At 43.9% G+C, this 116,428-nt stretch overlaps 4 protein-coding genes and 1 long non-coding RNA gene across 12 annotated transcripts; 4 read left to right on the top strand and 1 right to left on the bottom strand.

Annotated features, from left to right (window-relative positions):
* The first annotated feature begins 1,621 nt into the window (after positions 1–1,621).
* Positions 1,622–18,920, top strand: PDCD4 (programmed cell death 4). Of its 4 annotated transcripts, none has more exons than XM_015867377.2 (13): positions 1,622–1,762; positions 4,834–5,008; positions 6,307–6,401; positions 9,685–9,984; positions 10,544–10,638; positions 12,305–12,418; positions 12,651–12,872; positions 13,143–13,240; positions 14,592–14,706; positions 15,512–15,619; positions 16,463–16,573; positions 17,025–17,164; positions 18,162–18,336. In XM_015867377.2, the coding sequence occupies exons 3-13, from the start codon at positions 6,362–6,364 to the stop codon at positions 18,220–18,222; spliced, it is 1,404 nt and encodes a 467-aa protein (XP_015722863.1). In that variant the 5' UTR covers positions 1,622–1,762; positions 4,834–5,008; positions 6,307–6,361; the 3' UTR covers positions 18,223–18,336. The 4 variants fall into 4 exon arrangements, with proteins under 4 accessions (XP_015722863.1, XP_015722864.1, XP_015722862.1 ...); XM_015867378.2 differs by having other exon boundaries at positions 4,862–5,008; XM_015867376.2 differs by lacking the exon at positions 1,622–1,762 and adding an exon at positions 3,940–4,154 and having other exon boundaries at positions 4,862–5,008; positions 18,162–18,920.
* BBIP1 (BBSome interacting protein 1) lies at positions 16,964–19,660 on the bottom strand. Of its 2 annotated transcripts, XR_001556184.2 has the most exons (5): positions 19,561–19,660; positions 19,302–19,483; positions 18,066–18,899; positions 17,691–17,900; positions 16,966–17,444 (listed from the first exon to the last, which is right to left on the bottom strand). XR_001556184.2 is itself a non-coding variant. In XM_015867379.2 (3 exons), exons 1-2 carry the CDS (start codon positions 19,631–19,633, stop codon positions 19,314–19,316), a joined length of 243 nt encoding a protein of 80 aa, XP_015722865.1. In that variant the 5' UTR covers positions 19,634–19,660; the 3' UTR covers positions 16,964–17,444; positions 19,302–19,313. The 2 variants fall into 2 exon arrangements, 1 of the variants encoding a protein (XP_015722865.1); XM_015867379.2 differs by lacking the exons at positions 17,691–17,900; positions 18,066–18,899 and having other exon boundaries at positions 16,964–17,444.
* Positions 19,661–20,721: 1,061 nt separating this feature from the next.
* Positions 20,722–26,766, top strand: LOC116653636. Its single transcript, XR_004307838.1, has 4 exons — positions 20,722–20,804; positions 22,011–22,083; positions 24,004–24,265; positions 26,594–26,766. It is a non-coding gene; the product is annotated as an uncharacterized LOC116653636 (long non-coding RNA).
* Positions 26,767–29,287: 2,521 nt separating this feature from the next.
* On the top strand, positions 29,288–85,663 carry SHOC2 (SHOC2 leucine rich repeat scaffold protein). 4 transcript variants are annotated; one of them, XM_015867372.2, is made up of 9 exons: positions 29,288–29,411; positions 50,022–50,961; positions 62,618–62,755; positions 72,181–72,311; positions 75,408–75,596; positions 76,962–77,084; positions 79,006–79,143; positions 79,638–79,755; positions 81,122–85,663. In XM_015867372.2, the coding sequence occupies exons 2-9, from the start codon at positions 50,259–50,261 to the stop codon at positions 81,328–81,330; spliced, it is 1,749 nt and encodes a 582-aa protein (XP_015722858.1). In that variant the 5' UTR covers positions 29,288–29,411; positions 50,022–50,258; the 3' UTR covers positions 81,331–85,663. The 4 variants fall into 4 exon arrangements, with proteins under 4 accessions (XP_015722858.1, XP_015722860.1, XP_015722859.1 ...); XM_015867374.2 differs by having other exon boundaries at positions 29,296–29,317; XM_015867373.2 differs by lacking the exon at positions 29,288–29,411 and adding an exon at positions 29,691–29,708.
* An 8,679-nt stretch (positions 85,664–94,342) lies between these two features.
* ADRA2A (adrenoceptor alpha 2A) lies at positions 94,343–98,061 on the top strand. The gene has a single exon (XM_032445492.1). It carries the CDS (start codon positions 94,712–94,714, stop codon positions 96,044–96,046), a length of 1,335 nt encoding a protein of 444 aa, XP_032301383.1. The 5' UTR covers positions 94,343–94,711; the 3' UTR covers positions 96,047–98,061.
* Positions 98,062–116,428: the final 18,367 nt, after the last annotated feature.

Below are 116,428 nucleotides of genomic sequence, written 5' to 3' on the forward strand. Positions count from 1 at the left end.
TGGTGCTAAAGGCCAGTGTTAGTGAAAAGTGAGCAAAAAAGATGCATTAGACATTTTGATCACTGCTAATGATCCGGGAGGAACAGCCTCCCAGCTGCAGTCATACACACAATGTATTGAATTGCTTTGAGGACAGAACTTGTTTAGTTTATGAAAGGAATTATATCACATGTTGCTCGTGATAGGAGACGTGGTGGCTCAAAAGTTCCTGCCGGTCCTATGCACATAGGTAAATATTTTGTAAGCTTCTGTCAATATAAGTATGGAGCATGTGATTACACACACACAAAACACAGGCACGTGATTTATTTATCACAGTACCTCCATTTGTCAAATAATAATTAAAAGGCAATAACACAGCTTGTTTGTTATAAAGGGCTCCTGAAGATTTTCTCCTGCAGTAAACCAGTAAGAAAAGGGCAATTATTCTGAAGTATTACACTATTACACGTTTTGGGTTGTTAGCTTTGAAATGAACTCACTATCTGGAACTCTTTACAGCCAATCAAATGCTCCATTTCTTTGCACATTTCACAAGTTCAGCCCTTCCTTCCTAGTAAAATGTCTTTTCAGAGGCGTGATTGTCTTTGTTAAGGCAAGAATAAACAGATGACAACTGTAACACAGAGAAGACATGTCTGAAATGGCTATACAGAGCAAACCCGAATCCAAATTGCCTGACAGGAAGGTGCTCTCAGAAACATAAAGGAGGAAAGGTTTTTGTGCACTGTCAGGGACAAGTCCTGGAAAGCCATGGCAGAGAGAGGCTGTGTTTGTCCAAAACCATCTCAGCAAGTGACATTTGAGCTTCCACACCCAGACAGATGTGACCTGCATCCCCCCTGTGTGCCCATCCTGGGCAGGGGCTGCAGATGCAGGATGGAGCTGCAGCGCTGTTGCCAGCTCATGTATGGAGCTGTAGGAGGATGTTCAGAAGCAACTCTAATTAATGAGCATTAAAAAAGTGAAGGCGTGTTTCGGTATCCTTTCAACCTGGAGCTGATGCTGACTGGTGAGGAATAGGATTGCTGTGCTTGCAGTTCATTTGAAGAAGGCACCTTGAAACCAGTGCAGAAGATGCAAATGAAAGTGCAAGGAAGGAAAAGAAACCAGAAGGCCAAGAGACAGGCAAGTGAACAGAGCAGATGGATTTAGCAGACTCGGTATGCTTTTGTTGTCTGCATTATGTGTGGAAATCTATATTCTAACTGTCACTGCAGCAGAGCATATTGTAATGAAGCAGAACTGCTGAGGCGTCAGCATCACAGGTGCTGGCTTTTGAAGACAATCAAAACAGAAAGCAGAACTCTGAAAAAACTCACACCGAGGAGTGCAAAGAAAATGCTGGGCGATGTTTTGAAGTAAACACAGCTTCTCTGCTTATCACTGCTCTCTGGGTGCTGGAGGGCAAATAAACAGTGTGAATCTTGCTGAAGTGGGCTGAAAAGCAAAGGCTGGCAGCAGGCGGGTGCTGGGTGTGTGTGCCCCTAACCCAGGGCTGGGGGAAGGGTTCTCCACGTGTTTTGGGGAACTGCAGCCAGAGGATCCCTCCCCTGGGTGTTCTGGGAGGGTTTGGCCAACATGTGAGAAAGGGAGGGGAGAGTTTGAAAACAACCCAGCCAGCGTTAAGGGAGGAAGAGAGCTGGGAAGTGACCTGCTCGCCTCTCTCCCAGCAGTTTGCTCCAGGTGGGAGGGCAGGAAGGAATCCCAGCAGTTCCTGCGTGGCAAGGCACGGCGTGGCACAGCGAAGCTCCCAGTGCAGGTAACCTGGGCTGCATGCGGATACACTGCAGCTTGCATGGGAGCTGGGCACTGGTCAGGAGTTGGGTTTGGTTTTAGGTTTTTTTTTTCCTTTTTTCCTTTTTTTTTTTTTTTTTTTTTTTTTTTTTTTCTTTTTTTCTTTTTCCTTGAGTTTGAGCTGTAGATGGGAAGGGGGGAGTGAGATTCTGCCCTCTTGTTCTTATGGAGATTGAGTGCTGTTCATACGGCCAGGGAGGGAAGTGGGAAGGAGCAAGCTGCTCCCTACAGCCTGGAGATTAACGTGAGATGAACCATGTCTCTTTACCATGCAAGTTTTGAGGCAAAAAAGGCAAAATGATTATATATTTGAGTAGTCTGTTTGATACAACAGCAAGACACCAGTAATCTTGCATGCACATCAGTCCTTTTTCAGGTCTTAGTGTTTTAGAAATCAGAAGGTTTGTACTGTCAAATCCAGACAAGGTTTTCAGTGGTTGATAGTCAGGCTGCTAATAGAAACATGCAGCAGAAGAAAGGAAAAACATGCCATTTCCTTGTCTGGAGGTGTGCTGGTTGGTTCAGGAGCTTTCCTCTTCTTCTGATTGAATCAGACAGCTTTTGGGCCCTAAATTTCACCATAAAATCCTCCAGTAATTTTACAGAAGGCTTTAGAACAGGTAGTAGCAAAGGGGCAGGATGCACTGAGGTGTTATTTTGTGGCATCTTCTCTTGTGCAGGTTCCTGTTACTGTATCACCGCACCTTCAGTCATCTCTCCTGGCTGCAGAATCATTCAGCTCCTCTGCTGTCTTGCTGCGGGGAAGCTGAATTCCACAGTCTTTGTTAATGGATAGATTCTGTTTTCCGCATCTCAGTGATGACAATGTAGCGTCACATCCCAGGCAGCCAAGGTGCAAAGAGAAATTAGGAATTATTGTTTGATTGATGAGCGAAACAACATCCTTTGAGGCTGCCCCTTATATGAAGAAAGGCTTATGTGAGCACGCTAAGCTGTCCTGCCTGTAACATGGCTGGAACCCAGAGCTATCACAAACAAGAAAGATTTTCTTTCCATCGTGTCTGGTGGGGGGAAGTGTTTATCACTAAAAACACAGCAATCACGGCTCACAGTCCTTTAAGAGATCACTGTTGTTTTGGTTCTTAAACTTCCTTCTGATGATTCATGCCGAGCAGGGCCAATAAGTGAACTCAGAAGCTCTTACACAAGGGGAAGTTTGGCTGCGGTTCAGACCGATCTGGGGTAGAAATACATTGGAATAATATGTAAAAAAAACCCCAGAAACAACAAAAGTCAGGCTGTAACGTTGTAATTCCCTGGCTGGCAGCTGAGGAACCCTGCAGTGCTCAAGCACTGAGGCAGAACGGCTGCTCAGGGCACCAAACATTGCTGGGCTCTCAGCAGGAGCAAACTGTAAGGGAAGAACAACGGCTCACAGAGCTTTGAGGAGGGGCTGAGTGAAGGCAGAGCACTTGACAATAAAACAGGCTGTCACCTGTAATCAGGTGCCTGGCCTTAGGCGCTGCGTATAGAATAAACAGGGTTAGTGCACACTGATTTGAAGCAGAAAATCTGGGAGGCAGTGAATGGGTACACATGGGTTGGTTACGGACGCATGGGCTGGTTAGGGGCACATGGGCTGGTTATGGACACATGGGCTGGTTATGGACACATGGGTTGGTTAGGGGCACATGGGTTGGTTAGGGGCACATGGGTTGGTTAGGGGCACATGGGTTGGTTATGGACACATGGGTTGGTTATGGACACATGGGCTGGTTATCGACACATGGGTTGGTTATCAACGTGGAGGAACGTGTGTGAGCAGCTTTCCTCACAGACCCCACAAAAAGCCGCCTGCTTTGGGGCAGTCGTGGTGTGTTCACGAGCACCTGTGACACCCACACAGCTTAGGAGGGCCAGAGGGGTGCTGTGTGAAGCGAACAGGGCCCGACCCTTCCCTGTCCCCAGTTGGCAACGCAGAAACGCTGCACACCCCCATCCCCCTTCCCGCCGACACGGCCGCCATGTTTCCTTCCCCCCCGCCGTCCCTTTCCTTTCCCTCAGGCCGATGCCCCGCCCACCCTCCTCTCCCTCCGCCCTCCGATTGGCTGCTAAGGCGGGCGGGATTCAGCCAATCGTTGGCTCCGCTTTGCGCCGTGTCGCTGGGGGGAAGAAAACAAAAACAAGCAGAGACGCAGCGCGGGCTGGGGGCGGGGCCGGGCCGAGCCCAGTGCAATCGAACCGGCCGAGCTGCCGCTCGTAACGGTCCCACCTCGGCGGCAGGGGCTCGGCAGGCTGCCCGTAGGCTGCCTACAGGCTGCCCGTAGGGTATCTGCAGGGTACCCGGGGCCGAGCTGAGCCGCGGTGTGGAGCGGCTCCCCGGACCCATCGCTGAGGTAACCCCTGAGGGGGCGCTGCGCGTTGTGGTGGCGCTGGGCCTGAGGCGCGGGGCGGGCCCAGAGTGGTGCCAAAGGCGGCAGCGGGTGTGAGAGAGAGACGGGAGGGAGGTGCCGAGCGGCTCCGTGTGGTGTAATGCAGTGAGATAGAGCCGGGAGTGAGCCGAACCGTGATAAAATGGACGGGTTGGAATTAGAGCGGGGCTGGGAGGAGGCATCGCGTAGGGGGAGGTTCTTCACTAGGAGAGTGGTTAGGCCCTGGAACAGGCTGCACAGGGAGGTTGTGGATGCCCCGTCCTTGGAGGTGTTCAAGACCAGATTGAACAGGGCCTTGGGCAACCTGATCTAGTAAATGCGTATGTTTGGTGGCCCTGCCAGGCAGGGGGGTTGGAACTACATGATCCTTGAGGTCCCTTCCAACCCGGCTCATTCTGTGATCGTGGGGCTGAGCACGGCTCCCGGTCGGCATAGCAACGGGGATGGTGGAACTCGGTTATTCCACGTCCTAGTTACACACAAAGCGGGGTGCTGCGTCCCCGCAGCACGGCATATGGGGGCTGTGCTGGCTGTAAGGCTGCCAGATGTGGAGGATTTCAGTTAGGGCTCCATGAGGAAAAAGCGCCTCCGCCTCCTTGTTATTAATGGTGAATGCCTTCCTCTTGATTGTCGTTTAATGCAGGCTTTGTGTTTTGTCTGCTTTTTGCAAGAGGTGGACCAACAGATGGAACATTCCACTAGGAAGGACAAAGCTGTTCTTACAAGGTAATTTGCTCCGGTTAGACTGAAGTCTGCACGAGGAGGCCTGCAATCAGCAGTAACCGGCAAGGTTGGGAACTCCTGAATGATCAATTGAGGTAAGGCTGGAGCATATTTACTTAATAAAAGCTGTGGGCTGGGGAGGACTTCTTAGTCCATTAAGTTGTTGAGACAGATGTTGAGAAATAAGCAGATCGTGAAAGCTCAGTGCTGTGCCCTAAAACGGTTACTTTGTTTTCAACGGTCTGTGATGAATCATGGGCAGTTAATAGTTCTGTGGTAGGAAAGTGGGCACAAGAGGGAAAAACAAGGGAAGAAAAGCGGAAGGGAGGGATGTCGTATGGTGTCACAATCTGACAGCTCAACTGTGAGCAGTTTTCAGGGCAGGAAAAGGTGAGAAACTGAAAGAAGTGCCACTTCTTTCTGGTGAGATGGGCACATATGATGATATTTGCAGTGCTACAGGATGATTAGTGAAAACCTTGCTGCTAAAAAGGTGTGTGGGGAGTCATGAGGCTGCTCTGATTTAGTGTATGTAAAGGTGGTGGTGAGCTTGTTCATAGTTACCTGTGGTCATTTGGTAAAAGGCTGACAATAGCAGGACACGGGGAAATGGTTTTAAATTAAAAGAGGGAAGATTTAGGTTGGATGTTAGGGGGAAGTTCTTCACTAGTAGAGTGGTTCGGCCCTTGAACAGGCTGCCCAGGGAGGTTGTGGATGCCCCGTCCTTGGAGGTGTTCAAGACCAGGTTGGACGGGGCCCTGGGCAACCTGATGTAGTAAAGGTGTATGTTTGGTGGCCCTGCCAGGCAGGGGGTTGGAACTACAAGATCCTTGAGGTCCCTTCCAACCCAGGTCACACTGTGATTCTGTGTCATACTGTGAAATATAAAAGCTGTGTTCCCAAAGGGAGGAATTAAAAATGTCTTGTTTTCTAAAGGTTTGTCTGAACTCGATGAAGTGGGATCGTTTTATCGCTATAGTTCAACCTGCAGACTGTTTGTCTTATGGATGCAATTATAGCATTAATGTTGTGTGCTTATATAGATAACTGCTCTGCAGAAGTGAACAGTCTTGAGTTGATAGAGGTGAATTATCAACTTAAGAAAGTAACATATGGAGGGTTTTTATCCTGAACGTAATGGCTTTTATCCTGGTTCCACCTTTATAAGCAGCTGAACTGACAAGTGCTAAGACATCAAGGCTTAAATAGACGTGTTTAAAGGTGGTGCTTTCTCATGTTACATCCTTTACCTTCCCAGGAATTTTTCAGTGGATACTGGGAGTTAATTATAACTTTAAAAACTTTGGGGTGGGTGAAGCCTTTGTAGCTCTTTATTCCTTCAGGATTTAGTCTAGTGTTTTTCTTCACGCTGAGCTTCTCCATTTTTGTTTAGGCCTTGAAGGGAAAACGTTACAACTACATTTCATTGCCTGTTCTGTTCAGCAGCTATGGAGATAGAAAAGCAGCATGTTTACGTCAGCACAGTAGGTAAGTCATGCATTCAGTATTAGTTTTACCTACAATTGCTTATCTAACCTGAGCTGTTTTCTGTTGTAAATTGCATTTCATGTTAATATTTTAAATAATAATAATATACGTCTTCATCACATGTTTACAGAGTTGTTATTTCATCTGTGTATCACAGTATCCTGCTTGATTATATCCATAGTATAGTATAGGTTAAGATGGTGTGTGACACGGCTGAAGTTGCTTCATTCTTCCTATGAACTCCACTGTAGTAGGTTGCTTTTCAGCATTTTAGAATAACATTTGGGTAGTAGAGGAGACGCTATGAGATATTTAAACTGATCTGATTTGGTCAAATGGAACTTGTGTGGGTAGAGAAGTACTTGCTGAATGTTAAAATCATAGAATTACCCAGGTTGGAAAAGACCTTGAAGATCATCAAGTCCAACCGCAGCCTAACCAGTACCCCAACTCTAACAACCCTACACTAAATCATATCCCTGAGTACTTTCTGGTGCTTCTTGCTGCACAGCACCACAGGTTTTAACTGTCTGCTGGGCTTTCTAGCAGGTTAACAAGAACAATATGGATAACTTCTTAATACGTGGCAAGTAACGCCTTAAAGTGCACAGGACATGTTCTTGCTTGTATGTCTGTGCATAGGTGATATGATGCAAAAGTGAAAAGTTGAAAACATGCACATAGTTTTATGTATATATTTTATACACACACACACACATATATATATGTATATATGATTTCAAAATTAGTGTAACATTAATCCGTTTTCTCCAGATTAATAAGGTAACTAATAGTGGGGGGCAGTAGGTCACAGCACTGGGGAGAAAGAGGCTGCAGCTCCAAGTTGTAGATATTGAATAATAAATGTAATACAATGTGCAATTTTTAAGTCACGTAGGCTGTGAAGATTTTCATTTGGTCTCAAACCTGGAATGAGGATGGTGTGTGGAGACTGTGCTGCAGCCTTCCTTTTCTCCTTAGGAGTCAGAGCAAGGAGTGACTTGCATTGGTTAATTGGTGACCATTTCCTTTGAACACTGAGGGAGAATTCAGTGATCAGCGGAGCGTGCTGTCTAAACTGGAGAAATGAATGGGAGGCTGGGCTGGGTTTAGAGCTCTAGTTTGGTTATCTGAGATGGGCTGGTCATGAGCAAGGCTCTCTGGGGAATTAATGGAAGGAATCCTGTTCTCTTCAGCTTGGCTTTTTTGCCCTGTGCTGGCTTTATGCAAACCTTGCATTGTAGTATTAAAATATTAGACAAAAGGCTTGTTGTGGGAACATTTTTCTGTACAGGGTGAGTGGTTTTTCTCTTAGCTGGCTGCAAGCTTAAAGGGAATACTTTTGTAGGAATATTGAGTGGAAAGATGAGGCTTATACAGGAGTGAGTGCATTATTGCTCAGCCACGCATCCGTGTTCTCCAGTACCTAATGGTGGTTCTTTGATCATGAAGGAGGCAGTTGCGTCACGCTGCCATCATTTTGTAGTGTAGTATCCCCTTTGATATGGGTAAACACTTTGAGGATGGAAATGTTTTATTAGTGTACTTTGCTTTCAAAACCCATTTTCATAAAACAGTTTTGAAATGAAAAAATGCAATTCTGGAGCTATCGTCAAATGGTCATTTTTAATTAGAATGTATTGGAATGGTAAAGTAATATATTACAGCTACACTGAAATCGTAGTTTAAAATATTCTCCATATTCTGGGCTTATGGCTGTGAACCTTTCTGTGAAGCAGGTTTGGCACAGCTGGAAAAGCAACTCCTGTGTGCAACATCAGTGTGCATCCTTGAGTTGGGGCTGTGAGTTATATCTGTGAGTCTCCTATCACAGTAAAAGGAGGCTGCATAGCAGAGCTTAGGTTGTCGCCTTTGTGTGGGTCCTTAGCAGGACATGGGGAAATGGTTTTAAGTTAAAAGAGGGAAGATTTAGGTTGGATGTTAGGGGGAAGTTCTTCACTTGCAGAGTGGTTAGGCCCTGGAACAGGCTGCCCAGGGAGGTTGTGGATGCCCCGTCCTTGGAGGTGTTCAAGACCAGGTTGGACGGGGCCCTGGGCAACCTGATCTAGTAAAGGTGTATGTTTGGTGGCCCTGCCAGGCAGGGGGGTTGGAACTACATGATCCTTGAGGTCTCTTCCAACCCAGGTCATTCTGTGATTCTGTGTGTCTTCTAATTCGCAAGGACTCACAAGAGTGGAATGTAAAACAGGTCCTCAATTGCTTTTCTTTATTATTATTTTTCATCTTCATGAGTTGAGGAAGATGAAGAAATTACAAAGACTTTGGCACTTAAAACATTCTGCTGATCCACAGAGTTTGTGTGGGAAGATTCTTTGTGAAATAAGACCGCATATAAAATTTGGATCTGACTTCACAAAGGAGTGACATTATTGTGCTTCTCATTGTCCTGAAACATTTATGGGTGTTGTGAGGGAATTTTTCATTACACAGAGGGTGTTTTAATAGGAGGCAGAGCTACTTAGTTACCTGTTACCTATGGCTGCAGTGAGGAATAAACCGTGGTGACTTAGAAACAGGCTTGACTTAGCAGACAATAAGGAACAGTCCCTGGGGAAGTGAGATCATGTTGTTTCAGAATATGTTATTTATTCTGAGTCTTTGTTTTCAAACTCTCCAAGTTTTATATTAAACAGCTTTTTTTTTTTTTTCCTTGTTTTTTTTTTTTCTTTCTTAACTTCAAGAAGAGAAATTAAAGCAATCTCATACACGTGTTCTTGTGTGTCTAAGTCATTGATTTTCCAGATGGTGAGCTGTGCTTGAAATTCCTCGAATGAGAGGAACGTTGGTTGGTGATTTAGGAAGTTAATTAACAAGTCCCTTTGCTGACTATTCAGTGTCACTGAGTTGTTAGAAAATTCACTGCATTGACAGTTGTTTTCTTTCAAAACAAGAACTGAGTGGGTGGAGCGATAACCAGTCTCATGGATCTTATGCACTGTGGAATTCTGATAAATTGTTTAACAAGGGTGGAGTCTTCTGTGGTTTACCTGTTTATAAATGGTTTATTCGTTTGATTTCTAGCTACTAACATAAGCTCTGTTTAGATTGTGGGTAGTGTGTGCTAGGGGGATAAGGAACTCCTTATTACTGTGATGTGTAGACACATCTAAATAAAACATCACCATTTATCTGCTGGAAATAAGATATACAACTATATATACAACTATATAATGTTGTAATCCATTTTAAATGCAGCGTGTTGTGGTATTTCAACATAAAACAGTTCAAAACAATGACAGATTTTTCACTTTGTCTTTTTAAGAAGTCGAGAATCTGAGTGATGCTCTGTTTTCCGGTGATGAAGAAAATGGTGGGTCTGAGGAACGAAAGACTGAAATCAATGGCAATTGGATTCCTGCAACTTCAATTACTGAAGCCAAAATAAATGCTAAAGCAAAGAGGCGGTTGAGGAAGAACTCTTCTAGAGATTCTGGGAGAGGAGACTCTGTTAGTGAGAATGGAGAGACGCAGAAGGCTGGGCTGGTCGTACCAACAAGCCCAAAGGGGAAAGTCCTGGACAGGCGCTCCCGATCTGGGAAAGGAAGAGGTCTGCCAAAGAAAGGTTGGTGTAGTTTGGTGGTGAGAGCATTGTAATAAAGATTCTGTCCAGAATGTAATGGTGGTGTTTTTATTGAGAACTGTATTTGCAACCCACAGTGTTTGTACAGGCATTTGGTTCTTTGTTACGTAGTGACAATAGGAGCTAATAGGAATCTTACCAGGGGAAAATTGTGTGTATTGTTAAGTAACTTCAGACTTTTAAGTGTCTTTTATTAGTAAATTGAATACATGGGCCTGAACTGTTGTGGTCATGTGGTTCACAGAACTGTTACTAACATAAACCGAAGGCTTGACTATATTTAAAAGTGCAGTAACTGTATTAAAAAGTTCAGTAATTCTTGTGCACTTCTGTGCACGCCGCTTCTAATATCATAGTAGAAAGTGATGAAGAGACTAGCTGCTGAACGTGTCATACAGATTCTCTTGCCATTTTCTGCATATGTTGCTGGAGTCAGTGGCCACAGGCACAGCTGTGTGTGAATGAGTGTTGGGTTGACTTCAAGTCTTGTTTGTGAACTGTCTGTCCTTTCTTAGTTGCTCACTGTTCTCTATTTTGCCAGGTGGAGCAGGTGGTAAAGGAGTCTGGGGAACACCAGGTCAAGTGTATGATGTGGAAGAAGTAGATATTAAGGATCCTAATTATGATGATGACCAGGTAGGCCAACAGACTTCTTTGCTCAGTGCTTGTTTTGATTTTATATTAATTAAAATTACTGTGATGCTCATATTAATAAATGTTTCACCTCACAGGTTAAATGGGTGTTTGACCGGCTCTATTAAGTACTTGTTTTTTTTTGTTTAAGAATGGATTACTGTCTTAAAGATGACTGGTGTAGAAGTGCTGCAGTAGATAGCATTCATAGGTCTTACACCCAAGCCCTCCTTCTGTACTTGACTAGTGTCATGGTTTTGTATAGACTAGACACTAGACAGTGTGTTTTTCCCAGGCGTGTTCTTTCCTTGCTGGTTCTCATGGAGCTGAGTGTTGCAGTGCTGCTCTGAGTTGCAAGCAGGCACCATGTTAAAGTGCAGCACAGATTGCAGCTGGGAGTTTATCTGTTACCTTTTAAGGATTTCTCTCTTCTTTGTATCCCTAACACTGTGGATATAATATCATCTTGGTACAAACAGTTAAAGGTACCATGAAGCTGAGGACCTGGATTTTCTGTTTATTTACATGTATTTAGGATATGTTATGGAAGATTCTACCTTACAGCTATATTATCAACAACAACAAAAAGAAAGCAGCGTTTCCTAAATAAATTTGTCAGATTAAAACCCTGAGATTACAGACATGGATTACTGATGTCTCTGCAACAGATGCATTTGTGAGACCATAAATAAAGTTTGTGTAACAACAGCAGAGTGATGGTGGTGTCTTTTGAGCTGCAGCTTTTATTTGTAGCCATAGCTGCTGACATGATGCTCTGTGGGTATGTCAGAATCTTCTTTCAGAATCACTTCTTCCACCAGTTCATCACAGATTAGCAGAGGTAGCTATTGAAAATGAAGTTGGTGATTGCATAAAATAAGTTTGTATGAAAACTGAGAATTGCATTAAACTCCTGCCTGCTTAGCTTTTCTAAGATTGTAAATGAAGCGATATGATAGAAGAGTAGGCCTTTGAGCTTCTGCTGTAATTCTTGATCCTAGAATATTTCTTTTCTGTAAGTATTTGCTGGAAATTTCTTTGAGACTGCAGCAATCTCTAATATTACTCCAAACGTTCTGTAGTCTATGAGGAAATAAATCATAGTGGGGAGTCCTGGCCATGCTAGAACTCTTCAGGACCAGTTGTTGTGTAATGTTTTCCTGTTAGGGAATAATTTGGCTTAAGGGTGTTCTGGAAGTGCTTTGCTGTGTCTGGCAGATCTATGCATGCTGTCACTTGTCTGATCATGAAGGTCCTCCAGGGAAGAGGGAAAACAAGCAGGCGTGCTGGTAGGGACAGGAACATTGGTTGTAGGGAGGGTTGCTAAAAGTTATATCTTGTGGAACTGATGACTCTGCTGGGCTGGGATAGGAGTTTCTATCACCCTCCCTTGAGTACCAGGGTACTTGATTCTGTGTTCACATGGTGTCAGAAGAATGCTAGGAGTATTTACTGTCATTTAGCAGTAAGCTCAATTAACACTAAACTCAAAATACAAGAAGTATGACATATAGCTGGCCTTGTGCACACTTCAACCATAGAGACATAATCTGACATTTTCTGGTGGAATACTGACTATGAGGACTAAAGCATTAGAGATGTAGATTGTTTTGACTCTGTTTGCACTTGTTTACAAAAGTCTTTATGTTTTTGTTTCCTTTTGAAATAGGAGAATTGTGTCTATGAAACAGTAGTTTTACCTCTGGATGAAAGAGCATTTGAAAAAACTTTAACACCGATCATACAGGAATATTTTGAACATGGAGATACTAACGAGGTTTCGGTATGTCATGTGCCTTTACACTTAATTTAGGGGGCAAGCTTATAGTGTACAAGTGAGTCCCAGGTGCTTGTAAATGAGTGTGTGCCAGAAATGTGCATAGGAATACCAAAGCAGTTATATTCATTACATGGGTAGAAGCATGTATTGTGTAAATATTTGTTAATAACTTACATTTCTATAGTATTAAAATGGTGAGATCTTAATCTGTTTTGTTTTACAAATTTTATTTTAGGAGATGCTGAAAGATTTAAACCTCGGTGAAATGAAATACAGTGTGCCAGTGCTGGCTGTTTCCTTGGCGTTAGAGGGGAAGGCTAGTCACAGGGAGATGACATCTAAGCTTATCTCTGACCTTTGTGGGACAGTAGTAAGCAAAACTGATGTGGAAAAATCATTTGACAGACTGCTTAAAGATCTACCTGAATTGGTGTTGGATTCTCCCAGGGCACCACAGGTAGGTTGGCAGATTTTTATGTTGGTTGTCAAAAGTTTTTCCTTTTAAATTGTGCCTAAAATTAATCACGCAAAATGAAGTAAGACTGTATATGGAAAAACAGCTATGGAGAATCTTCCTGTTTGTAGTCCCTGTATCCAGTTTCCCAGGCTGTGCTTTTACTTTGAGATAAAAATATATAAAATCAGAAAACCAAGCATATTGTATTTGTCTGCTTAAAACTGTTTTCAGATTCAACTTCTACTTAAAAGTGCTTCTGTTTTGTTTTAGTTGGTGGGCCAGTTTATTGCTAGGGCTGTTGGAGATGGGATTTTGAGCAATACTTACATAGATGGCTACAAAGGCACTGTGGATTGCATCCAAGCTCGGTAAGTTTCTTGCTGTCCACAGCTATGGTTTTCTATTTCAAATGCCTAAGAAAATCAGGAATTTGGGACTTGGGGTACAAATCATTTGGTTCTCTGAGTTCAATTCTGAGTTAAGAGATCAGAAATGCACAGTCTGCAATAACAACAAAACCCAGATTTACTCAGGTCAGCTAAGAAACACTTGAAGCGCCTTAAAAACATATTGATACCTTTTAGGTCAGTTTGTTGGGTTTGTTGTCCCACTTAATTTTGAATGGGGAGCCTGAGCTGAAACAAGAAGTGCTTATAAAAGGTTTTGTCTTTAGAAAAGGCTTTAATGGGACTAATGAGTAACAGCGTCAGGGCAGCTGTTGTGAAATACACAAGGGATTAAGTGCTTAGCTTCATAAAGGTTTCAGGTTTGTGCAGTGTGTTATCCTAGACTGTGGCACTTTATTCATCAATACACGTTTTCAGTTTCGGGGTTAGATGTTTGAAGGAAGGTCTGAGAGAAGAGAAATTGTAATAACCAGTCAGGGGCTTTTATTGTTTGTTCTCCCATAAGTGTTTCAGACTTCAATAATGAGGTGCTGAACTCTTATTAAAAAAGCTCTGTTGTTACAATTAAAGCTGAATGCTTCTAGGAAGAAGGGCAGTGCTCAGCTGCCTCACTTGGGGGTTCACACTGAGAAAGCTGTTAGTCTGTTATTCCAGTTTCTCCTGTGGTATGGAGGATCTTAGCCTGCGTGTTGCACATCTGGGATGTTTTGCTGCCACTGCAGTTTCACTGCAAAACAAATGGCCAGTCTTTGCTGCTTGTTAAATCTCAGTGAATAGTTTTTTCACTAACATTAATATGAGGATTGGGAGATAACCGGTCCTTCTTGCTGGATAGTGCCTAACTGGATCTGACATTTCTTCTTTTTCTCACCTACTCTAGTTTTCTCATCTCTTTGCAGTTACGTATTTGCCTTCTGAAGTGCTGTTTTGCCTTGAACTCTAAAGGCTCACAGTTCTTTAGATAGCAAATTTATTTCAGTACAAAAGCCACTCTTGAGCATGGAAGCAACTCACACCTCTTGTTTTGAGATGTACCTCCAAGCTGAATTCTTGGAGCAGACTGGATGCAATTCATCTCTGGCAAAGAAACTGTTCTTTCCTTTGAATTGATGATTCCGACCTACTGCCATTGCAGGATCATTCCCTGTCCTTAGTGCAGTATAACCAAGAGCGTGAGGGTGGTGTGACCTCTTCCCAATCAGGATCACTTTGACTGAAGAAAAGTGATAGATATGGTGGGGTTGTTGTGGATGTTCCAGGTGTCTTCTAATGAAGTTTCCTAACTTCCTAAAACACTGTTTTTACTTTCTAGAGCTGCGCTGGACCGAGCTACCGTGTTGCTGAGCGTGACAAAGGGTGGGAAGCGCATAGACAATGTGTGGGGCTCGGGAGGTGGCCAGCAGTCTGTGAAACACCTTGTTAAAGAGGTAGCTGACTTCTACAAGTCTCTTCTCTGCAGAGTATGCTCCTCGTTTAAGCTTATCTTGGTTGGGACGGAGCAAAGAAACGCACATATCCACATATCCTGCAGCTAAATGATGTCTGGTGTTGCTTTTTTTTTTTTTAATATTCATATTTCAGTTTACTTTATACGAAGTAGGTTATGAAAATTGATGTGGATCATTTTGTGGATGGAGGTGGATATCCCTAGTGATCAGTGGAGGGAACATACTGGCTCATATGCTGCACTGCAAGTGTACACCTGTTCTTGCTTTAAGCTAAACTTCAAGCATTTAACTTGTAGAGAGTTTATAGTACAAAATGGTGAAGTAATATTAGAGATGAAATGAAATTAGTCTTAGTCACTGATGCCAGAAAATAAAGCACAGCAGTAACTTGAAAATAAAAGTCAGGAAGTTCTGAGAAAACTTAGGAGATCTGTGCTACGAAGTAGGCAGAAGGTTTAAAATAAATAGTCACATTATATTCTCTTGAGCTGTGAGTGTAGCAGATGATAAAGAGTTCAGGCAAGAAGATAAACTTGCAGTCATCACTTGAAGCAAAGTTTTAGTGGTAGCACATCTGTGTTACGTTACAGAAAGACGTATCTGGCTTACAGTATGTTTGAGGGTCCTGCCCATATCTCAATTTAATTCCATTTACTAGAACTCTAGCTGTAGGTTTGAGGAACTAGCTTGATACTAGATTGATCACCAATCAGCAGAACAGTTGGCAGCTTTTAAATCTTGTATCTAACTAGTGATGGGTTTTGTTTGTTTTAAAATGCAATAGATTGATATGCTGCTGAAAGAATATTTGCTTTCTGGAGACCTGCTGGAAGCTGAACGTTGCCTTCAGGATCTGGAAGTACCCCATTTTCACCATGAACTTGTATATGAAGTAAGGAGAAATGAGTCCCTTTAATGACTGCCGGGTGTTGTTTTGATGTGGGTATGCATTTAGCTGGAACTTGAAGCTCAGTTTCAAGTTTTGATGTTATTTAAGTAACTGAATTACTTCATGTAAAGTTAATGGTTTATGTGCTCACTGTGTGTATGTTGTGTAATAAATAAGCTGCTGGTCCTTCTGGGAAGATCCAGAATTTTATTTTGTTTGCTGGGTAATTAGCTGTGTTCAGACTATTACTGATACCTGAAAAATAAGAGCTTAGCTTATTTTCTGCTGAGGAATACCAGCAAAAGCCCTAGGTTGTATTGGAGTTTATTTCCTTTTAATTACGTGTTACAACAGTTTTCAGACATCTGGGCATTCTAATGGGTGTTGCCTGTTTTTGTTAAGATATAGTTTCCTTTGCAGGCTGGAATTGTTCCATGTAGTATCTCTGTAGAAGGCTGAGATAACTCAGAACCAGACTATACAAGAAAGATCTTTGCTGTATCTAGTAGGCAGTTTTGGTTTGCACTTGAAATGGTTGGATACAAAATTAATTGCCATCTGTGCTGCAGCAACCATGCAGATCCAGTTATGTATCCCTCCAACAAGGCAGTGTTCTTTACTCTGCCCAGTCCTTCCTCTTTTCTCATACCTTTCAGCTTTATGCCAATAACTTTTTATCAGGCTTTGCTTTCCTTTCAAATAACAATATTCTGGAATTGGAACTGCTTGTAGCAAATGGACTTGTCTCCCCAGAAATACATTCACTCTTTTTTTGCACTTTGATACACAACCTGCACTCAAACCACTGTTTTCCTTTAATTAAAAGCCTTGCATGGTTTGTTTTAGGCAATCGTGATGGTTTTGGAGTCTACTGGAGAAAAGACCTTTAAAATGATGCTGGATTTGCTGAAATCTCTCTCGAGGTCTTCTGTCATTACTATGGACCAAATGAAAAGAGTAAGTATGGCATTGAAAGAATGCTGGGTAAGATTTTCAAGTAGCTTCTATCTTCTTTTAAGTACTGGTTGTAATTTATTGCATCTCTCCTTGAGATCTGTGGCCTGCCCTCTATCTACAGGGCAGAGCAATTAATCCTTCTTCCTTGTGTTACTGGCAGCTGGGCTGTCGTATACATTCTGTACTGCCTGGATTTCTGACTTTAAGAAGCTAAAATGCTCAGCCAGTGTGTTCATATAGATGTGTTGTTGTGCAACACCAGCTCTTGGAACTGGCTGGTATTAGTGGCAAAGCAAGGTATAATTTGCAGGTGTTTTGCTTTCAGTTGATTGAAACAGCTTAAAGAATACATGAAACTGCATTCAAAAAGCCATCATCTGAGTGCAAAAAGATGGTTAAAAAATTGTAATTTTAGAACAACCAAATAATTATTTGCTTTCTTAAACTACAGGGCTACGAACGAGTTTACTGTGAAATACCAGATATTAACCTGGATGTGCCACACTCCTATTCTGTGCTCGAGCGGTTTGTGGAGGAATGTTTTCAGGCTGGAATCATCTCCAAACCACTGAGAGACCTTTGTCCTTCCAGGTACTTGTTTTATTACAGAGAGGTGCTGGAGCTCAGTTTGGAAGCAGGATCTTATAACCTGGGTGTGACGGGTTGGTACAGAGACCAGGGGAGATGGAGGAACAAAGAGAACAGGGTTGATACATATGTGAGGGAAGGAAGCTGCTGTTGGAATCCCTGGCAGCGTGTCTGACTGCTGCAGCACATGAAGGCCTGCATCTCCTCTCAGTTTTGCTCACTTGGCAGAGATCAGCGCAGTGCTGAGATGGAAGATCCAGGAGTTTTAATGATGCAGACAAACCTGGAGGGGAAAAAAGAACATGTTTTAAAGCAGTTTAAACATTGTAAACTGAATTAATAAGAGTTCTGGGATTAGACACCAATTCTCATGGTTTTTGTCAGAAAGCAACCAGGCATTTCTGTGGCAAAAGCTCTACATACACTAAAAAAGGCAACTGTGAGATACATCCAATATTGTAGAGTTTTCTGCTTTATTATTGCTTAACTGTAGCTTCTCGGTATTCTGTATTATTGGTCAGAATACAACCTTTAAGTTTGATGTGTAAATGTCGATGTTAAAACTATCCATGATATTCTGCACCAGAAATGCTGTCTGTTCAATATCTTCCAGTTTGAATCTCGACATCAGCTTGCACTGAGGGTTCGGTAGGGCCGAAAGTCATTGCTGCAACAAAAGCTTCATGATGCTTCAGCTCTCAGGAATATACAGACAGGAGTTTTGAGCTTGTGTTTCAGTCTGGGGTAGAAAAATGTCATTTGTAGGGTTTCAAGCGAGCAGCTTTTGGAAGCACAGATGGTAATGTTCAGTGTTAAAGGGACAGGAGAAATCTGAAGAGCTTCTTGAGAATAACATAGTGTAGGATTCTTTATCTGATTCATCATTTTGCTCAGTCTCACACACCTCACATTTAACTCGAGACCAAGAGAAGATTCTTCCCACTGACAGAAGTGATGCTACCACAGACTTGCTGATAATAGACTTTGTGTTGTTTTCCAGGGGCAGGAAGCGCTTTGTGAGTGAAGGAGATGGAGGCCGGCTGAAACTAGAAAGCTACTGAATGTCGGAACCAACTGCTGAAGCCTTAGAAGTTGAAAGGGAAAGAGACAAAAGAGAGGCATCTATATAGATATATACAGACACACAGGCCTTTTTTGGTCCGTGTGCCTGTATATACGTATATGCATGTATTGTATACCAAATTTCTACGAGTTGCTTAGCACAGTTGCTATATTTTTAAGAGCACGTGTTTTGGGTACAGATCAGTTGGTTTTTTTTTTTTTTGTTTTTGTTTTTTTTTTAAGAGTTTTATAGATTTCAGAAAGAAAAGTTCTTTCTTTGGGCATCCAAACAGACCAACTGGCCGCTCCGTTGTGGCGGTGCCTTCAGATAAGCTACCTTTTATAAGTGCCATAAGTGATCATTCCATGTTTGCATCCACGTCTGACTGCCGCTGTTTCTTTCAAGGACAGTGTTTTCAATGGGAAATAAATCCCTGATCTGTACAGAGCTTTCTAGCAGGGGCTCAGGTTGAGCTGCTCTCATCCCCTCAGTTGCTGCTGATGAAATACTGTGCGTTGGGAGGGAAAATAGCTGTTTCTTTGTCTTAAAGAGCCCAAGAAGAGCGCGCTGGCTCATTGGCCAAATTCACCTGTTCCACTGGTCAGTTTGAGATGTTCCAGCCAGCACGTACCAAACCGCTCCTTTTTTTCTATGTAACTGGAAAAGTGAAAAATTCTGGTAAAAAAAAAAAAAAAAGCATATTAAAAATATTTTTTTGTGAAGCTGTCCTGCCTGTCTTTTGCCTTCTACGCTCTTCCAGTGTCTGAAGCACGAGCACTGTGCAGCACTTGGTACCAACACAGAATCACAGAGTGACCCGGGTTGGAAGGGACCTCAAGGATCATGTAGTTCCAACCCCCTGCCTGGCAGGGCCACCAAACATACACCTTTATAGATCAGGTTGCCCTTCGGTGTTACAAGAGCAGTAATAGATGACAGACAAGGTGTGACCCACACGGTGTGAGTGCAGCTGCCGGCTCCACACTCGCTCACCCAACGTTCATGCCGTTCCTAATAGCACACAGGGCCGTGCCCGCTGCTCGCCTCTCCCTGCCGTCCCCCCGCTCCCTGCCGTACCTGTTACTCCGCTTATGGCCGCGGTTGGGAGCCCGCAGAGCCCTCGGGCGGCCGCGACGCTTCCATCGCCTCCATCGCTGCGCGCTGCAGCTGCTCCAGCTTCTCCAGCGACACCGACTTGAGGGGCAGCACTTTGGGCTTGCACAGCACCATGCCGGCCGTGTCCTCCGCCGCCAGCTGCCCTGCGGAGCACACACACACCGCACACATCAGCCGGCTGCAGGCATTGCCCGTGTCCCCGTCCCACCCCCGGCCGGACCTTGTTTGGGCAGCACCTCCCGGATCGTTCCCTTCCCCTCCGGCATGATGGCGCCGTCTGACCGCACACGCATGCGCGGGTCTAACCGGATACACAGCAATAAAGCTCTTAACAGCTTCTCATCATCGCCCTGTGCTGGCTGTGTGCTTCCCTCTGCTGTCTGCTATGGAATCTTAAAGCATTCTATGTTAAGACCTGGGATAAACCTTCAACTTCCAGTAAGCAGCATCTCCCTGACAGTTATTTAAAGCCTGTCTGCATTGTTCCAGAGTTATTTCCTTTTTCCTCTGAGGCAACCTACAGTAGGAAGCTGTCGGTCCCTCAGGTAGCCCGCTTCCACTTCACTTGAAGTCCTGCCTGCTCGGTGCGTTGGGGGCCAGCAGAACAACCTGCACAGGCTGAAAATGGGTCCCTGACTTCCTGCCTTTTGTGCAGTGGGCCAAAGATAACACTGTGGGTTTGGTTTCTGACAGCCCAGGAGTGGGGCTGTTTCTGCTGTGATTCATGTGTTCCACTTGCGGGTCAAAAGATTGGCATTAGTGAGCCTATAAAATGAACACGCTTGCTTTGGACATCCTTCGGTACCCTTTGAAGTGCACAGAAGTGTTCTCGCTGATTTCAGTGGGAAAAGCAGACTCTTTGGTGCCAATTAGTTTTTCCTCCTGATTGGAAAGGAAAGGACAAGGGGCTGGGGTCTGGTTTATGAAGACTGAATGTTTGTGGACAGAGACGTCCCATTGCATACAAATAGCAGATCAGTGATTTGGTATTTTGTTTTAATGACCCATCTTACATCTTAACTCTGGCTAAAAGCGAATGGAAATGACAGCCTGTTATGAACGAATATTGTGCGCTGTGAAACCAACAGTTACTCCTGTGGTAACAAATACGGCCTGTGGAGAAACCAAATGATGTGAAAGCAAGACGTGGAAGCCAAACTATGGGGTAGGTTTTTTGACCTTGTGGGTGACCAGGAGGATCGGCATTTGTAGCAACCAGAGCCCATCTCAGTCATGCAGGGAGTCGCTTTGTTAATGCAGTTTTCCTGCCGACGAGGTTTGTTTGCTTGGTGATAAGAAACAATGGTCAACTCGATGTGCTACTTAGGCATTTTAGTGCTTGAGAAGAGGAATCTAGATTTGTGCTAAACCTGTTTTCTTAGTCAAACGCCAGCTTGGCAGCCTATCTGGAAAGCTGGTAGCACCGAGACAGAGTGATTATGATGATTGTTCTCAGCCTCCCTGGTAAGTCTGCTTTTAAGAAACTTCTTTCTGTCAAGGAAAACACGGTTCTTGTCTACAGGATTGAAAAGGCTGCATGAGAGAGGCACGGCATTGCCAGGTGCTCAGGGTCATACTTTTCAAGGTGCCTGAAAAGCAGTGATGGTTCTGGCTTTGAGTAAGATTAATGTTCATTCACTAGAGTGATATTAGCTGCAGTTAAGGAGGGGAAAGCATGGCACAGAGGAACAACAACAGAAGTTGTGAGTTTTCCAGTTATATATGGAGACTCAGTTTTTGTTCTGCTAAGGAGAGCATAGTTAGATTGGTTTGGGTTTGTTTTTTTCCATTTCCTGCACCTGGGGGTTGTTGTTCTGTAATACACTCTCGTTTTGTTATGGTAGCAAGACACGCACTTGCAGTGGGACGGCACTATAGGTGTGTGGCTTTTTGTGGCACCCAAGTCTGAAGCTGTGCCCTCACTGTGTGCTGAGCCTTGGGGTTGTTGATTCCCACAGGGTGAAGCCAGTTAGTCACTTGGTCTGACATGGGTGAGCAGGCTCCGAGAGAGAGACAACGCACTCCAGGTTCCATCCTTATTTTACTGGTGTTGCAAACAAGTTATTCTTGTACTCTGCAGAAAGCCTCACGACCACAAAACCAGCAATAATTGGATAAATGATAAGCTTGTTTTCCTCCTCCTCTTCCCAGATATTCTGAGTGTGACAGACAGCAGAGATGTAATACACATCTCTGGAATCCAGAGTTTCATAACGTGGCAGCCGCTTGCTGCATATGCCACTGCATACATAAAACAGTATTTATTTTAAGTATTGAGAAACATTCTCTCTAAGTAGAAGAAAAAAGCGTTCAGGTGAAGCCAGTCCCATTTGTTTACAGGTCTTGGGTTTTGTCTTCATACATTTTAAATGCTTTTCATTTGTATTCTGATTTCTTGAGCCTTTCAACTTCATGTCTTCCATTTTTCTTTGTTCATACAACAAGAAAGTCTGGAATGAGTCCTTACTTTAAAAAGGAAAATCTGGTTGAGTGTCCCATATAACCAGCAACCCCAGACAAAGGGCATTTAAGAATACAGCCTCTTTGGAGAGAATTGCTCATCTTGAGAGTGGTTCTCAGCTCTGAGTTTAAGTAATTTAAGTAAATACTTCGTTGACAGTTTAAGAAGCTTTTAACAGCACCTATTTTAACAACACCTTTGCTTTTCAGGGAGGTCTCTCTTGTGCTTTTCTGAACATTTGGAGCTTGTTTCACCTCTGTATGTGCTGCTGAAGACGGAAAGGTAGTGTACCAGCATGACTAACGTGTGTTGAATTATGCATACAAATGCTTTCAGAAATGCACGCACAGATTTCATGCAGTCCCCTTAAGCTGCTGAGCAGGAGGGAGGGTGCAGAGCCATCCTCGGGGCAGCAGGAGGAGGGAGGTGGGTTGGCATCCTGGGAGGAGCAGAAAACCTCTGTGGTTCCCTAAGGAAATCATAGATGCCTTCAAGGCCGTAAGCTTGGTGGCCTGATGTTTAACCCTGTCCTTGTTTTTGGAACACTGTTAACAGATAAGTGATTTCTTCTAGTTCAGGCTGCTGAATATCCTCATTTTAAATCCGTTGCTGTTTGTTGCGGTGCCGTTCTCAAGCTGTGCACATCAAGAAAAGGAGGAGACATCCTTCCTCAGCTCAAAGATTCTGTCTCTCCCTGCTTTGGATACAAGTGCCTGGCCATAATTCCCCAGGGTGCACAGACGGCTTTGTGACCAGCTGCTCTCTCTGTTCTCTCTCTGCCAACAGCGTCCAGGGAAAGCAGAGGCTACCTGCTGTCTTATGGCTGTGTAAGAGTCCCATTCTGGGCTCTTAGGCCAGGTGCTCCAGAATGGCATTTCTAGGAGGTTACTCTTCCACTTGTGTGGTTTCAGTCGCTGATGTCTTTGGCCTTGTGCCTTGAAGTGCCAGCAGAGTCATGCTGTAATTGCCCGTAAACGCACCGTCTGTCATATCATTGTTTAATTATTCCAGCTTCTCACCGCCACGCACTGCTTAGTGTCTCTCCTGCTATCTTTATTTAATTGAGTGGAAAAAAATCTGAGACTTGTGCTTCACTTACGTCACTTTGTATTTATCCAGCATCACTGGATCCTGCTTTGAAGTCCCAGCTTTTGTATGCAGAAGTCAGTTTTCTATACAGAAAAAAACAGAAAAATGCCCATGTCAAAAGCGTATGTTAGAAATAGAATCAATATTGTAACACATGGTAAACTCTGGCCAGAAAGCTCTTAACACAGTCAAATGATTGTATTATTATCCTTTGAAACTTGGCTCTGCCTCTGAGAAACAAGAAAGGGAAAGAAAACTCTTGAATAACCAAGCCCTTGTCCTCACAGTGCAGGACTGTTCTCAGCCTGTTGCTTTGTCTGTGCCACTTCTTCCTCTTCTGTCTCTCAGCTCTTGTTTTCTTCCACATCGAATGCATTCAGCTCCAGGAGCCTCCTTTCCCCAGCCCATCCCTATGGATCTGTGTTGGAGCGTTATCAAATGTCAGTTCTGTCCCAAGATTACCCTGCAACATCCCATTGGCAGTTCCACCACTGTTTCAGACACCTCTATGCTTCTGTTCCAAGCTTGCAACTAACAAAATATTAACAAAAAATTAACAAAATATTAATGTGTTGGGAAACAAAATAATCTTTCTGAGGTCTCTCCAACGTTCCCCTTGTCCGTATGGCCTCTAAAAGACTTGGCAGCATGTTGGCTGCTTTTCTTTCCTCCCCTTCCCTGTGTCAGTGACAAATGCACATTGTTTTTCTGGTCTTCAGTTCAGCTTTCAGTCTCCGAGCCAGAACAATGCTTTGTGCAGCACCCAGCACACCAGATCAGTATCGAGGCTGCTGTGTGCTCCTACACCAACACAAAGTGTTAGGGTTGCTGGCACTCTCTCTGGCCTAGTTTGCCTCTGTCCTAACAGAAGGAGTTTCACAATGTCCTCCTGGAAGATCACTGTACACCTGAATGGATTTAGCTCTCAGGATTCTGTTTTTTTCATAAATCCTCAACTGAGATTTTCATTTTCAGGTGTGCTCCTTGTAATGCTCAGTTCCCTGACTGAGCCAGCATCATTTTTGGGGTTGTACTTTCTGGCTTCTCGTAACTGTGAGATTATTCATTTCATACTATTTTCTAATTTATTTTTCATCCGTCTCTTTTCTGCAGGAAAGAGCAATTTATACAGTGATTTCAATGTGGAATTGACTTCAGGCTTTACTGCTATTTGTCACCATTCAGGAAATCCATCCCTGGCTCTAGAAGAACACTCAGTCCCTGCTGACAGTCTGAAAGAGGGAGAGCAAATAGATAGCAGAGCTGCAGCTATTAAGACCAACAGGCACATACTTTATTCCAACTCAATTTTCCATTCCCAAATGCCTTTTGAAGAAAATCTTTCTGTTGGAGAGAACATGAAGGAAGGCTGTGGGTACTGGTGGGCTTTTTCGGGGGTGGGGGATGTTTTGGTGGTGATGGTTTGTTATTGATGTTGTTTCATAGAGACTCTCCTGTTCTTGCTGATCTCCATCTTCTTCCACATTTCAAGCTGCAAGGTCACAACAGTGACAGTATGTTATCCCAAGGAAAGCTGCTGCTGCCCCTGGCCTTGGTTAACCTGTTGGTAATGGTGCTTGCCTGGGCATGGGGCAACTGGCTTTTCACACAGCTCAGCATGGATGTGCTGCCACTCCCAGTCACTTTTAGGACACAGTTGAGTTGTTTTTCTTGAGATTACTGTACCCATTAATCTTAAGAAAAACATGTAATAAAACTGTTCAGCTTTCCTGGGGCCACCACTCCCAGAGACCTTTCCCCCTTTTGGCTTCTGCAATAACTGCTTTCCTTTGGCTCTGCACCTTTATCAGCTAGAAATGATAAACTACAGAACTGGTTGGCTTCAGGCTCTCTTTTTTTGTGGGACAGGCTATGCTTGTGCCTATTGAGGACTGGAAGATCGCAGAGGACGAGGGGGAAATGGAAGGCTGCTCCCTCTTGTACACAGTGCAGGGGCAGGATACAGCCTTTTATGTAGTTCAGCAAAGAAAAACTTGGGCTTTCCTGCACACCGTGCCATACCAGTCAGCCTGGTACTAATGTTCCTGGACCTTTGAAGGCAAGAAACAACACGCAGTATGAATGAAATGTAAGCCTTGCTGCACAAGAGCACTGGTGCCAGCCAAGTTTAAAAGTCTGATGTGAGAGTCAGGTGGAGCAGGTACCATGGCAGGAGGTGCCATGTATCACCTGCAGGCATGTAGATCTGCAGTGCTGCTACAGCATCCAAGTCCAACCGCAATGAGTGGCATGTAAGAAGCTGGGGAACCCACGGCCACGTTTGGCTTGAATGCACTTTCCTTGGGAGGAAGTGGCTTTTCCCTTGGAAAGCTCAAATCCCCAGGGTCCCTATGAGGTCAATGGAAAGAGTGATTTCATAAGCTCCAGAATGCCTTGACAAACTCTTATCATTTCGACTACGGAGCAAACTTAGCCTCTGTAGTTTTAAACCTGCTTTTGTGAGTACTAAACCCTTCCTGCTCCTTAGCTTTGAGAGTTATGCTGTCCCTGGTAGGCACATTGCCTGCTGTGGTTCAGGTGCTGCAGACCCAAGCTGAGAGAAGCTTGTCCACCAGCGCAGAGTGTCCTGTAGCATCCTGCTTTATCCTTTTGGCTTATCCTGGAATAGGTTAGCAGGTACCAGAGAAATAAAATGAAGTCAAGAAATGTTGGTTTCTTTCTGGATAGCCTGACTGGGCTAGAATCATCAGCATCAGTTTCAGTTTAATGAGTTTTCATTCCAGCTTTTTTTTGCGTTTTCAAAGTACAGACAACTGAGGCCTTTAATTTGCCCCGTCTTTTACTGTAGAGAAAAGTAGAAGTTTCTGACAGCTAATACCATCCCACCTAGAATATCTATACTAAAAAAAGTACAATTTATTGTCTATTATGAATGAAAAAGCTCTTGCTGTTTTCTCTCATTTGTGGTGTTGACTGTGAAGGATAAATTGTTTGAACTGGCTGACTCTTCATTTGTATACCTGAAGATTAACTTGCTTGATAGCCTGATGGATCTGCAGTTTTTCCTCGCACCAAGTAAGCAGCAGAACTGCTAGTCCTGAGGCAGTTAGGACACAGCACATACTTGAAGAAAGACTGTCACTTTTACTAGTAAATGGGAGAAAATGATCTCATGTGTGACATCCTGGATGCTTAAGGATTGATCCATTTGGAAGAGCCCCTGTAGGACCTAGAATGCGTATCTGACACACGTGCATAAGTGATAATGAGTTTAAAGTTGAAGCTGACAGGCCTGAAACTTTTTTTATGTGGTAGTTTTGCAACCCTAAGCCATGAAGCCTGGTTTGGAGGACACAGACCTATTAAACAAACTCCATCCTTCTTTCATGTGTGTTTGTAGAACCAACAGCAAGAAGAAGTAGGAAGAATTTCATGTCACTCAGTTGGGCAGGCCTGACTCTGAGCACAGAGAAGGAACAGAGTAAAAATAGTAACGTCTTGCTGTACTGTAGTCCCTCAGCAGAGAACCACATTTTGAGGTTCCCCTTCTTGGTGTCCTTCTTTGAATTGCAACAGAAGCTTTCGCTCGGGTGGGCGGTCTTTCTCTTCGGTGTGTTGGATCCTGTTGTTGGCCACTCTGTCCCAGCGCTGGTTTCTATGCATTGTCAGTGGTTCTGGATTTGTATGTGCATCCCCCAGGTACATTTTCTGTGCCTCATACTCTGCCTCTCTCCCCTTTTAGGTTGTACCAGCTCTTCCAGCCTCCCCACTTTCCGTGTACCTGTGACCATGGCAGTACAGCCAGGATTACATCTAAAGTGAAGACAGAAAAACCATGATGAAGGCTTATGCTATTTTCATGATGGATATGATGCTTATGATGCTCACAGAAATGAAAAGGTGTTTGTCATGCCATCAGCCTTCAAAGCTTTCTTCTTTCCCATGGAACAAATGAACATGCTGCAATCCTTGGCTCAGAGACTGAGGCCAACTTTCTCATAAACTGACAATTCAGGAAAAGGAATAGGATAAGATGGGAAGGTCTGGGCAGGGTGAGATGGAGATGAGAGGAAGGTAAAACCTTAAACTGGGAATTTGGAGGTTTGAGATGAGATGGAGGGAGGCTGAGATTCACAAAGAAAGAGTAATCAGGAATTAGAGGAGTTTTATGCTGAGGACATCTGTGCAAGGAACCAGTAGCAGCGGAGGGACAGAAGTCAGCAGAACTCGGTGCAGAGAAAGTCACAGGGGATGGGAAGTTAGAAGAAGAACTGGACAAAGGAGACTGGATGAAGAGCTGGCGTAGGGAACTGGAGCTGGAAGCACCGATGGATGCTAAGAAAGGAGAGGCAGGTGGTGGATATCTGAAGGTATTAGCTGGGCATAGGCAGAGGGGAAGGGAGTGCAGTACTGGGGGGAGCTGGGGCTGGGCAGCGGGGAAGGCTGCGGGATGAGGGGGATGTGCTGACTGGGCCATCTCTGCTCTCCAGGCTGGCAGCCAAGCAGGGCTTACCCGAGTCTGGCCTTCAGTGTGGCTCAGCCGACAAAGAATTTGCCTCTTGTTGGTCTGCCCCAGACACAGTGAGAATTTAGTGCCCTGGGATGAGGCGGCAGCAGCTGCCTGCCTGGGGGAGGAGAGGCCTTGCTTGTAGTTAGATGAAAACATAAAACTACAGTTGGGAGGAGACAGTGAAAAGGCCACATGAACAAGAGAGAAAAGGTCAATTCATCAGTCCAGCAGCCACTAAATTAAGAAAAGGCAAGTGGGGCTCTAATATCAGAGGTATCTGAGTTCAGTCAAAGATGATTCTGAAGTCGCTGGATTGATCTTGTGGTCAGCTTAAGCAAGCTTAACAAATTAATGACAGTGTTTTAGTTTGTTGTGTAAGAGCTAGCTAATAAATCACAGTGCTTTGTAGGAACATGCTTGAAACAACTGTGTAAATACTAAATAGCCTTAGGAACGGTCTTATGAATCCACGGAATAATCCAAATTCCAGCCCTCCTCCCCCTCCACTGCTGGTCTAGATGTAGGATAACAGTCACCGCTCTTATCTGCTCCTGGCAGGGGGCAGAGCTCTGTGTCAGACACGTGTAAGTACCAGAACTGCTGGGGACGCAGGGAAGTCTGAACCCAGAAGGCTGGGAGGAGTGGTCCTTGAGAGCAGCTCGGCAGAGAAGGACCTGGGGGTAAAGACTCAACATGAGCCAGCAGTGCGCTCTGGCAGCCCGGAAAGCAAATGGGATCCTGGGCTCCATCAGGAGAGGGGTGGTCAGCAGGGATAGGGAGGTGATTGTCCCTCTCTACTCTGCTCTTGTGAGGCCCCATCTGTTGTACTGTGTCCGGGTGTGGAGCCCTTAGTACAAAAAAGACAGAGATTTTGGAAAGGGTCCAGAGGAGGGACAGGAAGATGATCAGGGGGCTGGAGCACCTCCCCTATGAGGACAGGCTGAGGGAGTTGGGTTTGTTCAGCCTGGAGAAGAGAAGGTTGCGGGGTGACCTCATTGCAGCCTTTCAGTACCTGAAGGGAACTTACTCCCAGGAGGGGAGTAAACTCTTGGAAAGGGCTGACAATAGCAGAACACGGGGAAATGGTTTTAAGTTAAAAGAGGGAAGATTTAGGTTGGATGTTAGGGGGAAGTTCTTCACTAGGAGAGTGGTTAGGCCCTGGAACAGGCTGCCCAGGGAGGTTGTGGATGCCCCGTCCTTGGAGGTGTTCAAGGCCAGGTTGGACGGGGCCCTGGGCAACCTGATCTATAAAGGTGTATGTTTGTATGTATGTAGGTGTGGCCCTGCCAGGCAGGGGGTTGGAACTACATGATCCTTGAGGTCCCTTCCAACCCGGGTCGTTGTGTGATTCTGTGAAGTGCTTGTGATCTGCACCACAGCTCCTTTTAGAGCACAGTGAAAGCTACATGCATTAAAAGAACATTATTATGGTTGCAAAGCCAAGCGTTTAAAGGTGAGGCAACGTACAAATGAAACAGCACTGAAACCTGAATTCAGGCTGTGTCCACACACAGTTATGAAATGCCTGTTAATGATATTTGCGCTGCTGTTCATCGCAGTGAATGGCAGCAATTCAGGAGCCTCTCCCAGTCCTGTAGGGTTCCCTATAGAACTGGAGGCTGAGTTTGCCTTGCTGTGTGTGGGTCTGCCTTAAGGGGAGGTACTCAGCCTCATAAGCGCTACCGGATTCAAAACACGGGTCAGTGTGTATAACCTGATGCTAAAGGAGCCGTAACTAACGTTGCTGGGTTCGTCCAGGTCCCCCCCGTGATGTACCGGGCCCCGGAACGGCCCGACAGCGCCTCGGCGTCGCCAGGGGCGACCGGGCCACATCCGCCCGCGGCCAAGATGGCGGCGGCGCCGCGACACGGAAGTAGTCGGCCGCTCCGTGCCTCGGCGGACCCGCCCCCACGGTGCGGCGGGAGGGCCGTGGGCGGGGAGTCCCGTGACGGCTCGGTGCGCACAGACGGTGGCCGGCAGGGGCGGCCGGGTCGGGCGGGGAGGGGGGGGCCGGGCCGGGCGAGCCGCAGGACGATGGCGGAGCCGCACGGTAGGAGGGCGGCGGGGCCGGGGTTATCGCGGCGGGGCCGGGGATCTCGCTGCTGAGCCTCGGGGCCGCGCCGAGGCGGTGGCGGCTGACAGCGGGCGGGGCGGGCCTGGCGGCGGGAGGCCGCGGGCACAAAGGCGGGGAGGGCCCGGGCGGAGGGTTACCGGCACGGGAGGGGTGTTGGGCAGGGGGGGGGGGCTCCGCTCCGCCGTGCCGCCGAGGGGAGGCATCGCCCCGAAGGAGGCGTAGGAAGAAGAAAGGAGGAAGCCGAGCGGCACAGCCTCACCTCTGCTCCTGCCGGTATCGGGGGCTGCGGGGACGGAGAAGCTCGGGGCGCCGGGCCGGGTGTCGCTCCGGTGCGGCCGCGGGGTCCTCGTCGTGCTTCACGCTCCTGGCTATCGCTCGTGGCGGTGGCATCCCTCTCAAGTCTTCGCCCTCCCGTGTGGCCGGGCGTAGTACGAGTGGATGGCACCGAGGGCACGCTGACAGCTTGCCCAGCCGTTCCGAGCCGCTTTTTGCCCGGCGGTTCTTGTGCCGAGCCGTGGGGAAAGCGAAGGGGCCGCGTTGGTGCCCAGCGGTGCGGTGCAGAAACGTGAAGTTCCGCGAAGTGCTGCTGTTGGGCAGGATGAGAGAACGGGACGGGGGGAAATGGTACAAAAATCGCGGCGTGTGACAAAGCTGTCACGAAGGGCTGCGGCGTCAGGAGTGATTGCTGATGGATGTGTATGGGATGGGGGCTGTGGGAGCTCTGTGTGCACATGTACGTACACAAAGGCAGAACATTAGTGATAAGGAGTTGTGATGATGTGTGGTGTCATTGCTGCGGCACTCAGTCTTCATTTTTGGACTGTTGCCTTTAATAATTAGATTCAGGCTCTTGGTTTTCTCCCGTCTGCTTGTTTTCACGTTTGACTTTCTACTTGTTGTTTTCCTTTTGCCTTCTGAACTGCTTTTTCTTTTTAATCACCCAGCATTATTGAATGCTTCTATTTATAAAATTGAGGACTTACTTAAAGTAAGTGGTGGTCAGATCCCGCTTATTTACAGCCGTATCTCAGACATATGTTGTATGGTGATCTCGATGTAATCCTAGGCTGGTTTTGGGGCAGATTTGCTGTATCCTATGAATTTATTATTACACTGTTGTGCATACGTTTTAATTTTAGTAGCACCTTTTATCCTCTTAGTTCCTTTGGAATGATTTGAGCGTGGCTGTTTTGGTTTTCTGTGCAGTTGTTCTTTGTTCTGGGTAGGGAAAACGAAGGCTGTTTTCATATTATGAGGCTGGCTACCTTTTAATGTTAGGCTAATATTTGCCGGCCATCAGGACTTGTGTACGTGTGGCGAAGCAAAACGTGTACATCAGGCAGAACTAATTTGTTATCTAACCTTGTAGCACAGCACGATGCTTCCAGACAAAGCTCTCCTTGTACCCGGCGCCGTTGAGAAACACATTCCCAGTGAGGATGCTGCCTTCTGCCATGCCCCTCTTCTGCTCTTTCTGGAAACACAGAGTGATCCTGGGGCGACGCAGGCAGAGTCTGCTGGGAGCTTCCCTTCCCTTCCCTTCCTTGTCTGCCACCTCTGGGGTGGGAGATGCGGGAGGGGACGTTCTTTGTTGTGTGACACTGAGATCGCCCTGACGGCGTGTTCTGCTCAAGGGATTGTGCGTAGCACTGGGGATTCCTTCAGCCTATGGATGTTTTTTCTTCACGTGCTCTTAGCTCACAGGCAGAAATGAATTTCTCTGAAGATTATTGTATGTGTTCCTTTTAGGAAACCCTTGGATTCATTGTTTCTTGGCTGTGGCTTTCTAGAAATGTGTGTTTCTGTATGGTGATCCCTGCTTGTCACCGTGGCCAGCTGCTCCCGGTGCTGTGTAATGCCAGTGAAATAGGTGGATGCCTGTGCTTGGATGCATACATAATGCTTGTGCATGTTAATTGTGTCAAAGTATCTCCTGTTTGTTCTGCTGTGAGTGATCTGTGCTTGACAAGGCTGAGGAAGCTGTGCAAATAGCTGCACTCCCTTTTGGGAGGATTTTGCTGGGCGATAAGGAGATGAGACTGCACGAAGAGATTTTCAGATGTTTCCATCACATCGTCGTACAGAATTTGGGTAGGTGCTGAACACGAGATGCTTCTCTCTTCTGGCGGCTTCCCTTTGTATCTGAAGAGGAAAACTCCTATGTTGCTGTGTGTGTGGAGGACAGGAGCTGCCTCGCCCGCTCTGCCTGCAGCCCTGTGCCCTTCTAGCCCTCAGCTCAGGACTGTGCTGTGCTCCTGGGCCCAGGCTCTGCCTCCAGCACTCGGGGATCACTGTGAGCTCCCCAGTCGGCTTCAGGCGGGTGAGTGGTGAGGACTGGTGCTCGGGCAGCCCCCAGCCCTTGGCTATTCCCACTGTTCAGCTTTCTCCTCCACCCAGAGTGCTCCGAAGCTCGTTCCTTGCTTTTTATTATAATATATACACACATATATATTTTGTAGCAAAGCTTTTTGGATGCTCTTTTAATGGAAGCGCTGCTTGCTTTCCTCTGTTGCTGTAATAATATCTTGTGTTTCCTTGCACTGAATGCAGCTCTGCATATTGGCAGAGATATTTCTGCCTTTTTTTTTTTTCCTGGTGGGTTTGTTTGTGTGAGAGAGGGCTGGGGAGGACACGGCAGTGAAGATTAAGCAGCCAGTTGTAGCTAGATTGTGGAGATAAGAAGAGCCCTTGTTTACACTAAAATCCTACTGCTGACATATTGTAGTTGGTTTGATACAGTAGTCCTGGTATGTTACAAAACCCACCCAGATAAACCATATAGCAAGAAGGTAATGTTTGCAGTATTAGCCATTGACCTTAATTTGCCTGCCTTTTGTTTTTACTGCATTGCTTGGGCTTGACTGTATTGTGAAATGCAAATAATGCGCTATTAAATCTGAGCGTTGCCTGACACAAAGTTTTGTTCAGTAAAGGCAGTTTGGGTACAGTGAAACAATGATCCCTTGGTAAAAAGAGAACTTTAATTACTACAATTTTTTTTCCCCCTTAACCTCCAGGTAATGGATACGCTTTGTAATTGGGCAGTGTTGATTTCTTTTTAAATAGTTGGGTAGCACGTGGTTAATGTTGGCCTGTTTGAAGCTGTGTGAAGCCCTTGGACTGTGTTGCTGTGTGGGATAAATACGGAGTGTGACAGAGCTGATGGTGGATGGGCTGATAGTGGTGAGGGGCTGTGGGTTGGTGCAGGCACCCACTGCAATGAGTGGCCAGAGAACTTCTTAAACCAACCTGGCACGTGTATATACATTAGTGTTGCTTTGCTGTTGAGCTGGACGTGTAAAATAAACCAACAGGACCTGAGGGACTTGAACATAATGGTTTGCTTTTAGGCTCCCCTCTGTAAGGATGTCTGTGTCTCCGTGGATGTTAAGCCTGATTCTTATACCCGCCTCCCTTATTGTTACAAAAATGATTGTGCTGGGAAAGCACACAGCTATGGCGTGTGTGTGTGTGTGTGTGTGTGTGTGTGTGTGTGCAGGCCCGGCTCATCCCGGCTGCTCTCGCAGCGAGCTGGGCTCGTTCTTACCTTCCCATTCTCACCCTCCACGTGCCCTCCTGCCTTCCCACCTCGCATGTAGAAGTGAGACGCTGAATGGCTGCAGAAGGCACCATTTCCACGGAGCCCGACGATGCCGTACATACTGTATCCGGACCTGCCTCCCCCGTGGTCGGAGGCTTTGTGTTAGGCATGCATCCTAATTGTTCTTCTGTTGGCATTGTGCTGCGCTGAAGGGCTGGGCACCAATGCAAATGGCCTTTCTAATACCTTCCGTATTTGCATTATAATGGCTGCGTAAATACTGCAGCACGGCTCGGTTCGCTCTCTGCTTTGACTGCTGGGCTTTAAAATAGGCTCTTTCTGGAGCTCTGGATCCTGTTCGTGGCTGGGATTGCTTTGCAGAGAGGTTCTAAAGCGCATCTTTATTAAACGCTGAAACGCGTTTGCAGTGAGATGTGGTTTTCACTTGCCCGTGTTCTGGTCTCCCACTCCTGCAGCCCAATGGCTGGGACAGGCACTGGGAGGCAAAAACCCACCGCCAACAAAGTGTAACCCCAAGCAGTTGGGCCACTTCTCACCAGCTATTGCTAAACGGGCTGTATTTGGGGTCACAGAGCATGCTTGCTTGAGACTTGGTTTGCACGTGTTCTATCTGCTGAACTCTGGATGTCTGTGGGAATATTTGATTGTAAGGAATACAGAATATTGTGCCATCGTTGTTTTGGTGCTGAAACGCTCAGTGGCTTATGAGTAACGTCACCAAAAGCAGCCTGAATTTCCTTGGAAAGTGTCGACACAGTGATGTGACTGAAACCAGAGTCTGGTTTTGGGAACTGGTGGCAAATTGCCATCACCTCTCCGTCATGAGTTTGCCTTGGAGTTGTTAAACAGGCAGTGATTAGTGACACCCAACTCTTACTGATCACTAGGTGCCTAGAGACCATATTATCATTGTACAATAGCGTCTTTTAAAGGTTTGGATTCACTTCATGTCTCTGCCACCTGGTTGTTACTGTATTAGGTGTCAAACGGAGGGAAGGGCAGTGTTTTCTGCTACTGTTTGTATTTTTGACTAGTGAAAGTGAGCCAGTCACAGCTGTCTGATGTGGTGCTGTTTGTGAAAGCTGCAGCAAGATGTGTTTAAATCAGACGTGGTTGTGTCTTGTGCGTGCGTGGCTCTGATCTTAGTCTGTCTCTTGTTAGCAAGTATTGAAGCAGAGGTAACGATATGATGAGTGACCTTGTTGGAACTATAGTTAAGAAAATGCAGTTTCCTGAAACACTGATACTATTGCAAGAAACCACAGATCTGCTCGACTTCTCAGGTGTCACTGCGTGGTGCTGCAAACAATATTACTGCAACACAGCAGTTTTCACACGCTGCCAAGAGCTTTGTCTGCTTCAAGTTCAGAAGCGTTATGCAGATGTGAGTTCGGATCTACGCTGTCATTGTCTCCGTTTTAATAGGAACTAGCATTAAACCAAGAAATTGAAGGGGTGGTTCGTGACAGTTTAAATGGCCAGAAGAAGCCATCGGGATGTTGCGTGTTGATGAGGAAGAAAAAATAAGCGTATTTATTACTTTTACAAAGAATTACTTGACTGGCAGCCAAGAAGACTGAGGCCTGATATTTATTCATAGGGAAGGTGCAGCAGTGCTCATGGAGACTCGGACTTTTTCCTTTTCCTTCCTCTCATCTGTGTCCTGTCGTCTCAGTGTTGGCAGGCAGGGTTTGGCTCTCTGCAAGGCTTCCCTGCAGTGCCTGGCACTGATGGCAGCCTGTGTGCCACAGCACGTGAGCTGTCTGCTCTGCTGGGGAATGAGACGGTCACTGTTGTGGTTTTTTTTGTTGTTGTTGGAAGTTTGGTTATGATCTATTTTGTAACGTGCAGCATTAATCATGTTTATTGATCGTTGTCCTGACTGCAAATATTCATATTGCAGCAAAACATGCAAAGGAAAAAAACAGTTAAAAAAATATTACTGCTTTAACTTTGCATGTGTGTGTATGCATATATATATATATATATATATATATATATATATATATATATCTTTATAGTTGAACAAGAGAGGAAGATTCAATATGTTGCTATGGTTTAAAGTTTGTATAGCACTGCACTGGAAGTCTTAGTAAAGTTGTACTAATTGCCATACAGTGCAAATGGAGGTACCAAGCAGCGTGCAGTGCTGTGGGAATGTTCAGATTCTTAACTGAGCTTCCATCTTGCTTTATGTTCATGTTGTATCTAATGCATGACTATCATAGAACCATTAGAGTTGGTAGGGACATCTAAATGTCATCTGATCCAGCTCGCCTGCAAGGAGCAGGATCAGCTACAGCCCCAGCTCAGAGCCTGGTCCAGCCTGAATTACTGGAGTTCATTCCATCCTCATTTAAAAGAAAGCAATAATAAAAACTCTATAGCCTATAAACTCTCTCTTCCTCCTCCCCAACTCAGCAGTGAACAACCCCAATCAATGAGTAATTCTTGCTCCTCCGTTGATGAGCAGTTGTGTTTCTGAACTTGCGATGGTAGTTGTGTGCTTTCTGGATGGTGCTCTTTATTCCCTTCCCCCTGCCTTGAGTCAGCTGCTGCAGAAAAGCAGAACTGCGCCTTTCATTTAATTCTAAGGGATAACCACGCAGAGAGGATTCGTCTTCAGATTTCCGTAATGCTGACTTCTGTTCAGAAGTGTTGAGTTGCATGGAGTCACTGAGTGTAGCTGAGAGAAAATGACTTTGCAAGCACTCTATGGCTCCTGGAGGCATCAGGTGGCTAAGTGTGTAAGCACGATTACACAATGGTCTGAAATGGGTCCTCATAAAAAGAAACAGTGCAAAGAAGTGATCTCTTAATCGAGGAAGTCAACTGGAGAATCCATCTGTGTAGTCCTGCAAAGTGCTGATAGTGGCAAAATACAAAGGACTTGTAATGGAAACCCATCCTGCTGTTGGTTGCTTGACATCTCAGTTTCTGTCTTTATGTTTCCTTGTACCAGTGATGGTACTATCAGAGGCTTTAAAGCCAAGATAAAATCCTATGAAGTATGCATAGCTTGGAGTAATTTGCATGGTTGTCTTGTTGAAGGGATGAATGGGTTAAAGGAAGCCTTAGCTCATACGTGAACAGACTTCATCTGTGGCAGTTACCTTTCTAATACATTAAATTTTTAATACATTCTAATACAATAAAGATTCTGGTGGCTGTGCGTATTGTATGGTGTTAGCAAAACTTAAATAATTCTATTAAAGATACTTGTGTAACGCAGGCAGCCCCATGGATCACAGTGAATTTAAGAAGTTTGGGGGTCGGTTTTCCTAAAGGGAAATCTGTTGGTAAAAAAAAAGCCCACAAAACTAATGACAATGCATGGGAACTTGTGGTTGCGCAGCAGAGTTTTGTTCTGGTAAGTCCCCCCCGTCCCTTTGAACTCCTGTGCAGTGCAGTTTGGGGCAGATCTCAGGCTATCGGATTTGTTTTTCTGTGGTGAGCTCCGTGTTTGCTTTTTGGAATATTCAAACAATTGTTTGGCAGCTTTCTTGACAGCATATTGTGTGTGGCAGAGCCTTGTTAGGAAGGAAACAGCAGTTTAAATATTAGAACCATGAGCTGAAATTCACATAATAGATACAACAACCTATTTTTTTTTTCTTTTGTCATGACTTCATCCATGGATTTATTTTCTCTGCTTTAGGCTGTTATTAAGTACATCTTTACAACAGTAATTTCTCAGCCCATCTCTGAAAGGAGTCTTCACAGAAGTATCAGAGCCGTTCCCTGCACTCAGGCTGTCTGCAGCCTTCCCTCCCAGAAGTGCTGTTCTGTGTCCGGCTCTTGGGAGCAGCCCTGCTCCCATCCCAGCAGGCAGAGAGGTTTCAGCGTTAGGTTTTCTTCTTCTAAACCAAGATTCTCTTTATTGAACCAATTAGCTGCTGGGTGCAGGCCAGAACTTTCTCCTGAAATCAGAATTAATGAATAAACAAATCAGACTGGGGAGATTTCCCTTCTTAACAGGCAGTGACAGTGATAGGGTTTGCATCCCACAGCCGTGGTGTATGTGTGCTTGGTTCTCTTGAAGCCATCGGGGTTCGCTTCTGAGCGTAGATCACACGTTTGCATCACCCATCTGAAGTCATACCTCTGTTGGAATGTTTCTTAATCGACTTCAGCTCCTCTGCAGCAAGCAGATGGGGCGCACACCGTTGTTAGTGAGCAGTTTGCCCTACTGCTGGGGCTGCAGCTCCCTTTGCTCCGCTCTCTGCCTTGGCTCTTCCTTTACTCCTGCTGCTGCTGCTTGCTCTGCTCAGAGAAATCAGGAGCTGCATTCCATGCTCCTGCCCTCCTGTGGCGATGAAAATGTGAAGATTTTGCTCAAAATCACGTTGTGTAAAAATAAAAATAAACAGCAACAAAAAAAAAACCTGAGAATAAGGAACTGGTTTGTTTCTTCTATAGCAGCTTCTCTCTGAAGATACACGTTTGTTTTTTTTGAAGCCTTCTGTGTCAAAAGCACTAAAAATATCAGAATACTTTCTAAACTTGCTGTTACAGTTTCAAAGACATCTTGTAGACTTTCAGAGCTTTGAATTCACCTTCTGGCCATTTGGCGATGCTCACTGTCCCTCTGGCACTGAGAAGACACAGCAATTAGAGGGAAGATTCTGCCAGGCAGAAATGGAGATGGGATACTGTGGTTTTCCTGCTGGGAGCTGGTGGAGCTGAGTGCCGGAGTGCAGCTGTGTCCTGGTGAGCAGGGAGCTCCTGCTGCGGCCTCAGAGCAAAGCTGGTGGGTGCACAGCGGTTACTGCTGCCAGATCTTATCAGCAATTAAAGCCTCTCCCAGCGCGTGGTGTGGATAACAAGTGGTCGTGTTGGCTGCAAGGATCCTGAAGTGGTTGTAGTGCATGTGTAAGTGACCTCTTGTTTCTTGAGCTCTTTCTGTTTCTTGTACTTCACTCTCGTTGTAGCCCAGAATGTTTCCTGCCAAGATTGCCCTCAAATACAACCCACCTCATTTTCTTCGGAAGTAAATGAGTGGATGCATGACCCAACTTTCTGCAGGTAACTGGGCAGCTGGAGCCCTCAGCCATGAAGTTATTGTCTGCGAGCCTGTCGGGCTGGTAGTTTTCAAACAGAAGTAAGGAGAGGGTTGTATGTGAGTGCTGGCTTCAAAATCCTGCTGATTATTAACCCGCTGTTTAGAGAAGGCATTAAATAATGATGTGAACTTCTCTTTTGTGATTTTTTCACTGGCAAAGCTGTGGCTTTGTCACAGTTGGCAAGCAGGGATGCTGCAGGGATGTGCACAGGCTGTGCGTGGCTGTAGGAGTTTGAGGGCTGACTTTCAGGTTGCTGCCTATTTCAGTGCAGAGTGTGAAGTGAGCGTTCAGACCTTTGTCTCCCTGTCAGCAGCAGGTTTACCATCTGATCACATAGTTCTAGCAGTGCGGGATGAGGAGGGCGACAGCCTTGCCTATCTATTTTTGTTATTTTAATTTAAACTTACTGTTGTATAAACTGTTTTATGGACTAGATGAGAGACTATGGAACTTGTTAACAAGTTTATATTTTTACAGTTGCACATTGTTGGCTGTTCCATGTGTGCTGCAGGTGTGTGCATGTGTTCATTCACTACAAACATGTGCTGCTTTTCACTTCCCAGAAGCAAATGGCCAGAGTTTAACACTGGAAACGTTCCTTTTTGCTCAGATTTTGACTGCTTTTAAGGTGGCTGCTCTCATAAAAGATTTACCATAATAGAGATGGTAATTCAACCGCTCCAATTTGTCATATTCATTCAAACTCTGATTTTTCTTGCTGTCAAACTCTAACTACCTTCTCCTGAGCACCGTGTTCTGTCATCAGTCAGATTAAAGGGACAGCTGTACCATCCTTCGTCTAAACTGATTGGGGCACTGTATATCTGAGAGTACTGTCTGGCTTTGGGTGTTGGCAGTACACAGTTTGAAGTGCTGTGTAGTGCTCGAGCCTGGTGTAAATAAGGTGCCTAACCTTGAAAAGTAGTGGAATCTTTTTTCTTTCTATGAAAGTTTAACCACGTGATCACAGGGCACAGTCATTGGGAATCTCATTTGATTCTTTTAAATCAAGCTTTTTGTTTGTCAGTTTGTTCTTTAGTGTGAGGTGTTCTCATATGCTGACACTGTTGTAATTAAAAAAGGAAAAGGAGGAGGGGAGAAAAGAAGGTGATTTTGCAACGTACTGGGCTGTGCCGCTTGCCAGATTCACTTGTGGGTTGTTCCTTGAGTTTACTTTCTTATTTTAATGATGGAACTTAGTGATTTCTGAAGAATTAAGGTGCCTTTTGTGAAGGTCTTTTAGTATTTGAAGGAATATCTAGAAATGTTGACTAATGAAATGAAAGCATCCAAGGAAGGAAATTATAGTTGAAACAAATGGCATTTTTTAGCACCGCTGAGATTTGCTCCTTTATCTCTATTTATTAGAAATAAGAACTTGAAGACTTAAGCACGTTCACTGTAACTTGCTCTCTGGAACCATCTGAAACTTTCCCTGTGGTTGGGACTGGTTTGTTTTTCTTTTTTTTCCCTCTCACTTTTCTTTTTTCTCTGTGCCTGATCCATCCCCTAAGCTAAGCAGCTAAGCAGCGCTCGCTTGGCCTGATGCTGTTGACCTGGTACTTAAACAAAGCAAAAAGGAAGCTCCAGGAGATGTTGGGTAGGTGTTGGGTTATGGCCGCAGCTTCTACTTGCTTTAGTTTTCCTATGAAAACATCGTAGCTATGAGATTATTAATAGTTAAATGTCAGTTAAATCACTCAAATAATCACTGCTGGTTAAGTTGCTCTTTCTCTCTGCCTTTTCGTTCAGCACCTGAAACTAGGGTCCCTGCAATGGTAGTCAAACACAATTACTACTTGCAATTACTTCTGTTTCCAGAAGGGAAACCCAGATAAGTTTATTTCTTGCTGTAGGGAACTGCCCTCTCCATCTTCCTTGGAAGTGGCGCTCTGTGTCTTTTTCTCTTCTGTTCCAACTATTTGGGGAATGGATAAGTAAAAAGGGAACACGCAGGTATCAAGTATTTATTAAAATCAATCAGTATATTAATGTATTCATATTTTTTGAGGTTCAGGTTCCTTGTCGTTCTGTCGGGGAGCTCTTTTTTGCATCTCCAGGTGTTCTCTTTGCGTTCTCATAGTGATCACGGGATGTGGATAGCAGAGACAAGCATGTCTGGTGATGTTGCATTGTGCCTGAGGAGCTGTGAGGGTTGCGTTTGCCTCACTCCTTTGCTTTGCAACTTTAAAATGCTCACAAACAGATCAGCTGATTTCTCGGTGAGTTATTTAGACCTCTGTCAATGACATCTGTTTGCTATTATGAAGGGCAATAAGGTGCAAGGATGTCATCTGGTATAAATAGGCTTGCAGAACAAGGTTTGTGCTTTCCATTCTGCTGTAGCAGCTCTCAGTCTGGCTGCCTTTTCATCAATTTTTTCTAATTTCCATTATCTTATTTAATTCATTAGAAAGTGATGAAGCTTATTATTGCATAATATCTGTAGTATTAATTCAGTTTGTCTGACTTTTTTCCCTTGACTTTTTTTAGATGAACGTTGCTGCTACTTTCTGCTTTTGCAATAGACAGAGCTTTCAAGCATGCTAAAGACAGTGTCATGCAGTTGATTTTTGGCAAGCAGAAATCCTGTTTTTCACTATTTCTAATAAAAATGTCACTGAAGACATGCCTCATCTGAACAGATTTTGAAGAATCTGTTTGGAAGGGATCGCAGTGGTTTACTTCTCTCTCTCTCTCTCTCTCTTTTTTTGTTTCCTTTTGAAGGAAAACATCTTGTTCCTGTGAAGATACCCAATTTATCGTGTTTTCCAGAATTGATAGTGTGTGAAATAATCTTTTAGCCAGGCTGCTTGTTATGAGCAGAACAGAATTCAGCTCATTAGCTGATAGATGTCCTGATCATCAGACAAAAAATAGCAGCTAAAACCTAAATCCCACATATATATATTCAAATGTTATCTTTGTTTTTATGATGCTAGTGTTAATGTTGATTTTATTTATTTATCTATTTAAGTAAAAACTGAATCAAATTACTGTTTCTAAGAAGTTATGACAATTAGGTTGGCAGTGTGAATTAGTTAAAGTTAACCAGGTGTGAGCAAGATGGCCTCTGGCGCTGTAGGTGCCTGTGCTTGTCGGAGTGTGTGTTCAATGCTCTGCAGTTACTGCATGCACCTGCCTTCTGTAAGACTCCTTCAGGTGTTGTGCAGGAGCAGGAATGACGCTTGTGGGATGATTGATGTCTCGATAATTTTATATCTGTGATACCCTTTTAGGCCCCTTTCATGCCCTATCCCTGCTCCAGCTCCCGTGTGCTGCTTCCAGGCCTATGTTTTATAGCATGCTCCTGCTCCACATTCATAGAATCTTTAAGGTTGGAAAAGACCATTACGATCATCCAGTCCAACCATCAGCCTACCCCCATCATGCCCACAGACCATGTCCCTCAGTGCCACATCTCCACAGTTCTTGAACACCCCCAGGGACAGTGACTCCCCCCTTCCCTGAGCAGCCTATGCCAGATCCTCACTGCTCTTTCTGTGAAGAAATTGTTCCTAATATCCAACCTGAACCTCCCCCATCTCAGCTTGAGGCTGTTACCTTTCATCCTGCCTCTCCAGGAAGGCTGTTGGTGCTTTTTTTCCTTGACACAGCTGCTGTGACCCCACAAAAAGCCTGGAAGGCTGTAGAAGAGCACTTATCAGCCATATAGGAAGGGCCTGATCAGCCACTGTGCCTTTGACTTGCTCTGTGGGAATGCCCTATACCAAAAGAAATAGGTGTGTAGGAGTTGAGGAGGTGAAACAGGCTCAGGGTTTATGAAATATTCAGTCCTTTGTTGCCAGAGGAATTCCTTGCAGCTTTCTTATTACAGGTTTTGAAGTGGCCAGAAGTGAACGTGGTGAAATTCAGCATGGCACAAGGTGACTTCTTAGCAGATTGCAAGTCCCTGATGTAAAACAACTGTAGGGTTTTGTGAAATCATTTTAACATTATGTTCAGTAGGAACACCGTGCTTTTAGCAGCCCTTGGTCTTATAACCCCCTGACCCAAGTAATGTCCCTCTGTCATCTTTTCCCCCAAACAGTGAAAAAGCCAGAACTGTAAAACAATCAGTCCAAAGCCCCAAGGGGTGGCAGACAGCTACTGGTGAGCATCTGCTTTGAGGAGTGAAGTCTAAATCAAGTCTAAGTCAATGCACTTACAAGAGTTTTCACCACAGAGAGCACTGGCTATGTGTAGCTCCACATGGTACTACCTGAACCACCCATAATATACATCTATTTGCTTAAATAGTCTTTTGCTGCTTTATGCCATTATATTTAATTTTGCTTTGCTCATGGGGGGGGTAAACGTTTGAAAGCTTTGGAAAAGCCTTGGGAGCAATTTTATTCTGCATCACCTTATCGTGATGTGTAATGAGCCTACGTTTGTGTGGTGCTGCTAATTCACCGGGTTCCCCAGGGTATCTTGGAGTTGCTGTGTTTCTGCAGCTGTGGCTGAGTTCCATTCCCAGCAGTGTCACAGGATGCCGGTCTGTCCCTTGGAATGTGGAAGTGGTTTAGTCTTGGAGCTGTGCAACATGGGGTAGGGACAGGAGGGGTATAGTGCAGCATCCAGCAGAGGTTGTGGGGCATCTGGGTGAGCAGAATACACATGGTGGAAATACAGGGAGCGGCTGCAAGTGAGAACTTAGCTGGAGCAGGCACACGTACAACAGGGGAAAAATGTCATTGTCTTTGGCAATCAGTGGTTCTTACAGCCTAGTATGAATACTTGGAAAGTAGAAGTGGTCCATCGCATCATGACAGGGCAAGTGTTTGCTGGAAAAAGAGAGGAGAGTATTACAAATGACATTTGAGGCACAACATTCTCTTAGAATGTAGATAGAAGGAGAGTACAAAAGTTAGCCTGAATCGCTCTGCTTTGACCAGTACATTTGTCTGACATGGTCAGATAACAAAAGCAAACAGAAAAATCTCACTGCGAAGACATTGATTGAACAGGAGCGGGGGAAGATCTTTTTTGTTTAAACTTCTGAATTTTGGACTGTTTTTTTTCCCTGTAATTTTAAGTAATGTGAACTTTTGAGAAATGTCATTCTGAAGGAAACAGCTCCAGCTCATTATTAAGCAGTTTTCAAGTAATTTTTATTTCATTTCGTTGTAAATGAAGTGGAAATGTACATTTAAATGGGAGTCGATTTGTTTCCAGTAATGGTTGTTCCCTTCTCTATGGGAAGAATGCAGATTTTTTCAGAGAGTTCTATTTTCTGAGAGCAAGTTAGCTGCAAAATGTGCTAATGACTTCTAAAAGCGAGGAGATTTATAATTGGAATCTTGTAGGTAAATATGTACTTCTTGGGCTCTACCAGACACTTGCTTGTCTTCCTAACTCATGTATGTTGGTTGGAAAGTGAATCGTACTGTGTGTGTCCTTTTCTCTACACGAGTTATATGTATACAAGGTGTTCAAACAGATCCAGGCTTTTCGCTTAGTTGAACATCAAGAACTGCAAATTATCTTAGCCAGAAAAAAATTTAACGAGGGCCAGACAGCGTGCAGTAACGAACTGCCATATGTACTTATTGTGGCTTTGGCTTTTCATGTTCTGTATTCTTGCAGATTTCATTCCTTTTCATCTTCAGAATTACGTTAAAAGTGCCTTTTAAGTAGATTTTCAGATAGGCTCTTTTCCTAGCTTGGTAACCCTCTGCAAAGGGATCTTGTGACTTACACAGTCACTAATTATGGTCAGAAAACTGAGAGTCATCCAGCACTGAACTTTGCAAAATGGTCATAATTATTACATAAAAGCATGTTGAAAAAGATGAGCAAACTTACTGGATCAAATTCAGAGACAAAGAAATGAGGAGAAATGGTAACAAAACCAATAATTTAGCTTTTTTGTAAGGTAATTGTGTTGCTGGTAGAAACTTGGGTAGGATGCTACCCTAGGTAGTAATAGAGAAGTGCTGATTTAGCTGAGCTGAGATTTGTGGTTTGTTCCTATTTCTGCAAGATAACGTAATGTAAGTTCATACAGAATACATTACCCCTTTGTTGCATCGTGTGTTTACTTTCTCTCCTGCCCATCATTCTTGTTTTGTCTCCTGTTTGGTTTTATTTTGATGTGTCATCTTGATTGCAAAGAGGAGATGATGAATAGAAGAAAAGATCTTCAATGCTGGCTTAAAGCTTGCACCATCCCCTCTGGAGACACCAATGGCATTTTCTGTGCTGTTTGTAAGAAAGCAGCGAGTGACAGACTTGGTCCTGTTCGTAGGATTTGATGAGGGGTTGTGACGGACCACTCTGCCTTTTAAGTACCACCAGTTGCCACTGAGAAATGACTGTGTCTGTGAGCTGCAGGATGGTAACAACAGAGCTTTCTGTGGGGAGATGTCAGCTTCTGCCACAACAAAGTAACCTTTGATCAAACAAGAGTAGTGTGTACATTCTACCATTCGCTTTTATGGAAGGTAGTGTACGACTGCAGGTGCAGAATTTGTATGGTTGCAGAAATGAAATAACCTACAGGTAAAGGAGATGCTGGTTATTGCTTATCCTTAGATGTATCTCAGTCTTGATTTATGTTAACTGAAGTCATTCCTGTTTTGCTCTTGGATTTTCCTGGTCTGATGACCATTTTGGATAACTTTTTAGGCATGTCTAGTTTTCAGGACATGTGCTAAGACCAGAAAGGGTGCTTTATTGAACAAGTTCTGATGTTCACGTTCCTCATCCTCTGCAGGGTTGCACTGCCTGCTGGCACCACGAGTTCCCCTGGAAATAGGACATGTGGCCCCAAAGGTCTATGCGGGGGGACTGGCACCTCTTTGCTTTTTAAAATAAGCTGCCTCATGGCATTAGCAGAATGCTTTGTACTTGCTCTTGGAATCTATTTCTGCAAACATGAAATGGCGTTTTATAACTTGGCTAACAACTAGTGTTTTTTTTTTTTCCTGTAAAGGAGAAAAAGAGCAAATGCTTCATTAAAAGTAGTGTTGGAGCATTCAGCATGAATCACGGTATGTATATTTTTGTACTAGCTAGATGTATCCAAAGGCAGCGCACAAAAGATTATCCCTAGGAACATAAGGTGTGGATGGTTTTCGATCCTTTTTTTGTCGTGATAGATCTGGACTTTGGTATGTGACATGGCACTGAGTGCGAGCACACAGTGAGTGAACAGGTGAGCTCAGAAGCTTTGTAAGCGACACCACCATCCGTGTGCCTGGGTGCTTGCTGCAAGGCTGGGCTGGGTAGGACTCTGGGGCAGGATGTCCTGGGAGATGGACGTGAGTTTAATAGTTTCCTTTCTCTGTAGGATAAGGTAACTGCTGCAGTGTTGTGCTGCTGCTGTTGTCAGTCCCGTGCTCTGACATAAAAGAGATTTCTATCCAAAGAAGAAAAACAAAGCAGTGTCTGGCCAGCATCTCTCAGGAACTCTCCTTTTGTTGATACTGATTGGGCTGCTTTCTGATCTGTGGCTGCATGCTGACTTGTTCTGCTGTCTGTGTACCTTGAAATGAGGTTTTGTGTGCAAGGAGCAGTGCAACCGCTTGCTCACTGAGTCAGCACTTTGCTCCTGGCTGGTCTGTGCGGCTGCAGCAGCAGAGCTCAAATGCACTGACACAGATGAAAACTCTGTAGGTCAGATCTTTGAAGCTCATAAATCGTAGGAGGGGAATTTGCTTTGTTTGCAAGGGGCCAGTTGGCTTTGGCTTTTGGGGTTTAGAAGTGAAAGTAGTGGCCATCATTTCTTTTGCGTATGCGGTATGGGGAATGGAAAGTCTTTGTAGCCACTTTGGCTAAGTGTAAAGTTTCATCCAGGGCTTATTTGTGCTTGTGGTGTAGCACGCGATGCAATGCTTCCAATACGCTTTTGAAGTGAAAGGATCTGAATCTGTATCTGAAGGAAGAGATTTTCTTCAGTGCACTGACTGTATGTGAACAGGTATGGCTCCAATTACTCGATAGCATTGGGAGCTCTGTCTTGTTGGTAGAAGCCACTCATTCCGGCTGATCAGAATATCCTAGAGCAGAGTTGCCACCTCAAATTTACTTTTTATTTCTTTTTTTAATTGCTGTGTAATGCAGTCGGTGTTTGCCAGCTCTGTTTTTGCTGTTTCCTTATTTCTTTGGCATGTTCAATATTCAGAGATCTTTGAGTTGAGAAGCCAAAGCTGTGGCATGTGCCTCCTTGGGACTGGTTGAGTACAACTGGAACAAAGAGAAAAATCATTCCTGTTCTCTGAGATAAATTCAATATTACATGAATAATTCCTCATTTTATATATGTATTTCTCATTTCTATTTCTTCCTCTTGAGGTCTTGGCTTTTATAATGTATGAATGAAGCTTCCTGGAGATCTGCGAAACCTAAGGAATTGTTGAGGGGTCTGTCGTTAGCTGTTAGGACCGGAGCTTTGCCTTTAAATACCTTGTTAAAACTAGAAATTGCTTTTTGTTATTCACATAAACACAGATTTAAAAGAGGGAGGGAAATCTTTGCTGACCTGGGAGGTGATATTAGCAGTATGTGTATATATATTAGCAGTATGTATATATGGCTTGAATAGCAACTGGGTGAGATCCTTTTGCTCAGGCATGTTGAATGAGATAAGGTTCAGGAAACAGTATTTATTTACTAGGTTGCAGGTGTTTGCTGGTTTAGTCCTTCTCCTATGATTCCTTATGTTACTGTTCCTACTTTAGTGTGCTTCTTATAAAGCAATTACTGCTTGAATGTTTCAGGTTGTGTTTTTCAGAGATACAGAAACCTGTTTTCAGTTACTTGTATATTTCAGTACATACAGGGTGGGTGTGTTACTGTTTCATGCAGCTGAGGAGGGTGAGACAGTTCAGGCTACAGTCAGTTGTTTCTGTAACATCAGCAGTTACAGTTGTGAGCAGAATAGCAGTACTTGGGGTTCTGTGTGCCAGGCCAAGGGGGTATGAGTCAAAACTGTGGGTCTGGTTATTTGTATCTATTTACAAAGATTTATACATTAAAAAAGATATTCAGGAAGGGATTATATTCTCTAACTTCTCTAAAAGTTGCTTTTTCCTTTATGTGCTGCACCACACAGGGGCCTTACTCCATTTTCTAAGTTCTCCTGCACATCATAGTTGAATAGTTTTATGTCAATTAATATTGACAGGAAGTCAGTTTGAGCAGCATTGGAAAATGGAAGTGGTTGGCAGAACTGGCTAATTTCACTGTGTTTCCTTTTGCTAAAAATATCTTTAAAAAAAGCCCTCCTTTGGAAATACAATGAGTGCTTGTTTGGCTGTAGTTTGGAATTGATGGGGACTCTTGTCCTTTAATGAAATGGGCTTGAAAAATGTGAATAACCTTTTGAAATACACTCAGCTTCCTCTGTGCAGTTCATGGTAGTGCTTGTGTCCTCCCGGAGCTCACATGGGTGAGCTTACATAGCCCCTTCCATAGGCGCTTACCTTTGGTGCATGTATATATAACCCCGTGGGCTCCAAGGATCAGCAGCAGCAGTGAAGTTTTGTGGCAGTGCCTGTGTGAATACCCCAAGATGGAAGGGACCCGTGAACATCATCGAGTCCATCTCCTGGCTTCACACCTGACCAACCAGAAAGACTATTTGGGATGTGTTCTGTGGTAATCACAATCTTTGGAAAAGAGAGAGGAATGCTGCAGGTGCAGTCCATTTAGCTGTCAGCCCGCTGTCATGGCTTTGGCATGGTCCTTGTTTGGAGGCGTGCTGTACTCTGTGCACTGCCTTCTGGCATCCTGAACGTGGAGAGAAGGTTGAGCTGTCTGGCAGTGGCCATTTGTATTGCTGCCATTTGGTCTTTTTCTTCTGGATGATGATTTTTATCCTTCGTTCTCAATTTTTACACTTTTGAATAGGCAAAACTGTTTGCTTGTTAGTAGAAAATGATACATCAGGCCAGAGTGTTGTGGCAGGGAGTAGCACACCATGCTTCCCCCCCCCCCCACCCCCCCCAGATACAACTACATGTCGTTGCTGGTGAAGGCAGTGAAATACTGCAGCCTATTTGCTCCGCTGAGCTCCTTGCACCAGCACCAATCTCCAGCTCTCTCCTTTCTCAGTCTCCTTCCAACCTGCTCTGTGTTGCCCATGAGACATTCACCACCGTTGTCTCTTAGATTCAATTGAACAGAAAACAGCAGCCTTTTTAAATTCTATTTTTTTTCCCCTTAAATAGATATTTTCCATTTTTTTGTCACTTCAAGGGCTGATCTGTGTTGTAGCTGTTGGGCACTGCTACATGACCAGAGTTTACAAACATTTAGAAGCAGTGTGTTATTGCTGAAGACCAGCTGACAGCTTCTGGAGGCTCTTACCCTGCTGTCAGCTGGGTTTTTGCATGTAGCTATTGCATTTCTTACTGCTGGAAGTTTGCAAGCACGTAGATTATACAGCACAGAGAAGTTTTAAACTGGAATGTAGTGGGGCTGGTAATCTTGAGATTAGGACAGGTTGATGGATGGTTTAAAAGCTGGGTATAAAATCTTAAGTATGCAGTAAGGAACCAGCTTATGCTGCTTTGGGAATCTCTGTGCTAGAGAGAGGTTAAAAGCTGCTGCTCACAGACTGCTGTAGCCCTTTATAACAGAGTGCTCTGCAATATGGTTACTGGGAGCAGCAGGGTTTTGCTTTGGGCTTTGTAGCACAGTCTGTATGATGCTGCCACAGGAATGAATGCGGGCGGAGGGCTGGGAAAGGTTTTGTATTTCTAGTTCTTGCTAATGGTTCAAGCATGCCAAATATTATTTAATTGATTTTGGTTATCAGCTTTATGAACTTGTACAGAGGGTGGGATGTCAGGGAAGAGGCAGAGTTCCTGTGGTGGCCCTAAGGAGATTCTAGCAGCTCCTTTGCCTGGGAAAAGTAAGGGGCTCTTCTGGATTGCCAGCAGAACTCTTTTCTTTGAATGCTGCCCTGCAAAGAAAAGTTATTTCCAAGCTAAATGGTGGGCTGATGGGGGAACATGAAATTCTTGCTGCTGTCTGATTGATTGTCTTTTTACTTTCCTCCATGGAGATACATTCAGAAACCTCTTGGGAGTATTCAGAATTGTGAAGTCCTTGGGGGTGCCCAGTGTTCTGGATTCATACGTGAATCAATGCCACTGTTTGTAACACGTGATGATGATTTTGTAGGAAGGGAAAAGGAGCTGTGTAGGTTTCAGACATCTCTTCAGTTAGTCTGCACTGCAGCCATTGGTAAGGAAGGTCAAAGTACCATTAGAAGACATGCTATAACCTATCCTTATGAGAAACTCCTTCCTCATTTTGCTTGTCTGGAAGTGTAACATGCTCCATTCCTTCAGAGCTCCCAGTTGACTTCTCAGTAGGTTTATTTGAAAATGAACTTTGGGTATTTTTTAATGTTCCAGCTTTGCAGGTGACTGCTGGCTGCATGCTGTCCCGTGCTGAAAGCAGAGCACGGCTCGTGGCTCAGAGCAGGTTGGAAGGCAGATCTCAAAGCACAGTGTTGTATTTCAGTGCGGCGTTAGATTTCACTGTGTGTTGAATCGAGGCTCTCTTGTGCTGAAAGAATGGGGCTGTATAGGTTGGTTTGAAGAGACGGGCGCTTGAAATTAGAACAGATCTTTATTGACTTGATGGAAGAGAGAACATTAATGTTTATGACCAGGGTGTTGTGCTGAGAACTAGCGATGACATCAGAGAGTGGCTCACAACTGAAATGCACTACTGACGGCTATGTTATGTTTAAGAATTATGGTGTTTTTTTTTCCTCACATATACTAATTACTATAGCTCTTCTGCAGTGGGTCACTGCACAGAGCCATGGGTGTAGTATTTTTGTATTAACACTGGGTTTTTCATTTCTTTCGTTGATGTTTAAGTGATGGACAAATATTAACCTGAGCGAACGCTGGGGCCAAGTAGAAACATACAACTCTAACTGGAAGAAATATTATATATTTATGCTAACTTTGGTTTCTTTTCTCTCTTGTGTTACAGAAGTACTAATACGGAGCGCTTGACCTTCTAATCTCTAACAGCTGAATCTCCTGAGACTGGGATTAGGAAAAGAGTGCCTTCAGAACCAATATGTAGCAAATGGGTATTGCACCTCTGAAGCTCCTCCCTTGGTTCAACACTTGCATGTTTCAAGGATCCTTGTAGCCACAGCAGTGAATTGCTCTTGTTAACTTCAGAAGTGGATTTCATGTGGTGCTTGCTAAGTGTTGAGTCACCATGAGCAGTAATCTAGGAAAAGAAAAGGACTGTAAAGAGAAGGATCCAAAAGTCCCATCGTCAAAAGAAAGGGAGAAGGAGGCCAAAGCCTCTGGAGGATTTGGGAAAGAAAGCAAAGAGAAAGAGCCCAAGACCAAAGGGAAAGATGCCAAAGATGGAAAGAAAGACTCCAGTAGCACGCAGCCTGGGGTAGCTTTTTCAGTGGACAATACGATAAAAAGACCTAATCCAGCCACAGGTACCCGCAAAAAATCCAGCAATGCTGAAGTGATCAAAGAGCTAAATAAATGCCGGGAAGAGAATTCAATGCGCTTGGACTTGTCCAAGAGGTCTATACACATGCTTCCATCAGCTGTCAAAGAGTTAACGCAGTTAACAGAACTTTATTTATACAGTAACAAACTGCAGTCTCTACCAGCAGAGGTGGGCTGTCTTGTGAACCTGATGACACTGGCCCTGAGTGAGAATTCACTCACCAGTTTGCCTGACTCTCTTGATAACTTGAAGAAACTGCGCATGCTTGACCTGCGGCATAACAAACTGAGAGAGATTCCTTCCGTGGTGTATAGACTGACTTCCCTCGCCACTCTTTACCTACGCTTTAATCGTATAACTACTGTGGAAAAGGATATCAAAAACTTGTCAAAACTCACCATGCTTAGCATACGAGAGAACAAAATCAAGCAACTACCTGCTGAAATTGGTAAGCAGTTGCACTGATTAAAGGCTTAATTCTGTACTTGAGTTGATCTCGCAGTTCAGTTAGGTATATGCAAACAACCTCTTTTTCAGGTGCTCTGCTCCATTTAGAGCCTGCATAAAATTATCACCTTGGTCATACTGTTGCAATGTTGGCTTCTAGTGAGAGTAATCAATAGCCTGGACGTATTTTTTCATACAAAGCAACCCTCCTTTTTCTTCATCTATCATCTTAAAACCAGCTAAATCTTGTTTTCATCTTTGCCTTGTGCTTCCACATACTGTGTGTTTGGAGCCCAGATGGTTTGAAAGAAAAAGAAAAGATACAAGGGCACTTCTTACTTCTGGATTTCTTTATAAATCATTTATGAGCTGTTGCAAGATATAAACACATTATGGGCATGTTACGGAGGGATATGACCATGGTAAGAGAAGGTAGAAAAGGTGCTACATGTTATTACCATGAGCAAGCTGTTGGATGCCAAAACAGTTAATAATGCAAGTTAATGATTTGTGAAAGCCTCTCCTTTCTCCAAGTTCTGAATATATTAATGTGTGGAAGCTTAGCATAATACAGCCAAATGTTGCATGCGTGGTCGTTGATTCTTATGACTTTTTAATGGATGATATTTGTTTCTTCCAAGTGTTGTTACAGAACTATGAAAGATGGTTACGTGAAATGATAGAAAAGTGGTGTATTGATTTAAATAGCTTATGACAGAAAGTGTGCTGGGATGGCTGTATTTCAATAACTACTAAGTTGCTCCTAATAGCTTCAGATTCGTGGGATAAGTCTCTTCATCAGAGTGTTTTCAAGCAGTATTCCAGTATCTTAAGTGCTTCATAAAAGGGAGGGTGTATCAGAAGCTTTTTGGTTTTTTTTCCTGCGTGGCTCCAGTTTTTACAATACAAGCATCACTTAGTGCTGTTAGGGAGGGGGCACAGGACTTCATGCATGGAAGAAAGTTGAAACAGCTTCTTTAAGTGGGGAGAAAAAGCTCCTGCAAGATGCTTAGCCCTTGGAACAGTGTGACTAAATTCCTGTGCCTTTATTTCTTTATTTATTTCTAAAGTGGGTGTGGGACTTCTTCCTGTTAACACTTCTGCCCTGGCTTGGGTACATGTTACTGAAGTTGGCCACTATGTTCACTAACTTCTACAAAGGTTGGGAAATGTTTTTGTTTAGATCTTTTTCAAGCCAGCAGTATTTGTCTCCTCCCGCACTTTGATTTGGCAGATAGGTGATAGCACTTTTTCTGGGTAGCAGAAAGTCCTGGATCTTCTTAAACAGCACAAATGACCAGCAATGTGCAGTACAGGCAACGTGTACAGCATGTAGGAAGAAATGAGATGTTGCTGGTGTCAGTCTTTGGCTCCCTGCAGGTTACTGGTGGAGTGGATTTTATCACAGCCACAGAAGCAGCTTTTTAGTAGACAGAACTTAAATAGTTAATGTGGTATATTTTCTGATGAAACGATTTCTCAGTTGGTACTGGCATTTCAGCAGTCCTAGGAATTTCCCCTGAGAGAACTAAGGAATGGTAATTTTGATCTATTATTTGACACTTCGCTTTAAACCTCACGGCTTCCAAATCTTTCACTAATTGAAGAATCATACTGGAAACCACGGGGCTGGTGTTTGCAACCAAAACACGCTGTGTGTTCGTACATCCATTGGAGAAGTTGTGACTGACTTAGCTTCTTAAGTTACATTATGCATTTGTCAGTGTTTTACCCATGTCTGTTTTATGGCTCAGTTATTAAATGTAATCCAGCAAAGACTGAGCCCATGAAGTTCAGCCGGGGATAGTTCTGCTGGAGTTCAATTTAGCAGCGTATGAGGAAAAAGCTTTTCAATGTTGCATGCCAGTGCTTGGTGTTGCACTCTGAAAACCCTTTGTAGGTGTGTTTGATACTGTAGATACTGTTGCTGCTGGGAGTGCCTTGTCTCTCAGCTGTTTTGTTGAGTTATCTGTTAAGTTTCCATTTAGGTATGTCCTTTCTGTATGTGCTTGTTCACAGCAGTCTTGAAAGAGGCGATGTGTAACAGTTCTGTGGTGGAACTTAGATAAGTGAATCATGAATGCGTGTGTGTGTTACTTTTTATTGCTATGGGTCAGCAGCTCAGCATGGATGGTGTTTTAGAAGCACAAATACAAGGAAGCTGGCACCCTCCTAAGCTTCGGTGGGATATTCCCATGTTCAGCTGCAGACTTCATGCAGGGCAAACTCCTCTGATTAGGTTGCCTGTAATTCAACTGGTTGAAAAATTAAAGAATTGTTAAGCTTAAGCAACACAGTGACAGCTGCCAAAACATACAAAATAAGTGTTTGAAAACTTTTTTTTCCTCAAGTGGTGAAAACAGATAAGATGGTTTCACTTCTGTGATTTTCACTTTCATGTATCTTTGTTCTGGTACAAAGAAGAAATGTTTGCGTTGGACACAGCTGAGAAATGTATTTCTTACTTTCTCTGTTTCTTTAAATGCTCGTTAGTTCTCTATGTTTCGTGTGCATGCTTTAAAAACTGCTGGGCTTTTCAGTCCCAACAGTGTTAATCTGTATGTTTACAGCACAGCTCCTAAATATTACATGCCAAGCTGAACTTAACAGTAAACATTCTTGTATTATCAACTTATAAATAACGCAGAAACTCTTGTTGCTCCAAAGCAGGAAGTAAAATGAGGCCATTATCTTTTATAAAGCAATATCACGAGGAACATTTCAAATTCTTTACAAAAATACCCCATTGTTCTAAGGCCCGAGGCTCACATATCTGATGGTGAGCTCGTCTACTTCTTTGTATTTCTGAAAACTCATGGATTATGTGACCTGCTGACTTGTTGGGGGGTTGGAGATTCATGATCCTAGAGGTCTCTTCCAACCCAGATCATTCTGTGGTTCTGTGAAGAGTCTTGCAGCACCTTTGCTGTGATGTCCTGGTTTAGCCACCTTGCTGGCAAAGTGTGCGAAGAACCCATAGTTTGCTTTTGCTGGTAGACCTGCTGCAAAAGGTTTCTCTGAACGAATAAAAAAATGAACAGAAAAGCCCAAGCATAAGGCCTGTGGGGGGTTGTGGCTGTTTGGTAGTGACAAGTGCCCTCAGAGAGCCAGGGCTCTGTGCTCTGCATAGCACTCAGGTGCCCTTTGAAGTCTCCCTTTCTTTTTTCTCCGTTCTTAAACTTCGAATCAGTTTTCTCTGATCCTATGGTAGTGCTCCTTCTTTGATAAATGTCTCATTGACAATATGCTGCTGGTTATGCAACCTCAAAATAAGGTTCTAGAAATGCTCATCTGCTGGCAAGTGCTGGTATTTGTTAGAGGGAGATTCTTTTCAGGGAAACCTGAAACTAACTCTAAAGTGTTTCTTAAAAGCTTGAATGGAGGTAAAATATTTTACAAAACATTTGTAAACACATAATCCATCAGATTTGAAGTGGAATCTGCTGTGAAACAACAGGACTGCTTGTGTAGTAGTGTGTTGGTAAGGATCTATAAGGGATGAACCTTCAAGCTGTTGGGATACAATCTAGTATTTGGTTCTGTTTTGGACTTTAAGGTGTCCTTAGTCATTAGGCAGTACAAACTCTAATGAGGTGACTACAGTAGGGGGAAAAGTTGCATTTGAAATGTCTTTATATGAAAGCGAAGTGTTACCATTTGTAGTTAGTCAACAGATGTGTGCATTTCTGGTCTCTTTTCCCTTCAGAATGTAGTACCAGTTTGGTCCCTTGCATCCAGTTGCTTTGTAATAGAGAGGATGATGATTTAAATTTTCCAGTCTTTCCAGTATTCAGAAGATTTCTTAACTTCAAATAAGAGCTTACTCTACTCACTCACACAGTAAAACAATGAATAGTAAAAATATTCTCTGTACTTTGGAAGATTTTTACTAACTCAGCAAATTCAGGCTTGAGGTACATAGCAAGTCATCACTAGCAGTCATTTGTTAGATTTCTCTTACCAGCAGCGTGTATATCGCCTCTACATTTTTAATGCAAGTGATTTTGGTTGGCTGCATAGTAACTGAAGTCTTGTTATGCACTGTTTTATTTTTAAAATATAAATGGATTTGTTTGAATGAGAGCTAAAAACGCTTTGAAGTGAGTTTGACTGAAAGCGTTCAGAACATTCTCTTTAACTCATTCTCTTTTTGCAGGTTTAGCTAAAGGCTGTGTTGAAAAGTGACTGAATTAGTGCTCAATCCTGCCTCTTTGGTCAGCTGATGTATCTTACTAAACCAACAGAAATACTAGTAATTCCTCTACTTTTGTTTTCTGTTAGTTTAGTTGAGCACAAGGAAGTTTTCACTCAAAGCAGAACTGGTGTAGGAGCAGTGGGCCAGCATGGCCTGGGGCTGGAGAGCAGGACCACTGCTTCTGGTGGCATTCAGCTAATAGATCAGCTTTGGAAATCTCACAGGTAGGATTGCATGGGTTATATGACAGCAGGTGAGATGCACTGCACGTGGCTTGAGGATGGATGGGTTACTGCCTACTGAAACATTGAAAATGCACCAGTTTATCATTTCAGAATCTTATTCTTCCTTTTCATCCCATCCATCCAGAAAATCCTGTGTGACACTGGAAATCCTTGTAGCAATAGCTATGCTTTTTTTCTTTTATGGTTCATCCTGCTCCAGCTGTGGCCCTAATAAAATGTCTGCATAAGCCCAGAGCAAGTGTACATACAAGACTTAACCTGACCTCTTTCCCGGATCCAAACTATTTTCATATCAGGGATTTCCTGAGTCTGGTGCAGCTTTTCTATTTAGGAATTCTCAATAGACTCTTTGTCCAGGGGCTTGACCATTCTTTTCCTTTAAACTCATCCCTGGCAAAGTCCACGAGTTTGCTTTGGGTGCAGCTTTTGATTGCTTCATTTAATGAACTCCAACTCTTGCATTAGGAGATGCTCAGCTGTCATCCTTATCTCCATGCCATTTACAGTTTGTAAACAGTTCTTCCAAGTTCTGCTTCTGACCACGAATGGGTTGTTTGAAGCTGATCACTCCATGTGTGAAGCTAGATGTGTCCTTCTCCTGGTCCCCCATATGCATCACTTGATGTCACACTGATTGCACTTACAGAATCACAGAATTGTAGGGGTTGGAAGGGACCTCTGGAGATCATCACATCCAACTCCCCTGCTAAAGCATGTTCCCTACAGTAGGTCATTTGGTTGCTCAGTGATGTTGTCTGTTGAAGTTTTGAAGTGTTTGACCTTGCTCTTGTCCTTATAGTCATAAATAATTTGGTATTAACTCTGCTGCTCAGCCCTATGCTTGCTGAACACATATACATTCCAAGTGCAAAAGCAGAACTTACCTGTTCACTTTGCTGTTGAATATCTGGTCGCATCTATAGGAAAAAGTGTTAATGGGAAGGATTCCACATGGAAGCTTTGCCATAAACAATCTCCAAGAATAAATGTGGAAGTGAGGTCACAAGGTGGACTCTGCCTTCATCACCATATCTGGTAAATTGTCCTTTCCAGGGAGATCAAAAGTTGAAGTTTAGAATGGAAGAATGTGAATGCTGTCGTGAGTCAGACAGTGAGCATGAGAAGGATGAAAGCCAGAGGAACTGCTCTGGGTTGAAGCCAAGCAAACGCTTCAATCTGCAGGCTGTTACTTGAGCTTGCATTTTGCATTTCTTGTGTCTAGATTTTATTGCATTCCCCCACGCTGTATTGAAAGGCTTGTTTTGCATAGTCAAGTTGATATTTTCTTTGCAAAGGCTGTTGCATCTTGTACAAGTGTTCGATTTTTTTCCCCCCTTTTTTACATAGGAATCAAATAAAAATACTGTTGTCAACAGGGTTGAAATTGCATCTACAAAGCTTCTGCAAGTTACTTAACACTCTAAATATTGTGTTTTCTGTCTGTGAATGCAACTTTTATTCTATGGAGAATCTGGCCAGGGCTGTTCTGCAAGGGAAATATTTTTAGATTGTAATTCAGGGAATCTGCCTACACCAGACTTGGAATGTCTCTTAAGGCTCTTCTGTTCTTCCCTTCCCCCATCTACCCAATTTTTAGATCATTTGTGGTTTCCTCACTACTTTGAAACGCTTTCACAAGACTTGCACCTGTTCTCAGTAGCATGGGCAGCAAACCAGATGTGTGCAACTGCGTTACATCTTATCTATCGCACACCTTATTCAATGGCTGTTCAGTTGCAGAGCTGCTCAGTGATGCTCTTAATTTCATTTCCCCTTTTTGTTTTCACAGATCTGACAATATAGAGAAATACTTATTGTGGTTTTATCTAAAAGCCCCTTCTTTAGTTTCAGCAGTTTGAAAGATGCCTGGCTGTGTTCCTGGGTTTGCCTGCCGTGCTAAAACCTGCGAACGCAGTGGTTGAGAATATTTTCATATGTTTGTATTCTAATGTGGTTAAAGCCTGGAGCTGTGAACCAGAGTGTAATAAATAGAGGCACTGCTACGTGTACCCAAGGAGTCAGAAAATGACTGATGCGGTTCTGGTTGCTTTCTTGAGCTGCAGGAAAGCTGAACCACTTGCTATTGACTAGCTTCAGCTTTGGAGTCTGGGTTCCAATTCCTGTCAGACCCTTGTGGGGCCTTGGTGTTGCTGTCAGCCAGTCAGATTTGTTCTTGCATTTTCTTTGGACTGGCTTTATGATGAAGATTAAGTAGTCTTGCCTCTTTGATCTTTATTGGTTTGATGCTCTGGATGTTATTCCAGTGAATGTTGACAGCTTGTTAGAAATCCGGAAGTTTTTTAATATCAGAGCCGCAATTATTTGAACTTATTGAACACTTTTTAAGTGCTGAGCAGAGGGGAATATTCAACTTCTCTATGCCTGCCCTTGCTAATGCAGTGCTACGTGGTTAGCCCTTACTATTTGTCAGAGCACCGTGCTGCTCCTCACTCTGAATGCTCAGCACTCCAAGGCTCATGCTCCACTTTGCAGGGCTGGGGCTGTTCTGATCATCCTTTGCTGCTTCATATTGCTCATCCCAAAGCCCATCTGTAGCCCTCTTGCATGTCTCGTGCACTCACTCATGATGGTGTTTGAACTTGTTTTCATTTGTATTTCTTTATTTATAACTAAAAGTAAGTAGAAGTGGTTTTGCTGTTGTCTTGTCAGAGCTTGTTTTAGACCAGATTTATAGGGTTTCTTTTTGGTTCAGCTTAGCTTCTGTCTGTTTGGTTCCCATAGCAAGATTCTGTTACACATTCTGCGAAGTTTAAATATTTCACCATGCTTATTACTGATATATACGAATATTTTGACTTCGATATGTGATTTCTGACCTTGTTAAGATTTCATTCTATCTGCTCTCTAATTCTTCTTTGTAAGCTGTGTTGTCAGTAATAATGCAAAATAACCGTGACTTCCTAACAGCAGTTAGGTTCTGTGCAGCAAAACATCCATTCTGTCTGTCAGAGTGATGCACTCAACCCTTGTAGGGAGGTAGAAGGCTCTGAAATTGTAATCTTTCTGTTTCTAAAATCAGAATGCTTACTTCAAATAGACTTATAGACAGGCTTAGAAAGTCTATTTTTTTTTCCCCCTGGATCACAGTGAGAGATGAACAATTATCACAGCAATGGGAAATACTTGAAATTAGTTCACAGTGCAGCTGATTGCAGCTGATTGCCCTTACAGACCAGCTTGCAGGCAGAGCATTGACACACACCAGTGTGCACCTCCGTAACTGCCTGCGTCCTCCTCTTCCTTGCGCTTTCTGCAAGCCTTTATCCTCTTGCTGTCTGGCCCAGGATTTATCATGTTGTGAAGGATTTCACAATTTTCAATCTGCTTAAGCATGGGCAGGCATGGAGTTAATCTGCTGGAAAACAGGTTCTGTTACAAATTGCGTTTGCCATCCAGGAGGATTGCCTACTGGGTGAGTTGGTGGTTGGAGGCACCGAAGCCTGTTTGATACTGCCCTATACTGTCTGCATACGTTAATATTAATCTGTGAGTCCTTTGATATTTTTTAATGCAGCTGAACGCTGGTTTTAAATGGCCAAGAGGAGCACTGGGTTACGTAAGCTCGGTCCTCTTGTCACAACAGGCTTTTGAGGCTGGCTGTGTTACGGGGCTGCTGTTCTGCCTCACTGGGTGGAAAACACCGGGCTGTCTCTTCATCAGGCTGTGTTTTTCCAGAAGGTATATTTAGCTGTGTCATGCTGTAACATTTTGTCTCTGTGTACCTCTCAGTAGTAGTGAGGTGATTGCTCATCTCACCTTGCTGAGGGTTTTTTTTGAGCTGCACACTTAGCTGTATTTTTAGCCATGTTTTTAACCAGAAGTGGAGACTACAAAAACGTTCTCTTAAAAGTGCATGTGAGTTGTCTGCCGTTTGTATCTTAGAAGATTTTAAGAACTACAGAATATGGTGTAATTAACCATTCCGTGAAGACTATTTAAGGGCAATCTCTTTTATGTGCTTCACTTGTACAGTACCCCTAATTTAAAGCTTCTTATTACCAAACCAGCTAGTACGTGCAGTTTCTGCCTGCTGTCTCGGCAGACTTTATTTAGATAGCTTTTCTTTTTTTCATGTGTCAATTGCACCAAAATATAGTACTAAATTAAACAAACAGTCCAACCCCAGCACTGTGTAACTCCCTAGCTTGTTTTCCAGTTCTACGGTGCAGTTGCAAGTGGTCTCAGGAGAATCCTTTATTCACTACTTTTAGGTTAAAATCCATGTATTTTGGACGTTACTTGTAGTGGGACAGGGAATGGGTAAGGTGGTAAGGTGCTGCTTGCTGGGGCTTCTTTCCAGCTGTGGGAAGTGCACTTTTTTCTTAACCGAGATACAAACATATTTCAGCAAAGTTCATCGATGTTGTGAAGTAGAATGGAACAATTTGTTGTATTGTTTTGTTTTTTTTTTTTAAATATGAATGATATCTGGAGTGCTCCTCTCATTAGCAGTTTTTGTTCTGTTTTGGTTTTTGTGCTTATATAATCATTCTTTTAGGAAAACTTTAGTTTTGATTCCTGACATAGAGAGTGAAGCGAGGTCAGCTAAAAGACTGGCCAGGTTCTCCTCCTTGGGTGCAGGGCAAAAGCAGACTCTTTTTCCTTATCCTCCTTTTTTCCCACACTTATTTTTCCCAGTCTATGCCGACTCCTCCCTTTTCCTACCCCTAACGATCCCACGGTAAGTCTTGCAGTCCCCACGTGCTCTTCCTTGCATCCATGGTAAGTGACAGAGCACTACTGGGTTTCCCCATCCAGTGCTGGATCTCTGTGTGCCTTTATGTATGCAGGTGAGCCTCTACCACATTGCCTAAATATTTTTACCCTTTCTAAGAGAAGAATATTTGATGTAAGAATTCACGTCACAGGGTAAATTCACCTTGCATGTTTTCTATTAACTTGGACATTATCAGTTTTGTCTCAGCAATCTCAGATAAAGTATTGTAAGAATTCTGCTTCCCCTCCACTCTCCTGCCCGTGGGCTAGGAAGGACATTTTGGAGAGATGCTGTCAAACCACAAGAATCGCTGTGTCCAAGAGCAAGATTCCTTACAGAGCAATGTGAACTATAAGCTGAACAATAATACAGTATCACTTGAATGTGATCAGGCCTTAACTCTTCCCTGGTTAACATTTTAAAATCTAAAATTTGTTGGGCAATCCCCAAACTATTTTAACATTTAATACTTCTGTTAAATATGTTTGCCGTGCCTACATCTTCAATATGGAAATACTAAGTGTGCCTGTCCAAATCAAGACAAATTGTTAGCTGACCTACAAGTGTCTCTTTATTTCTTTCTCCTCCTTCCCAACATTAGCAATGAGCTGTTTGTAGCAACGTGTATCTCACTGTTGTCAAAGTTTTTAGCAAGTGTGAAAGGGAAGTGCAGCAAATGTTACTGCGAAAAATCCATGTCTTTATTCAATAGATGTGGAGTGGGAAGAGTTGAGTAAATGAGAAATCGGTGTGATGAAATGAAGTTTGTGCCACACCTTGAGTTTGACATCATTGCTTTAGGTCTGCAGTGAAAACAAATGAAACCAATATCGCCAGGACTGAAATTCAGCAGTTGCAGTGTGAAAGCTACTGCCTGAAAACACTTTGAAAATGTTTGGATTATGTTATTAAAGACATATCGAGTTCTTTTTGGTTTGTGTAAAGAGGAGTTGAAGCCTTCCTCTAGTTTTTCCTGCTCCTTCTATGTTTTACCCGCTCGTTTTCATGAATATCAAGCAGATGCTGCTACCACAGAACGTTAAATCTTTCTCAGCCTTTTTCTTATATTTGCATATGTCTGGGTGTAGCAGGATTGACTTTTGACTCTGTGGCTGACCTGAAATCCACTTAAATGGACCTGATCTCACCTGAGAGGTGAGCACGCACAGTGATGGAGGTGGTACTTAAGTGTCGCCTTTACATTTTCAAGTGCCCAATTTCTGGAAAAGACATTTGTATTTGGATCAATAAATACAGAAAATATGATAAGTTTTGCATAAACATTTTTATTTTTTTTTTGGCTGGTCTTTATTAACTGTCTTATACGTAGTAAGTATTGTGGGTAAATGCCACTTGCAGCTCAGACAGGGTCTGAGTTCATCAATCTGTTATGATTTAATAAATCACTGTTTTGTGATCCCACACTGAACTATTGGACGAACAGTCCATGCACCAGAACTTGCAGGCTTGTGGGAAAATCCGTAGAGGATTGTGCCGAAGATATCAAACTTAAAAATAGACATTCGCCCCTCAAAAGGAATTTACTGCTTTTCCAAGTTTGTTGCTGTCTGAGTGATGCTCTGATATGCAGAAACAATGACCTAATCTTTGCTCAATAGAGTTGAAGTCATTCAAACCATTTGCATTAATTTCACATCTGTCAGCTCCAACAAATACAAATGGCTGCACCCGTGTTCATGCATGTACACATTTTCTTAATGCCAACAAACTGTTGCTCAGAATGCAGTGTGTTTGTCATTAAAACAGGTGGAAATACTGTACTTAGAGAGCTGTGCCTAGTTGTACTTTTTGATTGTTACATAGAATTCAGAGGTGAAACAGTTCAGTGTAAAGCTGCTCTGATCTCTAAGCAAGTCCAGACCTTTTTAAGGCTTAGAAGATACCTTTTGTTTCAAACTTCCACTAGCTATACCTATGCTTACATATATGGTGTGTAATAATCTGTATGGTTAGTTTTACAGTTATCTTTTTTTGATGACCAGAAATTATGAAAAATGTCAGCCAAATAATTTTGCTGTCTCTTAAGTATTGATTTTCTGTCTGAAAGTAATATATGCTGTACGAGCAGATCTTGGTTTCTTCTAATTCCATATAGCCACTCACTCCAAGGTTCAGCATTTCTGGTCAGCATGAAAAAGGTGTGCAGTATAGATTTTTTTTGTTCCTAAATCCTACAGGTTGAACTGTCAAAAGACCAATAAATAAATAAATGAAAAACAATGAAGTTTCTTCAGAGACAGTAAAAAGCTTTATCCAAGTTTTTACAAATTGCTAATCAGGTTTTAGAGCTGACTGATAAAATTATGATTCCCTGAGGCCTTATTTTATAAATTTATGGTAGCAATGGGTGATTTTTGTTTTTTCATATAATGAAATCCTTCTGTTACTATCACTGTTGTATGGAACTAGACCTGTATGTTGGAGATCTTGATGTTTGGTTTTTCCTGTGTGCTTTCAGGTGAGCTGTGTAACCTCATAACGCTGGATGTAGCGCACAATCAGCTTGAACATCTTCCAGAAGAGATTGGAAGTTGCACGCAGATCACCAACCTTGACTTGCAGCACAATGAGCTCTTGGACCTGCCAGAAACCATAGGTATGTCAAGAGGTTGGGGAAGGGAAAATAGATGGCTTATTCAAAGTGTTTGGTAAGAGGAGCAAATTTCAGAATGAGTAGTTGATTGGTGGCTGTAGAATGATTGGTGCTCTGCTCAAGGAATCTTCACACTTGAAATTAGAAAGAAGGCTCCCATTTTTAAACAGTCTTACTTTAAACACTTGGAAACCTTCCTTGTCCATAAAGTAATCCTGCTGCAATACAGTAGAGAATTTGCGACATAGGTTGGGAGTAACAGACTGAAATAAATGTGTTCCTGGTCATTTTCAGAATCTCATGTAAGATGAAACAACAAAACATGACTTATTTAATTTTAATCTGTTTTAAACAGATGGCTGAAAAAGATGCGTGCTGTGGTTTTGAAAAGACAAAAACCAAGACAGTCATAATTTTAAGCCCTTATTTTTCACCGCAATGTACTCAAGAGTGTATGTTATCACTTAGACCATATTTAATACTGAACTTTGTTGAATGTTTTCTTTTATGGATAGAAATTTCTGTGTGGAGTTGCTCTGTTTTTTCTTTAGAAAGTTTGATTAGTTTAAATTGATGAACTATCCAATGTATCTGAATTTCCTTCCTGCTTTGTTGATATTTTTAGTCCCTGGAGGTCTTATTCTATCTGGAGTTTGCATCTAACTTACACACTTCATAAGCACAGCCTTTGTTTTTGTGTCAGTTTTGTTAATCTTACTGAAAACTGTTTTAAAAACACTTGTGTGTACTATCAGTTTCATATTGAGGGAGAAAGTTCTCTGGGTAAAGTGCTAATTATGGGAAAAAATTCTGTGAGTAAACTGATTTCCATCGTCAATGCTTACAGACCACTGTTGTTGCTCCTTGGTAGGAAGATGTACCCAGCTGCTGAGTGACTGGCAGTCACTGAGCTTCTAAGAGGACATGAAAGATCTTGCTTATAATATGCTGTGTGACTGTGCTTACAGGAAGGATTTCTGGGTAAGAGAGGCAGAGTTACTTAAGCAGTTGAGCCATTTGCGATACATAGGAGGTTGCTGACTCTCAAGTTTGGCCTCTTCTGTTTCTCTAGGAAGTTACAGTAAGCCTAGCACTGAGTTGAGTTTGTACCTAGTCAGACTGGATTTCTGCATGTTTTCATTGTTTTGTTTTCTCATCGCAATGTTCTCATAAGGTTTTGAAGTCAATTATGTTTAAATGTGTACACTGTCTCTTTGCATTGCTTATCGGAGCTGAACATCACTGCTGTGCAGCTCAGCAAACCACCGAAGGCAGACGAATAATTACAGCGCACTCTCCTGTCTCTGCACACCAGCTAAATGTGTGTGCCACTGGAGAACCCCTGTCTGTACTGAGGAATGCACCTAGGAGCTGAACACTGAAGTGAAAACTTAAAGTCAGAAACCAGTATTTGTGCCACAAATAGTCCCCAAGCAGCCAGACTTGGAAACTTAAAGGGAAAAATGTTGAACTCCAGAGTAAATGATAACGATCAACCTACATTTCTGCCTGTTACAGAAAAGGCAGTCGTAGCCAGTTCAGCAACATTGGCTTTATTTCTTAGTCATCACAGTTTTGGTTCAACATTAAAGCAAGTTGTGGCTTGATTTTTGTATTACAGCTTTCTTTGTGGTTACGATTGTTCAGTGAGAGAATGCGAGCACTGAGAAAAACACCCAGGGCACGGCTGCTGCCGCTGCGTGGGGCTGGGCTGGCACGTCTTCCAGCCTCACACTCCCTCTCAGGTTTTGGCCTTTCCTTTTCTCACTGAGGTCAGCCTGGCATTGCTCACAACACTTAGCACTGCCAGTTTTCAGTGTGCTGCATGTAGAAGCGCTGTCAGTGTTTCACCAGTTTACTCCAAGCTCTGTGGAGGTTGCACGCTTGGTACAAAAAGAGACCAGACTCTTTTGCACGTTGTAAATACTTACTACTCTGAGCCTGTGAGCCTCCTGCAATGGAGATGACTTTCCATTGCCACCAGAGCTGTCCCCTCCTCCTGCACCAATACCTTTGCTGGAGGCCAGCCTCAGCTTGTGAGGGGGGTTTTGTCACGTTCTTATGAAAACCCAGCAGCTCCTTCCTTCCCTGCTGTTGGAAGGGGAAAAAATAAAGCAAACTTACAGAATGCTTACATTCTGCTGCGCTGTCTAAATAAGTTTTGGTTTTCCCACTGAAAGATTTCTAAATGTGACAATATTCTTCTATTTATTTATTTTTTTAAAGCTTGTTTTCTAATTCCCAGCTCTGTACTGGAACGAGGCAGTGTTGGAAGGCAGGGACGTTGGAGGGTGACATGCAGGGGAGTGGCAGGGAAGGGATTATGCATCAGCAATGATTACAGAGGTAGCACAGCCAACATAGCCACTCTGTAAAAATACAAAGTTCTTGTTTCAACTAACACTTCATAAGCACGCCTTCTTGCAGTAACAAATGTCGATTTTAGATATTAGTTGTCAGGAAGTGACCTCATGTCTTGCTTTATAGATATTGGCTTAATACATTCATATCTGTATTTCTGTTGATGGAAAACCGTGAAGTACTTTGTATGCTAGGTCACTTCCTGTAAGAAAAATGAGCTTTGTGGAACAGCTTAGTACATTCCAAGAGTCTCAAGTCTAGAATCAAAATCGTAGTTGGAATCTTAGCTTCTCAGTGGTGTCACTCCAGATTGCTGTGTGTGTGGATTATGGTATGCTTGTATTTTTGTTGTCTTATCTCTGTGTGCTTACCTGGCACGCTAACAAGAAGAAAAATCCGAAAGATATAGAAAAGGAGATAAGTTATTAAAATTAGTTATTGGACTTCTAAAAGAGAGGAAATTTTGGGTGGAGTGAAGCATTTCTGTTAGCTGCTCATTGGATCACCAGCTAGCTTAGAAAATGTGCTGCAAATTGCACATTGAGAGCTCTCACATTTGAAAGCTTTATTTTAGCACCCTTTATAGATGTTTGCAATTCCTTATTTAAAAGCTGAGCAGCACCTGTTTGAGAGGGAAGTTCAACAACAACACAACTTTGACTTCTAAAAAATCAGATTCTTCAACTGTTTTGTAATTTTCCACTCCTGTGTGTTTACGTCTGCAGCTTGATTATAGTCAAATGTGGCATATTCATAGACATTTAAGGCAACAGACGTTTTAATAAGAAAAAGAATAGTCAGTTGTAAATGTTCCAAAATGATGCTTTAAAAGCACAAAATATTCTGTCACTGGACACGCTTTCCAGTGTCTGCCATGGCACCGTTCCTAAAAGATGGTTAGCAAGATGAGATGCACATTCAGAGCCTACAATTCATGCCCTTCGCTTCAACTGGAGAGCTCAGAAACTGAAATCACAACTTGCGTGTAAGCAAATGTTCTCTGGGGAAGCTTTGCCATTTGCGTTGGTTGACATTGCACCACAAACTGTGCTGCTGCTGCTTTAGCTTCATTTACCTTTCAGAGCACTGTTGCAGTTCTATGCCATATACTTGATAAAATGGAAACCTTTGTGAGCAGGGCTGGACATCAGCAACTGACACAGCTGAGATCATACAAATTGTTGCTGAGAGCTTAAAGTCCCCACAAGTCCTCATAAAGATTTTTCTGTAGAAAGTGGAACTACTTGTAAATGGGCTTTTAAGTATAGCAGGCTTAGCAAAAGCTTGAGAAGTTTTACTGTGAAGCTTCAGAAAAGTGTGCTGGTCTTAATGAAGACCCGATGGAGCTGGGTATAGACTCCAGCTTTGATGGCAATGTTTGTATTCTTAAAATGCAAGCAAGGATCAAGCCTGTTTCCAGCCTCAGAATGAGAGGTCTGGTCAGATTTTACTCTTCTTGGGCTGTGCTGTCAATGAGGCATTTTTAATTGGATTCTGTTACTATTTGGCAATCACAGTAATCTTTTTGCCCCTTCTTTACCTCCTTGAAAACAATGGCTCCCACTCTTTTGTTCTAGTTTTTGAGTTATTATGTCTTTTTTGGATTTCATAGCGTTCTCACAAAGGGAATGGGAGCTTCTGGATCTTGTTAGCTTCGCTTCTAGGTTTAATCAATAGAAAGCCCAGAAAATCCTGGGTGGCACCGAGGTGGTAGGTGGGACATGACAGCTCACTGCGTCCTTTAATGGCACAGCCGGAGGGTACAGAGCAGAGCTGGGAGTTGGCAGCTTCAAAACGTCATTGTTTGGGCATTAAGAGCAGGCTGCCCTTAATGCGGCGCGCAGGTAACGCCTGGGCGTCAGTATTTGCACAGCTTGGGGTGGATGCCAAAGCTCAAAGGACAGCTTGACAATTTTGCAGAAGAAAACTGTATCAGTCGCTTCTAAATGCAGGCAGTCATTGAGCCACGTGCTGCTGAATCCTCCCAGGTTCCTGCAGCGCTGTCAGGAGCTGCTTTCCCTTTCCTCAGCTGTTTCTGTTGGCATTGGCTGTTGGGTACTTCTAAGAGAGAAGATTTTTGTGATCTGGGTATGGATTGTTCTTGGTGATTTACGTTTTTCATGAAATTAGAGATAAGTTACTGAGACACATACCTACCCTTCTGTTATAAAAAAAAATAGAAGCTTACTTCTTTTGGCTTATTAATTGAGATTATTGATTTGATCTGTATTTATGAAGATGTTTCTTACATTGTATTTTAGTTAGGTGTATTTTCTGTTAGGATGGGAATGCTTATTTTAGTGAATGCACGTGCCATCACACAGCCGCTAGATGCAGAAACCAGTATGCAGAGATGGGTTGTAACTGCAGCTCAGCGTTTTCAGAGTGATTTGTATACTGTAGGAAAAAAAAAAGCCCATAATCTTATGTGTAAGAAGCAGGCGTGTGGGAATAGTGCTTCAAAGGAGCCGATCAGAATGGAGACAGGCAGGTCTGTTAGCTAAGTGCATTTTGAACACGTGCTGAGAAAGCTGAATTTCCAGAAGCATGTCACTAAATTTGTGTTCTTCTGCCTTATGCTGGTGCTGTGTGTGGAACGTGTCAGTGCTTCAGCCTTTGTCACTCGGTTTCTTCACACAAGCAGTTTGCAATGATTATGGTATTGAATCACAGTTTAGAAACATCTGGTGGTGTGATCATGCTTTTGTCTTACTTTTGAAATAATGAGGAGACTTGTCTTCGGGGGATACTGTCAGATTGAAAGTAGACAGGAATCTCTTTGCTCCCTCCAAATGGCATTTAACTCGATAAGGATGGTAGAGATGCATTTTAAAGTGATGTTAGGTAGTTTTTTTAATAGGTGATTGTCTTTTTATAGAATTTCTACGCTTCCTATAAATAGGATAATATGCTTTGGTTTGAGCAGAACAAGAAACAGTGGGCCTCATTGACTTTGTAAGTTGGAAGCCTGAATCTGCCTCCTGCACTGTCCTCATGCATCAGGTGACATTGGTGGCTAGAAAGAAAAATAACAATACATTCAAATCATGTTGCTATTAAGCCAGTAAAATCCAGAGTCTGTAAGTCAAACTGTGTGTTGCTCAGTGGTCTTAAGCTCACTCTACCATTTTTTGAAAAATGCAACTACATTTCTTGCTTTGTCTTTGATAATTGGCAACAGTAATTAGGAAGGATTCTCTTTTCTTCTACACTACTGCTACCCTAACCTCCCCACCCCTTAAATCACCTTTGTTCTGCTTCTGCAGTTTTCCTAAAGCATCAGTAATTAGGCAGAAGGTATCTTAAACATGAGGAACGTTCCAACCCTGCAGGTTATAGAAAGGATTTGACCTTCCTTGTGTAAAGTGCATTTACATTCATACAAATCTATGGGCTTTGGTTTAGGGAGGAGTTGCCCACAGGTTAGATGAGAACAGCTATGAGATTTTGTTCTGTGTTCCTCTGCAGTGTGCTTACTGAGCTCACATCCAGGACATCTCATCTGGCCAGCTTCTTGCTGGAGTAGTGCTGGACATCGAGTGGTGTGGCCTTTACTCATGGAGCTCAAGTGGAGATTGAAAGGTTTTATCTGAAGCCTTTCATTTTACTCTGTAGCTATCAATAGAAATGTTTTGCTTTCTGACAAGAGATTAGATTAAACGTGTCAACTGCTCCTTTCACCTAAAAATCTGTGAAACTGTTCAACAGTTGTCATGGAGTATGGCTGACATCTGGAAAAACTAATACATAATAAGTGCAAAGTGTGATACAGGCACCTTCTAGCCTGCCTTGCTGCTGCTTTAGGTTCCAAGCACTGCTGAAATATTTGAACACAGTGTTTAATCTCTGTCTGCAGTTGGCCATCTCTAGCATGCCCAATCTCTCCTGTGAAGTTTTCAGTTCTTCGGTGGCCCTTGTTCCCACCTGCTTTGGGTTTTATAATAACTTTTAACATGCTCACTGAACCTCTTGTGGCTTTTTCTTCTGTACTGTCGTCGTAGTTATTTTATACAAAATTAATTCCATGTGGTGTTTTAAGGTTAATCAACGACATCTGGTACCTTTTGTATGCAAAAGAATTAATCTTCCCAAGCAGAAAAAGTCCTTGGGGAATCAACTGAGCTCTATGAAATGACAGATAGTAATAGAAAGTAAGCTCTTTCTTAGGGTTTGCAGGGTTTAGTCAAATAAAAATCTAAGAATATTTATCAGATCAGAAAAGTACTTTTTGCTGCCATGTTTGTAGTATGTTCTTGTGAATATCTGCTCCATGATGTGCATTTTATCATAACCTTAAGGGTGTTTGAGGTGCAAGCTCTTGTCAGTCCAATTTGTGTGTCAACATTACCTGTAAAATGTTTTTTTTTTCCTTTTTTTCTACTGAACAGATTTAAAATTGATCTGTAAGTTTAGGAAAAAGCAACTAGCAAGTTAGCTTGATGAGCTAAGTTGCATAAATCAGAATGCTGACTCCATCTTTTATTACTGAAGCAGTAGTATTTTGCGCTAAGTAATGAACCTTCATCTGAGGACAGGGAATCTGAAGATTTATTTAATCTAAGGGAGGGAGAGGAAGAATGATGAATTTGAAAAACAAAGAGAGCATGTTTTACCTCCTTTGAAGGTGGTAGTAGGACAAATAGGAATTTGGATTTCTTTGTCTTGCTGCTGAAGAGCAACCACTCAGGTGTGGTTTCAGCAGCAGAAACACAACTGCAGAAGATCCTTGTCATCTAACTGATGGAATGGATCATGACCAGCTGTTACCTACCAACCCTGCAGAATATGCAACCTGACTGCGTGTCAGTGGAAAGAGAGCTTAATGTGGCTCCATGTAAAACATCAGTAACCTGACTGGAGAAGGCAGAGGAGCATGGGGGCAATGATGTGACTGCAGGGCAGGCTGAAGGGGATCTGGCAGCATTCTTCAGCTCCTCTGGGGCCCCTTCTAGAAACAGTGCAATTTTGGGCAGTGAAAGTGAATGCCTGGACATGAAAAGATTGCTCACTGTGCTACATTCCCAATGAGGAGTGAAGGGCCTGACTCTGTGATGGCTGCCTCTCATTGCATTTTTTCTGAAATGCCACATTGCTGTAGAACAGAGCAGAGCTGTAGCCATACAACCTGTGCTCCAATCTGGAGTCGGCACAGCGATGTTGTATTGCTAAGCAACAGTTGGCAGCGTGCTGGCTGCTAGAGCCCTGCTTGTACTCCTGGGGGGAGCCTGAGAAATCAATACCAGAGCATAGCTCGTTTATATGCTGAAAAAGAATAGGTTATTATGTTATTTGTGTAAAGCTTGTCACTTTTTTAGTAAGCAAAGTGTTTTTTAGACGCTAATTCAGAGGTGGGCTTTGGTCATTTCTAGATGAGTGAATCCTCATGTTCTCCATTCCTTACAATAGAATGTGCATCTCTCAAAGTGAGGACAAGTTCCAATGCAAACAGATCATACTGAATATGGCATAAGATATCCTACTTTATATACAAATATGCATATGAATATTGGTGAATTATAGGATCAAAGCGGCTCTTAATTACTCTTGTACGTATATGTACTCCAGGACTTAACATCAGAAGATAAATATTTGTGTACTGGAGAGCAATATCGATAGCTTTGGATTTTAAATGCCTTTTTTTTTGATTAAGGGAATACTTTGCTGCTTCTGCAAAAGCAAATTACATTCTTGCTTAGAAAGAAAGCACTCAAAAATGAAAATCCCAGTGGGAAATAGAACTGGGTAAGCAGCTGATGTGGTAGCTGTTTGAATTTTGGTTTCATTATTGACAATACCAAGTGAAATTTGTTGTGAAGCCAGTTGGGTCGCTATCAGAGATGTACTGACAACTAGTAGCTGTGAAACCAGCAAACATTCCCACAGTTCAGTTCTTATTATGCTCCTAATCTTGCTACTCAGTAATGCAGGGTCATTTTTTACAGTACATTTTTACCAGTCCAGGGAACTTCAGGAAAGATATTTTGTCTAGTGCTCCTCATTGTATCGTTTGTATTACTTTTCATTCTCTATTTCCCATATAGTTAGATTAATATGCTGCTTCCAAGTTTTGTGTGCTACATTTGTTTATTCCTTTGCTGTATTCCAGTAACCTCTGTAGAAGTGTGTATGTATAGATGTTAGTATATCCTTCAGTTAATGTGTAACTACTTAAATTATACATATAAATCTCCCTTCATATTTTTATAGAAGTATTTCTGATTATTCTTGCTGCTGTTAAATCTTCTAGTTCTTTCCTCATGTTATTTTTCTGGTACTTCAATATGTGGAAGAAATACACTGTCTCACGAGTGGCTGTAAGAATATAAAACAGGGAATGTTCTGCAAGGACTGATGATGTGGATTTGTTTAGAACCTCCTGCTGCTCAAACATGCACTTGTGCACAAATGCTTTCTAAATATATGTTTGAGCCAGAAAACTTTGCGTTGTTCTTCAGTCTATTTCAGTGAATTTCAGTGAAATTCAACACCTTCTTACCTGCAGGAGGGTATCAAATGCTCCAGCACTAGAAACGCTGAAGACATCCTTAAGTTGCAAACTTCTTTAGATTTATTTTTTTACCTCACATATTCAGAAATATATTTTAAAAAATATCCTGTTGTCCAGACTTTAAGGACATCCTCCGGACTTTTCCTGAAGTATGATCTGAAAAACTTGGAAGAATTTTTTTTCTATCACTTCTTAAAGATTGTTGCTTCTGAAGGATGGTAAAGTTATTTTGGGGTATCTGGAAAATTATTTAGAGTTCTTTGCTGCTGAAAAGATTGGGAGGGTAGACTTCTCCAAGATGATGTAGGCACTCCTTGCTTACCAGATCATGCACAAGTTATGAATACATGGTATGAACAATGCAATTCTACTGCATCTATCTTAGCATTGGAAAGCACTGTAAACTGTGAGCATCCTGTTTGGGAATGATAGCCCCATTTCATCCTTTGAAAAGCTTTGAAATGTAGAGTGTGAGACAACAGAAGAATCAGAAATCAAACCTTGTTCTGTTCCTTGGTGTTAATATAATGATGTATTAATTGCTGCTTCCTCTCTGCAGGAAATCTATCCAGTTTAAGTCGTCTTGGCCTGAGGTACAATAGGCTGTCAGCAATTCCGAAGTCTTTAGCAAAATGCAGTGAACTTGATGAACTGAACCTGGAGAACAACAATATTTCTACTTTACCAGAGGTGAGAGATGAAGTGGGTTTGGGAGAGAATGTGTTGGAAGGGGTCTGTGTTTTTAGAGGCATTGAAACATATAAAATAACTTCATCTTGCCTTGCAATTCTGAGAAATACCACTTGTTTTAATCATAGAATGGCCTGGGTTGAAAAGGACAATAATGACCATCTGGTTTTAACTTCCCTGCCATGGGCAGGGTCGCCAACCACCTGACCAGGCTGCCCAGAGCCACGTCCAGCCTGGCCTTGAATTCAACCAGGGATGGGGCATCCACAGCCTCTTTGGGCAACATGTTCCTGTACATCACCACCCTCTGAGAGTAAAACTTCCTCCTAAATCTACATGTGTAAAATGAAAAATAACAATTCTGTACATGTTAGATATATCTAACTTGTGTGGAAGAAAGTATGTAATACAACTTCTGTCAGAAGTGGGAGTAGCATATGTGATTGTATTTCCTATCCTGAGTAGCTTCAGGAAACCTTAAATAAGGGGCCCAGCTTCCCATTGTTTTAGCTGGATACAAGGTGTTTCATGGAGGTGGGGAAGATGTAGAAGTAGAGAAAAGTAAAAGGGGTATCTCTATTGGCATCTAGTTAAGGCAAGAATGACCTTTGAAAGAGTGGATAAAGCCTGCTACAGATATTTAGCATTCTCATTTTAACCTGGAGTATGCTGTTGACATGCATCTGATACCATCCAGCAACTTGTTGATGCTCATCTCATCAGTTATGAGAAATAAAAATGCTGCAATTTTTCAGCTTGCAGTGTCTCTGCAAGGATCTCAGGAGAAAGGGGAAGACAATCAGTTTATGTGCTTTTCTTTTCATGGTTGCTGCCCTTGGTTGTTTTACTTGTTCTCTTGTTTTAATGCATGAGCAAAGAAAAAGACCGTAGATTTAGAAGTTGTGGAGCCACATTTTCTCTATTTTCAAGCAACACATTTACTCTGTGGTGGAGAGTGCATCTTTGTTGTGCTTTATTCCTCAGGAATTCCCTGAAACACACCACTGAGAAACAGAATTTAATAAGTGTTTGGATAAAACTGTCATCTAGGAAAATGCAAATGAGTGAGTGCCACCAGGCTGCTTTTAATATGAGAGCTAAGCTATCCCTTCCCACCCATACATACTTTAAAAGCAACTACAGTATAATCACAGAAAGATAATGTGGGGGTGACTACTTGCTTTAAAGTGTGTTCAATCCTAATACAAAAATCTTAGAGACTATGCTGCCTTCTTCATGTGTTTGCCAACAATATGTTAACATTTAAGCAGCTATCTTGCAGAAGTCTATAATTCATACTGTAATCTGTTTAAAATAAAACATTCCTTGCTATAATATAAAGAACTGCGTTTGTAAAAGAAACTTTGGAATTTCCAAACATAACTGAGGTTGCTGACACAATGCCTAATAAATATTTTATCTTAAAAGGATGGATTGGGAGAAGGCAGCACTGCAGATTTCATAGACATAAGAGCACTGTCTTTTTGCACTGCCAAAGCTCTCTTACTTTCCTTCAAATGTGGTTAATTACTCTAGGCTGTTAGAGTGTATTAGCTAACATATTTCTAACATTTTTTTGCATGGATGCAGGCTTTTGAAAATGGTTTCTGGAAATGCCAAGATTCATCTGAAGGCATAAAATGTTTTTGTGACAGAGCTCAGGGACTGCTTAATCCTAGGACAGAGAATATCAGTTAATTAAAGAAAGTACAGCTAGAAGGAGTATTTCCTAATCATAGATTATACTAGTTAATGATTAGATTTTAATGACTAATACTGATTTAACAACCCTTTATTTTGTCTTTGGGGAAGAATTGCTTCATTGGTGCTTACTGAGTTGCCCCCAGAATTATATTTCAGAGCTAAAATGTTTTAGCCATGACATGTAGAAAAATCCTATTATATCTCACTTTACTTACAGTAATGTTAATAAACGTGGAACAGAAAAATTACCCAACCTTCCCTGATCAAAGCAACAAAACCATATCCTTAAAGTTCTTCCAGTGCACGTAGAGCAGTTCAGAAATACTGATAGTGGAAATAGAGTTGGAATCATTATCTTGTTACCGTTCTTTCCTGATTGCAGATGTTGCATTATTTATGGTATGTAATGCCACGCATAAATCTCCAATTTCTGTAATACATAAGCAAATGGAGCTGAATTCAAATTGGCATAGTAATAAGCCAAGGTGACACTTCAGCAGTAATTTAGCTCTCATTATTCATCCCTATGGTTCCAGCAACGTGCTTGGCACGTATCTAATATAAACTCTGTGATCTTTGCTGCTGAAATTTCAGAGTCTGCTTAGATTATGAAGAGGGCGCGATGAGCGTGTGGATTCAGTGGGCAGCCATTGCTATCCAGTTTGGCTCCAGGCTTTTACTTTTTCATTTTTGAAGACAAGGCAGGTGGAGTAACAGCTATTTAGGGCCATGTTGGAAACAGGAAAGGGAAAAAAAAAGGGAATTTCCAAAGGCTTTTGCATTCTTCTCTAGTCTGTCTGGCTATCTGAAACTGTTGTAGCCTAAAAGGAAACCTCTGCCAGATCCATTCGCAGTATGGGTTGTTATTAAATTATGAAGATTGGAATCTGAAGTACTAAATACACCTTGTTGAAGTGATTTTTGATGCATTTGGTGGTTCTTTGGGCCTTGCTGTTATTTGTGAGCAGATGTCAAGGTTAAGGAAAGTGCAGCACCGTGAGCTGTGCTCTTTCAGAGCCTGGATATGAGGATGGGCACACTGCTGCCTGCCTGCCACCCTGTCTGCTCCGGAGTTACCCAAGATGTAGCAATGTGTTATTAAAAAATTCCATTTAGAGGAGAAGAACGTTACAAAACCTCCTGAGCTTTCAGGTGTGTTTGCTTTTTTATATCTGGCAGTATATAAGCAGAACAGGGGAAACAAGGTGAAGGCTGACAGCTGCAAGGGGAGATTGCTGCTCTTGGAAGTTTTATCAGATTTAACAGTGGTTTGAGTGTTGCAATGCTCATTTAGACTTGGGGGATAGCATTCCTAATTAGACCCATGAGGAAAAAGAGATGTATTCAAATAAATCTGTCCTAAGTTCCTGGGTGGTTTTCTTCTCTCTACAGGGTCTTTTATCCAGCCTTGTCAAGCTGACTAGTTTAACGCTGGCCAGGAACTGCTTCCAGTCCTATCCTGTGGGTGGCCCGTCCCAGTTCTCCACAATCTACTCTCTCAACATGGAGCACAACCGCATCAATAAAATCCCCTTTGGAATTTTCTCTAGAGCTAAAGTATTAAGTAAGCTGAACATGAAGGTGAGGCACAGAAACATGCTACTGTTTGTAAAATCAATGAGAAGCACTGTTTCCTATTCCATGAATTCTGGCAAGCGTAATGATTTGAGGAATGAATTTATCGTGATGGAGTAGACACTGCTGCCCTTAGACATAGAAGCAGTTCTGGATTAGTTTAAGAAATGTTCTGTCACACTGTTATTGGTCTGTCTTCATTTTTGTTGCTTACACAGTTGTCATGTCTGCAGGAATGCAAGCAGCAACAAAGTGGGCTGCAATGTTCTCTAATGTTCAAATAGGGCATGAGCATGCAGAGGAACGCATTTCTTCCCTCTGCACTGTTGTGGTCTAGGCTAAAAACAAAATCATGTAAAATATCATTGGAATATTTTATTTCAAAGTCTAAGTTTGGAGGATTTTGGCAGTAGCTGTAGAGCACATAGGAGAGAGGACCTTTATGTGTGTGCTGTGTACGCACAGAGTGATGAGAACCTGGAGAAAGAGGTGACATCTTTCAATGAGTGGCCTTGTTTTAAGTTTGTAAACCAAGTTATTAAAAAAAGTATGTTTGAGAAGTAGTTATGCTCAGCAACTTTTTTTTTTTAAAATATATTTTTTTGGCACGTGTGGATTCTCAGTTTGCCTTATTACCATCCGTAATTTCACATTTACCAGGACTCTGTATGACATGCATACCTACATGTATATTACTTCATGGTGTCTGATCTAGATCAAATAGAGCAGCATTTTGAGCACAAGGATGTTTAGTTTAAGATGCTTTAGCCATTAAGGTATATTTCCCTTGTGTTTTTTCTCTCTCTTTACTCCCCTAAGCCCCACGTATCTAATTGTTTTCAGACTAAGCTATGAAGCATTGCTGGCTGTTCCTTGTGCCTCAGCTCAGCCGAATCAGAGCCTTGAGTAATATCTTTGCTTATATTGTTTATCTACTTTTTATCTTTTTAACAGATAGGAAGAGGTGGATTTCTTTGTATTTTTCTTTTTGCTAGCAAGCTCTTCGTATTCTTAGTATTTCAGTATTACCGATAGCAGCTTTGTACATTGTGGTGAATTTGCAGTTCTTTTTTCTCTCCATTGTATTCTGTAACAAAATGAAAAATGTTTTAACTACTGGAACATGAAATGTTTTGAATTATGTACTTCTTAGTTTTCCATTTCAGTCCTTGTTGGTAACACAAAATTAATTCCGCAGCTGTAAATTCGGAATGCTTATTACATTCTGAGGAATTAAAAGATATTTGACCAATTGTCACCATTTTATTCTAATGCAATTAGCTGCTATTTTGTTTTGAAGTTTAATCACTTAAATGCCTTGTTGTTCTCTTGCAAATGCAGACCCTAATTGTTTGCTATGTTACATCGCAGGACAATCAGCTGACCTCTCTCCCCTTGGACTTTGGCACTTGGACTAGTATGGTAGAACTGAACTTAGCGACTAACCAACTCACAAAGATCCCTGAGGATGTGTCTGGGCTTGTTTCTCTTGAGGTGAGAAGAATATGAACAAAAACAACTACTTCAATCCCTACCAATAGGCGTTTTCTACTCTAGGTTTAAGTGGGTTTTTTTTTAGTTAAATAAGGCCAAAAAAAACATGTACAGGTATGCTATTTGAATGGATGTCTTTAATCTGTCTGTGGTTGTTGTGAATGGCTTTTTGAATGTTCTTCAGGCTCTAAGTGAATGTCTGTGCACAAAGGGTGAAGTGCCAGCATGTTTTCAACTGTGAGGAAAGAAAAGTGCTGGAAGTGAAAGAGCACTGAGCTGGGTTTGGTTCTTGGGGACACCAGCATGGAAACAAAGGGGATCAGAAAAATGTAATGAAATGGTCTCAGTCAGAAACGGCTGCATTGTGAGCCCTGTAAGCAGTTGGGTGGGAAATCTCCTCAACCCTAGTGAGAGAAGAGCTCTATAGGTGGAAATCATGAACTAGACCTTTCTTGTCTCTTAGTCCTGTTTCCCAAGGTAACACCAGCAGGGACAGTCCAACATAATAATCTTGGAAGGATATAAGGACAGAGGTCCTTGTTCAGGTAGCTCTGATGCGTCAGTGGGGGACTTCACAGCCTCTGTGAGTCACTGGAAAAAGTCTGTTAAAGGACAGTAGCAAATATCATGTTTGAAATCGCAGGTTTCCAGTGCAGTGGCTGCTCTGAGTGATTAATAATTCCTAGAGTTGTGGCAAAAGGATATGACAGAACAGTAGCTATTAAGCTGTTCAGCTTTCTTCAAGTTAAGGCTCTGGTGGATTTGATGGGGAAGGTGTTAACCCCTGACAGCTGGATTTGCAAGTGCTCTGCCAGCCACTGAAGCTGAAGAGCTGTGCTGTCCACAAAGCCATTAGTGCTAACTTTCTCTGTAATTAAGGAGTCAAATACAAAAAGCTATTTGGGCAATATTTGCTGTAAAGTGAAGGTTCCCACAGCAGTGCTGAATCAGCTGTGCTGCATGTAGGTAATATTTTTTGTTCCCGCCTTTGTTTCTTCATTTGCAATTATAGCATTATTATTCTAACCGTTATTTGTCTTAGCACATAAAGGAAAGCCACCATAATACTGCTTCTGCTAATGCTAATTTTTTTATTTCTATTCACTTGGATTTTCAGTGTTTCCAGTATCCACGAAGCTAGTGAGAACTGGGATAGTTAGATCCTCAGCATCTGTAACCTTGGCTGCCTTAGTCAGGATGGGTGTCTGCACTGGTGCTTTTTCATGCACCGGTGTCTAGGTGTGCCTTGTTAGAGCACTAGATAATACTATTGTTTAGACAGTGATTTATTATGTTTTTGCTTGCTGTGTTGTTATGAGGCTTGATGAGAACTACTGGACTTCTTTGGTAAAAACAAACAAACAACCTGTATAATAGTATGACCTGTGGCTTGATAAGTAACTGTTAATTGACATTGCAAATAAGAATACATTTCCTGAACACATGATTTCCAATTTAGAAAGGAGAAACAAGAGAAAATAATACTCTAGTGTGTAGTAGGAGAACTTTATAGAAAGCCAGTGAATATTTTTGCAATGTACTGCTTAGTTGCACTGATCCATGCATTTACTTGTTGCTCTTCCAACCCAAAGAGACACAGGGAAAAGAGGAAGCACGGTGCTTTTCAAGGAGGACCTGGCAATCACAACAAACTGTGTAAAATATGGCTTTGAAAGAGCTGTGAGAAAGGGCAACAAGGTGATAGGGAAATACAGGAAAAAATAGTTTTAGTTTCCTTGAACAGATAAGATGTACTTTATTTTTGGCTTACATTCATTATTATTATGTAAAATAGTATCTGTAAGAATTATGTCATAGAATTATATATTTGTACAATTAAAGATTGTGTGTGTATATTATATATCTGCACATCCTCACTTCTTATTTACTGAAATTGCTGAAATTCTGTCTCTTTTTTAAGGTTCTTATATTGTCAAATAATCTCCTTAAAAAACTACCCCATGGAATTGGAAATCTCCGGAAACTCCGAGAACTTGATCTAGAGGAAAACAAACTGGAATCCTTGCCAAATGAAATAGCTTACCTCAAGGATCTGCAGGTGAAACAATAATTGGCAGAGATAAACATCTTGTGTCCTTTATTTACACCATACTAACTTAATTACAGCGAGTTTGATGAGGGAAACTATTTGGGACTGGATATAGAACCAAGAGTTAAGAATCTTGTATGACTTCCTCTGCAGTCTGTCCCCACTAATTCTTTCCACAGATTAATCCGTTAATTTTGAACAAACACATTTTCAAGAGCTTAACCAAGCTTTACTATGAGTGCACTTCTACCACAGGAATAGCTTCTGTGGTTTCGGTCATGTTCATGAAACTTACATATGTAAGATAAAAGGCGTATGTTTTACTGTGTGCTGTTTTATGTTTAGAAAAGGTTTGAAATATTACAGAGCAGAAGTTTTTGTTGTTATTGCTCAAATGCAGGAGAGTAGAACTCATCGCTTTGTAAGTGATATATCTTGTTATTTGCTGTTATTTGAAGACAGATGTTGATTTTTAAATATGCGTTGGTTTTTTTTTCCCTTAGAAATTGGTTCTGACTAATAATCAGTTGACCACCCTTCCCAGAGGTATTGGTCACCTTACCAATCTGACTCACCTTGGGCTTGGAGAGAATCTTCTCACACACCTTCCTGAGGAAATTGGTAAGATTTTTTTCCTTCTTTCTTTCTTTCTTTAATGTTTCTTTTCTTTTTGTGTATTGTAGCTGAACCAAAGCAGTTACTGGCATGGGAGATAGACATCTATTGTACTCACAAGTAGAGACCACAAAATTCATGTGAAACTTCCAGATATACACAGCCCGACGTGAAATATGTGCCTCTGATACAGCACTATAAGTGTGTGATCTTTATCTCTCTGCACTGAAATGAATGGTCTAGCTTTTTTCAGCTGCTCTGCAAAGAGCTGCCAAACACACACCTAAGTTGGGCTGGTGTGGTGCCATTTTTCTACATAGTATTGATCATATCATAAGCCTATTCTTATTCTCAAAAAGTGGTCAGCGTTAGGAGGAAAATGTACAAGTCCTATTCTAAATGCATGGTGTAAACAAAAAGCTTGTGCAAGTTGTAGACAACTGGAGCAAATGTTTCTGCTGATAGTCCCTCTGCACACAAGTCCGTTTGTAAAGCACCGTACTGCTTTTTTTTTGTCTTGAGGAGATAAGACCAGGAATGAAAAAGATGTAAGGAAAGAAGGGGAGGAGTGGGATTGCTTTATTCAGTCAGACATCAAGCCCTGGCTTCTGCTCTTCTCTTATGGGAGATGAAATAGGCTATCAAGGCATAGAAGACATTTATGGTGTGATAGATGGGAAGACGGGGGGAAGGTTGTGAGGAGCACTTCCATGTTTGCAGTGTATTTCAAAGTTGTATGTTTATTTTTATAATTGATTGCTGTGGAGGTATTGAAATCTTTAGAAAATTTACTCCATGTTCAAACATCTGGTTATCTGTATTACAGTATCTGTAGGACAGGCATAGTAAAATTTGAATTCAGAAGGAATTTCTTGCATGGGTTGGTTGCATTTAGTAAATCCACCGCTGATCTCTCCTGCTTTCTTCCTGTGGCATGTCACAGTTATATCTTCAGCTTCTAATAAATGTGAAAGCTATGATAATAGATGTTTTATTAGGGATAATAGATACCATGTAGTATGAGTATTTACTAGACCCTTCTAATTTGGTAGCTCTTCACCGTTGCCTGCATTTGCAATGTGCTGGGCAGAACAGTTAAGGTAAAATCCCTATCTGCTCTCTTACTCTGCTTATTTTCAAATGCCATCTACAGGCAATGTTTTAATGGCCCTTTTCACAGGAAAACAAGAGCAGACGTGGCTCTTTTTCAAACAGAAAACTTACTAGGCTTGAAAATAGGAGTTTAGATGAGTAACTGACTCTAGGTTTTATATTGTGAAGGGTCTCCAAGTGGACTTAAAGCTTCTGTCCAATAGCTAAAAACTGTGTGAACTAAAACATATTTCTCTGTATTTTGTTTTATTTTATCCAGGTACACTGGAGAATCTGGAAGAACTGTATTTGAATGACAACCCCAATCTGCACAGCCTTCCCTTTGAGCTGGCTCTTTGCAGCAAACTGTCAATAATGAGTATTGAGAACTGCCCACTCAGCCACCTTCCGCCTCAGATTGTTGCAGGAGGACCTTCTTTCATCATTCAGTTCCTAAAGATGCAGGGACCATACCGTGCCATGGTCTGATGCTAATTGGATTGTCCAATACACTGTACAAAATACAAACTGCATTAATGTTTTAATTGTCTGCATATGTATATATAATATAATATATGTGGTTTATATTATATTATATATATATAAATATATAAATAATATAAAACGGCAAATTTAAGACTGCATTATGTGTTTCTGCTAATAGGGGAATCATAGCCATTTAGATTTTTTTTTTTATCTGTAAAAATGCTTGTCTAAGTTTTCTTTGCTGAATTCGATGGAAGTTGAGTAATCTGGACATGCCAGTTCATTTAAAGCAATTGCCAATGAACTCAAAGTTAAATTTAAGGGACGAAGATAGTTTTGCTTAGATTTACTTTCAGTTAAGAGAAACATATAGCCTTTATGTAATGAACTTTTCTGTTTCAATCCCTCTTTTTTTTTTGTGTCAAAAACCTGAAAGGGTCAGGTGTCCTGAGGTTGGGATTTTCTTTTAACTTATTTTGAGATTTGAAGCAAATGGTGTCTTTATATTGTTTACAGTCAGAGTAAATCACTGGATTTTGTTTCGTTTTGATTTGCTCTGTTTTAATCAATCATATCTAGAATTTATATGCCTCTGCTGATGAGTTTTTATCAACTGGTTTGTATGCTAAAGACATGTAGTCATCAGAACAACTGGCAGGTGAAAAGGATGCAGTCAAAATGAAAGAAAAGGAGGAAAAAAAAAAGAAAAAAAAGCTTGAATTCTTTTAAGTCTTTGCTTCCCTGAATTATCAGTTGCAGGCATAACATATCTGAACTGAGCCTTTTGTGATTGGTCTTTTCTAGCACAAGTAAACCTTTTCTGATTGGTAAAAACATGGAGTGTACTCAGTGAGAAGCGGTTTTCATTCATTTTGTGAAGCAACGATTCCACGAGGTCTAACAGTACAGTTAAGTGGCAAGGAAATAATATATATGTACATTTTTCTTACAGTGTTGAGTCATGAACTACAACAGGCAATTTTAAGGATTCCTTATAGTCCTTGTACAATAAATGAATGTGTCTTACTTTTGAACACTGCAATATATGTAAGTTTTAAAGTTGGTAACAATGTACTATGGTTTTATATCTTGACTTGCCTTGTACCTCCTTCCATTATGGAACTTCTGTGTCCAAGCACAATATCTTCACACTGTGCTGTTTTGCTGCTGAACTAAATGCACTTTTCCCCACAGCTGGGGCACTTGCTTCAAAATATTCAGTTCAGTATCTTGATTATTCTTTTTTTTTTTTTTTTTTAAACTTCATCCTATCTGTTTCAGTATTAAACCGATCTGTTAAAAAAGAGGCACCTTTTTCATTTGTGCATCGCTGTCGATAGCTCGAGAGAAACACTGTAAGTAGTGGACGTTCAGTTTTACTGCAGCTTCCTTGGTTGCTCAAAAGGCAGAAGATGCTTCAGGGAAATGAACGCTGTTGCTGCACTTGCTGGGCCTGTTGTCCTTTTCCAGGAGGGCAGGAGCTCGAGGCAGTTGCATTCCACGTTTACTAAAGAGCTGTCCGGTTTGTACTCGCTGGAGTTGCTGCTGGGTTAGTGTGGTTTAGAGGGCTTTATCTTTCGAACAAAATTAAATCAGCTGATGCTATGAGAAATTTATTCCACGTGCAGAAGCTTGGGGAATGTTATTTCTGGCTTTCGGGCATGCTTACTTATGTGTACTGCCTTGATCTAGTGGGTTTTTTGTTTGTTTTTTTTTTCTGCAGTTGCATTCTGTTTTGTCCTATGTCTCTCATTAACAAGGAGTAAGTTTTAAATGGAAGGCAGGTGGAGATATAAAACCTTAGAGGGCTTAAATGTGCTGTAAAACTATTGTAGATGTCACTGGATTTTATTAAGTAATATTCTTTCCTTTCTCACACAATCACTCTCTGCCCCCACCCCTCGCCCCCTTTTGTCTTTTTTACATCTACTGTAGCTTTTCAGTTTAGAATTTAGCTTATGAAAGGCTGTTTTCTTACAGTTCTGCCTGAAGTTAACTTTTCTCAGCATTAAGGTGTTAAAATATGAAGATGCTGTGATGCATAATTTCAAGACTGTAATCTAACATGGGAATATACTGCTAAACCTGCATTTGTGCCCTCGGGTCACTGGGGGAAACTGGTTTAATATGGTTCTATGAAACAAAAGTGGCGACCCCTTGTGTTTTCTGGCATCTTGGCCTCATTCCATGTCTGCTCCTCAATTTCGTTTTTATTAGAGCTGACAGGATTAAACTTGCTTAGCTTGTAAATACATTGATTATTCACCTTGTTAAGGTACATGGTTCATGACTATGATTGCAGCTCACCCTCTCTCACGTAAATTCTTGTGGATGGGTTGGCTACTGAAATAGTGCTCGTTACACTCGCTTAAAAACAAAGTATTCTTTTCATTACACTTATAGGGATAAATAAAGCTATGTTTTAATTCACTACTCTATCAAAAACAGGATATTTTTTCAAACTCTTTGTATTAGTACGGTTGTTGCAATGCCAGATAATCCCAAGCCCTGTTTTAGAAGTTTAATTTTATACATTCTGAAGGGAAAAATTTGAAAGGTTCTTTAAAATTATCCCAAAGTTTAGATATTAACCATATGGAATGGACTGGGAGTAGGTACATGTAAATCTCCGTGTGCACATGTGGTTTTATATCCAGATCTATTCATAGAGCCATACAAATCCAGCTGTTTTGATCATAACAGACTTCTACTGGGTTGTTAACTGGTGTGGGTTTTAAATGATGTTTAATGCCTGATGACATTGGACACATGCCAGTTTATTTCTACATCTTTAAATATTTTGTTGGGCCTAATCAGTTAAAATATGAATGGAAATAACTTCATCCTGACAAGCGTATGTATGCATACATACATGTGTATATATGTATCTATGTTTGTGTGAAAGCATCGACAGAGTGGTGAGATGAACTCTTTAGGGCTTCTTCCAAAACAGTACAGAAACAGGTCGTTCCCAAATACTCACATGAAATATTTCATCTCCCTTGTCCTACTGTTATCTCTCAAATAATTTACAGGGGTAAAATGTGACAATCTTTACTTTGGGTGAAAATAATGACCTTTATATCTATTTTGAATGTGTCTCCACCAATGTACATAAAAAATATGTGCATATACACGTGCTCTATAAAGACACTGTCCTGAATCATGCCTTGACGTAGCAGAAGCTGAATTACTGTACTATAGAATACGTAGTGTTAATGGAATTTGGTAAGGCATAAAACAGATTAGGTCTTTGTTAAATAACAAAAAGAAGGTTTTATTGCCATTATGACTCATTTCGGTTGTATTGCATTTAAATTTGCTAAATAGAAAGCTATCACTCCCTGCAAAAATGTTTTCATTAAGTTTAGAGTGTATAAGACCATTAAAGTTCTATCTCTTCTTGTCCCCTGTTTGACTTCCTGAACAAATTTTCTAGTCTAAAGGCAGCAGAAGGGCTGCATGTAAAACTGGGCTGCAGAGCTAATGATCAGCACCTGGTAGTTTGTCAGATGCTATTGGAGACTTCTAAATTCATTCCCCCCTTTTTGGAAAGAGATTTACGCTGTAAGATATTTGCTTCAGTGCCTCTTTTGGGTTTAGGTTTTTCCTTGCAGTTTGTCCATCTTTTGCTAATGTTGTGTGAGAAAGTGCATGTTCAGACTTCTTGAAGGTCGTGTTTGTACATGATTTAGTAAAGTAGTATTCAAACTGTCTGCTGGCACCCATCGTATCACATGAAATTCAGTTATCATCTCTGATCCTGGGAGTTGGAAAAAATAGCTTTTATTTAAAAGTCACAGAGCTTTACCAGAGTGTTTTTTGTTTGTTTTGTTTTGAATTTAAATTTCTGAATCGGCGCAGACTTAGCTGAAGAGTCTTCATATCTGGGTTCGGCTAAGAACCTTCGTATGGTCAGATCACACCTCGGTTGTATCCAATTGGCATGCTGAGAATAGCTTCCAACTAGATGTGCAGTTGGCAGTAATTTGCACAACACAAACTTCAAGGCACGGTGAGGACAATTACAAACAACTGATAGTATCTACAAGTGGTTTTTGTTTTTATGTTGGCGAAGGTCAGAAAATGATGTTTAATATTCTGATGTTTAGGTCTTAACCAGGACTGCACAGGACTTTTACTGTGGAAATATACCAGACCACGCTAATTTTGTGGTTAAAAGCTAAAACAAGAGTGTAAACAGTCTACAAAAATGTACTTTTAATCTGAATTATTGTAATGTTGATTGTTATGTCTATATAAAAGATTGCCTTGCTTTTTTATAAGAGTCATTCTGTATCAATGCATTCATTATAAATAGTATATTTGTAAATGAGCTGCCACTGAGTCTTTTGGAAGTTTTCTAGTACTTCTGGTCCAACATGAGCTGGATGTGTGTTGTCTTTTTGCAGTGCCCCAAATGATCAAGAAATGCTTCCTCGTGATCAAGAAATGCTTCCTCGTTCAATACTTGTAACTCTTCACAAGGTGGTTTTTCAAATATAATAGAGGTTGTTTCTTGGTTTTCTTTCATGCTTAGCAATTAGAGGAAACTTAACGGATTGCTTCACAGTAACTACTTTATTGGTAAGAGATATGAATTATACACCCTTACAAAGCAGGCGTTGGTAAAATATTTACCCTCCTATGGTACAGGAAGGCATAAAGCAAAATAACTTCTCTGAAAAGGGAAATAAATCTTGGGTTTTAGTGCAAAATGCACTTGAGCAATGACAAAATTGAAGTAAGTATAAAATATCTGCAAGGCAGCCACCTGCATTTAAACTTCTGGCTTAATAGAAGGTGGTATGTCAAAGCTGACGTGACAGAGCTCTGAAATGCATTTTTGTGCTCTGTACAGCTCACTAAGATAGGTGCTGTTTCAAGCCTACGTCAAGTCCTGTGAACAAAAAAATAGGTTGATATCCTTTGAAATCAGAATATAAAGGCTTCAGTTTTTTTGGATGCAGCAGTGATGAGGATGACACCAAAGTACTTGCTCTGGTAGTATGGAATAAGATCCAACTGCCCAGCAGTCCATGTCCATGAAGAGTGAAACATCGAAGTGGAGGACGTCCCTGTTGCTGTAAGTGATTTAGGGATCTGAGTGCGGTGAATCCAAGGAGTTCCCTATTGCACCCCAGCAGTGGCTGCCCCATGCCACGGTGATGGCTGTGTCCCACTTCTTCCCATCTAACAGCACTGAGTGGTGGTTAGGGCTGTGATGGCACTCTCCTCACCTCTGGAATGCTGCTCAGAGCTTGCCAGCCAGAGCTGGTTGAGCTTGCCAATAGAAGAATCAGCTTCAGCAGCCCTTGATAAATTTGGCAAATTCACAGAAGTGCTTTTTTTTCTTTCTTTTTTTTTTTTCTTTTCCCTAAATCTATTTACTTTTTAGCCCCTACAACATCCTGCGTCTAATAATTCTACAATATAATTATGTGCTGGGTGAAAAAGTGCTTCCTTCTGTTTGTTTCAAACCACACCACCTGATTGCATTTGGAGAGTCCCCAGCTCTTGTATTCTGAGAAGTTTATGAAGGATCTTTCCTCTTCATTTGCTTCGTACTGTTCTTAATGGTTTTTCATGAAGGGGAGTGGCTTTCCATCAAGTCATGGCTCTCGTTTTGTATAATGATGCTCTAACAAAACCCCATCCATGGTTTTCCAGTCCAGGTCTGGCTCCTTTTCCCCATTAGTGGTCATTAGCAAGCTGCTTTGTTCTTTGCATCCCAGTCTGTGACGTGGAAATGCAGCTGTTAGAAAAAACTGGAACTGAGTGGGTGATAAAATTTAGTGCAAAATTTCAGTGGGGAATAATCTTACTACAGAATGATCCAGTTGGGGTTTAGATTGCAGATGCCAACCACCTACTGCTGTAATACGTGGTTTCCTCTGATCAGCTGTAGTGCTGATGTTCTTCATCTCTTGTAAGTAGGTTTGAGAGGCGAAAGTGATATTAAGTTTTATGCAGGTGAGTTGATTTCAGTATTGCCGGAATTTAAAACTCTGTTTGTAGTAGCAAGAGAACGTTGTTTGGGAAGGTGCGACTTTGAGTATCCCAGCTGGCTTTTTTAAACTGTCCAAGCTCAATGTTTTCTGAAAGCACTGAGAAATTTCTGGGATCATTGTTTATTTTGTACTTTCAGTTGTAGATCAGCACTGCACTGCTTGGGTTCCATTATCCCAGGGTGGGACTTTGCCAGCCACGATCAGTTTCTATTCAGGTGCATCCACAGATGGGCCTGGCCTCAGAAGAGCAACACATTTGAGCTCCAAATGGGTGAAAAAGGGAAGAAAATTTCTGCTCCCTGTGCGCTGTATCCTAAGGTCTGTATTAAGGCCTCAAGAAGTATGCAAGCAACCAGTTTAAGCGACTGGTGAGACAAATGGATTGCGTTTGGGGTAATGATTCCTGCCTATGTGCGTGAGGATACTGAGTCTCCCAACACGGCTGTCCAGTGGTATGTCCCAACTACCACTGGGAAGCTGTGGATGTCTGTGTCTCGGTGCTTGGCATGCAAACACAGATAGTGCTATTGGGTTGGTTGTGGTGGCAACAGCAGCCTGTGCCAGGGAAAACAACAACAAAAAGGTGTTAAAGGGCTGGAGATGGTGAGCTTTGATACGATTAGAAGAGACAAAGTGCCTCGAAAGCTCATTTATTTTGCTTTTGCAAGCCATTCCAGTCGAATAAAATATATCATCTCTTCATAGCAGCCTTGCCTCACTTAGGATTGTAAGAGTGGGAGATAATTTGATTACCAAGATCAAATGATGATGTTTTAGAGGAGGAGCCATCTGGAGTATTTGAGTGAGCAGCTGGCAGCCTGGGCTGCACAGTTAATTATCTGACTTGTATGCCTTGCAACTATTTTTCCACTGCAAAACCTTTTAAGAGTCTTTAGAGATCAATCTACCCCGCTCCCTCTGAGTAAGATGCTATCTGCAGAACTGCACACAAGTGTTCCGTTTTAAAAGCCCTTTCCACAACACCATCCTTCTCTTTCTGTTGGTAAAGTATTTCTTTGTTAAAGCTCATAACGAATCCTTCATTTGCTGCCCTTCGGTAGTTTCTTCAGTTGGCCAAGTGGCTGCTTTGCTTTTTGCCCTGCGTTGTTACAGCTGTGCTATGTGATTTCCAAGCTTGGTGTGTGCCATTTTAATGGCAACGCCTTATTTTAAAAGAAAATCTCAAAACACTGTTTGAAAGCAGGCATGGTACAAACAGCGCTGCAAAAGCTTCGTTCTTTATGACCTAAGCTTTGTTGGATGCCCTTCAATTTGTTTTCATTTTTTGTCCTTGCCAAGTATGTTAACTGGGTGGGAAGTTACAACTAAGAAGTTTGAGTCATCTGTTCTTGCCAGCAAGCAAAGGGCGAGAAGTTCAGCTGGTCAGGAAGCTGCTGGTAAGAGGCAGCTCTGTTGTCAGGCTTTTTAGTCTTCAAGTAAAGCGCATTTTGGGTCTACTGAGCTGCACCAGCCTGCCAGGATGTGGAGTCCCACGTGGTGCTGGTGTGGGGACCTGAGCACTTCCCAGTGGCCTCAGGCAGCTGGAAGTTTGCCTAGAAGGGGTGAGAGGAGCTGGAGGAAATCCCCTAGAAGAAAGTTGGGCCAAGTGGTGCATTGGATCCATGCAGGCAGCCCTCCCCAGTGCTGTGTGCTGGAGGGTTTTGGTGTCTGAACACCTACAGGATGGATGGTTTGTCCTGGGGTATCTCTTGAGGCTCAGATAGGAATGTGTTTGGATTCAGAAATTCTGTGGCTGATCTTTGTCCAAACCTTTTGGGAAGAATATCTTAGATCTTGAGATGGCACGGCACTAAGCAGCACTCGAGTTCTGGAATATGTGCCATATTTAATGCTCATCGCTTTTGCTTTAGGAAAACCCACATGCTCCCACAATTAAACGGTTAGTGAAATATTAATGAGAAAATGTCATCCTCATTTCATGGAGACATTTAATTCCCCATAAATATTTATTTTTCAAAAATTAGGTTTTCTCAAGATATGTATGAAAGCGTTGCTTCTTACCACCCATGTCTCTAGCTCAGCTGAAGGACAATTCACACCAGATGGTACCGGTGGATTAGAGGTGGTTTTCAGCTGCTGAGGCCTACGCTGTACTGCAAGGTGCTTGGAGACCTGAGAGCCCTCCGGGATGGCCCAGCTCAGTTCTTGGCTGTGTGGCCAAGCGAGGTATGCAGGGCTGTTGGTTCAAGCCAGCTGGAATGCACAGTGAGCTGTCTTTCTGGGGGCTGCCTCTAACCTGGCTGAACTGGAAGGGTGAGTTGAAGTCCTGGTTCTGGTTGCAGTTTTCCTGTCGGTGCAGTTGGGATACGCCTCCGGTAATGCTTAGGCACCATGTGGCAATTTCCACTTCTCTGTGGGTGTGACCCAGCAAACTGCTTGGGCTTAACCAGTGGAAACTGGAGTTCAGGATGGGTTTGGTACTGCCCGTCTCTTGGGAGATTGTGAGCATCTCTTCAAATTTGCTTTCCCTTTCCACCCGGTGGCATGAAGCTGTGTTGAGGAGGGTCAGGTTGGATGTCAGGAAAAGGTTCTTCACCAGCTGTTGGTGGACACAGGGCAGGCACCCAAGGAAACCGAGCTGCTGGAGTTCAGGAAGCATTTGGGCAACGCTCTCAGACATATGTTCTGATTTATGGGTGGTCCTATGTGGAGATGGGAGCTGGATCTCTGATGTTCCTTGCTGGGTCCCTTCGAATGTGGGATATTCTATGTTTCTATAATCCTGCCCTTCATTAATTCGTGCTGAAGGCTGAACGGCTGGTTTCTCTTTTCCCTTTGCTCTGTCTTCTCAGCAAAGCAGGGAAGAGTGTTTGCATGTGCTGAGTTTGCTGCGATGTTTCTGAACAACTCGTGGATTATTTTGCTCTTTAATTCTGTGTGGCGATAATTTACCTTGCTGCCTTTGGTGTTCATGGGAAAAAGAAAACTGGAATCAAAAAGGTACAAGTGCAGATGCATTATACCTCTTCTCTCTGTATCTCGTGTACCAGCCTGCCTTCTCTGAGAGCTTTATCCTGGTTACACATTACAGCCCTCAGCATGCAGTTCCCAGATAGGATAAATGTTTCCTGGGGAGAGAGAGAGAGACGTTGTGTAGCTGAAAAGCAGGTCGTAGTGCTGAATAAGCAAATAAATCACCCACTGGTGTTTAAACTTCATTTGAGCCTAACAGGAGAAAAATGTCATACGTTGCAATCTGTATGGGGTTAATTGTATTGTTGCCAAGGAGGGAATGGGCTCAGTAAGGATGATGGATTGCCCTCTGCAGTGTGCTGCACGCAGGATACGCAAACCAAGCACAGGGATGGAAGCCCCCACCTCTGGAGAGAAGGGTCACGGTTGGTAAAGCCCACTGAGATCATCTAGTCCAATCATTGACCCATTGCCACTGTGCCCACTGAACTGTGTCCTGGGGTGGCTGCCAGCCTGGGCACAGGGGGTTTTGTGCAGGGCTGTGCTTTAGGACTGGGGGAACAGCACAGCTCTGGATGCTGTCCTGCATCCTTGTCCCCATTCTCTGATACAAGGGGGTGGGAGATGGAAAGGGACAGAAACTGACACAGAGAGAAGCTTCCCTGCAAGTCCAGCTGCAGCTCCTGCACGATACCTCAGCGCTATTTGCTTTTGCCACTAGATGGTGAAGTAAGTAATAAACGAAAGCACCTCAAATCTCGCAGTGTTCCCTGGCGGCCTCCCTCCTCGTGGAGCTGTGCCAATGTGCTCTGCTTTCTGGGAACCTGGCAATTCCAGGCAATTATCTCACTGTGGCTCAGCCTTCGAGAAGTGCTGCTGCTGCCACCCGGAGCGCTTTGATCCCCGCCTGCAGCGCTGCTATACTGGGTTCATTTTGGCCGTGCTGGGTTAAACCGAGCAAGCCTGCCTGCTATGGGTGTGCATGGAGTGCTGGTGCTTGAACACCTGCAGCTCACCTGGGGTGTGAAGGGGTGGGGGATGCAGTTCCCTCTCCACAGTAACCTCTGAGATATGGGGACCTGCCAGGTGGGCAGTGCAGCCTCAGGGTGCTGCTGTTTGCAGCTGGGAGCATCACTGTCATGGCTTTGGATGGAGATGGTGAAGAGCAGGGGGGGAAAGGGTAGAGATGTGGCTGGGACCCAAGGGAGAGCAACTTGATGGACTGAGTTACGGCTTCTCAGCTGAGTAATTGAGTGTGAACCTCTCCCAGTTATGAAACAAAAGGATTTATAGAGAGTTAGGCTCAGTGTTAACTGAAACACAGGCTGCTCTGCTGGTGAAAGGCGGCCTGCTGAGCTGCTGGGGCAGGATTGCTCTTACTAAGGGAAGGCTGCAGGAAAAGCTGGTGGCATCTGGCCTCTCTTCTTCACTCTCCCCACTCAGCATGAAGTGCCTGAGTGGGCACTTTACAGGAAGACAGAGCAGTGGACAAAAGTGAGGTTCACATGAGCACTGTGCCTGTGCCCCAAGCTCCACCACGCTGCAGCTGGTAGCACGGCAATGTTTGTCTTGGCTGTCAGCACTGGGCTGCACAACCCGACCTGCTGCTTAGAATCCTGCCTGACAGGGCTGGCAACCCATGGGGAAATGCAAGCAGGGCTTTAAAGCTGTTTGCAAAACAGTATGGAAGGAGCGGGTGGTTGCATGCGGGTTGTCTCCTGCTGGTTTGAGCCAGCTGTGAGGCAGTGAGGATCTGCTATGGTTGGTGATGCTCAGCATGCTGCTCGGCACAGCCAGCAGCAGGGTGCTGTCCCTGCAGCTCCATCCATACCCATTTGTTCAAATAACTCAGGGAAGCACAGCTCACAGCTGAGGCTGTGCAAACCCCGCTGCAAAGCTCGGCAGAAGGCAATGCTGTGAGGTAGAGAGCAAAATGCACATCTGCAGCACAGCAGTGGGTGTGGAAGGGGAGGGCTGTGAGGCTGTGAGTGTGTGTATGGCAAAGCGCCCGAGCAGCTGGTAGGGATGGACAGGGGGTGGCCAGGCCTGCTGCACTTGTGATGATTTTTTCATTATAAAGTGTGTTTTCTTTTTCCTTTGAAAGAAGGAAAAGATGAATCACAGCACTCGCAGCGCCTCCTGGAAATGGGCAGCACTTCGGCTGATGGTGTTGTTGGACAGCAATGCAACCATCGGGACCAGGTCTGCGTGCTGGAGGTCTGTGCCTCTTCCATGGCACCTTCTGAGGTATCAGAGCAAAGGAAAAAGGGGAAAGCAGTGTTTGCTGTGGCGTAGCTCAGCTGTGCCCTGGGGTCTGCAGCTCTTGGAGCGTGAACCTCTTCCTGTGCTGTCCCCCTGGCACGTGCTGATGGAGTTGGGGCTGCAGAGCCCTGGCTGCTCTCATCAGCCTTGTTAGCATCCAAATGCTGAGCAGCTGGATGCCAGCGCCAGGGGGCTGATATCAACATTTTATTTACTGTTTCCCCCCATCCCCCCCCCTCAAGCTTTTTCTCTACAGTCTTCCACAGACTACAAATGCACATTTCTCACCAAATCCCAGGACTCTGAGTGCTGAGGCTTTATAACATTACCATAACGCGTGGGATGGACTCCTACCACAGCCCTCCTGCAGGAGTGGGTGTGCTTGGGGGCTATCCTGGGGATCTGCACCAGCCCTGGTGCTTCCCACTGTCGTGGCAGAGCTGTGAGATGACCTGGACAGAGGCTGAAAGGGAGATGAGATGCTACTGAGGTGCTTACAGGTGCTGCTGGGGCTCCAGCTCTGCTTTCTTGATGTCACGGTTCAGCGTGGATGTGGCTGGGTTGAGCTTCAGATGGACTGAGGAGTTTCCAGCTACAAAAGGAGAGAGAAAAATCAAAGCAGCTGTTGTGGTTTCATCATTTACATCTACACTCTGTCTAAGTTGAGGAATGTGGCTCTGAAGATGCGCTGGGTGCACCAGAAAGGCACGAGGTCCCAGCACAGCACCCCCAGCCTTGCTGCAGCCCCAGGTGAGTCCCTGCACCCTGTCTCCATGTGCCCTGTGGTGTGAAGTCAGATTTTACAGATTGCACCTACTCTGATGGAGGTCAGTGTGCATAGGAAAGTGTGTGTGTGTGTGTGTGTGTCACTGTGGCCTCAGTTTAGAGACTTGAAGGCACTCTCTGCAGATGGCATCTGTAAAATGGGCATCTCCCCCCACTGCCTTATCACCCGTGTCAGCCCTGCAGGCTGTACTTAGCAGCTCCCACACCCCACATCCCAGGCCCTGCTTTGTGTCACTGCTTATAGCACAGTGTGGGGATGAGGGAAAAGGGCTTTGTCCCTCTTGCACGTCAAATGCCTTTATTAGCTCAAGCACCTGGTGTGGTAATTAATTGAGAGCTGCCTGAACCCTGATCATCCTTAGGGACATCTAAAAGTGAGAGCAAAGAGCCCACGAGAGTTAAAGCAGGGGCTGTAGCGGTCACCGCTCTGTGCGTGCTGAGAGCTGGGCGTCACCAGGTGTGCCACCACTGCTCTTTGTTGTTAATGAGGTTCTGTGATGCTGCTGCAATTCAGGGGGGCAAAGTCACGGGGGTCTGAGGCTGCTCTCTTCCGTGGGGCTGCCGCCCGCCTTCCATCCTCCTGCGTGTAGGGGGCACTGCGGGAGCTGGGCTGGGGCGGCGACCCCCTGGTGCCGGCTGCTGAGGTTCGGGTGCCGCGAACCGCGACCTCGCGTGGGTGCCGCGGCCTCGTGGGCCACTGCGTGCAGTGCAGTGCGGTGCGGCGGCCAGCAGGTGCCACTGCCCCCCCGCGCTGCCTGGGGCCGCTGCCGCCGCCCGGCTGCTCCCCCCACTTCGCGTTCCCCCAACACGCGACGGTCTGAAGCTGCCCCAGGGCCGGGTGTGTGCGGGGGTGGGGGGAAGAGAGGGGGGAGCTTTCCCGGGACACGGCCGCGAGGGGAGGGGAGCCAGTGCGCGATTGGGTGGCACCGCGCCGTAAGGCTGCGATACTCGGGGGGAGTCGGGGCTGGGGGGCGAGGGGGTCGCGGGGCTGCGGGGGCAGCGTGCAGGACGCGGACGGGGCTGAACCTGTCGGCGCTGGAGGTGAAGCTGCGATATGTGTGTGCGTCTCTGTGTGTGTGTGTGTGTGTGTGTGTGTGTGTATGCGTGTGCGCGCAACGGGGGCAGCTCCCCACGTGGGGCTGACGCGGCAGCCCCGGCCTGATCCGGGGCTATAAAACGGCTCAGCGACGAGCGAAGCAGAGCAGCCTCCGCCGGCTGCAGCCCCGACCCCGCTCCGCTCCGAGCCCGGCATGAGCCGCGCCCGCCCGCGCCCCCCCGGCCGCCGCCTCTCAGCCCCCGCCCGGGCGGCGCCGCTGTAGGAGCGCGGAGCCCCGCGGAGAGCCGGGTGGGGCAGGGGGCGAAGGGCGGGGGGTGTCCGCGCAGCGGGGTTGATGTTTAACCCGGAGCGCCCGTTCACGGAGAGGGGCCACTTCTTCTCCTCCATGGAGTACCAGCGGCAGCTGGAGGAGGAGGAGGGCTACCCGCCTCCCGGCGCCAACGGGACTTTCAACGACAGCGCGGCCGGGCTGGGATGGAGCATGCCGTACCCCCTGCACACCACCATCACCCTCATCAGCCTGGCGGGCTTGCTCATGCTCTTCACCGTCTTCGGCAACGTCCTGGTCATCATTGCCGTCTTCACCAGCCGGGCGCTGAGGGCCCCCCAGAACCTCTTCCTGGTGTCCCTGGCCTCTGCCGACATCCTGGTGGCCACCCTGGTCATCCCCTTCTCCCTGGCCAACGAGCTGATGGGCTATTGGTACTTTGGCAAAGTGTGGTGCGAGATCTACCTGGCGCTGGATGTGCTCTTCTGCACCTCCTCCATCGTCCACCTGTGCGCCATCAGCCTGGACCGCTACTGGTCCATCACACAAGCCGTCGAGTACAACCTCAAGCGCACCCCGCGCCGCATCAAGTGCATCATCTTCATCGTCTGGGTCATCTCAGCCGTCATTTCCTTCCCACCGCTCATCTCCATAGAGAAGAAAAGTGTGCAGAAGGTGAACCAGTGGGCATCAGGGTGCAAGATCAATGACGAGAAGTGGTACATCATCTCGTCGAGCATCGGCTCCTTCTTCACCCCGTGCCTCATCATGATCCTGGTCTACGTGCGCATCTATCAGATAGCCAAGAGACGAACCAGGGTCCCGCTGAACAAGAGGGCGGAGCGCCCAGAGAAAAAGCAGAACGGCTTGGCCGACAAGGAGGACCTGCCAGCCTCAGCCCAGCTCAATGGGGAGAAAGCAGCCGGAGCTGGTGATGGGCAGGAGGGAGAGGTCAATGGCATAGACATGGAGGAAACCTCCTCCTCTGAGCACCAGGAGAACAGCCAGCCCAAGAAAGCAGAGAGACCCCTGCGGGGAAAGACCAAGACTAAGCTGAGCCAGATAAAGCCTGGGGACGCTTTGCCCAGGAAGACAGAGGAGGAGAGGAACACCAAAGGGTCCCGGTGGAGGGGCCGGCAGAACCGGGAGAAGCGCTTCACCTTTGTGCTGGCCGTGGTGATGGGGGTCTTCGTGCTCTGCTGGTTCCCCTTCTTCTTCACCTACACACTGACTGCAGTCTGCAAGAGCTGCTCTGTGCCTCCCACCCTCTTCAAATTCTTCTTCTGGTTCGGTTACTGCAATAGCTCCCTCAACCCAGTCATCTACACCATCTTCAACCAGGACTTCAGACGGGCCTTCAAAAGGATCCTCTGCAGGATAGAGAGGAAAAGGATCGTTTGAAGGACCCACAGGAATGGGCAGGACTAATAATTCAAGACTTTGCAAGAGAGTAAGGCACGACTGTCCTTGGGCTGTGCTTGCATGGGATGGTTTCCTTCAACTTCTGAGCAGGAAGCCTTCCAAACCCGAGATGAGCCCACTGAAATGCCCAACAGCGGCAGCGAGGAGCGGCAGGCAAGTGGAGGTCTGAGCCTGGCACTCAGCTCCCAGGGGAGGATGGCTTTCGATTCGCTTGGTTTACTTTGTGAGGTTTCTTTCTTTTGCCACAGAGTCTCTCAGTGGATGTTTTCATGACTGCTCAGTTTGACTCTTTAAAGACAGATGACGCACAGCTCCGTGAAGCGAACAGCAAAGCGGGAGTATGCCCCCTTCAGAGGTGTTGGCTTTTTGTTTTGTTGTATCTTCCCCACTCCCCCCCCCACCCCCCCCTCCTGTTGTATATGTAATTAGTTTTAACCCCCTTGTAAAATACAGTGTTGTATCTCTGAATCTGAACGTCTTAATTTTTGTAAGGCAAGCAGCTTCGAAACTGTGAATGCTTTAATTATGTTTGACACCTGAAAACTCCCTTTCTTCCCACTCCCTGAAATCCCCCTTTGCTCAAAACCAGCAAAGAGTTAGAGCAGTTTCTCCTGCCTGGCAAGTGGGTAAAATCACCAACATTTCCATTTCCAGTGTCCTGTTGTTGTTCTTTTTTCTATTTCTATTTCTTTTCCTTTTTTTCTTTTTTCTTTCTTTTTTTTTTTTTTTTTTGGCTCTAAAGCTGAGGATCCTGCTCCCCCCCAGGCTAGCTTTTCTTTCATGTTTTTTTCCCCTTTTCTCTCTGTCCTAACCTGGTTCTGTTGAATTCAGCGCTGCCCATGATATAAGAAGGCAGAGCTGTAATTTCCACATCCCTACCAGTTGCAGCAGAGCCAAGGGGTGGTTGCTGTGCAGGCGGGCACCCAAGGGCTGCTAAGGGCTCTTTCTCATGCTGTGCAGAGCTTGGGATCCAGCCAAGCTCCCAGCAACTTCCCCTCGGCTGATATAACACCGTATCAAAGTTCCAACGTGTGTTCAATGCTAACTCGGTTCCCCCACCCCTGACTGTACATAGGTAACATTTCAGAGCAAACGTCAGCGCTCTGTACATCACACTGTCTTGTTTCTATTGATTTTTTTCTGCTGTTTTAACTCCCGCTGCGTTTCCTGCAGGTTTGGTGGCTCTGTGCACACAGCAGTTCCGCCGTTCTGAGCGAGGGAGAGTTAAGTTTGCGATCTGCTGCTCTCATCTGTCCTAGGAAATGACTGAAGCAACCCTCCTTCAGTCTCACGCAGGGCAAAGCTTTGAAATGGGGAACTTCCCGGCAGGTTCCCTGGTATTTTATAGCGTAAGCAAGCTTTTTTTTTTTCTTTTTTTTTCTTTAATTAAAAAAAAACCAAAATCAGAAAGTGTAAATATTGTGAGGTTGGAGCAGGAGTTAATGTTGCTTTTACATTCCTCTCCTGAAATGTCTTTTTGGCTTTTTCTGCACAAAACTAAAAACACGAACAGAACAAACGTCGCATCCTCCTGCCATGGGGAAATGCCTTGAGAATGCTGAAAGGAAAAACTTCCTGATCTCTCTTAATAAACGGCTCTGCAAGCCTCCTAACGCCACCCATACAGCTCTTCAGTGCTGACAGATCGTAGGAACTGCTTGGAGAAAGCAAAGTTTAAGTCTGTCCTATAGGATGGATTTGCCTTCTGTAGAGTTGTGTGGTGCACAGGAAGAGACTTTAAAGCAGCGCCTTTTTACTTTTGGATGTGTTCTGTTGATTTTGCTCTCTCCTGACTTTGTATTCATTCGGAGGGTGCCCGGATGCACCCTGGGACCTGGACAGCAGTGTTTACATTCACTTGCATTTTCAGAGTTGAATCCTCAAAAAGGTGAGGAAAGCAAATAAACCATGCTTTACTGTAAAAACAAGGCAGAAAACACAAAGCAGAGGTTGCTGCAATGGATGATTATTTTTTAATAAATAAAAGAGTGTTTACAGATCAAGCGTGAAAACCTTCTGAATAATCTGTTAGCCGTGTTGTATTTTATCCAGCTGCTCACCCATTCTCAGGCTGCTTTGCACTGTTACATGAACACGTTGGGAAAAGCAGCGGTGCTTTCTGAAAGGCGTTGTGACAGCAGGTAGGGAACAATGGCTCGCTTCATCGCGCAGGGGCAGAGCAACAAATGAGTCCTTGGTGTTTCTTGTTCTTTCCCCTCCTCCCCCCTTTCATGGCACGGTAAGAGCATTCATGTGTTTCTTAGAGAAAAGAGCTTAGATGTGATTTTAGATGTGATTTGCTCCTCAGAAATGCAGCCTGGCCCTGGTTTTGCCTCTCGGTGGGGCTGCCTGGCTGCAGAAGCTTTATAGCTGATTGGTTGAGAAGGTTTGTAATAATGAGGTCACAGATGGGATTAGAAGTGATTGGGCTGGAAGGAGATATTTCTGCATGTATGCAGGAGTGCCCACGTGGCCAGAGTGGTTCACAGGCCTGGAGGGTGTGATGGAGGCAGGTGTCCTGCTGTCCGCTCTGGCTTGCAGGTACACCTGTTGGCTTTGGCAGGTTTTCCCAAGCAGACCCCAGGGGAGATGTAGGGGTTGGCAATTGAGTGGTCATCAGTCACGCTTCCCCATTCTTCTGTCTGTCTGCTGGCTTCCTGGCCAAGTCTCTAACAGAGCCAGTGTCTTGGTGGGTTTTGGGCCGGGGCTTTGATGAGCTGTCACTGTGAACAGCTAAAATATGGCTGCTTGCTCCCAGTTTTCCATCGAATGCAAAAGCAAGGTGCTTTTGGGGTTATGTACTTCCTGATCCCTTGTGGTTCAGCCCAGCCAATTAAAACACCCCAGGAGCTGCAGTGGGTGCAGGCAGTGACTCCATCACCTGCCATGCCATGAGTCTGACCATCCCTGTGGCTGGTGTCTCGGTATCCACCATCCCGCTGCCTTTGCCACCTGCTGATTCCTTTATGCTTCATTTCCCTGAGCTGCTTGACAGTTATTTTCAGGTATGTCTTGAGCCCATTTTGTTGGCTGGGGGGATGTGTCCAAGCTGCAGGGCTTTGCAGGCTGTGTCATGAAGGTGTTGTGGTGGATGAGGAATGGTCCTGAGGCACTGGAGCTGGTAATGCCAGCTCCAGGATGTCCCTATGGGTGAGCTGCAGAGCCAGCTGACAGCCTGCCCAGATCCTGTCCCTGACCCCTCTCTCTTCTGGCACTTACACTTATTGCTGTGGGGTTTTGCCCATATTTGCTGAGGCACAAGGGGTACTGAGGAGCCTTTCCGTGGCGATTCAAGGAGAGTTGAACTTGGTCCCAATCACTCTACTTGCAAATCATGCATTTTTCAGGCCTGAGAGAGCTCCTGTGGGTTTCAGCCCATGCCCCTCAACCGTGCTGTGCCACGAGCGCCCCTCCCCATGCAGCATCTCCTGTTCCAGGGCTCGCTGGTGCCCCATAGTGTTCCTCTTGGGTCGGGTGGCTGGGAAGCAGCCTGGGAAGCTCTCCTTGTGGCCTTGCTTGTTTGCTGCAGGAAAAGATCAGAGTCTGCAGAGATTGCTCCTGGGTTACAGGCAGTGCATGGAGCTGTGGCACTGCTCCTGCTGCAGACCTCACTGTGCAGCTGGTTTGTGGTGATGCTCTGTGAGGTGCCAGGTCTGTGCAGCTGCTGAGCCTTACTGCCAGGTCAGCAGACAGCCCAGCCCAGCAGCACTCAGCTTACAAATGGAGCAGATGCTGACCGCTCTGTGAACTGCACGGGCAGCGGGCTGAGCCTCAGAAGTCGAGGTGAGATTGCAGCTGTGGAGAAAACCTTAAATCACACCTCTCTTGGGTTGGGCTGTGGCTCCTGAGCCTGGCTGGTCCCAGGGTCCCACAGACCTGTGCAGCAGATGGCCATGGTGCCCAGCACAGCCCCGATTTTGGCTTTCTCTGCATGGGGAGGGAGCTGGGCCCAGGGATTTTACTGTGCCCTGCTGATGCAGTGATGGTTTCTGGGTTTTCTCCCACCTTGTGCTGTGCCCAGCTTTTCAGATCTGCTTTGGCTTGAACATGAGGTTTGTTTCATGGCAGCTGGTCTCAACCTCTGCTTGGAGTGGAGATACCAGGTGTTGAATGGAGATGCTGACATGTAGCTGGTTGATCAACATCCCTTCCTTCTGAGGGGACCTTCCTTGGGCATTTGCTCAGTTCCTCAGCAGTGTTGATTTCCTACATGGGACCACCAGTGTGTGAAGCCAGCATCTCATGCCAGGGGCTGAAAAGGTGAGGGGCGTGTGGTACCCAAACTCTACAAAGCAATGTGAGTATAAACTGGAAGTAGAACAAGAAGTCCTTTCCACTACTTGAGCAGAGGCATAAGTGTTTGTCAGCAAAGGCATAAACTTGCTGGCTTTTACTGGCTTCAAAGCGTTTAAGATGGCTCTGGGTTTGTCTGTGTGGTGGTCAACTCCATATTGATCAGGTTAGGGGACATCATATGCATGGGAAGGCTCAGAAATCCTGCATGGCTTTGATGTCAGGGAACGCAGAGGAACAAGGACCCCTCCCAGGGAGCTCAGGGGCTGCTGGGTGTTCAGGGACTTCCTGGGGTCAGAGCTGCTTTCTGTGCTGAGGGAGAAATTCCACCAACATGTGTTTCCCTTCAGCACTGCTCCAGTCAGGAGGTGAGGCTCTCAGAAATGTGTTTTAAGTCAAATGCAAGAGTAACAGTGCAAGCAGGGCTCATTGAGAGGGGAGGTGAGCTGAGCTGACCTAAACATCCCTCCTTCCCAATTCTGACCTGCTTTGGCTCAGGCACAGCTGGGATGTGGCATTGGCAGGAGGCAGCCCTGCAGTCCTTCAGAGCTGTGGGACTCACTTGCTGTAGAGTTTGCTCCCAGAGATGAGAAACTTGTTTTTAATCAACTACTAGATGGAGAATTGATTGCTCCTTTGCTGATTGAAACAGTGGTGATTTGCTGGGCCATGACTTTATGGCCTTTTTCCTGTTTGCTTTTCAATTACTCTCTACAGGAAAACAGAAAGAGCTTTGCACCATGGCCATCTCTGAGAAAGCGATGCCTGCTGGAGGCTGCCTTGCCTTCATCTGCATGCATTGAGTTGCTGCAAAGCATTCAGCTACTTAAAACCAATCCTGCACTTATTATTTTCAAAGACTGACTTTTACACCGCAGCTTTTATAGGGCCAGAGGAGTTAAAGTGACCTGTATAAGCGGAATAACCTGGCTTGTTTACACCAAACGCTTTATCTCCACTGGGATCAAGGCCTTCAGCACTGCTGTCTTGGGATGGTGGAGATGCATTCATTCCTTTTGAACAGCAGTATAAATGTTTTCATTGCTGTTTCCCACCATCTGAGTGGGATGGCTTTGAGGCAGCGCAGCAGAGAGGAAAAGAAGCTCAAAGCTGCTCTGCTCAATGGGATGAGCGCTGAGGAAAGCAAGGTAAGCAGTGCTCTGTGCAGGGCAATCCTTCATTACTGGCTGCTCTACCAGGTTTAATTAGAAAATGAGTTCTGTTTGGTGCAGTTGGTGTGAATGGACCTTCATCCAAATAGGGTTTCCTTCTGTAATATAAAGCAGTTGTGGCTGCAGGTGCAATGGTGGCAGCTGACTTCATGGCCTGGTGTTAAGTGGTGTAAATCTTCTGGGGTGGAAATGATCTGTTCCTATTCTAGCCCTCCCTCATCTCCACCTCACCCCAGAATTCCTCTTCCTCCAGCTTAGCTTTATGGATTCTTGCTGCATTGCCTGGGAGTGTGCGTTTGTGAGGGGTACAAATGGAGTTCTTGAAAAATGAGAGGTTACAAAGGAGGGTGGGGAAATGTTGGTGTAAACCAGGTGCTGTTACTGTACATCCACACACAAAAGATCCTGCCTTGGAGGGCTAGAGGGGGCCAACAAGGAGATTAGGTATCTGCTGTTTCTGTTAAGATCTTGAAGGTGGAAAAAAGCCCTTATTCATTGCCATCTCAGTTGGGATGTTGTAAGCTGTCATGTTCAAGTTATCAAATGATTGGAGGAAGAGGTGAGGTTTTAACTGTTGTTTATTCAGACCAAGATTTAATTAATATTAAATAGATTAAATATTTGATGAAAGAGCCTGAAATTAAATATTTAGCTCCCTCTTCCCCCCCAGACTGCAGTCTCAGGGGATGTTTGTGTGGGCATCTTCTGAGTACTGGGGAGTGTTAAAGACCCTGCAAGGGAGCATCACCTGCAGATGGAAATTACATTACTCTGGGATCCTTATCAGTCTGCATGGGAATATGGCTGTCCTTATGGAGCTCTGTCACAGTGGGACCTCAGGTCCCATATGAGTGCTTGTCCCTCTGCTCTTCTGCCATGTCCCTCTTGCACCAGCTGCAAGGCTTCGTGGTGGGAATGGGCTTTCTCCTTGTGATAGGAAATCCTGCAGCATGCATTGTGCTTTGTTTCCCCTGTGGCTGCTGGTGATCTCAGTGCATGACTGTGAATGTGGTCATGTGAATAGCTGCGTTGCTCTTGGTGGCACTGCTGCCAGCCAGCAGGTCCCCAGGAATGGCCTGCGTGGGTGGCTGTGGCTTAATTGGGGAAGAAAACAATAAAACTTAATGTAGTTGGCATTTCCCTCATTGTCAGACCTGGGAAAGAAAACCACAGCAAAACCAAGCTCTCAGACATTGGCTTTTTGTTTGCAGCACAGTTTGAAAAGGCCAGTGGTAAACCAGAGTATCTGGCAATTCATAATGAACTGTGAGAATGGTCTTGTGAATTAGGCATGGGCCCCTTGGAGAGTGTTCTTGTACCTTTTGTGCTGGTTAGTTGATGCTGGTTGGGTTGTTTATTTATTGACTTGCATTGTGATACTTTATTGCCTTTGGAAGAATTAGGACCATGATCTCTACCTTCACCCTGCCCAGACCTTTGTATGTCACTATCAGAAATCAGCTGCTGGGCCTACAGGGAAGCTAAAATATACCTGCTGGTGAGAGGAGGCTGATAGAGAGCCCATGGTTTGGTCAAACCAAAGGTCTGTATGGATCTGAGGGTGCTGCCCACCTCCATGCTGACTGAAGTTCACTATGGAAGAGAGAGGAATTAATGTCATACTCCACATAAACTGAATTAAAATATCTTATAAATATTGCAGCACCTTGCTTTATCTGTAAGAGCCTGGCATTGCTTTATAACCTAGAGTGACAAATCCACTCTGTTCCTGCAGGAGTAGATATGGTTTCGTTTGTTAGCACAAGGGTACTTAGTTAAATTATTTAGAATTTTTCATGCAAGTTACAGCATGCTGGATGGGCAGCCATGGCCTCTCTTCAGCCACTTAGAACGTAGAGGAAGATATATAGGTTTTATGTCCCACAGTCACCCTTACCTTCTGCTGGATGATGTCTGACTGTGCTTCGTGCCATGGGGTCATGCCACCTGCATGTGGCTGACACAGGGGTAACGCTGGGCCTGTGAGGTCTCACTCCTTGTCACACATCAGATGGAAGTGTCCCTTTACATGCCATAGCAGGTTGATCCTCACAGACTGATGTTAAAAGAGCATGCAAGGCACAGAAGTAATAGGATGTGATTAGCTTGTGGGAGCTGTCTGAGCTCCTAAGGGAGTTTCAGTGCCATCCCTGACACTGGGGCCAAGGAGATGGTGTAGCAGGGGTGATCCCAAGGCTTACAACATCACCGGAGGAGTTGATGGGCCTGTGGGCATTTCCACACTGCAGCATGTGTGTGTGAACCTTCAGAGATGCAGTATAGCTTCTTCTAAAAATATTATCTTGAATGCCTGCTAGAGAATGTGAACCAAATGTGATTCTGAACAGTCTAACACAGCTGCCACTTAGCTGCCACTTCAGATGAGGAGGAGATGGGGGACCTCACTGTGGCAGAAGATGTGCTTATGGGCACCCAGAGCCATGGGTGGGCACAGCCCAAGGCTGTCAGCTTCAGAGAGAAACGGGGATGCGAGCACAGGCAGCAGAAGTGCAGGCTCCCACTTTGTGAGGTGGAACCATCTGGAGTATATGTAAGAGTGTCTCAGAATCAGGAGAATGGCATGTGGATAGCTATGGGTTCCCATAGACAATGATTTCTGCTTACTCAAGAAGAGCAGTCACACTGTTCAATTCTGTTTAATTATTATTATTTTTAAAGCAGAAGCAATATCAGTGGATGGGGGAGAAGAAGGAATGATCCTTGCAAGAGCTGTCTTTCTTCACAACCACTTATCTCCTTTTTGCCATCCTTCCCTCTCTGTGCCCTGCCTGAGACTTGCAGAAGCAACAAGGTAGGTTTTTTCATCCTTTTCATATATTTCTTTGCCTCAGCTTCCCAAGCAATTTCCTTCCTAAGCTGGTAGCTGCAGCAGTGCTGCCAACACAGTGTTCAATGTGAATTCAGGTTGCAAACACAGATGCTGGTGCTAAAGCCCTGCGAATGATTGAAACCTGCAGGGTACCCTTTGGTATTAACTCAGAGAGTGTACAAGTGGGCTTGGAGTGTCTTCCGTCTGAAGTTCTCACTAATACAATATTAATCTCTGCTACAGTTTTGCCCTTTCCAAGCAGTGATCCAGAAGTCCTGTGGGTCTCCTAAAATCTTACAGGGGATTTTTTTTTCCTTTGGAGCTGACAAATGTGAGTGTGTTTTATTTGAAATGTACTGAGCACTCTGAGCAGGGCAGAAAAACACACCCTATGAAGCGCACACTTCTTCAACCCTCCCTGATGGCTCCATTTCATCTTCTGTGTGTCAGGGAAAGTCCTGCCTGCTGCCTTTACAGCAGGAGAACATGGTGACAAGGTGAAATTGAGGCCACAAGCCCATAGAGCACACACATCATGGCACTGCGGGCTTTCCTAAGTGACTTGGAGCAGAGTATGGCTCCAGAGGGAGGATATTCTCTTAGTCCTGATTGATGGAATTAAATTATCTGCTTCTGCCTGTGTGAAAACTTAGGTGATGTCATGATGGGACTGAGTGGTCCAGATGGCATCAAGAGTCAGTAATATATAATCTAATGGAGGAGGTCTGTAGGTGTCAGCTGCATTTCCCAAGGGGCTTTATCAGGGTCTCACCTTGGTTAGACCGTTACACAAATCCTTTGGTAACATGCATCAGAGCAAGAGAGATGTAAGGTGGAAAGGGAATGACTGTGCTGCCATATTTACCCAGTTCCTTGGGCTGAGGTTGGTAAGCAAAGTACATTCTCACTTGGCAGCTCAGAGCATGCTCCATGTCATTGCCTGCCATACTGGTCCCCAGGTGACTGGCCCAGGTGCGCCTGCATGGGACTTAAGTAGACCCTGGAACATCCCACATCCTTTGAGCTGGATGTCCTCGGAGAAATTCTCATTCCTGTGGAGAAGAGTCAGTTCAGCCAAAACCGCGCCTGATCGTAGGGAGAAAGCTGCAATATTCCTTTAAGCTGTCTTAAACAGATCGAATAACTGATGGAAGTGCTGGGAGACTCTCAGAGCCCAGCTGGGCTAACCCTCACTAAACCAACAAAACAGTGCCAGAAGGCATTTTTCTTGTGACATGTTTTGGTCTTGTCGCTGGGTGTAATTTTTGTGATGGCTTTGTTGTGCCTTGTTTGGGGCATGACGGGGAGGAAAATCCATCTTTCAGTAAATACTCATTGAGCCACCTGCTGTCACAGCAGATTGCCGTGTGCTTCTGTTTGCCCAGAAAACCAAAGCTGCACATCTGAGATGTCAGGTTGTGTTGCTTACCTGATGCTGGCCTGATCCTTATGAGATATGGATTTCCAGGTGGGAGGGAGAGAAACATCCTTCAGCAAAAACATCCCCGAAGCCTGGCCTTTCTCAGACTCTGACTGCAGGAGAAGAGGCTTCTGCACTTACCTGGGTAGGACAGAGTGTTGTGTACTCAGTTCTCCTCACATGCTGACATCTTAATCCTTGTCCCCTTCCGTATGGAATGTGTGTGCTCAGCTGCTTTAGGAGCCTTGGGGTTTTCTTACTTGAGCTCTGGGTTTCCCCCCTTGTGGTTCTGTTCTGCAAAGGCAGGGGATAGAAATGTGCTCCTGAGGTTCTCAGTGGCTGTATCCATGCATGAAGCAGCTGGCTTCAGATGCTCGCCCATCTTTATGCATGTCACAGATTATTAATGTATGGCATGGCCACAGTGCTTCTGGAAACAGCCCAGCTCTAACTGCTTGCTTCCTGGCCTTGTCACCAAATCCCTTCTGCCAGGTCATTTCTGCTTTGTATCTGCTTCCTTCTGGAGGAATTTTTTTTTTTTAAAGTGACAGTACCCTCATGGATTTTGGCAAAATGAAATAAGAAAGGAAAAGTCTTCCTGGCAGAATCCTTTCGTGAGATGTAGCAGCTGCTGGAGAGGAGAGCTCACAGCAGGGCTTCTCTCTGGAGGAGTCTGTAGGCTGAGGATCAGAGCTTGTGCTTCTACCCATGCTTGGTAGCACAAGCTGCCTCCCTATGGTGATGGCCAAATCAAGCCTGAAATGTGACATTCACAGCTTTAAATTAGACTCATGCAGTTTCACTTTGCCTCTAGAATCCTGGCCAAGCGGATGATGCTCTTTCAAGAAACCTCCTCGGTGACGTGATGGGTTGATCCAGGGCTTGAGGGATTCAGCCTTAGCTGTCAGCAGGAAGGCAAGCTGAATCACTTGGAGCACTCCGTGTTGGCAGGTGGTGAAGGAAACCTCCTGGCCAGCTTGATGGGGAGCGGTCAGGAGTGGAGCTCTGGCCAGGGACTAGAATAAGACCACAGAAGATGACAGCAGTTGCTCATCACTTGTCTGAATTTTCATGAGCTCAAGTGTGCAAGTATACTGTGCTCTTCAGTTTTTTCTTGCTTGCTCTGATAAGCTAAAAGCCACGTCTAAGTTCTGAGAAAAGTTCCTTTTCCTGCATCTTCCCATCTTCTTCTCTTCCCCATTTCACATTGCTAATTGCACCGGCAGGATGCCCTCCAGGCTGAAGGCTATTCTGGGAGCAGGGTGAGAGGAGGGTGCTGAGAGGGAACAGCAGGCTGTGCATTTTCCTCTCTAACATGATTTGCCCATGATTAATGCACGTGGAAAATAATCAGCACATTCAGCTTAATTCTGTCAAATTATTAAAGGGATGAGAGCAGGGGGAAAAGAAGAGATTTTTCTTATTTTATCCCTCTTTAGGAAGGAGGTCGGATGTTGTACGAACATGGCTGGGTGACGGTAGGCATCTCATGCAGAGAGTAAAATTTGTCATTGATCTTTTTTTTCTTTCTTTCATTTTATTCATTTAGTGTTTGTGGTGATGCAAATCTCAGACACCATGGGGAAGGCAGAGGGGGATCCCTGACCCTTGCAGACCTGCCCATGAGGGGCTGAGAGGTCTGGGAGGGAAAGAACCAGGCTCTCTGCTCCTATTAGCTTCTACAGAAGTCTTACCCTTGGCATGCACTTTTTGCACTCAGTGCTGCTTTACTTTGGGCTGATATGCTGGACACAGCTGAGGAACTTCGAGTGCCCCTCTTCCTTACACCCATCCCCAAGTCTAATTTGTGTAAACCTAGTTCAGCTATAACATTAAATCATAGAATCCTTTGATTTGGAAGGGACCTTAAAAGGCTGTCAGGTCCAACCCCCTGCACTGAACAGGGACACCAACAGCTCCATCAGTGCTCAGGGCCCCTCCATCCTGACCTTGGGTGTCTCCAGGGATGGGGCACCACCACCCCTCTGGGCAACCTGTGCTGGTGCCTCACCACTCTTTAAGTTAAATAATGAAACATTGGCTTACTGGAGAGGTTGTCACATTTCTCCCAATTTTATAATGCGCTAAATAAAACACAGAAATGACTGATATGAAAAATATTAGAAAATCCCATTCCATGATCATAATTGCATTTCTTTCTGATTCAGAAAATTACATTGGCTGCTTTTTTTTTTTTTTAATTGTGTTTTTTTTTATTACTTTCAATTTGCATTTATTTTCCATTTCTGATAATTCACATTTACCAACACAAAATTAACACTCCTCATCCCTGCTGAGCTTACTGCTGTTGATTTTTTTTCCCCCTCCAGTTTTCTAATCTTGCAAACGGTGGCCAGAGTTCGAGCGTGGTGAGAAATTATTGCCCATAACTGCTTCGTACCAGAGTCCACAATCTCACTGAAAATAGAGACAAAGATCTTTTGATCTCTGAATCGAGCTATCAAGAGTAATAGGATGTGATCGCATTTAGCAGTCAGACTCTTAGATATTGCAGTGCGAGGTCTGGGATGCTCTTGCTTTGCTGGAGAGCTGGTGGTAGTGTGGGTGTCAGTTGCCTTTTGGGGCACGGCAAAGCCTTGGGAGTGGTGCATCAAGGGAGCAACACCTCCAGCACTGGGTCTGCTGTGGTGCTGGTGGGGCTCCAGATGGGATTTGCAGTGTGTAGCTGGGAATGACGCTGCTGACTGGGGAGCTGGATGCCTCCAGGGGGCTGGGGCTCAGCACAGACTGTTCTAGAGCTGGGTTTCTGGGGGCATCATGGTTAGGTTTCTACTTTCAGATGCTCTGCCATGGTCCATTTTGACTACAGAATGAAAATTTGCCTTTGCTGTTGACCCATCTTTGCCAGTCAAGGTGCTAGACCCGGCTTTTGGAGGCTCCTCTTCTTGCAGAGCAGTGTGGGAGGCTCTGAAGGAGCTGTGTCCTTCCCCCACTGCTCTGGGACAGGTAGGACTGAAGCTTTGCCAAGCCAGCTACAGCAAAGCCAGGCTTCAGGACCTCTGGAGAGGTGTCAGGGAAGGAATTGCATTCCACTGAGTGCTTAGAAATAGGCTGAATATTTTTCTCCTGTCAGGTCAACTTCAAGAATGTGCAGCAGGTATGGGAATTGGGATTGAGGTTATATCTCATCATTTTAAAGGTTAGGGCATAGGAACTAAACCTCTGCCAGGCAGTTCTGAAGAACTTGATCCACAGCTCCACAATGGAGAACTCACAGGAGAACCCACGGGCTCTGCTGCATGGTGAGACGTTCTCAGGAGGTCAGGTTGGGATTGAGGAGAGTCATTTTCTGCTCTGGGGTTGTTTTGCCCTGGGTGACAGCAGTGAGCTACCGGGTGCCCTTGGGTAGCCAAAGGACAGCTTAGAGCACCTTGCTGGACTGGCATCTGATGGCAGCGAGAGCATCCATATGATCCCCTCAAAGAGACTGTGAGGGAAGAGATGTGGGCTTCTGCTGCAGACTTCAGACCTCCAGCCACAAGAACAAGTACAGGGGTTGTCCGTGCAGCTGTTTCCCAGGTAGGTCCATTGCCTCTGTAGGGCATGTTAGTCCCATATTTGCTAAATGTATTTGAAGGGAGAGTTGTTTTTTGTTGGATAAACCTGTCCTCACTGACTTTTTCTTCTCTTTCATGTCAAGCACAAGAACCTGTAGTGGTCACAAGATCACTTCAGCAACTCGAGCAGCTTGTTGTGTTGTTTGTAAAAGTCCAATTTTCTTTTTGAGGAAAATCAATACAGCTCATTACTTACCCAAGAAAAGATCCCTATGTCAAGCAGCTTCTCATTCCACTGGAAGGCAGCCCCTGGGAGGGTTCAGCCACTTTTCCTAGGACGGACAACAGGCTGATAGCCTTTGTCTTAAATTATCCCTTCTGAACCAAAACTGCCCTACTGAGAATACCGATCAGCTTCCCACAGGCTGCTAAAGAGCTGCTCCACAAGTGAACACCACCCACATAGAGCAAAATATATTCTGGAAAAAAAAACAAAGCAAGACTTTTTTACAGCTGACAAAATGACTTTAAGTTCTCATGCTGCTTTTATGTTAAATCCTTTCTTCTGGGCTCCGGCCACATCATTTTTGGCTTCAGTGCTAGGAGGTGGGAATTAGCACTATGAGGCTGATAGCCAAAATGTTTTCTGTGTAGCTTGTCTTGAGTGGTGAGATCAAGGTCAAAGACTTGGATCAAACTTGCAGTATGTGTAAGATCAAAATAATACAGGGTGCACCTCATGAGCTGTCCTTAAGGCCTTGTTCCCAACTGCAGATCATTACTGGTTGTATGGACTGTGAAGAGACCATGTTGCTTGTATTACCAGGCTCCTCTGGTGTTTGATGGTGGTTATGATTACAGTGTGTATAACATCATTATTTGACTGCAATCACAATAGCATGGGTGGTGTTATGTCTGACTAGCTGATTAATCATCTGGAGCAATGAGCAAATCTTCCACTTCTTTTATGATAATTAATGTGTAGAGCCAGATCACAGTTGGCTGAGGGTGGAGGCGATCAAGGCAAACTGAGACCTGTTTGGCACCTTAAGGCTGCAGGAGGATAAACACATGGAGCTGCTGGGACAGTTTTCCCCTTTTTGCTACAAGGTCTGGATTGAGGTGGATGTCTGAGCTGCTGGAGACAAGTTGGTCCAGTCAGAGTTATAAGGGGATGCTCTGTTGTGTAGTAAAGCTCAGCAAAGCGTTGGCCTTTCTTTCAACACTAAATTCGCTTCTTTTTTTGCAGTCTCTACATATAGGTGTGTGCACCTCAATTACACTGATCATTACCAAAAACCATACTGTGCTTTTTAAAAGTCAGGCTTTGAGGAAAGAGCTATTTAAGATTGTGGGATATAAAGCTCTTTTCTCCTTGCAGTGGTTAACCAAAGAGCCTTATGCCAGCATGACTGTAGCTACCCAGGAGTGAAGGGAGGAGAGAAATTCATTAGTATGATTGGATTAAATACCTGCTGTGCTGGGGACCTGCCATCACGGCTTAGTGCCACTGTTGTCTCCAAGCAGGTGGAGTAGCTTTCTGATTCTCCCTGCAATCTGGGTCACATGCATTCTGTTCAGATTGTCTGAAAGTAACTCATGGGTTTGCTTGTGGGAATTTACAATTCAAATTAAGAGAAGTTGCAGCCTCTCTTCCTCATATTGTGATTTTCTTTCCTCTCCTGATGCAGCAGTGATCAAGATGAAACATTAAATGTCCTCCACAATGTAATTATATCTGGTTGGTTGCAATCAATTCTCTCTGCCTCGTGCAGTTTGCTTCTCCTTTCCTTTCCCTTCCTGTAAAAGACATGGGGCTGATTCTCATCTCCCCCGTGGGCTGGAAAAGAGACACAGCCAGCTCCCACATGAACCCACCTGCTTAACAGGAACAACTTATGGAAATGAACGCTCATCAAAAGCACCAAGCAGTGCACAGAGACTAAGGAGAAGGCAACTAAGCTCAAATTAAGGAAGAGGAAGATCAGTGCCTTTTCTTATTTTTCTCCAGTACGGTCATTATGTGCCCACATCAACATATTTGGGTCTGAGAAAGTGATAATGACTCTATTTGTCAAAAATAACCTGTAAAGTTTGTTGCAGAGAGAACTGGGCTCTAGCTTTCCTAATGCCTAAAGCAACACTTCAGCTAGCAGCCACAGTTAAGCAGTGATTTCCAAATCTCAGTTTCTTCCAGGTGTGCATCTGTTTAAGAATTTTTCTATATTTAAAGACTGAGCATAAGTCTGGAAAGGCTTTGTAAATCAGAAAGTCAGATATGGCTGACCCCTGCAGGACACAGATGTGTTCCTATTTGTATTAATGTAACTCTGATTGCATTGCACTAGGAATTTTATCACCATAGGTTGAACACAAGATCATATTCACATAGCATTAGGCAGGAGAGAGAAAACCCTGAGCACAGCAGCCCCCAGCCTGCAGCCCTTTCCATCAGTGCCTCTATCGTGGGGACCCTCAGCCCCTCCTGTGAAAGAGGTATATTAGGACTACAACCACTTGTTCAAAAATTAATCAGATCCTTCACAATCCTTTAGTCTTTGCCTTATCTACTGGAGCCGTACAGATTGCTGTGTTTACAGCTGCTCCCACTGCTAATGTTGATTTGTTTATGACACAGAAAAAGAAAACCTTGTCATTTTTTATTTTCTGACTGCTAGTATTACTTCACTTGTTTTGTGTTTTTTTTCCACATCCATCTAGTAGACCGGAGATAACTCAGATGAAAAGGAGTCAATTATGTGGTGCCTGGGATACTAGAAGTCTGGACTTTATGACCCAGGAAGTTTCTCTCTGCACCATGCTCCCAATTTGTTGGATTTTTTCTCTTTAACATCAACAAATAAAACAAAATATCCTGGATACTCTGCAGGCAATTACACTTGGCTTATTTGCAATAACTGGCTTGGAAGCTACTATATTTCCAAGACTTCAATTTTTACATATATAAATTTTACATGTAGTTTTAAAATTAAGCTATTTTTTACTGGGTGTGTATATATATGTATATATATATGTTTTGGCTTATTTTGCTTTTCATCAGAATGTGAAATCTTGCTTACACCAGATTTTTGCACACATTCTGATATGAATCCAAGCCAGCAATTTTCCATGTTTCCACTTGAGGAGAGTGTGGTGTTTTACAAACCTTTCTTTTCCACTTCATGCTTGGTGAGCCTACTGCTGCTCATACCAAGAGGAGAACAATTAATGAGGTAAGCGCTGAGTCCTTGGGAGCTCCCTGCCAGAGCCTGCCAGGGCTGTCAAACTCTTTGTCCAACAGATGAATTTATCCTTGATGTATTGCTGTTGGCTTCAGGATGGTCTACGCCTTGGACAAACATCTCCTGCCAGTGTGACTGCAATGCTTAAGTCTTCCTTTCTGAGCAACAACATTCTGCCTAGAATGGTGAGTGGCCAAGCAGTAATAGCTGTGCTCATGAGTCTTTCATGTCTTTATTAGTGTTTTTAAAAGCTGAAGAGAAAAGCTTACACATTTCAGTGTTAGAACGTACTGAGAAGCAGGCTTGGAGTAAAGTCACCATTCTTTTTGACCAAGTTTTGGGTCTGGGGGAGGCACCTTGCCCTCTTCCTCAGGATGGCACTTATCAGCAATCACCTTCCTGCAGAGACACGTTCTGAGAGGTAAGTGAGGGAGAGCTGGTTTGCAGACGTTATCCTGCAGGCTCCAGAGCTGCTGCCCAGCAGAGACTTCTTCAGAAAGATGTATTGCTGAAGGGAAAAAATGACGAGAAAACAAGCAAGCAAAATGCAGAATATGACGGGAGTAGCCTTAAGTAGGTTATCTTAAGAGGACTGAAAGTCCTCTTGCTGTACCACCCCGTTTTAAACAGCCATTATTATCAATCTTCTTTTAATATATAATAAAAGTGAAAGAAAACACAACACAACCCACACTTCTCTTGCTGAGACGTATCCAGTAGGTAGAGTGGATTGAAAGTTTAAATAAATAAATAAATAGAAATTTATTTTAAAAGGTAAAGTAAATAAAATCCCGAGGGCAGGAATTAATCAATGTGGAGAATGGCAGGTAAAAGTAGTGCAAACACTTGCTGTAAAAGCACTGGATGCAGTAATTCCCACAGGCTCCAAAGCTGTTAGCTAATCAGATGGCGATGTACCATATGGTTTGCTGTGTAGTTAAAAAGGAGAAAAGACTGAGAAAGGGAGAAAATCCAGAAGAATCCAGACAGCAAGCACTGAACTTCCACAGTGGGGTTCTCTGGAAGAAGGGGAAGCTATGGCCAAGGCTGTGACTCACTCCTTAATTAGCAGGGTTAATTGCACCGTGGGGTTGCTGGCTGGGCTTCATGATGTGACCAGCCACGTGCTGCTTCACACATGCACATACATAATATACAGTAGGTTATATAGATACAATTATACAATACATTATATATGTATCTAGATTATATTATGCTCCTGTATGTAGAAACTGTTTTGTACATCTCATAGATCATAATTTATTACAGCTAATGAATGAATTCTGTTTGCTATATATGCAGGTTCAGGTCAAGAAGTGCTGAAGTACTGCCACTGCCTCACCAGGTTTACAGGCTAAAGGTACCATAAAATGAGGTAAGATCATCTTGTTCACTGGTGCTCACTGATCCTTCATCTTTAAACTGGCTGTTAAGATGCTGCCAGTTATTTGTGCAAGTTCTGGCACCTGTAGCACTCCCTTTATGCTGATTCAACTCATTAAGCTGCCCCAGAATCTACCATATCAGAAAAAAAAACCATCAACAAACAAATAAAAAAAGTGGTCAGTTTTGAGCTTAGCTCACAAGCAGAACTCCTGGTTTTGTTTGCAAAGAATATTTCTTTCCCAGCACGATGTGGAGCTGGGCTGCAGAGTGCTTGGGAGGTGGACGAAATGCACAGATGTAAATACTGGGGAGTGCAAAACAGTGGTCAAATAAAGGAATTGGTTATTATTATGCACCTGATAGCATCTGACTCTGTCATGTTGGGCACCAAGGGGCTGTTTGTTTTGCCTTAGCTTTGTATCTCCTAGATCTGTTAATCTGTTTTTGTTTATTTGTTTTCTTTCTTTTTCTTGAAGCAATTATTTGTCATTGCTTAGTGTTTTAAATACACCTGCTGCATGACTGCTGACCTGCTCTGGTCTGGTCTGCTGATGCAGGGAAATGTCCTCTCTGCAGGGCAGGGGGCTCTGGGCTGCCCCAGCTGTGCTGTGGGGCTTAAACCCTGTGGGGGAGTCAGGGCTGGGTATGTCCCAGCAGGACTGTATTAAGGAAGATTCTCTGTTGGTGCACGTGTACAGCTGCTTCTCTCAGGTGTGTCTTGTAAGCGGGTTGCCCCTTGGGCAACCTCATCTGGTGCCCATGGTAGGGGGGTTGGAACTAAATGGTCTTTGAGGTCCCTTCCAATCCAAGCCATGCTATGATTTTATGATTCTATCAAAATGTGACATAAGGTACTGAGGCTTGATGCAAGAAGAATGCCTGACTTATGAGCCATAAGAGTGTTCCTGACAGTGGCTGTTTTCTCTTTGTTCAGCCTTCAGCTGTTTCTCTTCTTGGCTACCAAACCTCTTCCTTTGTTCTTTTAGAAGCCCCTCTGAGAACCCTCCCAGAATGGTGTGTCCCTATTGCCCCATCCAGCTGCCTGCTTTATCTTTCTGTGGACTTCAGCCCATGAACTCACCTACGATCTGATTCAAGTGCAATCATAAAGGCTAATGATGCTCCACTGTCTTGAATTATATCTACATTGCACAGTGTAGCAGAGTCCTATCAAACTAACCATAAGTGAATTTAGCCAGCACAGTAAGCAGTTTAGCTAAACTACCATGGGGCTGCGAGAGGGCAATATACCCCTTCTAGAAACAGATCAGCAGAGACAAATCTTAAGGAAAAAAACAAAACAACAGGAGTGAAGAGAAGGCTCTTGTTTTATAATTGCAATTTTTGTAGTCCTTGAGTGAAAAGGATACTTTACTTTTTTAGTATTTAATCAGCAGACAGTATTCACTGCAGTTCTACAGTTCAGCCCATGGGCAATGAGTATGTTCAGTCTGATACTGGAAATGCAACCAGTTTGTGGGAGAAACTGATTGAGGTTGTGGCTGCAAAAGCAAGTGAGTGCTGCTAAACAGCCTGAGAGGCTACCTGGGGTGAAGGATAACCAAGTGGTCTGGCATTCCAGGCAGTGAAGGAACCAATCTTATCCTTTCCCATTTCATTAGTATTCCCCTTGATTCCTCCACCTGTCATATTTGTATTTGACATGAAAGGATGAAATCATCCTCATCGCTTCCCCTCCTACTCTGAGAACTGCTTGTGCTTTGTTTAATTAAAATATCCTGTGGTTGATTTCAGGATTAATTAATACTAGGATTAATCCAAAGCTACTGCTCAAAGAGCATATTCTGGCACTTTTGACAAGATGCTTAAGGGGACACAGGCCTCAGGTGTGACATCTGGGCTTGAAGAAAGTGTGGCAGAACTGTCCCCATGTGCATTATGCTGCCATTGGACAAGTCAATGCCTTGTCTTCATTTAAATGTTCCTTGGAAGAAAGTAAACACCAAGCACCTTATGGATTAGTGTGCAGTGGGCATCTCTGGGTTTTAGGAAGGTATTCTCCAAGACTAAAAGGGCTGTGGAGCTGAGAACCAAAGAGCAGAACACTGACTAAATTGTAAACTGGAAGGCCAAGAGCAAAAATGCCAAAAATACAACGAAACTCCTTTGCCAGGCAACTTGGCATCATGAGAAGCAGGCAACAAAACTTTTCTCCAGATACATACAAACGGACAGCTTGACGAAAGCAGTAGATAAGAGGCCATAGTTTAATGTTGTTAGAGTCTATTTTATCCTTCAGCAATGGCAAAGGCTATGTTTGGTCATGAAATGTGGACTTGTCACCACATTCCAAGTGCTGACTGCAATTATGGATGCAGTAGATCTCTTGCTAGGACATGTGGTGAGAGATTTCCATGTAAAGATTCCTTCTTGTCTTATGCCCCGAGCCAAGGAAAACAGAATGCTTGAGCAAGGAAATCTCACAGTGGAAAGAAATAAGTCCATGAATGAGTGGTCATGAATGTATGCTGGCCCTTCA

Source organism: Coturnix japonica, chromosome 6 (genome assembly GCF_001577835.2).
Source record: "Coturnix japonica isolate 7356 chromosome 6, Coturnix japonica 2.1, whole genome shotgun sequence".
NCBI classification, from domain to species: domain Eukaryota; kingdom Metazoa; phylum Chordata; class Aves; order Galliformes; family Phasianidae; genus Coturnix; species Coturnix japonica.

Coding starts and splice junctions, on each gene's coding strand:
- PDCD4 (XM_015867377.2), top strand. CDS start 6,362: ATGGAGATAGAAAAGCAGCATGTTTACGTCAGCACAGTAG. Junction 6,402..9,684: donor TGTTTACGTCAGCACAGTAG/GTAAGTCATGCA, acceptor TGTCTTTTTAAG/AAGTCGAGAATCTGAGTGAT. Junction 12,419..12,650: donor GAGATACTAACGAGGTTTCG/GTATGTCATGTG, acceptor ATTTTATTTTAG/GAGATGCTGAAAGATTTAAA.
- BBIP1 (XM_015867379.2), bottom strand. CDS start 19,633: ATGCGTGTGCGGTCAGACGGCGCCATCATGCCGGAGGGGAAGGGAACG. Junction 19,484..19,560: donor GGAGGTGCTGCCCAAACAAG/GTCCGGCCGGGG, acceptor TGTGCTCCGCAG/GGCAGCTGGCGGCGGAGGAC.
- SHOC2 (XM_015867372.2), top strand. CDS start 50,259: ATGAGCAGTAATCTAGGAAAAGAAAAGGACTGTAAAGAGAAGGATCCA. Junction 50,962..62,617: donor GCAACTACCTGCTGAAATTG/GTAAGCAGTTGC, acceptor GTGTGCTTTCAG/GTGAGCTGTGTAACCTCATA. Junction 79,756..81,121: donor ACACCTTCCTGAGGAAATTG/GTAAGATTTTTT, acceptor TATTTTATCCAG/GTACACTGGAGAATCTGGAA.
- ADRA2A (XM_032445492.1), top strand. CDS start 94,712: ATGTTTAACCCGGAGCGCCCGTTCACGGAGAGGGGCCACTTCTTCTCC.